The sequence below is a fragment of the Rattus rattus genome, chromosome 3 (assembly GCF_011064425.1).
Source record: "Rattus rattus isolate New Zealand chromosome 3, Rrattus_CSIRO_v1, whole genome shotgun sequence".
Classification (NCBI taxonomy): domain Eukaryota; kingdom Metazoa; phylum Chordata; class Mammalia; order Rodentia; family Muridae; genus Rattus; species Rattus rattus.
Window position 1 is genome coordinate 193,438,022 of NC_046156.1, and position 129,419 is coordinate 193,567,440.

Sequence of the window (129,419 nt, forward strand, 5' to 3'; positions counted from 1 at the left end):
CTACTTACTTCAACTAGGCCCCACCTCTGGGGAGTTAACCATTGACAGAACCCTCAAATCCGTTACATATCAGAAACCCATCATTTGACAGCCACATTTTTAACACACAAGCCTTGAAGAGTCAGATGCTAAGACGACTCTGTAACTGCCAAGTCAATGAACATTTAATACGGCTTATGCTATCCTAAATATGACGAAAGCGGTATTTTACTCATGTGCTGTTTACCGTGTGCTTTCGTGTCCACTGTTTTATTTGGCACTTGCAATCCCTATCTAACATCGATACAAACAGGGCCTGTTTTCCCACTTAAATTCCACACCTGAGGAAATTAAGCGACTTTTCTATGGTTCTCAACTAGCAAGTGTCTCAAGACCAATCCCTGAACTTTTCTGCAAGGTGACCACATTGATAAGAAAGGTTTTATTGGTTATGCTACTTTACTACAGAAGATGAAGTAGAAATATCAGCTGTCACAAGGTAGTGGGGGTGCACACCTTTAGCCCCAGAACTTGGGAGGCATAAGTAGGCTGATCTCTGTGAGTTCAAGGCCAGCCTGGTCTACACAGCAAGTTCCATGACAGCCAGGGCTACACAGAGAAACCCTGTCTCAAAAAAACAAAAGAGTAAATTAAATAAGAATCATACAGAAGAGTACTTCTAGTTCTCTAAGGCAAAGGCATGGAAAGTTTGAAGCCAGCCTGTGCTACATGGGGAGACACCCCCCACCTAAAAAGGAAAAAAAAAACTATAAAAAAGGAATACTATTTGAAATTCATAGATAAGGTTCTTGAAAGGCCTGAGAACTATTTCTTCTCCACATGTTTGCATTTACATACTGACTATAAACTAATATCTTGGGAAAGGAAAGCATCATTTCTACGGATACATTGTATAGCAGGGAAATGAATGATATGTTATGTAAGGCTCTGTGTAAGGAGATACAAAACCTGCAAGGGAGTAGCAAGAAGTAGAAAGAAATTAAGCATCTGTCATAGAAGGAAACCGGGTGGGAAAAAAGAGTAACTAATTAAAAGCTAAGGAAGATAAAATATACAATTGATGGGATGGTTGACATTCATTTAAGATAGAAATGAAGAGATTGGATGGGGGAAGCAGGGAGGAGATGAAACACTTGAAATTACGTTGCCGTTTGAATCAGCAGTGTGGAAGGGAATTTGCAGGCTATTTCCAGAAAATAAATGTATCTGTCGGAGGAGAGAGAGAGTAAGTTTAGGAAAGCACGTTCAGAACGATTTTAGAAGACCCAATCAAAAGATATCATTTTTAGACACTGATTAAGTCAGATTTTGATGAGATTTTTTCCAGCGTTACACTTACAACATACCAGCCTCTGACAGTATAGAGGATTTACCCTTTCTGAGACAGGCACGATACAAGGTTTAACTACAAAACAGCCTTTTAAAAAACTTAGCTGGTATTTTAGAGCAGGACATTTAACCACTTACTACACTTCAAATTATTTTTAATGCCTACGCATTTGCCCTTTTCCTGGTATTTTTATGCTGTCTTTTTTTATTATTATTATTATGAAATGCTATAGGAAAACTCTTAATTCACAAAAGGTAGATATAAGTAGGAAGGGAGTGATGTTGTTAGAGAAAGACTTGTTACTCTTTTTCGACTTCCTTAGAATTGCAAGCCTAGATGGATGGGCGATGCACATCAGTATTTAAACTTCTGTTCCTTTAATGCTTCTGAAATCTGCAAAGACATGCATACTGTAACATGATAGAAATAGACCGTGATTCATACCAGGGAGCAGCAGGTTAGAACGGAAGCAGGGTGGAAATGATTAGGATGACGATTACCCCAGCATCAAGGGCAGTTGGGGTTTCACATTTGACACCCTAAATAATAATCGTTCGTCTGTTTTCATTCTCAACGTGCCCTGCTCTGGATGGTAGACTATGGAGGTCTTAGCAATGGTGGGAATGTGGCATGTTATCATCGGTGTATTTTAAAGTCGCCGCTAACTCTCGCTAATACTCCCGCGTCTGCCAAGTAATGAGTGAAGCACTTGAGTAGCCATTCCGCTTAGCGCTGCAGATCATCAACCATGTAGTCAGTATCAGAGTCCCCATTCCAAAGAGAACACTCAAATTGAACTTGGTCCCGACCAGAGTCCACTAACCATGGCTCTGATTCAGTCCTGTTACAGAGTCCTGTTACAGAAGCCACACAGACAATCCTTAGGCACTGGTTATAGTCTCCTCACATTAAAAAATACCCAGAGGTACCTGAAAATTAGACTTGTAGCATACAAATGAATACTCTAGAAGAAAAAGATTAGCAAGTGTGTGTAACGGTCCCCTCCCCCCCCCCTACTCCCCTCGCCTCTTCCCCTACTCTCCCGCCCTCCCTCTCCACAACCCCTCTCCCCACCCCCAGTCCCCCCGCCTCCTCCCCGCCCTCTCCCTCCCCCGCCCCTCCCCCCCTCCAGCGTCCACACTTTCTCATTTCCAGTTACAGTTATCCTTAGTCAAATACGGTCCAAAAATGTTGATGGGAATTCTAGAAGTGACAAGTTCTTACATTTTTCAACTAGGTAGGTGCTGTCCTGCTTTGTCCTGATGGGGTATAAATCAATCTTTTGCCCAGTGTATCCCCATAATATACAGTATCCACCCATTAGCCACTTTAGTGATACCACCGATTTGTCATGGGTTCTCAGTGCCTGTGTTCAAGGAAGCCGAGTGTTTTAGGCCATCACTGCCACATCGTCATCTCTCTCTGTCTCATCATGTCGGCTTTATGTGTTGGGGTGTTTTGTTTTGTTTTTAGAATTATTTATTTATTCTATGTATATGAGTAGACTGTCGCTGTCTTCATTCACACCAGAAGAGGGCATCAGATCCCATTACAGATGGTTGTGAGCCACCATGTGGTTGCTGGAAATTGAACTCAGGACCTCTGGAAGAGCAGTCAGTGCTCTTAACCACCCACCGAGCCATTTCTCCAGTCCTTTGTTTTGTTTTTGACACAGGGTCCTGTTATATACCCCTGAGTGGCCTTAATCCTGCTTTTTTGCCTTGTGAGTCTGGGGTTATAGGTGTGTCCTGCTATCTCGTTGGAATTTTATCATCTTCCAACATCACAAATGTAACACAAGACATTTGGAAAGACTTCATTCACATATCTAAAAAAAAAAAAAAAAAAAAAAAAAAAAAATTACATTTTAATTGTGTGCCCCTGCGTGTGTACATGTGTGTGTAGAGGCCTGAGGACAACTTTTGAGAGCTGTTTCCCTCATGGGAGTCCTGGCGGTTGGATGTGAGCCAACAATCAGGCTTGGTGACAGGCACTTTTACCCTGGGAGCCATCTCACTGGACCTCACGTGACTGTTACTGTTATGTATTGTTGCTGTTATCTTACTGTTATTGCTGATCTTTTAGTGCACTTAATCTATAAGGTAGATTTCTCATCAGTATGTATCTACACGAAAAACAACATTGGTACTGTATGGTTTGTGTTTTAGGCATTGCTAAGAAGAAGAAACATTGGGAATGTTTCTATGCATAAGAAGGAACCGTTGAACTGGTGGGGGAAACTCCAAAAATTTTTATGGAATCCTTTCACTAATAGTCTTTCCCTGTAAGTCATAAAGTATTAATAAATCTCTTTTTGGCCGTGGGAGGGGTAATTCTATTTCCAAAGTATTATTAAAAAATCCTAGTATTGGTTCCTGCAGGTCCTGGGCTGGCACCCTGACCTCCTGCCCTTGCTCTATCAAGGGGCCAAGAGGGAAGTGAAAAGAGGGAACTTGAGTCTCTATTTCTGAAAAATGTCACGATACAAGTTGACCTAGGCCATCTAAAGCCTCTAGTCTTGATTTTAATGTAACCCCTTGGTAGCCAGAAGATTCATTCTCCTAAACTCTGTGATACATACATACACACATTCGTACATACGTACATACATACATACCTACATACAATCCCATATACACATATGTATGAAATACAGAAAACTCTGACTTTAGATGACTCTGTGGCAAAGGCTGAGAAAAGAAGAATGATCATCTCAGATTTTTCCTTGCAGTCTGCCAGTGTCTCTTCTCCGGTGCCTGCATATTATAACTGCTTGGCTGCCAGGGTGTTCTGATAGAGCATCTTTAAAAAAAACATCAAACTAATACCAGTGCCAGTGCCCTTTCTCTGGTAGGCTGTATTAGCACCCTTTGGAATGCCCCAGGCCTCACAAGTGTTATTTTGATGATGTACTTTATCTCCATCAATGCTCTCCTCAGCCCTGGGTGAGAAGGGGATCACAAAGAGTGGCTCCCTGTGTTTCTCAGAACATGACAATGGGGAAGCTGAACTGCTATCAATGGTTCTCTCTTGAAGGTGGTCCTAGAGGCCAGTTTACCTCCGCAGAGTCACAACCAGGCAGCCTTGCTAAAGGTGAGGTTTTAGTTCTCTGTTTAATCATAAGTGAAGAGCTCAGTCAGTCCTTCTTTAGTTCAAGATCCTGTGAGAGGATTTTCAAAGGAGGCACATCAGTCAAGGACAGAACAAGAGTGTTTGTGAGGAAGCCCAGAGAGAAGATTTGGCCATTTTTGTGTCGGTCCCTGTTAAACAGTGTTGAGTAACAAAAGACTGGTCATTTGTGAGCACCGGACACCTGAGCATACATGGAGAGGCTATTTCATGGATCCAGAACTCTGGGAAACACTTCATAAGGGATTTTTAAAGAGACATTTGACCAAATAGGTGGTGTATCCTGACTTCAAACACACATGGACTAGCCTGGAATATTTTCCTTAAAATCATGAGCAATGTTATTATAGCTCTGTCTCAGCTGTACAGGACATACTAAAATGTGCATCGCCCTCGGGGATCATTCTACAGCGAGGTCAGAAGTTCTGCAATAGTTGAACGGAACCATGTTATGGCTTGCATTCCTCTGTTCTCCTGTACTGTTCTGAGACTCATTCTCCTCTATTCACTCAGCATTGACATATGTTATCTCTGTTCTCTCCTTTCACTGAAAGCCGCTTTAGGGATCAATCTGATGAATTAGGTATACATGACTACTGTTAAGGCTTAAAACATTACCCTTCCTAGGATTATGGCTTTGCTCTAGAGAAATAAAGCCGAGGGAATAAATGCAACAGACAGAATTTCAGGTGAGTTATGGCAACTTTTAGTCTGGGTGGTAGTTACAGTAGTCCCCAGCAGGAATTTACATTAAAAAAGGCTAGGGCCAGAGCAAGTTTTAACCTAGAGATGGGGTTTCATGTTATTTAGGCCAGGGTTAGGTTTATTTCAATCTATTGTACTACTCCTTTTCTCGAATGGTGCTGGGAATCAAACCCAGGGCATGGATTCTACTACTGAGCTACGTAGGGAATCACATCTAACAGGGTGTAAATCTACAGGATGCAGTAGTACTGGAATCCCAGGAGTCAACTGAGTTCTCACTGGATTGGAAGTTGCTTCATCCAGGACACTTCAGGATAGTGACCCTTTGATCACAGCCTTGCCACTGAGCTCTGATCAAACTCCAGACATTTTCTGAAGATGGTGTAAGACTTTCTCATGTCCGATGGAACAGTCTGTACAAATACATTGTTTTCTTTTTAAAAAATACACACTGGTTAAGATCCCTGTCAGTGTAAGATAGATTCCTAAATTGAAATTACTAGATCTGCCATTCCCAGGGCTGTTGTCAAATGTTTTCAGAGGCAGCACTGAAACCCTGATACCACTGTCCTCTATGCTAAGAATCTTATGCTCGTGTTAATACTAGCAGTTTTGGGTGTAGCTAAAATGCTTCCACTTCGATTCAAAATGACTTGAATATCTTTGGAGTTATTCCAAGTATTCGTCTCTGGCGTAGAACTCACTTTAGTAAATAATTCTTTGGTGGACTTCGTGAACTCATTCCCTTGGATGCAAGCCAAAACTCATCTGTAAGGCATATAGCTTTTTATTCAAAGTTGGTGATGAATAATTATCTCTGGGCTACAGACGGAAGTACTGAACCAGTGGCTTGAAGGACCCAGAGGCTAATTACCATCCCTGTGCATAGTTAATACAGAAGAGTGGGGGTGGACGATGGTTTGCCCAGAATCTATTCCATTCCCTCGGGTAAAACAAGGATGTTCTGTCTGCTAACATACTTAAAGCAGTAACTGTAAAAACGGCAATGTTATGGTTGAAGCTTTCTAAGCCATATGTGTTGACAGAATGCTTAAGTCTCTCTCTGCAATAAACGCAAACCCTGCCAGGCAGAACTACCAGGGCCAGCGCGACTGAACGACTGCACGCCCGAAAGCGTAGGGGCTGGAAGGCTGCGCAGCGCTCGGAGTGCATCCAATGTTTCCTCTAACAAAGGCACCGTCTTGAGGCAATTTCGCGGGCCACGCTCCCCTTCCCAGCACCAGCTTTGTCTCCTCGGAGGGGCCCCAGGCGCGTCGCCGCTTCCAGCAAGCTCGGAGGCCGGCTCGGCGTGGGAAGAAGCTGCACCGAGCCGCGGCCGTGGTTTCCTGCAACCTGAGCGTGCCATTAGAGGATGTCGGAGTGCTGCGGCTGAAAGAGATACCTGCTGCCTGGAAATCGGGGCTGCACTTGAACAACCTCTTTGCACCAATTACGATCGTACAAAGAAACTCGATCGGCCGGGGCGGCGGAGGCCTCGCGGGGTCGTACGGGGGAGCCCGGCGGGCCCGGCCTCGGGGGGCGGGCCTCCCGTCGCGCGCCTCCCCGCCAGCCCGCGGCCCCGGCCCGCGCCCCCCCGCCGCCGACGTCGGGCGCGTAGACCCCGTGCGCGCTGACTGGCTCGCGCCGGCCTTCGCCCGGCTGTGGGCGGTTGGGGCGCCCCGCGGAGGCCGCCCCGCCCCGCCGCCGCCGCCGCCGCCGCCGCCGCCGCCGCCGCCGCCGCCGCGCCAGCCTCGGCCCCCAGCCGCCGGGGCGGTGGCGCTGTTGCCGCCGCGGCCTGTGAGGCAGAAACTCCTCCACCCCGGTCCGGCCCGGGTCCGCCTCCTCCTTTCTCTCCTCCGCCTCGCCTCCCTCCCCGTCTCCCGCTCGAGTGAAGGTGGCGCGGCGGGCGCGACGCAGCCTCGGCCCCTGGCGCGGGCCCGCGAGCTCCTGAGGAGACCGCGCCACCGCGGCCGCGGGAAGGAGAACCGGGGAGAGCGCAGGGACTGCGGCGGGGAGACTGGAGGGTTAGAGCGGAGTGGCAGAGACCGGGCCGGCCGGTCGGACTGCCCGACCGACGGTCGCCTTCCAGCCTGCGCGGCCGGTCGGCTCCGGCTCCGGGGCGGCGGGGGGCCGGACGGGCGCAGGGTGCGGCCGGCGCACTCGAGACAATACCCGCGCGGCGCGGCTGTGGGGGCGGAGGCCTAGTGCGGCCCAGGCCAGCCGAGCTCCGCGTCCTCGCCCCCGTGGGCCGCGCAAGGTCCCGCGGCTCGGGGCGGGCGCCGTCCCCTCCCCCTCGGCGGCGCGCCGCCCCGGGGTTCCGGGTTCCCGGGCACCGAGCTGGATCCTGCTTTTCACCCAGGCAGGAAGTGAGTTTCGCACGGCAATTCCGGGCGGTGTCACGAGTGAAAAGTTTTTTCCTTCGGCGGAGAACCTAGACGAGGCTGGGAAACTCCTGACAGAAGTCGCAAGCAGGAAGCCAGCCCGCACCCCAGCCCCCACCGGAGCAGCCGCGCTGCTGCGGGCGGCAGCTCCACATCCGCCTAGCCCTCGCGGGAGCCTCGGCGGGGCCCGGAGCCACTGAGGAAGGGCAGGAAACCATGTCAAGCCGAGCCTCGGGACCGCTGCCCTGAGACACCCGGAGAGGTAATTTTTTTTACGGGAAGCGTCGAGCCAAGTTCGTGGGCCGGAAGCGACGGTACTTTAGTCTACCTCGCGCTGCCGGAGTTGTCTGACTTCTTTCTCCCCGGTCGGAATGCCTTGTCGTTTTAGCAACTGAATAGTAAAACTGATTTACCCCCTTGCCCCGTCTACCGTCTGGATTCCTTTCTTTTTAAGATGGGGTTGTAAGAATGTGGTAGGACGAAAAGTTTTTCAGCCGTCGGAAGAAAGAGTTCCTTTGTTGAGCATAAGGGCCAGAAGTTTTAGTGTTCCGGGACGTATACAATGTATATCAAGTTGCTGAGTCTGGCAACTTTTGTTTCGGAAGAAAGTTAAGTCTCGCTGCGGGGAGAGACTGATTCGCTCTCACTGAGATGGCTGCCACATTTGTTTATGTTGGTGCGGATTGTTTTGGTTTTCGCGTTAATCCTGCATGGAGGTCGTTTTGTTAAGGCACGTCTTTTTCTTTGGACTTAAGAAACTGCCTGCCTGCCATTCTCGATTGCTTTTTCTGGACGGCCAAGGAACTACTTGTAGTAAGTCATGCCTTCTTTTCAGTCCGTAGCTTACAGTGCTTGTTTGGTTACCTGATTGAGGACGAGCAGCTGCTAAATTTTTCTTGAAACTGGCGTTCTAGGAAGCAGAATGTCGTAAAGAGTATGGATAGAGACGGAGAAGGATATGGCTACCAAACCAAACCAAAACCCAAACACCTGCAAGAAGTTGATTGGTCAGGACTTGTATGCCGTTCCGATTAGGAACAACATTGGAAGGGAAGAGAAATAAAATCCTTAATATTTTCAGGAGAGTCACATTGTGCGAAAAAGTGGCGCTGTTTTGCAGATGTATGGTCCTCATATTTTTTCGTGTTGGCCCATCTGGTTTTGTTTGGTTCTGCCTAATAAGTGATAGGTACAGACTGTGCGGGCAGGAATTCGTGAAGCATGGCAGACATTCCACCAGTCAGACTTAGGAACGCTTCTGAACCAATGAAACCTTCTTTATGGGTAAAACTAGTTTTGGTTGCAGTCTACCCTACCGTCTTTTCCCTTAGTAGTGCTTCAATTGTGTGCCTTTGTAAGTGTAGTTTGTTTGCTTCCCCTCTTCTCCCCAAGCGCTTTTGTGGTAAGGGAGGTGACAGATAATACTGTGTTTTAAATAAATATTAACTATAGGTAGATGTAGCTTAAGCTTAAATTGATGTTTAATCAGATATTACCAAAATGATTACCAGAAACCTGAGGGGAAAGAGTTGGCTTCCTTTAGTTGAAAGAGGAAAGGTAGGTTTTATAGATCAGGATCAAGTGAGTTCACAACTTGTTCTTGGCTATTTGGCTTTTATTAAGTACATTGCAAAAAGAGAATTGTTTCCAGTATTTATGTTGTTGTGTTATTAGGGCCTGGTCTCTGGAGTTTTTGTTTTCATTTTTATTTTATTGGTGAGATTTGTGAACCATCAAGTTATTCCTGTTAAAAGTCAGACTGCTTTATGAAGGAGTTTAAAGTGCATAACTGGTGAACTTTATGATTTGGGGACATATAATTAGGCAGCGAAAGAGGTTATTCTTGAGCACATGAAAGAGGGGAACAAAATAAATGACATTGAACTTCGCTTTCCTTTTATGGCTTCTACTTGGCTTCAGCCTCAGAGCCTTAATAGAGCAAGTCTTTTAGAGAATGAACACTTTGCAAAGATGTTTTTGTGTCATTCTGTTTTGTATAAAGTATCATGTCACTTGAAAATGCCTACTTAACACACCCACCCTTTAAAGAAGTAGGTTATTTTTGAAAGAGTAGTATGTTTAGCTTTTTGACATGTTGAAAATGTGAGGTTCCACCTTTGTGAACCTTTGATTCCCCCCTTTTCCTCAACAAGGCATTTATTTTGCAGTTAAAGTTGGGTAAATTTAGCATCAAATTAGCTTAGTGAGTTTTAGATTTTATACTATTTTTAAGTCAAATATTTTTTGGAGTCTTGTTTAAAATGCAGCAACGGTTTGAAAAGAGATTTCTTATTTAATAGACAGTGATTTGAAGTCTTTCTGAATGGCCTTAAAATTTATGTATTTTCAGCATTGTGTGAGGGAAAGCCTTCCTCCCAACCCCCGATTAAATTGTGAGATAAAATACTTCCTAGTGTTTGTCTGGATTGCGTAAAGAGGCTTGTTAATGAGAATAATATTGAGCTTTCAACGCTTTACCTGGTTCAGTATTATGTCAATTCCTTGCCATTTAAGAGCAAGCTATTGTCAATGTCATGTATAAAATGCTTAGAGAGGTTAAAGAATGGAAACAGTTTTATTGTGCTGTTTTTAACCTAGTAATAACTATAGAGGTATTTTACACTAATCATTGGTAGTAAACCTCTGAAATGTGATTGTTTGACATTTTATTTATTTTTTATTTTTGACTTTTTCATTTCAAAAATACTTTGTATTAAACACCATCTGCTAAGGAGCATACTTTAAATTTTGAGAAAATTAGGTACTTATGTGGGCATTTATTTGCAATAATTGCTTATTTAAGTTGCTTTTTGTTGTAGAATAAGATTATGGCAATACTTACAAAATACTTAGGATTATACAGAATTTAGTGATGTTGGATAGCAAATACATTTCTTTATAATTGTTGCATATGTAGAGTTTCTTTAAATACACCTGTTTTGTTGCTTCCATTTTAAGCTTGGCTGTTTTATTCTTCCATTTTTTTCTGTCTCGTTGTCGAAGAACCACCAGCAACACAGAATGGCTTTCTTCCTTTCTTGACAGCAGTGTTACACTTCGTTAACTGTTCACAATAGATTAATTCTTGAATGCACATTATTTTTTTGTTGGAGTACAAAAATGCATATATGAGTTCTGTTCTGTGCTATCTCCTTCTGAGTTAGAGAGGGGAATTTCATTTTCATTTTCTCTCCTTCCTCAGCACTAGTCAGTCTCACTCCTCACTGCACTCCCAGTTTTCGGGTTTAGAGTTTACCTTTCTTTCTCCTCTGTTGGGTTTCCTAATTTTAAAGCCTGCTGTTACTCAACTTTCTCTTCTAATTCCTTTAATTTTTATTTTTCTTTTATTAATGTACTTGTTTATCCTATTTATCCATGTTCATCAAATAGTTATATTTTGCTTTGCCTCTTTTCCCTGAAGTTCTTTAGTCCATGCATAGTTCTCCTCAAAGTGTTTGAAATATGAAACAAAATAATTGATTTGATCAGTATAATTCTGATAATGTTTGCATTCCAACTCAGTGTCCATGGCACATTCATGTTTATTAGTATACTGCTTTGTTTTATGCTCTTTCATCGTTTTTTTCCCCCTGCCTCTGCAGTCAGTCTTTGTATACATTTGTCTGTCTCCATCTGTAATTGCATTGCTGCTCTACCATATTACTTTTGTCACTTCCAGTTTTGTTCCACTGAATGGAAGGCCTTGACATGCTTTATAAATGCTAGTGTGAAAGAGAATAGAAAATAAGACCATCTAAAAGTAACCTTAGTAAAATAAAGCTCTACTCAATAGGAACGGTATCTATGAATTTAATTGCACAGTATATTTTAACAAACCCTAGGAAACAACAAAAACCACATTTGTGTAATCAAAACAGGTATAATAAAGCCTGCAAAGTTTATTCATGGAGACATTCTTAATTCATATCTTTATGCATAGTGAACTATTTCTTGGCTTCTTGGTGTGCTAGAAGGATTGAAAAGGCACACTGACAGCACCATGAAATTATGACTAATGAGCATTACAGTGAGAGAATGGGAAAATGGAAAGAAGATTGAATAACTTAGAGAGTACAGATGTTCTGAGCTTATGATAGGATGGTACTGCGTGCTGATAAACTGATCAGAGCTGGAACTAATGAAGAATGTACTCACTTCAACACACCTACTAAGTGTGATGGCTTAGGCTAGACTACCTTACCCATGCTCAGAGCACTTCTTAATCCTGTAGTTGGGCAAAACCATCTCATACAAAGCTTAATTTATAACAGTGTTCAGTATTTCCTGTGACTTAATTGAGTACCTGTATCCAAAACACTTTGGAAACCTAGTTCACTGCAGGGTATTGTTTAGTCTCCTGGTTCTTTTTTGTGGCTCCTGAGAAATATCATACCTGGGATTACCGATTGAAGAAGTGATCAGAATCTTACATAGCTTCTGCTGAGAGAGTATCACTTTTATGTGCTGTAAAGTGAAACAGCCATGAATTGAACCTTGTTACTTCAGAGACCCTTTGTAGTCTAAACTACTTGTTTTGGGACACAATGCCATCTTTGCATTTCATTTGCAGGTTGGCGGAGTGTCTCTGTTGTAATGGATGATTATGAGAAATAGTAGCAGTTTTAAGATCATTTGGTGTTTTGATCTTAGAATTCCTAATTCTTCTACAAAGTGAGATCCCTACAAGTTTGGGTTTGTGTCAGATATTGAGTTAATTTTGTTAGACATTAAAGTAAAAATTAAAAATAACAGTAAACCATTGCCTGCTAACATTGTTTTAGCAAAAAGGATACTTATTTTGCAGCACAAACACAGTCATGACATGAGCACAGTCATGACATGGTGGATTGTTCTCATGGATATTTACGTCCTTACATAAAGTGGCATAGGAATGTATTGTATACATTCTATTGTATAACTCTAAGCCCATCTACTAGAGATACTTTAAGATGACTTTAGATGACTGTAATACTAAATCCAGTGTAAATACTAAGTAATGGAGTATTTAAGAAATAATGACAAGAAAGAAATGTATGAATTCAGTACAACAGCAGTTTTCCCCTGAGTATTTTCACCATGGTTGAACTTAGGGATTTGGAGAACTGACTATAATAAATCAAAAAGAGGATGCTTTTGCAGTTTTGCAAGTTCCTTATGTTAGGCTTAGTGTAAAGCATCTCAAGTCTCATATCTGTTTCTCCATTTGTTTCAGGATGCTATTTTGATTGAAATATATGAAGAAAATCTACCCTGTCAGTTATGTTTCTAGGAAAGAGAAGAATGTTTTCAAAACACCTTTTAGATACTTATGGGGTATTCTGAGTTGTGACAAAATCTTGAGGCTTAATCTTTCAGCTTCTTGGTTTTTGGTTCTTAATAATTTGTTTTTGAAATACAGTTCCTAAGACCTTTTTTTTTCAAAGGAGTTGGTTTCTATTGTTCAGCAGTAATTTGGTCTACTTTAACTAGAATCTCTTAGTTATTAATTTTTAAAAATATTTTTCCATTGTCTACTTGGAAATTTCAACTTGTTGTACTTGGTAGATCTATTGTAGTTTTGGGTTTCCTTCATATACTATGCTTCCTTTTTCTAGTGGATATAATTTTTATTATTGGCCTACTTTGTGCCTTATTGGTATTTAAACATATTTTCCTGGAGCAAGTGAATACTTGTTCTTGCTTCTGTACTTGCTTAGAAGAGGAGTGTTTTACTAATGTGTTTTAGCTTTAGGATGTGTGGATCGTTTGGCTTCTTGGTACAGGTGTTTCCTGTCCTTCAGGAGATGCCTTCCTATTTCCAGCATCCCAAGGCTTGTCAGCTTTCCTGCAGGACAGATAGCTCTAGTGGAGCTTCAGCACATTCGACTATAATTTTGTCTACAAGCTGACTGACTGCTCAGAAGAAATTCTCCTGATCCTTGTGTAGAAAGCACAGTATATTTGGAGCTACATTTCATGCTTGTTTTCAGCACCTGCCCCTTATATGTATAGTGGTAGCTGTACTCGTTTATCTTTTGGCTATAAAAGGTATGAAACTGAGTGGATGCCTGTTACCGCTGATAGTACCAAGCCCTATAATTGTATGCCTTTTCCGTCTTAACTAAGTACTTGCCATGAAGTGTGGTTGTAACTTTTTTTTTATTTTAATTTTTTTAAGTGGTAAATACTGGCTTTGGGGACTTCTACTGCTAGGCAGGTAATCTACCAGGTAACCTTTGTTGTTTAAGGTGGAATAACAAAACAAGTATAACTATCTTCCCAATTTAATAGATAGAAGGAACATTGCTTGTTATTGATTGGAGACAGTGCTATGTAGCCGAGGCTAACTGAATGTACTGTGTAGCTGAGGTTGGCCTTGAACTTCTGATTCCCCTGCTTCTGCTTTCAAAGTGCTTGGGATTATAGCTGTGTACTACTACACCTGGCCATGAAATGGATTCTTAATGTTGACTTTAGTACATTTATTATTGAGAACTTGTACCTTTTTACTGAAAAGGAAATGGCTGGTGGGTTTTTTTTTTTTTTTAACTAGCCTATTTACATTTGAAGTATCTCTGCCATGTATTTGATACCCTAGATGGCTATGAAGTGACTGATAGGTAGGGTGTGTACACAGTGGAGATGCACTGTATAAAGGGATAGTGTGAGCTTTTACTTTAGAATTGGTTATTTCTGGAATTTTCTATCAAATAGTTTTAGACTATTGCTGACTTTAGGCCACGGAACTGGATAGACAGGACTCTTGGATTTCATTTGGTGTCACTTTCCCTCCCCAATCCTTAGTAGTCTCAGATTACTCTGTAGATAGATACTCTTCCCAGGATTTTAAAATGGCTACAGACTTTTTGGACATTTTCTCTTGTTTGAGGTTTGTTTTCTGAGTGTGTGTGAGAGAGACTGACCTCAAACTCACTTGGTAGCTAAAGATGACTCTGTCCTCCTGATTGATCCCCGTCTGCATCTCCTGAGTGCTGTGCTTACAGGCACACATCATTGTTTGTCCCCAGGAATCAAATCCAGGGCTTTGAGGAAGTTCAACAAATATCCTTTTCACCTGGATTATATCCCTAGTCTTTGTGTTAAGTTTTGAGGCGGTGACAAGACATAAAATGCCTTATCACTCTGAAACACTTCCATGTAAAGAAACGTTCTTCTTGTAAAGAAAGCTCTTTCACATAGCCACAAGGAGGCTATCAGGTAGACTCTAACACTGCCTACTAAGGCCTGTCAGTTGTCTCCATGTGTTACAGTAGTCGTCCTCCTACTCCTGCATCTGGAACAGTGCCTGCCTTTCAAGGCACTGACATGTTTGAAAACTACAAGCTTCATTGCCTTGGTGAACATTCCATCATTTTCACTTGTCTGATGTTTTTCATATTTATTTCCTAGATTTCATATTAGAGTTTTAGGATTAGCTCTTAGCATCTTCATGAGGCATTTTGAGTCCTGGTGGCATCTTACCAGGGACCAGCAATTGTGGTTTGTTTACTACTGATACTCGCTTTAAGCGGCAAAGGTTCTGACTGCCAAACTTCTTCTTTCAAGTTTTTTGTTTGTTTTTGTTTTTGGTGTTGTGGCTTTTTGAGACAGGGATTCCCTTTGTTAACAGCCCTGGCTGTCATGGAACTCGCACTGTAGACCAGGCTGGCCTTGAACTCAGAGGTCTTCCTGCCTCTTCTTCCCAAGTGCTGGGGTTAAGGAAAGGCATGCGACACCACTGCTCAGCTTTTTCAGGGTATTTTGAAGATAGGTGTTTTGAAACATGTAAAAAAAATTTTCATTATATTTTTAATTTACTTACATTTACTTAGAGTCTAAGTTTCTATTCACAGAGTTAAAACTCATTTTCATTCATTTTTATGCTCATTATTTTAAGGTAGGGCTGGTGATTGAACATAGCAGGCTAGTCCACTCCCACCAAGCTGTGCTCTCAGTCCTCTTGTTACTGTTTAGCTAGTGAGGACTTCTTCCACTTGGCTTTTGAAAATTAATTTTAGAATATAACTATGCTTTTTGCATGTTCTAAACAAATCTGCGACTATCTTGGTTATTATTTTAAAGATAGTCTGTGTGTAGGAGTGCTTACTTGTACAGGTGCAGAGGCCAGAAGGTATCCTTGATTGGGATTCTACTCTGCACCTGAAGCTCCTGTTTCTTTTTTCTTCTAGGCTGGAATCCAGCAAGCTTCAGTCATCCTCCCTCCACCTACTGGGATGGGCTGACAGGTTTCAGGCTTGTGCAGGATACCTGACTTGTTATGTGGGTACTGGGGTCTGAACTCCAGCCCTCATGTGCAATTTGTATAGCACGTGCTTTTCATCACTGAGACCTCTCTAGACCCTTCTTGGTTATTTTAAGAGGAAAATGGTAGTTAGGAAGCAGTGCCTGGGTACTTGTATTTATTTCTCTAGGGTACTGCCTTAGGCCTTCCAGGGAGTCTTTTTATGAACACATACATATTTGTATTGATATCTATGTGAGGAAAACTATGAGTTTACAGTAACACTAATTCTAATCTATACAAACAGGGTTTTAAGTTATTTAAAACGTTTTTGTTTTTGTTTTTTGAGAACTGGACCTTACTGTGTAGCCCTGGCTGTCCTGGAACTTGCTCTGTTGACCAGGCTGGCTTCTAACTCAGATCAGAGATCCACCCCTCTTGCCTCTTGAGTGCTGGGATTAAAGATGTGCACCAACACTGCCTGGCTTTTGATTTTTTTTTTTTTTTCTCTTTACTGGGGATAGGACTTGGGTCTCTACCATTGACATGTATTTCTAGTCTTTTCAGTTGCTCAGGCTAGTCTTGAATGAACTCCGTAGCTCAGTCTTTTTTTTTTTTTTTTTTTTTTTTTTTTTTTCTGAGTGGGGGGGTGGGGTGGGGGAGGACCTATCCCAGGGCCTTGCTCTTCCTAGGCAAGCGCTCTGCCACTGAGCTAAATCCCCAACCCCTGTAGCTCAGTCTTGAACATTGACTATTCCTGCCTCAGTTTTTTCAAAGACGCCCCCACCCCCAGCAGCTGGAATTATAGACCTCTGTATCATTAGGCCCTGATTATTTTTGTTTCTTTATCTGTTGGGTTTTGTCTAGTATTTGTAACTCATCCCTAACAATGAAAAGTAGTAACCCTCTTGGTTTTGTGTATGTGTGTGTTTGTAATTGATGCAAGCATGTGAGTGTGTTTGGGGAAGCAAGATGGTTTCTCTCATTGAACTGGGATCTCACCTTCTTGGCCAGGCTGGCTGGCTAGGGAGCTTGTGATACCTGACTGGCTCTAATCTCCAATTCTGAAGATAGGAACACAATTGTGGAGCAAGTACTCTTACTCATGGAAACTCTCTCCCTAGATCCTTCTGCTATGTTGGAATTCTGTTGTTTATATCATTCCAAAGTTCAGAGCTTTACATCTACCTGTAAGGATACCCTTGATTTTCAAACCATAGGTCAGTTTTAAACTCTGGGGTAGAGGTTTTGCATTGGAACCTGTGTAAGAAACCTGCAATCTAAAAACGAATCCCTCCCACTCCCATCAAAGTGTTATCTACCCTAGAATTAATAGGTTGGTGTTTACTGTCCTCGGAGATTTTGGACATTATTTAATCATTATGTGGTTAAATCCACTTTTAGGCTTGAAGGAAAGGCCAGGCAAGCATCTTGAAAGTTTCTCATGGATTAGCTGTCCTGTGGTCTTTGGGACCTCCATGAAGTGTGGTTATTGTTTTGGTACTGTGTGTTACAAGGGGCTCATAGATAGCAGATACTGTGTGGTATGTCGTAGGTAAGAGAAGGCCATTTCTAAACCAGAGCCCTTAATAGTCATCTTTTTTTTTTTTTCAAGGAAAAGATCAAGCAAGCAAACTTTGTTCTTTATCTTTACTTATAAATTTTACTACTGTTATTTTGTGTGTGGGGGTTGAGGAGGTAAGAGGTGGGAGAGGTGTGAGTGCAAGGGAGACAGAGATACATAGAGACAGGGAAGGGGAGGGAGAATATGTGTGTGTGTGTGTGTGTGTGTGTGTGTGCGCGCGCGCGCGTGTACGCGCGTGCACCATTTGTGTGTATGTCTGTCTGCCTGTCTGTGTGCTACCTGTCTGTGTCTGTCAACATATAAATACCATTGAGCATTTGAAGATCAGAGGACAACTTACAGGTGTTGATTCCTTCCATCCTACTATGTGGGCTCTGGTTTTGCAGCAAGTGCTACCTGCCACCCCTTAATAGTCATCTATAGTATATTTTTTAATCATCATTCTTATCTTAGTTATTGAAATTGTTTCTAGTATTATCAGTTTTGTCTTTCTTGCTTGCCCTTTTTTTTTTCAGTACTGGGAATTGAACCCAGGGCCCATGTATGTTAGACAAGCATTTACCTGGCTCCTGAAATAAAGGGCAACTTTCATGCTTATTATTCACAGAAACACTGAAGACTTAAAAAAAAAAAAAAAAAAAAAAAAAAGCTAGATTGCTTGCTTAGAGTGCAAGAAACCTTGGGTTCATGTCCGGTATAAACACAAAAACTTTCAAATAGAATTTTAGTTGATATGCTTTTACTTTCAAGGTATATGCTTATAAAATTTTGTAATAGTTTTTCTATTTTTAATTGAATCATAAATTAAACTTTATCATAATATTTTATGATTTAATTTAATACGCAGGCTAACAACAGTTGTTATCTCATCACACAGTGTTCTTTGTGTGTATCGGGGAGGGGCCAGTTTCATTGGGTAGTTGAGACAGACCGAGATTCTTCATTGATTGTTCTACAATCCTGGCCATATGTTTAACTAATATTCCTTAGTTCCTCCTGAAGCTTGTTTGCTTGCTTTATTTACTTACTTTTTTAGTAATTTACTTACTTGCTTATTTTGCTGTGCTAAGTATCAAATCTGGAGCAACATGTATTCAAGGCAAGAGCTCTATCAACTGAAGCTGTGTGTCTTCACCTCCACCTCACCCTCAGGAAGTTTTTATTGCTGCCTAAGGGCTAACGTACCATTTCACACTTACTGTCTCTAGCATTGTCAGGCATGAAAGGGAGAAGGAGCAGAAGGAAACTTACTAAACTATAAATATTTATTGAGAAACAAAGATTCTTAGATTGATAATAGTTGGTCCCTTCTGTCTCTTTCTTTGGGTTTGAAGAAATCTTCAGTCATCTGAGAAGGACTTCTTGAACATTGTTTCTGCACTGATTCTTACGGTCTTAAAAACAAAACAAAAAACCATACAATGGTCTATAAACATTTTTCTTGAACTCCTTAGTAATTCACTAAATCATCAAATGACAGTTATTTCAGTCATTTACTTGATCTTTATATAAATGCCACTTCTTAATGTAATTTACTTAAGAGCTTCCCAAAGGTCCTTGGTTAATTAGTTATACTTTAGAGTTAAATTCTGTTAATTTACATGTTTTGTTGATCATAATGTTAACTTTTTCCTAGTGTATTTCTTAGATAATTTGTAAACAAAAGGCATGTTTCTTAGGCTGTCGTATTTTCCTGATTCATCATTACTGACTTGGAAATAGTCTAGCTTGAATAAGCCTTCTCCTTTTTATTTTGATTAACAAAAAGAAACTGAGCTCAATGCAGGAAGCGTAATTCTGAAGGAATTTTAGTTTGTCAGTAACATTAAGTGAGATTAGAAATATAAATCTAATTTTTCTAACTCTGTTGCATCCATTCTTACGTTAGTATTTTTTTTTTAAGTGTGTTTGACAAATCTGATTTCCTTAGCATAGTACTAATCCCTAAAGATTTAAATAAGTATTAGAGAAAAAAAAATTGGGTTTACTTAAGTCAGGAAATTATGGACTAATAATTTTTTTCCTTTTTAGTGAATGCCAGTTTATCATATAACTTTTAAACTTTAAAAATAACTGAGGGGTCTGGAGAATTAAGAGGACTAATCTTCCAAGGTTTTTTCCTTTTAGTGAATGCTTCTGGTGTTTATCATATAACTTATTTTAAACTTTAAAAATAACTGGAATACAGTTCAATTTACAAGAAGTATTAGTATTAATATTTGAGCCAGTAAATTTCATAGAGAAGTTTATTTTAAAGCACTATGCATGCAGTTCTGCAACATGATTTCAGATTTTTGTTTTTCCAAGTATATGTGAGCTCTTTGTGTAGTATCAGGATTGCACACAATTGCCATTAGGTTAAGTACCACGCTATCTTTTTTTTTTTTCTCTTTTCTTTTATTTCGGAGCTGGGGACTGAACCCAGGGCCTTGCGCTTGCTAGGCAAGCACTCTACCACTGAGCTAAACCCCCAACCCCTATGCTATCTTTTTACTTCCTAGGTTATTAACACCTTGTATTCATGGGACACATTCCTTGCAATTAAGGTAATACAATACATTGTTACTAACCAAAGTCCATTGTTCATGTTCACCTTTGCTCTTTATGTTGTCCTGTGGATTCTGACAAATGTGTAATGACTTTGTTCTATCATTATTGCTAAAAATATCAATAGTGGATTTGGTGATGTATATTAAATGAAAGGAATGGTAGCATTAATATTAGAGGTGGGAGTAAGGAATGATAATGCTCTTGTTATAAGACAGTTATTTTTACCTGCGATCCAGTTGAATTTTACTGAATCTTATATGTGAAAGTTACTTGTAGTTTTAAAAAGTTTTATTTACTTACATTCCAAATGTTGCCCCCATTTCCCAGTACCCCTCTAAGAGTTCCTCACCCCGTCTCTCTCCTCCACCTTACCTCTCTCCCTGTAGTTTTGAAGAAATAAAATAAACATTTGGCAATTCGTATCTGTAAAATTGAAATGTTTTTCCTTTGGTCTGTTGTCTGTTATGTCAGGACCATACTGTTATTAGTACTATGGTTCTCGTATAGCTTGGAGTCTGGGATGGTGATCTGTCCAACATTGATGATTTTGTTCAGGATTACTATGGTTATCTAGGGTCTTAGGATTGATGACATATGAATTTCAGATAGTCTTTTTTATTTTTGTGAAGAATGGGATTGAGATCTTTTTTTAATTTTATTTTCTTGTAATTACATTTCAAATGTTATCCCCTTTCCCTCCTCTCCCATACCCCCTCCCCGTGCTTCTATGAGGATGCTCCCACTGCCACCCACCCACTCCCACATCAACACCCTGCCATTCCCCTACATTGGGGAAATGAGCCTTCACAGGACCAAGGGTTTTCCCTACCACTGATGCTGGAAAATGCCATCCTCTGCTACATATGGAGCTGGAGCCATGGGTCCCTCCATGTGTACTTATTGGTTGGTGGTTTAGTCCCTGGAAGCTCTGGTGGGATCTGGTTGATTGATATTGTTGTTCTTCCTATGGAGTTGCAAACCCCTTCAGTCCTTTCTCTAACTGCTCCATTGGGGTCCCTGTGCTTAGTCCAATGGTTAGCTGCAAGCATCCTCATCTGTATCAGTAAGACTCTGGTAGAGCCTCTGAGGAGACATCCATATCAGGTTTCTGCCAGCAAGCACTTCTTGGCATCAAAATAGTGATTGGGTTTGGTGGCTACATATGGGATGGATCCCCAGGTGGGGAAGTCTCTGGATGACCTTTTCTTCAGTCCTTGGTCTACTCTTTGTCCCTGTATTTCTTCCCATGAGTATTTTGTTCTCCCTTTTTAAGAAGGAGTGAAACATTCACATTTTGGTCTTACTTCTTCTTGAGCTTTATACGATCTATGAATTTTTTCTTAGGCATTCCCAGCTTTTGGACTAAATATCCACCTATCAGAGAGTGCATACCATGTGTTTTCTTTTGTGACTGGGTTACTTCATTCAGAATGAGATTTTCTAGTTCCATCCATTTTGCCAAGAATTTCATGAAGTCATTGTTTTTAATACCTGAGTAGTACTCTCTTGTATAAATGTAACACATTCTCTGTATCCATTTCTCTGTTGAAGGACATCTGGGAATATAGTGGAGCATGTGTCCTTGTTATATGTTGGAGCATCTTTTAGGTATATGCCCAGGAGTGGTATAGCTGGGTCCTCAGGTAGTCCAAGTCCAATTTTCTGAGGAACCTCCAGACTGATTTCCAGAGTGGTTGTACCAGTCTGCAATCCCACCAACAATGGAGGAGTGTTCCTCTTTCTCCACATCCTTGCCAGCATCTGTTGTCACCTGAGTTTTTGATCTTCACCATTCTGACTGGTGTGAGGTGAAATCTCAGGGTTGTTTTGATTTGCATTTCCCTTATGACTAAGGATGTTGAACATTTCTTTAGGTGCTTCTTGGCTATTCGATATTCCTTAGTTGAAAATTCTTTGTTTAGCTCTGTACTCCATTTTTTTAAATGTATTTTTTTAAATATTTATTTATTATATATAAGTACCCTGTAGCTGTCTTCAGACACACCAGAAGAGGGCATCAGATCCCATTACAGATGGTTGTGAGCCACCATGTGGTTGCTGGGATTTGAACTCAGGCCTCTGGAAGAGCAGCCAGTGTTCTTAACCGCTGAGCCATCTCTCCAGCCCCCTGTACTCCATTTTTTAATGAGTTATTTGATTCTCTGGAGTCTAACTTCTTGAGTTCTTTGTATATATTGGTTATTAGCTCTCTATGGGATGTAGGATTGGTAAAGATCTTTTCCCATTCTGTTAGTTGCCATTTTGTCCTAAGGACAGTGTTCTTTGCCTTACAAAATCTTTGCAATTTTATGAGGTCCCATTTGTCGATTCTTGATCTTAGAGCATAAGATATTGATGTTCTGTTCAGGAAATTTCTCCCTGTGCCCATGTGTTCCAGGCTCTTCCCCACTTTCTCTTCTATTAGTTTGAGTGTATCTGGTTTGATGTGGTGGTCCTTGATCCACTTGGACTTGATCTTTGTACAAGGAGATAAGAATGGATCGATTTGCATTCTTCTACATGCTGACTTTCAGTTCAACCAGCTCCATTTGTTGAAAATGCTGTCTGTTTTCCATTGGATGGTTTTAGCTCCTTTGTCAAAGATGAAGTGACCATAGGTGTGTGGGTTCATTTCTGGTTCTTCAGTTCTGTTCCATGGATCTACCTGCCTGTCTCTGTACCAATACCATACAGTTTTTATGACTATTGCTCTGTAATACTGCTTGAAATCAGGGATAGGGATTACCCCAGAAGTTCATTTATTGTTGGGGATAGTTTTCGCTATCCTGGGTTTTTTTGTTGTTCCAAATGAATTTGCAAATTGTTCTTTCTATCTCTATGAAAACTTGAGTTGGAATTTTGATGGGGATTGCATTAAATCTGTAGATTGCTTTTGTCAAGATGGCCATTTTTACTATATTAATCCTGCCAATCCATGAGCATGGGAGGTCTTTCCATCATCTGAGGTCTTCCTCAATTTCTTTCTTCAGAAACTTGAAGTTCTTGTCATACAGATCTTTCACTTGCTTGGTTAGAGTCACACCAAGGTATTTTTATATTATTTGGGACTATTGTGAAGGGTGCTATTTCCCTAATTTCCTTCTTAGCCTGTTTGTCCTTTGAGTAGAGCAAAGCTACTGATTTGTTTGAGTTAATTTTATATCCAGCCACTTTGCTGAAGGTGTTTATCAGGCTTACTAATTTTCTGGTGGAAAATTTGGGGTCACTTAAGTATACTATTATATCATCTGTAAAGAGTGATATTTTGACTTCTTCCTTTCCAATTTGTATCCCTTTGACCTCCTTTCGCTGTCTGATTGCTCTGGCTAGAACTTTGAGTACTTATGGAATAAGTAGGGAGAGAGTGGGCAGCCTTGTCTAGTCCCTGATTTTAGTGGGATTGCTTCATTTCTCTGCATTTAGTTTAATGTTAGCTACTGGTTTGCTGTATATTGCTTTTACTATAATTAGGTATGGGCCTTGAATTCCTGATCTTTCCAAGACGTTACGATGAAGGGGTGTTGAATTTTTTCAAATGCTTTCTCAGCATCTAATGAGATGATCATGTGGTTTTTTGAGTTTGTTTACATAGTGGATTACATTGATGGATTTCCGTATATTGAACCATCCCTGCATCCCTGGGATGAAGCCTACTTAATCATGATGGATGATCATTTTGATGTGGTCTTGGATTTGGTTTGCGAGAATTTTATTGAGTAATTTTGCATCGATATTCATAAGAGAAATTGGTTTGAAGTTCTCTTTGTGGGATCTTCGTGTGGTTTAGGTATAATTATAATTGTGGCTTCATAGAAGGAATTGGGTAGTGTTCCTTCTGTTTCTATTTTGTGGAATAGTTTGGACAGTGTTGGTATGAGGTCTTCTATGAATGTGTGATATAATTCGGCACTAAACTCATCAGGTTCTGGGCTTTTTTTGGTTAGGAAACTTTTAATGATTGCTTTAATTTCTTTTGGAGTTACGGGATTTTTTTAGATGGTTTATCTGATCCTGATTTACTTTGGTACCTTGTATCTGTCTAGAAAATTGTCCATTTCCTCCAGATTTTTCAGTTTTGTTCAGTATAGGCTTTTGTAGGATCTGATGATTTTTTTTTTTAATTCCTTCAGTTTCTGTTGTTATGTCTCCCTTTTCATTTTTGAGAGATGGAGATCTTGATTGGGATTGTATTAAATCTGGAAATAGCTTTTGGTAGAATGGAAGATTAGCTGACCTCACCAGTCAGGGCCTGGAGTTTAAATGTGGTGTGGGAAAGGAAGAAGTTATGTTGGTAGGAGTTTTCTCTATTTATAAAAATGCTTTGTTTCAGATTCTCAGTTAAGTTTTTTATTTTGAAATACTTGTATGTTCACATAGAGTTTGCCGTGAGGTTCTGTGTTCTTTTTATTCCATTTACCTTAGTGATACTGTGCATTAGTGTATTGAAGAATTACAATTGCCAGTTTTGTGGAAGCATTTAGTTCAATGTCTTAAAAGTATCCTCCAGATTTTGACAACTCAGACTTTCATTGTTTTTACCTTTTTTTTCCCTTAAAAAATAGAAAAGATACTATGAAAAATCTTTGGACACGTTGTAGATATTTTTTTCATAGAGGTTTGCCCAGCTCATTACCATACTTTTGTAATCCCCTTACCCATAGGACCACTTAACTACTTATGTAAAAGAAACTATGACATAGCAAAGAAGGCTTCTATCATTAATCTAAAAATGTAAGCATCTTAGCAAAAAGAGACAATTAAATGTTAGTTTAACCCTTTAAAATTTGTTTGATCTATGTAATGTTTCAGGGTCCATTTTTATTTCTTTTGAAACAGGCTGTCCATGTAGCCCAAGCTGTTGTCCAATTTGCTGAGAGAAGGTATCTTGCTGAGACCTGTGGCTCTTTGATATGGCTGGCCAGCAAACTCTAGGGATCCTCCTGTCTACTTCCCCATTGCTAGGAGCATGTGCTACCATGCCTGACTTTCTAATATGGGTTCTGGGGATCTAACTCAGATCCTTTTGCTGCAGGGTTGCACTTCCCTGAGCTATCATGTCCTCAGCCTGTTTAGTGAAGTGTTTTTATTACATTGTTTTTTCACATATGTGTGTGGTTATAAAAGCACCGACGGTCAAAGGATACCAGTGGGTAATGGGTTCTCTACTTTGACCCTGTGGGTTCTGGTGCTTGAACTCAATTCATCATGCTTGGCCTCAAGTGCTTTTACTTGCTGAGGCATTTTGCCATATTAGTAAGTGGAGATTTCATCTTGGCTATGTGAATTAATATATGTTCTATACCTTGTAATGATTTTCCTGTTATAAAGTTTGGATAACACATCTCCATAGATATAGTTTGTAGTTGTGAGTCTACATTTATTTATGTCTCTTCTACTTAAGTATATTTTGACACTTGGATTTTAACATTCAAAACTGAGCTGAGCTATATTTAGTAGTATATTCCTATAATCTCAACATTCTAGAGGTTAAGACAGGAGTATCAAAATTTGAGACTATCTGAACTACACAGTGAACTTCTTGTCTCTGCTCAGCTACATGGTGGGTCTCTGTCTCTCTCTGCCTCTGTCCGTCCATCTGTCCGTCTATTGGTCTCTGTTTTACAAGCACACACACACACACACACACACACACACACACACACACACACACACACACACACAAGACAATTCTTCCTTTGAGCTAACTAAGCTACTTTTCATTAAAAAGTACCAGTCTTATTTGATAGCAATGGAAAATTAATTAATATACTTTATTTGAAGTGAAAAATCATAGGTACTTTAATGTTCCAAACTATATACAAGGTTTGAAAAGGGAGGGGGTGACCTATTTTTCTACTAACTAGAACAAACAATAGATAACAATACTATTGTTAAAACCATATTGTTTGCCATGATCTTGTTAGATTTTGTTAGAAAATGTCATTAAGTGTTTTTTTGAGGGGGCTGGGGACGGGGTAGGGGGGGTGTTTCAAGATAGGATTTCTCTGTGTAGCCCTGGCTGTCTTGGAACTCACTCTATATAGACCAGGCTGACCTTGAACTCACAGAGATCTGCCTGCTTCTGCCTGCTTCTGCCTCCTTGAGTGCTGGGATTAAGGTGTGCACCACCACCACCGCCAGGCTGTCATTGAATATTTTAAAGGTGAATATTAGTATTCTGTGGAGAAGTTGAAAAAAAAATCAAAGCTCACTCCTTTTAAAATGGAATTTATACCTTTGCAGTTCCACTTCCGTCTGTGCAAGAGAACTAAACACTCGCCTTCAAAATATGTATAGTCCTCAACGACACCGATTCCGATGTTGATTAATTATAGAAGGGATTAATTAAAAGAGTAGAGCAGATGCCGCTCTGCACTTAGAGTGAATTATTGACGAAACACAGATGAATCTCATAAACATTGTTTAATGAAAGAAGCCAGACACAAAAGAGTATATATTGTATGAGTCTATTTACTATGAAATGTAAAACTCAGCTCTCATGTTGGATATGGCTTGATTGCTTCTGGATATTAGGGGCATTAACTGGATGGAGGATATAAGGGAATTTTTGGTAGTGAAAATGTCCCAAAACCCCAGTATATACTCTAAGATGTGTTCATTTCATTGTATGAAACTTTGCCGAAAACAAACAACAAAAACCAATAAGAAAACAGAGCAGGTAAAATGACTCAGAAGATAAAGCATTTGCTACCAATCCTAACAACATGGATTTTATTCCTGCAAGTTTTTCTCTGACATCTGTGTGATATGACGTGTTCATCCACAATACATGAATATAATAAGAATTTTACTAACAGACAGTAATATGCACATTTAGATCCTGCCTGCCAGAGATTCTGATTTAACTTGTTTAGGGTGTTGGCTTGTTCATGGAGTCTGATTACGGTACAATTAAGAACTGTGAGTTCACTAGTAAGTAAGAGATCATTGGTTACAGATACACCTTGCCTTTGGATGGTGCCATCATGAATGCACCTGTTACACGTGTAGATTGACACAGGAATGTTGTATTGCCAAATAAGCTACAATTAGAAGAGACATTGCTGTTTGTGCTAAGATTTGATGACAAAAAGTGCTTGATAAATTTTAAAACAAAGTCTTGATATTCCATAATTTATTAGATGTTTAAAGATGTTTTAACAATTATAAAATATTTTGAAAAAAGCAAAACAATCTAGCCATTCCAAATACACATATTTGTGTTTTCCCAGATTTATGACTAAAGGATGTTTAAAGTTATGTGGGATTGGGGTTGGGGATTTAGCTCAGTGGTAGAGCGCTTGCCTAGGAAGTGCAAGGCCCTGGGTTCGATCCCCAGCTCCGAAAAAAAGAACCAAAAAAAAAAAAAGTTATGTGGGATTGACTCCCAATTACACAATATCACTCCATTTACAATTTATTATATCTGTGAGAACTCCTGTCAGGTGTGGTGTTTTACTGTGTCAGTTCCTTATTCTGTAAGGAATTGTACTTCTCCATTTGAGTTAGATAATATGTGAAGATGCATTTTAGGTGTCTTTGCTGGGGAGGGTGTGTGTCTGCCTGTCTGTCTGTCTGTGGGTCTCTGTAGAGCAGTCCTCAATCTTTCTAATGCTGTAACTCTTTATACAGTTCCTCATGTTGTGGTGACCCCAACCATATACTTTTATTGCTACTTTATAACTAATTTTGCTGTTATGAATTATAATGTAAATATCTGTGTTTTCAGATGGTCTTAGGGATCCCTGTGAAAAGGTTGTTCTCCCCCAAAGGTGTTGTGTGATCACAGGTTGAGAGTCACTGGTGTAGAGGTGTGCGTACAGTCTAGAAGAGTGTGTCTGATTCCTTGGACTGGAGTTGTAAGCAACCAGATGACAGTGCTGGGAACTGAAATCTGGTCCTATGAAGAGCAGCAAGTGCTCTTTAACCATGGAACCAAGGGACATCTGTCAGTTTTGAGAACAACCAGCCAATGTGGTACTTTGAATTTTTTGGTATCAGGAGAGGCAATGCAGATCATCAGTAGTGAGGTCACTTTGAATGTCAATTTTCTTTTTTAATTGTGTTGCAGAAAACTAATGATCTAGCATTTGACCAGTGTCTTAGTTAGGGTTTACATTGCTGTGAAGAGACACCTAGGCAGCTCTTTTAAGGACAACATTTAATTTGGGCTGGCTTAGTCTCAGAGATTCAGTTCAGTCCATTATCATTATGGTGGGAACATGGCAGCATCCAGGCAAGCATGGTGTAGGAGGAGCTGAGAGCTCTGCATCTTCATCTGAAGGCTGCTAGGAGAAGACTGAATCTCATGTGATCAGGAGTAGAGTCTCATTGTCTACCCACACAGTAACCCCCTTCCTCCAACAAGGTCACACCCACTCCAACAAAGCCACACCTCCTAATAGCTCCACTCTCTGGGCCAACTATACTATAGATGTGTTTCTGTTGCAGGTAATTTGTATGTGGACAACTTAAAGCAAATAGTAGCGTAGCAAAATGACAGAGTCAACAGTACTCTTTGTATACTTTGATTCTGCTTAAATTTCCATAACTAATACAGCATAAAACATGAAGGTATATAAATGTAAACATTTTTTAAATAAAGTTGTTTCATAATCATAATTTTAGATTTTGTACTTTATTTCCCCCCTATTTTAAGAACTTATATTAACTTATTTAACTAGGGCACATGTATTCTAGGTAAGTGCTTCACTCCTGAGCTATTCTCTCAATCTCTAGTATAAAAATTTTCACCAGAGTCTACAATTTTCTTCACAAACAATTCATACTGAGTTTAAGAAGATAAATAATACTGAAATGTTACTTCTTGACTTGAATAATAAGAGATTTCTTATTTGCTACATAACTATTTAATCTATCTTTTAAAAAGAGTTCCAGCCAAAATGCAAATCATTTATAAATAAAATCAAATATACCTGCTTCAAAATTTTGTTACTAAATACAATTTTACATAAACATTATTTACCATTAAAATAGCATATTATATTCTTTTTGTTTGCCTGCACACATGTGCTGCTGGGAGGGAGCCAGGAGAAAGAAAATATATAAGTTAAAAAAATTTAGAAGATTGTGAAACTAATTTATTGGGATGTATCAATATTAAAATTACTATGATTTGATAAAGGACAGGATAAAGCATTTGCTTTTATGTTGTGAACACAAATGTGATATATGCATGTGTCCAGGAGTGTACCCTGTGATGCACAGAGAAGGCAGAGGTTGGTTTAGATAACTTCCTCTGTTGTTCTCCAGTTTAGTTTAAAAATCACTATAACTCTCTGCCTGTTCCTTTGAAGCAGGGTCTCTCCCTGAACCTAGAGCTCATGTTTTCTAGGCTAAAATGGAAGCCAAAAAGCCACAGTAATTCTCATGTTATTGTTTTGCACCCCAGAGCTGGAGTGACAGGCATCAGGGAGTACCCACTTGATAAGTAGATGATAGACTCTAAGCTCTGGTTTTCATGATAGCGCTCTTTAACTGCTATGCCTGCTCCCTAACTCCTTTACTGATTTTGTTTTGCATGTTTGTGTGGAATATATACATGTATATACATTCATGTGTATGTGTGAGTGCACGTAGGTGCATGTTATGTTGAGGTCCAAGGTCGACATCTTTAGTTTTAAAGATCATTTCCCACCTTCCTCATTGAGTTTTATAATAAGGCTTGTCTTGATAGCCAGCTCTCCCCAGAGACCTCCTGTCTGTACTTTCTGCTGCTACGCCCACTTTGTGTTTACCTGGGTTCTGGTATAAAATTTATGATGTTGAGTCCTTTAGTGTGGATGGAAAGATAGAGATAGTGATTTACAAAGTAACTGAGAATATTTTTATTAGATTTTTTCATGTATTTGAATCTTTTTCTAAATTTTGAATTCAGAATCTTTGGTATAAAACTGTCAATATGACTGACCCTTTATATGAAGTAGAGACTAGAAAAATAAGATTATATGAAGGATATAATTGGCCTTGTGGGCACTCAAGGACTAAATTGTTAGTTTCAGAAAGAAATTGGAACAAATAATTAGAAAGTTATTAGGAATTCATTTTTCATTAATGGGAGCTTTTGATTCTGGTCTGCTCGTTCTACGGATACTGTCTTAGTCTTACCGTGTTTTGGAGAGAGAAGATGATTGATTAGCTATTTGGTGTGTAGGGATGTTGCTGTTACAGTGGATATGGGGAAGCACCCTTCATATGGGAGAACAGCGTTGAGAGAAGGGCCGCTCTATTGAGCAGGGTACCTTAGCATAGGCATGCTATGGGTTTGTGGTGACATTGTTTTAGAGAAGTCTCTGTGAAGTAGGAAGCTATTCTAAAGAGGCCTGGTATGTGTTTCTTGCACAGTGTGATGTCTCCAGGGTTTATCCCTGCTATAACATATACCAGTCCTTTTTGAAAAAATAGCTGAATGATACTTCACTGTATGGATGTGAGGTTTGGTTTATCTTAGGTCATTGATAAATCTTTGGTCTGCTTCAACATTTTGCTTCCTGTATAATGCTGTCACACTACAGTTTTTTTTTCCTTTTTTTGAGAATATTTGTTTAGTGTTGTTATATAGCAACTGTTTTTGTTTTTTGTTTTTTTTCCTCCCGAGAAAGGGTTTCTCTGTAACCCTGGTTGTGCTGAAACTCAATATGTAGACCAGGCTGGCCTTGAAGAAATCCACTTGCCTCCCCCACCCCCTTTTACTAGGAGTAAAGGTGTGTGCAGCCATTTCCAGCAGTATGTCTAATGTTTTAATTTTGCCAATCTGTTTTCCTAACTGGCCGTACCATTTTAATATTTCCATCTGTAATATATAGGAGTTCTAGTTTCTCCACATCCCCTGTAACATTTATTTCTGTCTTGATAATTCCTCTACTGGCATACTGTTGAATTACTGGAGTTTTTGATTTGTATTTTTCCTAATGACAAAAATGCTAGCATTTTTCTGTGCTCTGGGTTTTTGTTTACTTTTGGAGAAAAACCTGTTCGAATTCTTTCTGTGCATGTCTCTCTGTCTGTCTCTGTCTTTGAGTCAGGAGTTCTAACTACTAGTCAATATCCTTATATAGCCAAGGATTAATTTGAATTTATAATCTTCCTATTTCTACTTCTGAATATTAACATCACAGGGATGTGTTACCATGCTCAGTTTATGTTGTGTTGAGGATTAAACCCAGGGTCTCATGCTTCAAATAGTTTATTAATAGAAATATATCTCTCTGCCCATCTTGTGATTTCAATTTGTTGAATTTTAAGAGTTCTTTATAATATAGTTACAAATTCACCGTCATATAGATGGTTTAAAGCTATATCTCCAGTTCTGTGGGGTGTCTTTTCAACTTTCTTGTAATAATATTCTTTAAATTATCAAGAATGTCTCTAGTGTTTGTTTTATTCTTGGAAGTGATATTTGATGGTTAAATTAGTTTAACTGAGGAGATAGTTTTGTTTGTAATGTAGTAAAATTTTTGTCAATGAATGTGCATTTTTGTTTATGTAGATGTTATTTGATATTTAGGGAGAAAATTAACTTTTCTTTTTTATCTCCTTTTGAGATCTGTAGGTAATAGTTTAATAGTTCATTCATCTTGGCGTTCCTTAGTTAGACTTTACTGTTGTTGTCCTATGATGTAGGATTTAAAACAAAAACCATGTAGTGACAAATACAGGGCCTTCTGTGTTGCTTAGGTAGTTTTAACATCTGACCTCAAATGATACTTTTGGTTGTTTCTCTTGAGAGCTGGGATATGTACTAGGCCAGGCTGAATTTAGGATTTTCTGAAATTTTTTTTTTAATAAAAAGTCTCTTTGAATAATCCTGATTGGCCTTGAACTTGTCATCCGCAGACTCTTTTGAAGCATTCTTGAGTCTGCATGTTAAAATAGTAATTTATGCTAACTATGAAAGATACAGTATCAAAGTTATATTGAATTTATAATAATGAATTAGAAAATGAGATTTAATGTTACATTTTTATAAAAAGCTATTCATATTTTCAAACTACTGTTTGAATCTAGCAATTTAAATTTTTTTCTCTGTACTAATGAATACCCATTCTCATTTCTTCTGTATGTTTTGTGTTTGTTGAGTGTTCTGAGAAATTGTCTACATTTTCACCGTGCAGGGAATCCTAAGCTGACTCACACTCTGTAAGGTTCATGCTACCCCTTCTTGCACTCACACCCTCGAAAGTCTTTGTGTGCTTGTGTGTGTTGGGAGTGCTAGAATAAGCATTCTACTGCTTAGGTACATTCCTGGCCTTTCTCTCTGTCCTCTATTTTTGTGAGCATGGTGTGTGTCCTTGTGTGGGTGACGTGGGAAGGAGGGTTGTTCTGGAGACCAGAGGAAGGTGTGTTTTCTATCATTTTCTGCCTTACTCATTTCCTTGAGACTGGTCTTCATCTGAGTTTGGACGGAGGTGGTGGCCAGCAAGCCCCAGTGGCCCTCCTGTTCCCACCTCCCTCAGCGCTGGTGTTAAGGTGTGCATGTCCACCTGGCTTCTAACATGGATGCTAGAATCGCAACTCATGTCCTCATGCTTTCGCAGCAAGTGCTTTTCCTCCTAACTCTCTTCAGAATCTCACTTCTACTCTTAATGTTTATATTCTCCTATCTAAACCAGAATCATTCATTACTTTTATTCTTTCCTCTCCTCTTTCCTTCTCTTTGATTCTTCCTTCCCCTCCCTTTTTTCTTTCCAGTGGCACTGGCAATTAATGTAAGACTTCACACATTCTAGGCAAGTGCTCTAAGCTGTGTCCTTGGATCATTCATTCATTCATTCATTCACTTTAGACAGTGCTGTTAACTTACATCCAGACCCCATACTTGTTTTGTAACCCAGACAGCTCTTAAGCCTGAGTTCTTCCTGCTTCTCTCTCCTGAACATCTAAGCTGTTCAGGGTACTTTCTCTCCTAGCTGTCTTAGTACCTTTATTAAATGGAACATTTGGTAGAGAGTTAGATATGCAAGTTTGAGTTTAGTAAATGACTCATGTTAGTATAGTTGGCATGGCTTGTGGACTGTATTCTCTACTCTTAGCTCATCTTTGATTTTTAGCCTCAGTCATAGTAATTGGCACTATAAGAATTGAGGCTCACCTGAGACTGGACTTACAGTCTCAGGCAGTCTTCCTTTTTTTGCCCTCGATGACTTCTTAGCTGTGGGAGGCCTTCTAGATAGAAAGCAAGGAGGTGGTAGTGAGGAAGACTTAATGCCCACAGAAGCAGCTCTGCTCCTGTCTCCCACTGAGAAGAGCAGTGGATAAAAGCTCCTCTTTGATCCTCTAGGTAGAGCTTTACAGTAGCCTTTTGTGTTCTTCTCAGCAGGTTTGAGGTTCTGTTACAGCAGATTGAAGACTTCGATAAGATGTCGTTCCTGTTATTGGGATTTGTGTTATCCTTGCATTACTCCTCTCTTTTCTTCCAGTTGATGTGTCAAAACACCTGTCTTTGAACATGCCCTGCCTTCAGCCAGTTTGGGGGACAAGTTGGAACCCAACCAAAGAATGCATTTGCTTATCATACTTAATATTATATCTGTGTAGTTTTGAAATTTTTCAATTAAAATTTTTGACCAGTACCTTAAAACATCCAGTTGTATATGTTAATGGAATAATATAAATTTTTGATATGGATAAACTGTATAATCTTTAAGTCAGGTTAAACATCTGTCTTCAAATATTTATAGTTTTATTATGTATGATAAAAACTTTAAAAATTCTTTGTTCTGGCTAGATTAAGCTATCACTGGAGTAGGTTTGAGCAGATTTAGGTGTGTAAAAGAAGACTGAGGTCTGTGTTTTTGAGAGGGTGATATACAAAGCGTCAACAAGCAAAGGAGACTGGCACACCCCTTCAATAACGGATGTGGTATGTGTGCAGAAATGGCAGGACAAAGCATGTGAGGCTGGGTTAGCAGTGGGGACTGCAGAGATGGCTTGTGGCAAAGTTCTTAGTGCTGTTCTAGAGGATGTGCGTTCATCCCTCAGTGCCCACGTTGGGTGGCTCACACATTGTCTGTAACCCAGAGGGATCTGACTCCCTCTGGACCTCTACTGGCATGCATACACACATAAATTTAAAAAAAATTTTTTTAAAAACACAACAGGAAGAATAAATGAAGACAATAAATGTAAACAATTGTGTTATAAATTAGGAATTAGAAGCGCTGTTAATGAAGATATATTTTTATTTTTTTTTCTTTTCATAGAATGTTGGCTCAATTAAGAAACATCAGGGAGATTAATTCAACTCAGTGGTAAGTAGATTTAATATCTTTTTCTGTTTTGTTTTATTTAACTTATCTAGCCCTTTGCTTTGCTTGAAACGTCTATGTAGACCAGGCTGGCCTCAAAGAGATCTATCTCCCAAGGGCTGGGATAAAAGGTTAGATTTAATTTTTGTTAGAAAGTTGTCAGTTTATTATGTTCCTTTTCTGGGTTGACCATTTTTCTTCCATTATGATTAGAAGATTCTTAACTCTAGTATCACCTCTGGCTTTTATAGTAGCTTTTCCTAAAGTTCTAATTAGCGGTCTAACAATTTGACTGTTTTGTAATATTATGTTTGGGAAGATCTTGCTTTAAGTAATTTTACTCTTTAGCTTTCTCTTTGTAGTACATGTGTTCCCTCCTCTCAAGGATTAAGGTTCCTTTAATTCTTTTTTAAATCAGCAGCTTTCATACCATACTATTCTATCTGCAGACCTATACAGCATTCAGGTCAATTTTTGCATTGGCTCTGTGCCCACTCAGTTTAATTTGAGGACTAGGAATCTGGGACGGTGGCTCAGGCTTGTAGTACTAACTTTTGAGGCTGAATCAGGAGGCTCACATGCCTACAAGAGGCCAGTCTAGGGCAGTATGAGACCTTGTCAAACAAACAAACAAACAAATGACAGTAAGAAAAGAAAAATCTGAATTTCATCTGACCTTTGAATTACTCTTTGTAGCTTTCATCCACAGAAGTGTTGGTTTGAGTGTGCTTGCTATGGAGCTTTCTAGAACAGAGCACATATTTAGCACTCCTTTTCTGGATTAATTGTCCTGTTACAATTTTGTATCCGTTTCCTCTGTGAAATCAAATACTAGAGATTTTCAATTTAACAGTTACCTTATAAATTATTCTGTACTTCAGATTTCCTACATCATATCCAAAATAAATATACTGTCTTTCAGATTATATACATGAGGTAATAACATCTCATTTAGCATTACATTTCTAAATCTGGAATGGTTTCTTGGAAATGCACTTTTTAAAAAGCCATATCATGGGGTTGGGGATTTAGCTCAGTGGTAGAGCGCTTGCCTAGGAAGCGCAAGGCCCTGGGTTCGATCCCCAGCTCCGAAAAAAAGAACCAAAAAAAAAAAAAAAAAAAGCCATATCATCCAGGTTCTTATACATTGTTAAGTTATTTGTTCAGACATGTTTGTTAATGTGAGAATCGTAGTTTGAATCACTGTAGTAATTCTATGAAATTGAACTTTCTATAATGATGGGAATGTTATGTAACTGTTTGATCCACTTTAGTATCCCTAGTAGGGAATAAGGAAATGGCATTTTAAATTTTATTTGATTTAACCTTAATATTAAATGTAATATTAAGCATGTATGTCTACTGGCTACCATACTAGACAACAGGCAGCAGGTTTTTAAATTGCCTAACAATCCATTTAAATGAGAGATTTTACATCTATTTTGGGGATTTTAAAATTTGTCTCATTAGTATACAACTGTAAGCTCAATCCCTTTTTATGAGTTACATTCCTTATTGAATGAGCTGTTTATCCTGTTGGTAAAATGGACATTTTTATGAACATAGAGTTGTTAGTAAGAATTCTGTTTTCTTCCTTCCTTCCTTTCTTTTGTTCTTTCTTTCTTTCTCTTTCTTTCTTTCTTTCTTTCTTTCTTTCTTTCTTTCTTTCTCTCTTTCTTTCTCTCTTTCTTTCTAAAGATTTTAGAAGGAAACTTCTTGGGTGTGTGATGCTGGACTTCTAAACCGTGCGAGCCGTGTATGGTCAATAAGCAAGCACTTTATCACTGCGCTGTGCCTTCAGCTGCACATGAAAACACCTGATGCTTTGCCTACTAGATTTCCTTTTAATCTATAAGTAGTGTATAAATAGAGCTGTTGATACAGATTTTGGGGCTCTAGTTCAAATGTATATTACATGCTTTTTCAAAAAATATTTTATGAGTATGCATAGTTCTAAAAAAGCAACTCTAACTACTATGTTAAAGATCTTTATTTCTGGCTGTTGTTTCTAGTTAAGAAGCTCTGGTTCTCTCTAGAAAATTGTAATGAAGATAAAGAAAATGTTTATAAATATTATCCAAAGAACTTCTGGATAGTGCCTGATGACTGAGTAAAGTCAGGGTAGAAACAGTGGCACTGGGCAGCCCTTCCCGTCTAGAGTTCCACATTGATACATCAGAAAGTGGGAAGTAGAGCCTTCAGTGCCTTGCTGAGCCACATTGTATCCTGAGGCAAAGAAAAGCAGTGTGGATTATATATATTTTATTTGAACATTGGCATTTAATCATAAATTATTTTTTTTCAGTAATTAGAGTATTTAAAGTATGTCTCTTACTGAGTTTTTGATACTTTCTTATATTTTGTGCCTGAGGTCTTACTGGTTTTAACTCTGGCTTATTGCTGTTCAAAAGTATTGTTCTTGTACCTAAGGCAAGAACCATATTCATGCACAAAGAATGACTGATCAATTGGTGACCGCTCTCTTTTCCATAAGTAATTTCTCAGTTACTTTAATTTCAGCCTACTTAGAATTTAAACACAAGTTTTAATAAAATTTGCCTTGTGAATTTTTATTAATTCAAAGCTGAATTTTTCTCCCTTTTAACTGAGAGACTGTATTTTAAGTGAGTTTGCACACATGTAATCTTAAACCATTTAGAACCTGCAAGCTCTTTCAAAAACTATAAGCTAGTATTTGATTAAAACAAAATTATACTTGCAGTAGATAGGAATTTTCATGTAGGAGAATCATAGGAAAGTTAAGTGGTGGTTGACCTCTGACAGATGGTTAAGAACACCTGAAAATGTCTGCGCAGTCATTTCCTTTTCTGAAATGCACACAGTCAAGTTCTTGACTAAGAGACAGAAAAAACTTTTAGAGCTAGAAGTTAGAGGGAAATCTTACACTGTTTCTAACAGCTAAGCAGACTTCACAACACATGATTTTATAAAAACATATGAGTGTTTTGTTTAGTGTTACGTTCTTGGATTGTTTTGTAAAGTACTGGAATGCCTGAGTTTAATCTGAAGTCCAGTAGCTAATATAAATGTAGATATTAATAGGCACCATTGGGGGTATATGGGGTATTGTTGGTCTGTAGCATGTTGAATTGAGCTCTATGGATGGTAATTTGTGGGAGAAGTTGTTTGTTATATTGTATATATTCTGATTTGTTTTTATGTACATGCTGCAGCATTTAACAATGACTACAAAACGAAGTTTGTTTGTGCGGTTGGTACCATGTCGCTGTCTACGAGGGGAAGAGGAGACAGTCACTACTCTAGATTATTCTCATTGCAGCTTGGAACAAGTTCCCAAAGAGATTTTCACCTTTGAAAAAACTTTAGAGGAGCTCTATTTAGATGCTAATCAGATTGAAGAGCTTCCAAAGGTATGTTAATAATGTCAAGAATTATATTAGATAATGTCTGTGCATAGAAGTTTACATTTTTATATTGTTTCCATTTATTGGTTTAGTCTTATTGTAAGCACAATTCAAAATGATGTGCATTTTTAAACCTTGTTCAACTTGTTTAAGTACTTGTATAGATAACGTAATTTTATTTTTATAACAATTAAAATAGATAATCAGTATAAATGTAATCTGGAGCCATTAGATTTAACTAGACTAAGAAAACTGAACTTTTACTGTCTTATAATTTTTATAAGCCCCTTATACTCATTGTTAATTGGGGCTAATTGTGATTTCAGTTACCACATGATGGTTTTATGGTTCTGTAACTTTTTAGAGGTGGGATTCTGCTTTCTTCCATTTGGTATAGAATTGATTTGGAGACAGTGCATCTCTGAAGTCTAGTAACAACTGGTAGGGGGAAGATTGCTGCTGTGAACTTCTTTCTCAGATTGTTACACATCATCATCATCATCATCATCATCATCATTATTATTATTATTATTATTATAGTATGTTCTTCTCTTATTATCTGTATTTGTTTTCCTATGTATGAAAAAGTTGCATAGCTTTAAATTGTTTATTAGAGTCTGTAACCCTCTGTATAGCAGACAAGGTCTTACCTTGTAGACTATACTGTCCTCAGTTCTCTGAGATCGGTCTGCCCTTGCTTTCCAAGGCTTGTGATTGAAGGTGTACAGCACCATGCCTTTTGAAGCCGTGAGTGGAGACTTGTAATTGATGACTTAGAAAGCAGGTTGGCGTGGTGGTACCTAAGCAAGAAAGATCTCTAGTTCAAGGCCAGTCTGACCTCTACAGTGAGTTCTGCCATGGCCTGGATCATATGTGTAATGAGACTTTGTTTTCAAAACCAACTGACCACAGTTACCAATGAACAATTTAATATGTGTTATCAGAATTCTGATAAGAAACCCTGTGCTTTGGACTATGAGATTTAGAAAACAAAATTACAGGATACTTAGAACTTCTGATGAAAAAGAAATAGTATAAGCATGCAGTATGTAGGATAGGTCAACTGAAACTAAAAAATTGTTTATCTGAAATTCAAATTTAATTGGGTATCCTGTATTTGATCTAGCAACCCTAACTATATTATAACAGATATTATAGCTTGTTGCATATAGGCCTTATTTCATGAAATAGTTGTTTTGATATTTATATGTTTGTGAACATTCTGGATGACAGTATTCAAAAGTATTTGAAAGCCATTGCTATCCTAGGTAATGAAATTTTTAAAAACTTTATTGAGACAAGATCTCACTTTGTGATCTAGGCAAGCTTCAAACTTCATTGCAATCCTCCTGCCTCATTCTAATGTAATTTGTAATTCAAATGGACTCAGGTTTATTCAGACCCACAATAGCCTAGACAGAAAAATGTGAGCCCCTTCCCAGTGTTAATGTAGGCCTAACTCATTTATCTCTAATATGGACAATATTTATTGCATTAAAAATTAGTCCATGAAATACCCAGAGAAATATGAAAGATAATCAAAATCCTTTTTCTCTTTTTTCCCTAGCAACTTTTTAATTGTCAGTCTCTACATAAACTAAGTTTGCCAGACAATGATTTAACAACATTACCAGCTTCCATTGCAAATCTGATTAATCTCAGGGAACTGGATGTCAAAAAAATGAAGTCCTTGAATTCTTGTCCTGGAAACATATTTCTTTGGTGAATTTGCTGTTTTCCAAAAGTCACTGTACATACTAGCATCATATAGTAATCTATTCTACATAAATATAAAATATTTTCTTCTTTTCAAAAGTTTTATATTACAATAAAGTTAGCATCATATCCTTAACTTAGAATTTATTTATAAATACAAAATTTATGATACCTCAAAAACAGCTGAAAATAAGTAGATTTTTTAGACATGATTGCAGTCCACATTGTGTATTGGGTCCCTCAGGTTTATTTCTCCTGCATCAACACCTTAATTGTCCTGCTCCCCTGCCTAGCTTCTTCTGACTATTGTTTTATTATTTATTATTTATTCTCTGCTTCTGTGAGTTTGCCTTTTCATAGTCAGTGTTGGGGATCATGGGATATTTATTCTCTTCTTCCTGATTTATTATACTTAACATGATGTTCTTCCATCCTATGGCTAGGTCTCCATTTTTAAAGTGAAGAGTATTTCACTTTACATGTAAACTATGTTTTCTTTATTGACTCATTTATTCATGGAAGCTTAGATTAACCCCACATCTTAGCTATTGTAAATAATGCTACAGTGAGTATAGGAGTGCAGATGTCTCTTCTCTCTTCCCCTCAGAAGTCCTGTGGCTTTGCAGACATTTTCTCCCACTCAGATGACTATTTTCACTCTATCCATTGCTTGTTTGGTTGTGCACAACTTTCTAGTTGTCTATAACTGGTTTATTTTTGTATTTGTTATCTGTCTTTTTGGTGTTTAGTTTTAGAAAATCACTGTCTGGGCTTCCTCTCCTTTCCAATAAGTAGGTTTACAATTACCTGGTCTCATGCTTTGAACCCTTTGTCTCTTCAGAAATATCTGCTTTCTCTAGTCCCATTAAAGAGACCCTCCTCTCCTTGTGATATGTTGTTGGTACCTTTGTTGAAATCAGTTGCATATACGTATGTGATTTGTTTCTGGCCCTCTCTTCTGTTCCATTGGCATTTTGTTCGTTATACCAGCATCGTACTCTTTCATTAGTAGAGCTTCCAAGTAGATTTTGAAGTTAAATTATATGAGGTCCATGGTTTTGTTCTTTGCTCCAAGAGTCTTTTGTGATTTTTTTTTTTTTTTTTAGGATTATTTCCTTCTATTTTTTTTTTTTTTTTTTTTGTGAAAAATGTCATTAGAATTTTGTTAGTACATTGGATCAGCAGGACGCTCGATGGTTAGGACATTTTAACAGTTCTGTTCCTTCTAATCTGGAGCGATGGGTGTCATTCTTCCTATTCATTTGTCATCCTGGTGTTTCTTCAGAGCTTTGTTGTTCTCAGTATGCTTATGGTTTTTGCTAGCTATCTCAAATGGGAGTGCTTTCAAAGAAAAAAATTGATAGATTCTTTTTATCATACAGACATGTAACTGAGTTCTATATGTTCCATTTTTTTAAAGATTTATTTTATTCATATGAGTACAATGTAGCTGTCTTCAGACACACCAGAAAAGGGCATCAGATCCCATTACAGATGGTTGTGAGCCACCATGTGGTTGCTGGGAATTGAACTCAGGACCTCTGGAAGAGCAGTCAGTGCTCTTAACCTCTGAGCCACCTGTCCAGCCCTATATGTTGCATTTTAATATGGATACTTTTCATTTTGTTGCCTGACTGTCCTAGTTATGACTTAGTACAACTATTATAAGTAGCTTAATGGCCATATATTTACAACTTCCTCTGAAAAATTCGTCACAGGTAATTTTGTTGTAATGAGCATTATAAAATATGGTCTTTTTAAAATCATTTTTTATTTTTTGAAATTATAATTATATAATTTTCTCCCTCCAGCCCTACTCATATAACCCTTCCCTCTCAAATTCATGGCCTCCTTTTCTTAATTGTTCTTACATAAATATAAATATATGACTTCTGGGCTGACTGTTTAGTATTGGGTAACCAATCTGGGTGCCCTTCCTTGGGAAAATTATTTCTCCCACTCTCCATATTTCTTAACAGTTTGTAGTGCACATGTGTGAGTGCATGCATATTTGTGTGTGTATTTTAGGGGGTTGCGACACGGTGTCTATACATATCCCTGGCTGTCCTGGTATTGACTATGTAGACCAGATTGGCCTCAAACTCACAGAGATCCATGTGCCTCTGTCTTCCAAGTGCTAGGATCAAAGGCCTGTGCCATCATACTTGACCCCTGTAGTTCTTTGTCTGGGGTTGAGGTCTCACAGGATTTTTTTTTCTCCTTTCATGTTAGCATGTTTATTGGTGATGGTGGTGTTCAGGTCTTACCTAGGCAGAGGGTGTAACTTCTTTTACATTTCTAGAAGTCAGAATCTCTGTTAGTTAACTCTGTTAGTCCTCTGGCTCTTAGAGTCATTCTGCCCCCTCTTCTGCAATGAACCCTGAACTTTCAGTTCAGGAGTTGTATTGTAGGCGTATAAGTTGATACCAGGCACAACATGATTCCTTTTTCTCTACATTTTCATCAGTTGTGGTTTTTCTATAGTAGTCTCCATTGCAAAGAAAGGCTTCTTTTGATGAGGAGTGAGGACTGTACTTACCTATAGGCATGGAGACAAATATTTAGAGTGGAATTAGAGATCATGCTGGTTTATTAAAGTGGCAGGTGTAGGTTCTCCTTCAAGATTCATGGCTGACTAGCCCTGGCTTTCTTTTATCTTATAGAGCAGGTCCAATGAGAGGCCATATCACTGAGGTATGAGTGCTACTACTGTACCCTTAAGGTTATCTGCCATGACGGTTGATCTAATCAAGCAGTTGTAAAGTGGACAGTATGGGGAATGCCACATGGATTATAACACAGTAAATACTTTCTTAATAAGCAGGGAGAAGTTCTGTGCTAAGGTTTTCACTGTTGTCACAAGATACCTGAGAAAATACTGTTGTAAGAATCAAAGATTTATACTGATGGCAATTCTACAATTTGGGATTTATGTACATGGTTTCTTGTCTCATTACTTTTGGATGGTGGTGGCACAGTGCAGGAGGAACATGTGTTGGGAATCCACACATTCCTTGGCAGCCAGCAAGCAAACAGAGAAAGGAAGACTGATGTCATTCAACTGTGCCCTAATTGCTTGACCCTACCTATCTAAAGGTTCTACTAACAAGCATAGAAGCTGTCAATAGAACTTTTAATATATAGGTCTGTGGAAATATTTAAGGCCTAAATCATAACAAGCTTTCTTACAGGACTAACAGTATATAAAACAGTAACTGTATAAACCAGTAACATTGACCTGGCATTATATGCTGTTTGTAGCTGTCAGGCTAGTTTTCTCTGAGTGGTAGCACAGGTTAGTTTACAGCATATCTCTACATAGACGTGAGTAACCTGTTGTACTCAGACACTGAAGCCTACCATAGCATTTGAGAACAGGCATTTTGTAACTCCTTGGTAATTGATTACTGATGCTTATGTGTTTGACAGTTGACCAAAACATCTTGTGATGCAGGACTATACTATGCTGAACAAACATAGTGACATAGGGATCTTTTCTTGTTTTTGATTGTAGGAGGAAAGCTTTGAACTTTTCATTGTTAAATATGCTGTTGTAAATTTATATTGGGTCTTTATTATGCTGAAAAATAGAACTTCTATAAATAATTCGTGTGACACTTTTTGAAGTTACAAAAAATGGTAATAATTGCATTTGAAGGATTTTTCCTTCCATATTTTACTGAGGCATAGATTCCTGAATAATGAATTAACAGCTAAGGAAATTTTGTTTAGCTCTCTGTACCTATCACAGAAGGCAGTATTTTAAATTTTTAAAGCTTAAAAAGAGATGGCGAAGAAGAAAAGGTGAACTCTTAAAATTTTTTAAATGAGCATATATTTTATAATTTACAAAAAAGAATAAATCAAATGAGGATAATTTTTAATGCCCTATCCCAAAATAGAACATTCAATAAGCACTAAATAAGAGATAATTTAAAGTATTTCTTTTCACCACTTGGAAAAAAAATCTTTAGAAACAAGTTCTACCAAATTAGTAGAGCAGCCCACGTAGACAGTACACAGTAATTATATTTCATTGCCCTAGTTCAAAGACCACTCTTTGTTCTAATATGAGTGTATAGATATAGACATTCTTTGTATTGGCTCTCATAAACTTTAGGACTTACTCCGCTTTATTTTAGGATGAATTAGAATCATCATATTTACCTTGTATTCACATATAACAGTTAACTTGGCAAAGTCAGTAACTAATTTACACACACACACACACACACACACACACACACACACACACACACACACACAGAGAGAGAGAGAGAGAGAGAGAAAAGAGAAAACTTTAAAGTAAAAATATATCTTTATGTAAATACGTATTTATTTACTAAATGCAAACTATAAAGCTTACTACATGTGGTCGTTATGAACAGTCCATAAAAGATACAGAGGATAATAGATGGAAAACTCTAACACAAGGAGGGAAACTAAACCCTAGAAAAAGCAAGAAAGTAATCTCCTTGCAATGAAACCAAAAGAAGAGAGCCACACAAACATAATTCCACCTCTAACAACAAAAATAACAGGAAACAACAGTCACTATACCTTAATATCTCTGAACATCAATGGACTCAATTCTCCAATAAAAAGACATAAACTAACAGACTGAATACATAAAGAGGACCCAGTATTTTGCCACATACAGGAAACACACCTCAGAGACAAAGACAGATACTACCTCAGAGGAAAGGCTGGAAAACAATGTTCTAAGCAAATGGTCTGAAGAAACAAGCTGGAATAGCCATTCTAATATCCAGTAAAATCATCTTTCAAAGAAAAGTCATCAAAAAAGATAAGGAAGGACACTTCATTTTCATCAAAGGAAAAATCCACCAAGATGAACTCTCAATCCTAAATATCTATGCTCCAAATACAAGGGCACCTACATACATAAAAGAAACCTTACTAAAGCTCAAAGCACACATTGCACCTCACACAATAATAGTAGGAGATTTCAACACCGCACTCTCATCAATGGACAGATCATGGAAACAGATAATGTTAGAGCTCTTACCTTGCTTAATAAATTCTAGTCATTCTGATTCCTTATGCTCATCATTATAAGTGATGTAATTAACACATTTTATACACGGGAGCTGAGGTGACGTTTTTGATAAGCCTGTAATATTTAACCTTAATGTGTTGCTTAGGGCTATTTAGAGGTCCATTTTATTAAAGAGATAATAACATGTATTTTGGGTTAAAACTGTGGCTGGTTGTGAGAAATTTTAATTTTGTTAGTTGGACTTTCGATTACATGATATTTTGTGTAAATGAAAGGTTAGTATGTATCCTAGTTTACTTTCTATTACTTTGATAAACACCATGACCAAAAGGAAATTCGCAGTTATAATGCACCGTCAAAGGAAGCCAGTGCAGGAATCTGGAGACAGGAACTGAAGTAGAGGCTAGGGAGGATGGCTGCTACTGACTTGTTCCACATGACTTGCTTAGCCTTCATTTTTATACACCCCGGGACTGCCTGCACAAGGGTGGCACTGCCCACAGTGGGCTTGACCCTATGTCAGTCATTAAGAAAGTGCCCTCTGTCAGACACTCGAGTAGACCAGTCTGGTGGAGCAGTTCCCAGGTGAGACTCGAGTTTGTGTAAAGTCGATAAACACTAACCAACACAGTATGTTAAGTAACAGTGGTCTTTATTAAATCTTAAAACTACTAAAATTTTATTTAGGGTTTATATCATGACTACCATGTTATATATAGATATATTTCGAGAAGTTTTTTATTTTTCTTAAGTTTTAACATACTAAATCTTGGATAAGAAGTTCTAAACTTTTATAAAAGTAAGATACAGTGTTCGTTTAACTATTATATCAGTTAAGTTTAATATTTGAGGTATATCTTAACACACCAGGTACCGTTTTGAGTTCATTAGCTCTTATTCACTATTTGGAAGGATTCAGAACATTGCTGGTACTTTATTATTAATTTCTTTAGCAAGTTGTATTTATTTAAAAACCAAAAGATTTGGACATTTATCATCAAAATTGTTGGTCTTTTACATAGTCATTTTCTGTTTCAGTTGGCCTAGTAGTATGGATTATGATTAAAGTACTTGGGAGTGTGGTTTGTGAGGTGGCTTAGATAATGTGCTTGCTTTGCAAGCATGAAGACTGTCAGTTTGTACAGGACACATCTAAACTAGAAAGGTGAACTCACATAATTAAAGAATTTGAACTTTTAGAAAGCAAAACCCTATAGGTGACAATTTAACTGAATCTCATAGGATCTTATAGGATCTAGGCTTTAGATTTCAGTTTACTTGGTAATTTTATGGAGAGTTTAAGAAAAAGGGCATTTCCACAGAGAAATGCTACTAGGACTAATGCTGTGATTGGCTATCTTAAACTTTGTCTTAAACTTTACTGTAGGACAGACTACAATGAGGATAAAGCTGTCATTGGCTAAGACACAGTAAGCATGTCTTCACTGAAGCAAGGGATGCTTGATACTTCTTAGTTTGGTTGGCAATCACACTTTGTCCTTGTTTGGAATTGATTACAGATTTGTTTCTGTCTTGCTATGTCATGGTTAGAGTGACCTAGTCTGATAATGATGTCCTATGAAGTAGTTTAGCAGAACACTTAATTTCTCCTTCTGAATACCTGGCTAGTTTAACTATGACCAACAGTCTGTTGCTGGTTGAAACCATAAGAGAATTAAGTAAGTGTGACAAAATTCTAATTATTTTGCTCTTACAAGAACAAAATGAGCTGACCCTGTATGTTATTGGCAGTGGGGCATCCTTATAGCAGCTAGGGAATTCCATACAAGACCTCTACTCATGTGAAGTCTTTGTTCTTCATTGTATCTCACAATGGAATTTTATTCAGAACAACCTAGTATGAAGAGAAAAGTTAGAGTTTATTAAGATTGGTACCTAGTGGTTGTGGTGCACACCTTTAATCCCAGCACTTAGAAGGCAGAGGCATTCAGATCTTTTGAGTTTCAGGCCATCGAAGACTTCACAGAGAAACCTTGGGGAGGGGGTTGTTATAGGTTCAAGCACACTGATTAATAGAAAGAGAAGCACTGAGAAAGGATGGAATATACCCAGGTATGGATATAGGTTTCTCCAGAACCCTTAATTGCATTAGGGTCAATGACTTCTGAAGTTTTACATCAAAAGATTGCAGTTGGACCCCCCCCCCATTGTGCATTTGTGTATATATGTTCATGTGCATGTATATGTGGAGATCAGTGTCAGATATCTTCAATCATTGTCTTTTAATCTTATTTATTAAGACAGGGTCTTTTCTGTAGCCTTGGCTGCCCTGGAACTTATTATGTAGTTCAGTCTAGTCTAGAACTCAGAAATCTGCCTGTCTCTGCCTCCTGAGTTCTGGAAGTAAAGGGGTGCGTCTTTTGTTTTTTGAGACACCTTCTCCATCTGAACTGATATGGCTAGACTGGCTGGCCAACAACCTCCCAGGGGTCTTCTTAGCTCCTGCTCCCCAGCAAAGGATTAGAGGTATGCATACAGGGTTGCTTGCTTATTTGCTTGTTTTACTGTGGATTTGGGGATCTGAACTCTGGTCTTTGTGCTTATGTGTCAAATGAACCATCTTCCCATTCTCCCCTCCTTTGTGGTATGTGAGATCCCACGGTGGTTGATAATCTGATTAGGCAAAGCTACAGGGCAAAAAAGGTTGCACAAGGGTGTTAAGACTTACTTGTCTTTTAAGCAGGGCATAGTCACTCGTGCCTGTAATCTCAGCATTTGGGAAGCTGAGACATGAGGACTGCGTGGTTACTAGTGGCCTTCACAGTGAGCCCAGGACAGCTTTAAATACACAGTGAGACCTTTCCTTAAGAACAAACAACCAAACAAAACACAGACTTGCCTGTGAGCATGAGAGGAAGTATAAATGTGATCTTGCTGATTTTATCATGCAACTGGGAAGGCAGGAGGGCTATTAGCTGAGGTGGGGGAACTGATAGCCCCTGCAGTTTCAAGGGACAACTCAGGAATGTTTTTCAATTAGTTTATTAGGTAACAGGTTTCCTTCTATCATTTTCATAAATCATTTTGCTTTGGTTAATTCCCCCACCTTAAGATACTCTTTATCTCCTTGCCCATCCTTCTCCCTGTTTACATTGAACTGTCCACAGTTCCCCTTCTACATTTTCTCTTGTTCTTTTACGATGGCAGGGGCCCCGTTCTAATTCTTTGTTCTCTTCCCATGTTTACTTCCACCTAGGTATCCAGGTTTAACACGTAGAAGCCACGACTTAGCAGCTCATAGAGAATATGCTGAGGAGGGGGAAGCAGGAGGCTCATGGATTAGGCCAGCCTAGGCTGGAGAGACGACTCATTCTGGACCAGTCTCACAGCTACCTTTAACTGCAATCCCAGGGAACCTCTGGCCTCTAGACACTAGTTATGTGTGGTATACAGATAATCAAGCAGGGGAAAGAAACAGGAATTCACACAGAATAAAAAGGACACATAAAAGAAAGCTGAGAGTTGACTATGAGAGAGGCTTGAAGTCTTCCCAAGTTTGAGTTACACCACTTAATGCTTTCTAGTTCTTACCATTTCCTGCAGATTTCATAACTTCATTTGTTTTGTGGCTGAATAAAAATACCTTTGTGTATATGTCCCACATTGTTATCATCCGTTTGCTGATGGGCATCTGGGCTGATTTTGTTTCTCTACTATTACTAAAAGATCAGCGATAAATAGGAAAGTGCAAGAACCTCTGAGTATGATAAAGAGCCTTGTGGGTATTTGCCCCAGAATGTGTAGCAGGGTTGTATGGTAGTTTTGTTCTCAGTGTTTTGAGAAGTCTCTATACTGATTACTGTAGTGATTATATTCTGACTAAGGTGAGATCTCAAGTAGTTGTATGTTTCTTTGTTTGGCATTCATATTTTCTTTTAGAATTGTCTGTTAAGTTCATTACCCTACTTACTGATTCCAGGTTTGTGGGTTATGCATGTATGTGTTTAATTTTTGCAATTCTTTATATAGTCTACTTATTAACTCCTTGTCTTAAGTTGTGGCTGTTGAAGATTTCCATTTTCTAGGCTATCTCAGGAACTCTGGCTTTTTATTTGCTTGCTTGCTTTCTTGTTTGAGATATCAATCTCTCATCAGTTATTTTTAAGTATGGAGTTAAGTCATAAAAAAGTTCTAGATGTATGCATTTGAGAATTGTGACCATACAGATAATATGTAATGACTAAGATTAGGCAGATTCACTAAGGTCATAAGCATGGGGGATGAGCCCAAAGAATGCTTATACCTTACAACCTTAGGACATCGGAAAGAGTAGGAAGACCGACAGAAGATGATGAGAATGAACCCGAGTGAAGTACAGTAAAATTATTTTCTTTTCTACACTCGTGTGCGCGTGAGTGCGTGCGTGTGTGAGAGAAGGGGGGCGGGGACTATCTGTCTGTCTGACTTTGTATATGTGTGCTTGTGTGCAGGCATAGGTTGAAGTCAAATAGTGTTCTCAGTTGCTGTCCACTTTATTTCGTTGAGATCAGGTGTTTAATTGAGCCTGTCACTGACTGACTTGGCTAAAATAGCTAGTGAGGAAGCCGCTGTCTTCTTCTGCCTCAGCACCCCAGAGCTGGTGTGACAGGCATGTAGCTGCATGCATAGCTTTTTTTTTTTTTTAATTTACATTTTAAATGTTATCCCCTTTCCCAGTTTCCCCTCCAGAAACCCTCTATTTCCCCCTGCTTCTATGAGGGTGCTCACCCACCCACTCACCACCTTCCCACTCACCCACCTCCCCACCCTGGCATTCCCCTATACTGGGACATCGAGCCTTCACAGGACCAAGGGCCTCTCCTCCCATTGGTGCCTGACAAGACCATCCTCTGCTACATATGTGACTGGAGACATAGGTCCATTCCTGTGTTCTCTTGGATGTTGGTTTCATCCCTGGGAGCTCCAGGGGTTCTGGTTGGTCGATACTGTGTTCTCCCTATGGGGTTGCAAACCCCTTCAGCTCCTTCAGTTCCTTCTCCTCCATTGGGGACCCTGTTCTCAATTCAGTGGTTGGCTGCGAGCAACTGCCTCTGTATCTGTCAGGCTCTGGCAGACCTCTCAGGAGACAGCTATATCAGGCTCCTGTCAGCATGCACTTCTTGGCATCCTCAATATTGTCTGGGTTTGGTCATGCCCAGCTTTTTTACATGAATGTGGGGGATCAAAACTCAGGCCTTCATTCTTATACTGTAAGCACTTTACTGACTGAGCTATCTCCCCAGACTACTCACTCCATTTTAACTTTTGATAATGTCCTAGGATTTGTAGTTTATAACACGTCTTCCACTTTGTCTTTGGTATATTTTTGCTGAATACTAAAATAAAGATGTGTTTGAATTTGAAGTACTGGAACAAAACCTAGTATTTAAAAAGTGTTATGCGAAGTTTAGAAAAGGGAAGGAATAATAGAGTTTTGAAAATTAAAAAGAACTCTTATTTTGTGCATTTTTGTAGAATTTAGCATAGCTCTGGTTTTATTCCAGTATTTCCAGTACTTACATAGAATGTTTTTTATCATCCTCTAGAGAATTCTGTACCCTTGTCTAGTAGCTCCTAGGCTCTGGTGTAACTCTTCTGTGGCGATGTGGGCAACCTTTATTTCTACATCAGATAGAACATCAATGATGGACAGATCAAAGAGATTGTTCCAAGGTCTAGTGTTCTGAGGCAGTGCATTTATTATGGTGCTTGTAGAAGTATGGCTACTAGGGCAGCTGCATCATCACGAAGCTGGTGACAGCTCATGAAAGGTTCATCACCTGGCCTCCTGCCCAGGTTGTAGAGAAGCTGTCCTGGAGTCTCCTTCCCCAGTGATTGTTTACTGTTCTTACACAATCTTGGGGAGAAGCTATGGGACTCTTCCGAAGTTTGTTGAGCCTTCTAAGTCTGTGAGCTTCAATTGAAAGTTTTAATTTGGAGGGAATAGTTATACAACACCAGGCAACCTTCTTTTTCCTTTGTTTCTGAAGATAACAAAAATATGTTTATTGTGGATTTTTCTAATAAAGAAAACCATATAATATATGGCCTTTTGTGTCTGGCTACCTTCTCTTAGCATAATATTTTTCAGGACTCATTCATGGTGTATCATATTGATTACACCATAGTGTGAATATACTATATTCTGTTTATTATGTTTATACATTCAGTTATCGATGGGCATCAAGGCTATTATAAATAATAACATGAGCAACATTTTATTTGAATGTATGTTTTACATGCCTAATACATTTAAATAATAATTTAGATACATACCTAGTAGTAGAGAGTTGCTGGGTCATTTGTAACTTCTACCTTACTAGCCATTACAGTAGTAAGTTTACAGCTATGACATAGTAATGAAGTAACTGTATGGTTGGAGGTCACCACAACATAAGGAACTAGGTTGAAGGGTCGCAGCATTAGGAAGGGTGAGAACTGTTGCCCTCCAGCATTTCATTTAGGTGCTACTCATTCAGTTACTCTTTCTTATTCCAGAAGTACTTTGTAGGAGGAGTATCTGTGACAATATTACTGTTGTTCTTTTAATCTACTAATATTTGGCATCTATGGGTAATTTTTTTCTTTAATGGTGCTGGGAATTAAACCCAGGACCTTGATTATGTTAAGTACACATTCTGCCACACCCACTTTATTAGTGAGTTTTGACCAGAGTAATTTGCTAAATGTAGATTTTTACATAATTCATTTTATCATGTGGAATTCTGTGCTTAGTGTTTTAGTGTTACAGATAGTTTTTTTTAATGTAAAATCTTTTTGTGATGAAATTGATAGGATCTTTAACCATATATTGACAACCTTATTGGATAATGATATTGTGTGAATGACTGAAACTATATAAAATTCACTTGGGGGATGGATGCTTTTTGAAAGTTTCCTAATTAGTGTTCATTCAGAGTAGAGTGGTGCTAGTACTTAAAATTTGTCTGCGGTCTGCTTCCAGTTCACAGATTGTTCGTTCCTATATTTTTGGTGTAATAAGCTAAGGAAATGATTATGTGCTTAGAATATTTTCAAATCTAATCATTATCAAAACTTGATAATGGGGGGGGTGGTAATAGGGGATGGATGGGGGGAACACCCTTATGGGGGAGGGGGAGAGGATAGGGGTCTTATGGGCAAGAAACCAGAAAAGGGAATAACATTTGAAATGTAAATAAAGAAATATATTCAATAAAAAATAAATAAAACTGGAAATATTTGATAATAATTTAAAGGTCTATTTCAAATACCCAGGTGTATAGCAGATTGGGTATTAAAAAGAAATTATTTACCTTACTGGTCTGAAGAACATGCAGAAACTAAAATGCTTAGGTCACTTGAAACATACACATGACAATGTGCAGAAATACTGTGGCCCTTAAGTAGTTACACTGGAAGTGTCCCAGTGGGTTTTGTGAAGTAAGAATGTTGGAAAGGAGGGGAGACAGATTGGGAAGAATAAGAACATGTTTATTTGGGGGTTAGACAGTATTTGCTCAGGGCACATTTTAGGGTGTGTCTAATCCGTATTTCCAGTCTTCACTTGCAGGTCCGTTTGTTATTCATGTATGCTAGGCACCAGCCCACTCTGGAGCCCACTTTTGTAAAGCAGTTTTCTTTTTACTGGAGGGCAAACCAGAATGTTAACTGTTCTGTACTTGTGTCTTTATCATTCACCAGTCCATAAAAAAGTACTAATTTCCAGAAGTGCTAAGAAAGGGAAGGAAAACTAATTGAAGTAGTTAGCAGTTATAAAGAGGCAAGTGAAGGGAAGTTAAACGGGAGATAGAGTGTTGTGGAAGTGGCTTGATCACATTAGTGTGTCAGTTTTCCTGAGTTCTTCCTTAGTTGGTAATTAGTTTCTGAATCTTCACAATGAGTGTTATTATTCTGGCCTTTGTAATACACTTCTCTTTAAAGACTGATGTATCTCTAATATAGTCTATTAATTTGATTGTTTGTTTTCTAGGAATACAAGAATTTCCAGAAAATATTAAAAATTGTAAAGTTTTGACAGTTGTGGAGGCCAGTGTAAACCCTATTTCTAAGTAAGTCTTTCAACTGAATTATCAGCTGTCCTTTCACTATAACAATTAGAGAGCAACGACAGTTTTGCAGTAGAATATAGAATATTTCTTTAACTACTTTAACAAAAATTATCTGTCTTAAAGTTATACAGAGATTCAAGTTTGTTTGTTTCCTGCGTGCGTGCATCTGCGTGTGTGAATGAATGTATATGAATAAGTGTTAGGTCTGCATGTATGTCTGTGTACCACATGTGTGCACTCTTACATGCACTGTGTGTGTATGTGTATGAAAAACTGGTGGGTGTTGCTTGTGTGTATGTCTGTGTACCATGTGTTTGCGTGGTACCTAAAGAGGCTAGAAGAGGGCTTTGAATCCTTGGAACTGAAGCAGTAGACACTTGTGAGCCACCTGAGGGTTCTGGGAATCAAACCTGGATTCTCTGGAAGAGCAGCCAGTACTCTTAACCCTAAGCCATCTCTCCAGCCCCACAGAGATTCCATTTTAGATACCTTCTAATAGTCATTCTGACCCATATACCTCAGATACAAATGTGAGATCTAAAGAGAGAATGTCAGTGCTTTAGATCTCACAGTCAGTGTAAAAAGTGAGACCAAAATTGGAACATGCCACCAGATGGTGCCCTTTCAAAACAAACTAAGAAAACTGAAGAGAAAGGCAGATAAGTAGTTACAGCATATACCTGAGGGTATGTGTTCTTTTATAATAGTAATGTCTGTAAACAAAGATTTTCATCATGAAAGCTGTTAAGTGTTACAAAGTTGAGATGTTAGTCTAGCAGTGAATAGAATGAAGCAGAGATTAGGACAACCATGTTGAAAGAATAACTAGAATACTTACTCCAGGAGAAGTTTTACCAGAACTTTATACTCCAGGAGAAGTTTTACCAGAACTTTACTTTGGTTGGTTTACTTGGTTTTGAAGATGGTGGGATATTATGAGGTAAAGGAAAAATAAACGAGTCAAAGTCTGATATATCTTACTGCATGGGAATTTTGTGCCTGTAATAATCCAGGATAAATATCGAAAGATGAAATAGATATACTTTTGGATTTTTTTCTAGCATCAAGTTTGACATCTGTAATTTGCTTTATGAGCAGATGTGAATAGAAGTATAAAATAAGAACAGGTTCTTACCTGACCTTAATCTGTCATTTACCTTTTCAATTTCTTCTTTGCTCATTATGAAGCTCTACAACCTTAGTCATTTATATATTATATATAAAGGTTGAAACTGAAAATAATATAAACCCAGTGATTTTTAACTGTTGACTGTTTAATACTTAGGGACATTTAGCATTTTGGAGATTTTTCTTTTCCAGTGGGCATGTGAGTTTGTGAGTAGTGGTGGGGATGGGTGTACGTGCGTGCGTGCGTGCGTGCGTGCGTGTGTACTGATACTACTGCTATCTAAGTTTGTAGAGTCCAGGTTTATATGTATAGTTTAACATCCTATAGGACCAGTTTTCACAACAAAGACCCATACATCTTACTACATTATTAAGTGTTTAGAAACTTCTTATGTAACCCTTTTAATTTATGTTGGATGAGATATATTAAAAGGTACTTGTTAATTCATAATTATGTTTGTGGCTCATTTTAAATGTAATATTATGTGCATATTTATGATACTAAAACATTTTTCTTTTTACAAAGACATGCTGTTACTATTTTTACAACAGGGTAGGTTATTAGAAAAAGACAGCTTAATTTAAAGATAGCTAGTAGTAAAAGCATAACTATTATTTGTTGAGAAGCTATCTTATACAAATTCTGAGAAAGATTTTTGGCAAGAGACTGACATCTTAAACATGTACTTAATTTAATTTTTTTGTATTTTATATAGGCTCCCTGATGGGTTTTCTCAGCTGCTAAACCTAACCCAGTTATATCTGAATGATGCTTTCCTTGAATTCTTACCAGCTAATTTTGGCAGGTAAATTATAGATTATTTTGAAGACATTTATATTGTTAGCTTCTATAATGTTCACACAATTTCAAAATAGTAACACATTAATTACAGTCCATAGGGATTTCTTTTGTAATTTTTCCAAGCATATCAATTCTTGTAGTTCTTTTGAATTATTTCCACTCTGATTTACAACTCCAAATAAACAGTAAATGCCAGTTTTAAAAAAAAGCACTGTTTAAGCTGGCAAGATCAGATATTTCAACGTGAGCAGTGCATCTGTGTTTGAGACACTGAATGCTGGATTAGCATTTACAAAATTCTAAAGTGACTTAACAATTAGCTGTTTTCCTTTTGAGAATTAAAGTTCTTAAGAAAGGGGTTCTCTTTCTGAGGTCTCTTTCATTTCTCTGGGCCCACCCTCAAGTGTCAGAGTAATTTTTCTTTATGATCCTTAATTTCCCTTAATTTATTTCTTCTTAGCCATTTGTATTGTTGTCTCATTATACTGAAGTGGTAAGTGGATTTGTAGGTTAGTTTTTTAGTAAAAGGCATACAATTTATTCTAGAATTGAAAATTAGGACTAAATACTTTGTCCCTTTGAAAATGTATTACAGTGGTCAGCCTGGGGCCGGTGAAAGGGCTCTGCAGGCGAAAGCCTTGCATCTTGAACCTGACCCTTGAAACCTTAAGATGGTGGAGAGAAAAAACTAACTGCAAAAGTTGTCCTTTGACCTCTATATTTGTGCTGTGGCACATGAGCACCCACACATACATATAATGCACATGCAGTAATTTAAAAAATGGTTTCTAAATTGCGCTCCACAGTTGTGGTAGTACTCATCTTTAATCCAAGCACTTCACAGGCAGAGGCAGGTGGATCTCTATGAGTTTGAGGCCAGCCTGATCTACAGATCAAGTTTCAGGACACCCAGTGCTGTCTCAACAACAACAAAAGAAAAGAAAAAGCAAAAAAAGAAATTGAGCTCAATTTTTTCCTCTCGCTTGTTCGTTTTGTTTTGCTCAAGATGGTAACCCCTGCTGGTGTGGGACTCTATGTAAATCATACTGCATTTGAACTCACAGATCCATCCACCAGCCTGTGCCTCCAGAGTGCTGGGATTAAAGGATGCCTAGCTCTATTAAAATTCTCCCCCCCCCCTTTCACAATCTTTACATGTAGTTAATTACACAGTTAACTTTCAAATGTGGCACTTGTTAATGCAATGCCTTGTATTTGATTGTTTTGTCTTTATCTGTTCTTTATTTTACAGATTAACTAAACTCCAGATACTAGAACTTAGAGAAAATCAGTTGAAATGTTGCCTAAGTAAGTCAGTGTGTGGCTTTTCCAAATCCAGTTAAGACTTTTTCATTTTATTTCAAATATAAGTATGTTATTTTGGAAGACATGTTTTTATATAATTCTTTTGTATTAAATATAAAAAGGTATGAGTTTGTTGGTATTAAGTATAGGTAGTATGATAAAACTGACCTTTACCTCTTTGAACCATAGTCTTACATGTGACACAAAAAATCTAATATTAAGAAAATGTGAGGGGTTGGGATTTAGCTCAGTGGTAGAGCGCTTACCTAGCAAGCACAAGGCCCTGGGTTCGGTCCCCAGCTCCGAAAAAAAGGAAAAAAAAAAAAAAAAAGAAGAAGAAAATGTGAGTTTCAGACAGATTCTGTGGTAGAGCTCATGGTCATTATTCACACTGATTCATGAAAGATGTTCTTGTGAGGTTTTGTAACTGCATGTCTTTTTAGGGTTCTATTGCTGTGAAGAGACACCATGCCAGGGCAACTATCATTAATTAGGACTGGCTTACAGTGTCTGAGGTTCAGTCCATTAACCTCATGGTGGGAAACCTGGCAGTGTCCAGGCAGACATGGTGCTGGAGGAGCCAAGAATTCTGCATCTTGATCCAAAGGCAGCCATGAGGAGGCTCTCATTCCACACTGGGCAGAGCCTGAGCATAGGAGACCTCAAAGCCTGCCCTCACAGTGGCACACTGCCTCCAGCAAGGCCACACCTTCTCATAGTGCCACTAGCTGTGGGCAAAGCATTCAAACACATGAGTCTTTGGAGGCCAAACCTATTCAACCCACCATACTACAGAACTTTTTATATGACTTTATAGTCTTGTAAAACTAGAAAGTAGTGATTGCTTCTCTAATACAAGCTAACATCAAGAACTTACAGATTCTTAACAAATAGTAATATTAAATCATTTAAAAGAACTTTTTAAAAAAATATTTTTCTTGGATATTTTATATATTTACATTTCAAATGTTATCCCCTTTCCCCCCTCTTCGATACCCTCTCCCCCCTTCTCCTGCTTCTATGAGGATGCTCCCACTCCCATCCACCCACTCCAACCTCAATGCCCTGGTATTACCCTACATTGGGGAAAGAAGTCTTCACAGGACCAAGGGCTTTTCTTCCTATTGATGATGAACAATGCCATCCTCTGCTACATATGTGGCTTAAGTCATGGGTCTCTCCATGTGTATTCATTGGTTAGTGGTTTAGTTTCTGGAGTTCTGGTGGGGTCTGGTTGGTAAGACAGAACTTCTAATTCAAAATAGATTGTGGTCTGTGGCCATTTACTAAACAAATAGAATTTTGAATGCATCACTAAAAAGTTTAATAGTCTGTGGTTAAACATGATTACCATACATATTTACAAATAAAATTTTAGAAGAACATATCCACAGCGGTTAAATTTTCTCTAGCTGTTCTTGCTTTATATTAAATATTAAATAATTTTAATGTATCTTTTTTCTGTTATCTTCTTCTCTGATTAACATGTGCACATGCATGTATGTCACCTATATGATTATATGTCTTTGAGAGCAGAGACCACATTTAATTTTAATTATGTGACTATATTAAGCCTAGTGGTTTGCTTTATTATGTAGAAGTTTTTTAGTCATACTGATAAGTATAAATTAGAAAATCATATTATGATCTTATGAGGTATATATTACTGATTTGGTACTGGCTTAGTTCAAAGCTTTTCTGGGTATGAAGGGTATGAAAAGGCTAAAAAATTGTTTATTGTAGTAGCTAATGACAGGAAGGTAGCTTTCTTTCACTGTGACAGAATGCCTGGTTAAAAAAATTTTTTTTTGCTTTATTTAAGTATTTTATCATAGTAATGAGAAACACAGCTAATACAGACACTTTCAACCCCAAAACTTTAAAAGAAAAGTGCAGTTTCAATTTATTGCTCTTTGTCTTTGTTTCTTTGTCTCTCGTGTGTGTGTGTGTGTGTGTGTGTGTGTGTGTGTGTGTGTGTGCGCGCGCGCGCACGCGCGCGCTCATGCCATGATTTGATTGTTAAAGTCAGGAGACCACTTACCAGAGTCTGTTCTTTTCTTTCACCATGTGGGCTCTGGGAATCAGTCTCAAGAGTCACATGTGGTGAGTGTCTCCCTTCTGACATCTTATTGCCCTGATGTAGACTTTCAGGAAAGGTCTATTGTAGCTCATGATGTCCAGTGTTTCTTGTAGTGACTGATCCCTGGCTTTTGACACTCTAGTGAGGTAGAGAAAAGTGATCACTGTGTGACATTTTGGAAGGAAAGAGAAAAGCATGAGTCAGGTGGTCAAGTTCCTATGGCCCCTTCTTTACCCTCCCCTGGTCTAGCTTTCTAACACTGGACTGCTTTCCTATGGGTTCCACCATTTTTGTGTATACTACAGGCTAGGGACTACGTCTGTAACATGTCTTCATAGGGATGTAGAAGATGCAAGCTGTAGCCTCCAGACCTTCTGATACCATAGGCAACTCAGTGAACTTTAACTCTTCAGAGATTCATGCAGCCATATAAATGACTTTAATACAGTTTTTTCTTATTTTAGAAAACAGTATAACTAAAATTAAATAATCTATAACTTATAAGGTATAAATATAGAGGCCATGTTTTAAATATTAAATATATATGGGCATTTAGATTGTGTGACCAGATTTAAATTTTAGAAAGCAACCATGTATGCATGTGTGCATATGTGGGTAGAATGAGAGGGAGTCAGTTCTCTCCTAGGAATAAAACTAAGACTGTAAGACTTAGCAGCAAGCATCTTTATCCACTGATCCATCTTGCAAACTCTAGATTTGCGTGTGATTAAAACAGTGGGAAAACTTGTTTTACATGTACAGTTAAGTGAAATAATACTGCCTGGAGGATTCTGAAGGGCACTGATAGATAAGTTCTGAGGAGCAGTCTAATTTCTCCTTGAATTAGGCAGCATTTCTTATTCTAGTATGCAATTTTTCCCCTGAGGTTTCTGAAATACACAAATAGAACCAAGGTTGCTCAGATCAGAAACTAAATGCTGATTACTTGTAATGGATTTTTTCTTTTTGTCATCTACCTGTATTATTCTTCATTTCTAAATTTGCTTTGAACTATTTCCAGGACACTATCAGTGATTGAGCTTTTCCAATACTTTGCTTTTTATTTTGTACCCTGGCCCAAAAGTAGGTTACATTTCTTCAAGCTGCCCAACTGTTTACTGTGTATGTAATTGCTACAAGTAAATTTCTGTCATTTTGTCAGTTTGACAATGTCAAAACAAGAATGTGTGTCTGTGTTCTTTCAATTATTTCTCTTAACAACCTGCTTCACTTTTCTCATACCCCCATCTAGTTTTATAATAGTTGGAAGATATCCACTTGATAACAGCATGTGACTTTATACATTTGATAAAGATCCTGGAAATTGTTGTATTTTAGGAAGGAAATTAGAACTAATAGGCTTCATAGACAAAGATAGACATGAATAAGGGAAATAAAACTGTAGTTCCACACGTTAGGCACTCTTATGTAATCTTTAACAAAGTCACTTTTATGTAAAAGTCACTTTTTTCAAGTTGTGAAATGAATTAAAGAAGTTGTGATTGAATGCCATGTTTAAAATATTCAGATTGGAGAAAAGTGTCTTTATTCAGTTTGGACCCATGACATAATTGCACTACATTTGCTGTGTGTGTTGTTAACGTTCTTCTTTCTTCTTTTCTCCCTCCCTCCCTCCCCCCCCTTCTTTCTTTTTTATTTTTACAAAAATGTCCATTAGTTTATTGATCATATTATTCAAATCATTGCTATAATTTTTCCATGTTATCATTACATGCCTAAACATCCTTTTTTATTGAATGTTTATGTATTTACATTTCAAATGTTATCCCCTTTGTGGTTCACCCCTCTCAAATCCTCCCTCCCTCTGCTTCTGTTAAGTTGCTCCCCCTCCCACCCACCCACTCCAACCTGAACACCCTGGGAATCCCCTACACTGGGGAAATGAGCATTCTCAGGCCCAAGGGCGTCTCCTACTGTTGATGCCAGACAATGCCATCCTCTGCTACATATGCTGCTGGAGCCATAGGTCCATCCCTGTGTACTCTTGGGATGATGGTTTAGACCCTGGGAGTTCTGGGAGGTCTGGATGGTTGATAATTGTTTTTCTTCTTATGGGGTTGCAAACCCCTTCAGCTCCTTCAGTCCTTTCTCTAACTCCTCCATTGAGTTGCCTGTGCTCAGTCTGATGGTTAGCTGCAAGCATCCTCATCTGTATTAGTAACGCTGTGGCAGAGCCTCTCAGAAGACATCCATATCAGGTTCTTGTCAGGAAGTATTTCTTGGCATCAGCAAAAATGACTGGAGCTGCTTATGGGATGGATCCCCCAGATGGGGCAGTCTCTGGATGGCCTTTCCTTCAGTCTCTGGTCCACTCTATGTCCTTGTATTTCCTCTCATGAGTATATTGTTTCCTCTTCTAAGAAGGACCAAAGCATCTACATTTTGGTCTTTCTTTGTCTTGAGCTTCATATGGTCTGAAAATTGTATCCTAGGTATTCGGAACTTTTTGGATAATATCCACTCATCAGTGAGTGCATACAATGTGTGTTTTTTGTGACTGGGTTACCTCATTCAGGATGATATTTTCTAGATCCATCTACTTGCCTATGAATTTCACGAAGTCATTGTTTTTAATAGCTGAGTAGTATTCCGTTGTGTAAATGTAGCACATTTTCAGTATCCATTCCACTGTTGAAGGACATTTGGGTTCTTTCCAGCTTCTGGCTATTATAAATAAGGCTGCTATGAACATAGTGGAGTATGTATCCTTGTTATAGGTTGGGGCATCTTTTGGGTTTATGCCCAGGAGAGGTATAGCTGGGTCCTCAGGTAGTACTATGTTCAGTATTCTGAGGAACCTCCAGACTGATTTCGGGAGTGGTTGTACCAGTCTGCAATCCCACCAACAATGAAGGAGTGTTCCTCTTTCTCTCCATCCTTGCCAGCATCTTCTGTCACCTGAATTTTTGATCTTAGCCATTCTCACTGTTATGAGGTGGAATCTCAGGAATGTTTTGATTTTCAGTTCCCTGATGAAGGATGTTGAACATTTCTTTAGGTGCATCTTGGCCATACAATAGTCCTCAGTTGAGAATTCTTTGTTTAGCTCTGTACCCCATTTTTAATAGGGTTATATGACTCTCTAGAGTCCTAACTTCTTGAGATCTTTGTATATATTGGATATTAGTCCTGTATAGGATGCAGGATTGGTAAAGATCTTTTCCCAATCTGTTGGTTGCTGTTTTGTCCTATAGACAATGTCATTTTGCGTTACAGAAGCTTTGCAATTTTATGAGGTCCCATTTGTCGATTCTTGATCTTAGAGTATAAGCCATTGGTGTTCTGTTCAGGAAATTTTCCCCTGTGCCCATGTGTTCAAGGCTTTTCCCCCACTTTCTCTTCTATTAGTTTCAGTGTATCTGGTTTAATGTGGAGGTCCTTGATCCACTTGGACTTAAGGTTTGTACGGGGTTATAAGAATGGATCAATCTGCATTCTTCTACATGCTGACCTCCAATGAACCAGCACCATTTGCTGAAAATGCTATCTTTTTTCCATTGGATGGTTTTGGCTCCTTTGTCAAAGATGAAGTGACCATAGGTGTGTGGGTTCATTTCTGGGTCTTCAATTCTATTCCATTGGTCTATCTGTCTGTCTCTGTACCAATACCATGCAGTTTTCATCACTATTGCTCTGTAATACTGCTTGAGTTCAGGGATAGTGATTCCCCTGGAAGTCCTTTTATTGTTGAGGATAGTTTTTGCTTTCCTGGGTTTTTTGTTATTCCAAATGAATTTGCAAATTGCAGATTGTTAATTTTATATCCACCCACTTTGCTGAAGTTTTTTATCAGGTTTGGGAATTCTCTCATGGAAATTTTGGGGTCACTTAAGTATAGTATATCATTTGCAAATAGTGTTATTTTGACCTCTTCCTTTCTGATATATATTCTTTTGACCTCTGTTTGTTGTGTAATTGCTCTGCTAGGACTTGGAGTCCTATATTGAGTAGGTAGGGTGAGAGTGAACAGCCTTGTTTAGTCTTTGATTTTAGTGGGATTGCTTCACATTTTTCTCCATTAAGATTGATATTGGCTACTGGTTTGCTGTATATTGTTTTTACTATGTTTAGATATGGGCCTTGAATTCCTGATCTTTTCAAGACTTTTTAACAAGAAGGAGTGTTGGTTTTTGTCAAATGCTTTCTCAGCATCTAATGAAATTATCATGTGGTTTTTTTTTCCTTTGAGTCTGTTATATAATGGATTACATTGATGGATTTCTGCATGTTGAACCATCCCTGCATCCCTGGGATGAAGCCTACTTGATCATGATGGATGAATATTTTGATGTGTCTTGGATTTGGTTTGCAAGAATTTTATTGAGTATTTTTGCATCGAAATTCATAAGGGAACTTGGTCTGAAGTTCTCTTTCTTTGTTGGGTCTTTGTGTGGTTTAGGTATGAGCGTAATTGTAGCTTCATAGAAGGAATTGAGTAGTGCTCCATCTTTTTCTATTTTGTGGAATAGTTTGGATAGTAGTGGTGTGAGGTCTTCTATGAAGGTCTGATAGAATTCTGCACTGAACCCATCTGGTCCTGGGCTCTTTTTAGTTGGGAGACTTTTAATAACTGCTTCTATTTCTTTAGGAGTTATGGGATTGTTTAGATGGTTTATCTGTTCCTGATTTAACTGCGGTACCTGATATTTGTCTAGAAAATTGTCCATTTCCTCCACAGATTTTCCAGTTTTGTTGAATATAGGCTTTTGTAGTAGGATCTAATGATTTTTTTTTAATTTCGTCAAAATCTGTTGTTATATTTCTCTTTTCATTTCTGATTTTGTTAATTTGGATACACTCTCTGTGCCCTCTGGTTAGTCTGGCTGAGGGTTTATCTATCTTGTTTATATTTCTCAAAAAACTAGCTCCTGGTTTTGTTGATTCTTTGTATAGTTCCTTTTGTTTCTACTTGGTTGATTTTAGCTCTGAGTTTGATTAGTTCTTGCTGTCTACTCCTCTTGGGTGTGTTTGCTTCTTTTTGTTTTAGAGCCTTCAGTTGTGCTATCAAGCTGTTATTGTATCCCCAGTCTCTTTTTGCAGACCCTCAGAGCTATGAGTTTTCCTATTAGCACTGCTTTCATTGTGTCTCATAAGTTTGGGTATGTTGTGCCTTCATTGTCATTAAATTCTAAAAAGTCTCTAATTTCTTTCTTTACCAAGTCATCATTGAGTAGAGCATTGTTCAGCTTCCATGTATGTGTGGGCTTACTGTTGTACTGTTTTGATTTTATTGAAGGTCAGCTTTAGACCCCCCCAGTGTAGGGGAATGTCAGGACTGGGAGGCACAAACAGGTGGGTAGATGGGTTGGGCAACACCCTCAATGAAGAAGTGGGAAGGACGATAGGATAGGGTGTTTATGGACAGGAAACTGGGAAAGGAGATAACATTTGAAATGTAAATAAATTTTTAAAAATCCAATTTAAAATGTTATAAAGAAGAAGGGGGCAATCCATCACTGGAGGGAGTGGAATAACTGGGATTTTTACCTCAACATGCATCGTAATTTTGCTCAAGACATTTTCTTTTCATAAGTTTCTAGGTCTTGTGACCACCCCTACCTAGAAAAATTATGGGAAATGTTAGTTTTATTTTTACTGTCCAAGTAAAATTGGTGGGTGCAGTTTCCATCCCTCCACTTTGTTTGGAGATCTTTGTTTGGTAGCCATGTTATCCACCATAACCAATTTCACTACATCCCTGGGCTCTGTCCAATGGATACACCAGCATTTGTCAACTAAAAATGTCTCTAGAAATTAACAAATGTCTCCCAAGGAGTCAAAAATGCTCTCAGGTATTACCAGTCTAATAGAGAATATTAAAATTAATAAAAAAGGAAGAAGATCAGCTGTACTTAGTCCATGGTGATCTGATAGGATGCATGGGATTATTCCAGTCGTCCTGCATCTGGTGAGGCCTGTTTTGTAACTGAGATTATATGGTCAGTTTTGGAGAACTTACCATGAGGTGCTGAGAAGAAGATTTATTCTTTTGTTTTAGGATGAAATGTTCTATAAATAATTGTTAAATCCATTCTGTTAATAACTTCTGTTAGTTTCTTTGTGTCTCTGTTTAGTTTCTGTTTCTGTGATCTGTCCATTGATGACAGCAGGGTGTTGAAATCTCCCACTATTATTGTGTGAGGTGCAGTGTGTGCTTTGAGCTTTAGTAAGGTTTCTTTTATGAATGTAGGTGCCCTTGCATTTGGTGCATAGATATTCAGGATTGAAACTTCATCTTGGTGGATTTTTGCCTTTGATGAATGTGAAGTGTCCTTCCTTATCTTCTTTGATGACTTTTGGTTAAAAGTCGATTATATTAAATATTAGAATGGCTACTCCAGCTTGCTTCTTGGGAACATTTGCTCGGAAAATTGTTTTCCAGCCTTTTACTCTGAAGTAGTATCTGTCTTTGTCTCTGAGGTGTGTTTCCGGTATGCAGCAAAATGCTGGGTCCTGTTTACATATCCAGTTTGTTAGTCTCTTATCTTTTTATTGGGGAATTGAATCCATTGTTGTTGACAGATATTAAGGAATAGTGATTGTTGTTTCCTGTTATTTTTGTTGTTAAAGATGGAATTATGTTTGTGTAGCTCTCTTCTTTTGGTTCAGTTGCAAGGAGTTTCTTGGTTTTTCTAGGATGTAGTTTCCCTTCATGTGTTGGAGTTTTCCATCTATTATCCTTTGTAGGGTGGATTTATGGAAAGACATTCTTTTCTTGAAAGCTGGAAAAATATATTAATAGAGTTTATTGTTTATTCTTACATACTTTAAAAAATGTTCAGGTCCCTTTGTTTTTAAGATTTTGTTTCCAATACAATAAAATTTGAAAGTCTAATACTAATGGTAGCTCAATGAACTTGTCATATTACTTTATCTCATGCTGCGAAATCTTAGTGTGTAAGAAGCATACTTCTTATGTGAAATGTGATAGTGCCTAAGTGTATACAAAGAGTTGTTTTTCTAATTAAGCAATTCCTAATATAAATATACATTTGAATGAATTTTCAGTTAATTTTGTTTAAAACATTTTTTGTCATAGAAATAAAATTATGGCATAATTTCCTTCATTTCAGAATCTGCATTTTTCTAATTTATTTTTAATTTGTTTTTAGATTTATTTATTTTATTTAATGTATGAATGTTTTGTCTGAATGTACCGGGTGCCTGCAGAGGTCAGACATGGCAGCAGGTCCATGAAAACTGGAATTAGGTATGATTGTGAGCCACTGCAGAGGTGCTGAGAACTGACTGTAGATTTCCTAAAACAAACCCCCTGCTGTTGCTTTAATTTTAATTTTTTTTTTTTTTTTTTTTTTTTTGCAGCTGGGGACCGAACCCAGGGCCTTGCACTTAATTTTAATTTTTTTTTTTTTTACAAAGAAATATTAACCTCTTGGGTGAATGTTGAACATGATATATTATTGCTTTAACTTATAATTTTTTCTTATTAGATGTACCCATCTTATGTGTGAGTGTTTTTGCCTGTATGTATAAGTGTGCACCATATAAGTATGTTTGGTTCCTGTGGAGTTCAGAAGTAGGCATTGGATACCCTGGAGCTATAGTTGTGAATGGTTGTGAACTACCATGTGAGTGCTAAGAATTGAACCCCTAGTCCTCTTGGGGAAGAGCAAGTACTTACAAGCATTGTACCATCTCTACAACTCGTGTTGCTTTAATTTAACTTAGTATTTAATTCTGCTTGTATTCTTAACAAAACCTCTGAAAGGTTTCTCCATTATATGGGTATGTTTTAAACCATGAGATTTGAAAGTGTCTGTGTTGTTGATATTTCTGTATGATTAATTCTTTGTTACTTTGTCAATAGAACCATGAATAGACTGACCCAGCTGGAAAGACTGGATTTGGGAAGTAATGAATTCACAGAAGTGGTAAGTCCTCTAAGTTTCACTGGCCATAAGTCCAGCCTTTGATCAGGAGTACAATGTGCAAATGATAATATTTCTGGTAAAAATTAGGTGAAACTGCCCAGTTCTTTTTTTAAAAATCTTAACCCGAACTCTTTAAGTCCAGTGTGCACCATATAAGTATGTTTCGTTCCTGTGGAGTTCAGAAGTAAAAAAAAAATTAACCAAAGAATAATCTGACAAATGGTTCGACAAAATAGGAAATTGATGAGAAGTCTGTGGAAGAGATAATGAAAATGTTTTTATGTTAGTAGAAAATCTGACAGTTTACAAGTGGGTGGGGGAACCCATCAAATGTGCCTTATGTTGCACAGCTCCTAGTTTTACTTACTGCTTAAAAAGAAAATTATTGAGGGTAAACTACTAGTTTTGATTTTGCCTTGAGATCTGTCAGTTGAATTTGTTCTTTGTATTCTAAGTGAATCTGAAAGGAATGGCAAAAGTATGCAGTGTTTGTATTTAAGTAGGTTTTAAAAAATAGCTGAGAAAATAAGCCAGGTGCCTTTAAAAAAAAAAAAGAAGGTATTTAATAACTGAAAGTCACAGTTTTCAAACAATAGTGTCAAGAACAAGAATCTCTCTTGTGCGTTTTGTGCATTTTAACAATAGTCGGTAAAATACCAGGGTATTTGGAATACCTTACACTTTCTCTGAAGTACTGTTGCATGTATGGGTGTTTTGCCTTTGTGTGTGTGTCTGTACACCACTGTGTGCCTGGCTCCTGAAGAGACGAGGCTAGACTGCAGGATGCCGGGTCCCCGGGACTGGACTTTCGGATATTTATGAGCCAGCATGCTCTGGAGATGGAACTCAGGTCCTCTGAAAGAGCGGCAGTTTTCTTAACCACTGAGCATACACTTTTACCACTTATCCACTGGTCTAGCCCACTCTTTCATATTCTAACTGAAGATGATTTGTGATTGCTTTTCTATATTTGCAAAGGCACACTTAATGTAAAGTGCATGCTGTGCTCCCTAAGTTATCCTTTTCGTCCTTGTTTTGTGAGTCCTATTAGCTTTCAGAATCATCCTTTGAAAAAAAAAGAATTTGTATAAATGTCACAGTCAGAATAACAAAACAGTATTTGGAAAATAGGCCAGGTAGTCTACACCAGTAATCCCACCACATGGGAGTACAGCTAAACAAAAATCAATCCCCTAACACTTACTACTGCTAGAATTAACAATGGTAAAAAAAACTTCTATAAAAGTGAATTATTTTTTTAACTGAAGTTACAGCTTAAAACTTACCTGTATTTGTTAGTAATAAATAAGAACTATATGAATTTAAAGTATGACTCGTGCCGTTCATGATCATACCCTTTTCCATTGCATACGTAATGATTATATGTGGGTCTTTGGGCTAAGGGACATATAACTTCAAGGGGTTGTACAATCCAGTGTACAGAGAACAAGATACCAAGATTCACAGCAACGTAAGGGGGTTGGTGAGCTTAGCTCTTCTGTACCATGTATAATTTCCCTTTACATATTCTGATTTTCTCTCTGGAATTTACATAAAATATTGTTGTCATGTTCTTCTTTCAGTCAAAGGACTTGTGTTTAGTTCCCAGCATCCACATTGGACAGATCACAACTTGTAACTATAGTTCTGGGCATCTGGATCTCTCTTCACCTTCCTGCATGCACACATGTAAACATGCACACACACACACACACACACACACACACACACACACACACACACGAGTGGGGAATCATATATTGACTTTTTTCACTTTTGACCTTTTTCCTAAAGTTTTCTAAAAGGTTCTATCTCTTGATAATAGTGATATTTTAATTATACATTTTAAATAGTGGGTCCCATTTAATTATCAATTATATAAATATATGACCCAATTGGGTAATTCAGAACTTAAATTTATATGATCTACTTTTGAAAACTTTGGTTTTCCGATTGATAACCGTAGTTCATACACGAGTGTGCACACTTGGCAGTGCTTCCTGCTCTTCTCTCCTCTCATGTTCTGACTGAAGATTACCTTGGAAATCCCAGGGCCAGGTACCCAGTCTCGGAAATTAACCGACTTCTTCCCTCCTGTGTCAACAGCCTGAAGTACTTGAACAACTGAGTGGATTGAGAGAGTTTTGGATGGATGGCAATAGACTGACTTTTATTCCAGGGGTATGTACATGACAATCTCAGCGGTTCTTCATTTATTACTGCCTCTCTTTTTCAATATTTGAATCGTACATTCAAAAGATATTTTTAATCATTTAGTTAATTTTTTATTTAGTTTGTTCTTAAGCACTTTGAAACAAATTATCGTTTTTAAAAACCATGTACCCATTCTTGATTAAAATCTAAAAACTTCCATAACAAATTTTATTAAAAATGGTCTTTACTAATGAAAAAACATATTTCTATTAGTACCAATTCAGTCTTTCTAGAAATAGTTAAACTAAAATGATATTTGCTTTATCAACTTAGAAATTACATGCTCTTATATCTTAAGAAGACATAACAGCCTCTCCATTCCACAGGAGGTGATGAATATTTCCCCAAGAAAACCATAACTCTGCTTGACTAATATTAATCCTTATCTTCATTATTAAACATGTCTGGTTACATTTAGAAAGCATTCACATTTAATTATTAATTTAAATTTTAAAAATTATTTGATATAATAATGGTATTTTTTTGTCTTTTACTTATAGTTTATTGGTAGTTTGAGGCAGCTCACATACTTGGATGTTTCTAAAAATAATATTGAAATGGTTGAAGAAGGAATTTCAACATGCGAAAATCTCCAGGACTTCCTCTTATCAAGTAATTCCCTTCAGCAGCTGCCTGAGACTATTGGTCTGTATTGCTTTCAAACCATTTTTTTTTTTTTAAGTTACTAAAGATGTCTGTTTTGACTCCAGACCTCCATAGACACTCTGTATTCCTGTTAACATCTCACTGTGCTGTCACACAGATGTTACTTGGCAGTTCCCTGACGTGCTCCATTGCACACTGAACTGCTTACTGTTTTTGATATTTTTTCTTATCCTAAGCAAATTCCATTTTTATAACTTCAATAAATTGTTCACAACGAAGCTAGCCCCTAGGTTTTCTTGGATTCCTAGCCATTATTTGGAAACTGTAGTTACTTCACTGTTGACTGACAGATAAGAAAATGAAGGACTTTTTAAAATTTGCAACAGTCTACAATTTGTTTTAAATCTATTTTGAAATTGTTTGTTTGATGAAGTATTAGGAGATAGATCACTTTGATGAAAAGTCTAAAACCTTAAGAGTTCAAGGTGATGTGATAGAAAAAGCTAAAATATTTCTCAGGTGAAATGTGAAATGCACCAGTTGTTTTAAAGTCAAGCATATTTTTACATTTTAGAATTCTATCCTCATTTAACCAGTACTTTCAATATTCAAATTGAGATATATTTATTTATATATACTGTTTTCTTATTTAGTGATAAACATCCTTCGTCCTGCTGTTTCTTTATTAATTCAGCAAATTGGTTCTAAAGACACCGTCTTTGGAATGTGAATTATGCGAACAAAGTGAACAGTGGGGCAATATCCATCTTCTTGTGTGTTTGTATTTTAGTTTGGGGTGGGTATAAACCGATTTATTATCAAAATTAGGTTAAAAAAGGGAATGCATTGGGGCTGAAGATACTCGGTTAAAAAGGGGCTTACAAGCAGACCCTAAAGACATGGTTTGATTTCATGTACTAACATTAAAAGTCAGCCTTAATGGTGCATGCACTTCTGTTCTCAGCACTGAGGAGACATATCCCTGGGCTCTGTAGCCTTCCAGTGTAACCTTATATGAGCCCCATGTCCCAGTACAAGAAGAGCCTGGCTCAGAAAACAGGGAGGACAGCTTCTGTGGAAGGATACCCGGGCTTTACCTCTTCCCTCTACAAGTACATGCATGTAGCACGTGCATGCATACACACACACACACACACACACACACACACACACACACACACACGAGGTGCATGAAGTTAGCAAGTATTTGGCAAGAGAGTAAGAGTGGCTGATGTTGGGATAGTATCTCTTGTAGGTAGATTTATTAATCATGTTTTCTAATTCTTGTCAAATCTAAAGTGTTTCACATTGACTGTTGATGGACTTGCTTTCTAATCTAAGCTGAAAATGATTTATTATTTTTTCTTAATAGGTTCATTGAAAAATGTCACAACTCTTAAAATAGATGAAAATCAATTAATGTATCTACCAGACTCAATAGGAGGGTGAGTTGTGTGTGAACATATAGACCCTGGAAAATGTTACTGTTAACTTAGTATGCTTCTCAGCATGCGTTTCAGAGATTTACAGATTCACACAAGGAGCATCTAAAGCAGATTCCACAAACATTTAAAATAAGTAATTGACACATATTTTAGTTATTTTTATAATGAAAATAGGCTTATTATTGATAACATTAAGTAAGCACTTTATTAAATTTTATTATGGTTGTTTGCTAAAGTTCATGTTAAGTTTTGAGTATAGTACAGATTTTAAAAACCGTGTGTTGGGGTTGGGATTTAGCTCAGTGGTAGGCGCTTGCCTAGGAAGCGTAAAGGCCCTGGATTCGGTCCCCAACTCCGAAAAAAAACAAAAAAAAAAAAAAAAAACGTGTGTTACTATTTATTATTAAGGTTAAAAGATCAATAGAAGAACTGGATTACGGTTTCAATGAAATTGAAGGCTGCCCTTCCTCAATTGGACAGCTCACAAACATAAGAACATTTGCTGCAGATCACAATTACTTACAACAGCTACCCCCAGAGGTACAGCATTTTACATTTATTTTACATTTCTGCCTGCTCTTTAAATAGCTTAAGTAGGTTTGTGTTTTATTTCTTTCTAAAATAGTTAATTAATTAAGTTATATATTATCTGAATAACAACATGCTGTATAACTTTGAAGATGTTCCTAAATGCTTTTCTTTTGATTTAAAAGGAATAGTTACTAGAAAAGTAATATTTTTGCAAATGTAAAGAGTATTTTTGAGAACTTTCAGATATATTAATATTTTCAGTTTATATCCCAGGTTTGTGATCTCCAGTTTCTTTCTCTTTCAGATTGGAAACTGGAAAAATGTAACTGTGCTGTTTCTCCATTCTAATAAACTAGAGACGCTTCCAGAGGAAATGGGTGATATGCAGAAATTAAAAGTTATCAATTTAAGTGATAATAGGTTTGTAATCTTTAGTTGGCTTATAGAATACATTGAATAAAGTTAAAGTTTCATATGAAATACTACACTAGTTGAAGCTTATTTCTCTTTACATATATTTAAATTTTTTAATTAAAAGAATGAATGGGATTTACATGATGTTTCTTAAATTTTTTAATTAAAAGAATGGACAAAGTTTATATGATGTTACTTAATATATTGTGATTGTCATGGTTCATTTCAGCCAACACAATTACTACAAAATGTGACCTTCAATTCCTAAAGTCCCAAATTCACCTTAATACTGCTTGATGTTGAGCAAAACAACTTTTTAATGTAATCTTGGCTTAATGTTTTTCTGGGCGAGATTTACTCACGCAGCTTGAGCCCAAAAGCCAAAGTGCAGAGCCAAACAGATTGACCACTATGATTGCTAGAACTGAACAGTGATTGCGAGGTTGAGGTTTTTCATTTTCTGTGAAGAGACACGTGACCAAAGGCAACTCTTATAAGGACAACATTTTAAGGCCTGGCTTACAGGTTCAGAGGTTCAATCAGTGTCATCATGGTGCTAAAGCACGGCAGCGTGCAGTCAGCATGATTGCTGGAAGAAGGAGCTGAGTTCTGCATGCAGTCTGTAGGCAGTGGGATGTGACCTAGCCAGTAGGCCTAGCTTTTGAGGTTCTAAGACCTTCAAACCCTTGCCTAGCAACCCACTTCTTCCAGCAAAGTCACATCTACTCCAGCAAGGCCACAATAGTAGTCTCACTCCCTATGAGCTTATGGAGACATTTTCTTTTAAGCCACTAAAATCCTATTTTAATTGGACAGTAATAAACACATAGGTCACTTTGTTTTTACATGTTATCATCTTAAAATAGTAATGGACCCCTAAACAGTGCAGTGTTTTTAAAAACAATCACTACAGCTTTGGTTCTCTGAATACAAAACACAAGCCGTTTTGTGAGTAAGTACTCAATGTAGCCTTGCCGTTCTTTATGGAATGGACAGTTTTTATTTTTTTAGCAGATTTGATTTTTTTCAGTTTATTAAAAAAAAGTAGGAATGCTAATATTAGATAAGTTAATGTACCAGTCCTAGAACAGAGTTGTCAGACATACCTAGAAGGGTTTGTACTAATATTGGAGGTTGCTTTTCGTATCTTACATTGTGGACAAAGGTACTCCTCACCCTCAGGAAATACAGCCTCCCCTGGGCTGGCGCATATGCTATTTAAGACTGGATAATGTGTTTGTCCTTTCTCCTATATTAACGTATGCACGTGGCTTTACTTTCTTTTTTTAAATCTTACCTGAATATACCATTATATAGCATTGTTCAGGTGATTTATATTTTCATTTTCGTTATTTTTTTGGTGGTAGGAGGTAGGAAGATAGGGTTCATGCTAGGTAAGTGCTATACCACTGTTTCTGATGTAATCTTTTATTATTTAAGTTTAATTTTTTTTTCCATTCAGGTTAAAGAATTTGCCTTTTAGCTTTACAAAGCTACAACAGTTGACTGCTATGTGGCTGTCAGATAATCAGGTAGGCATTGACCTAGTAAATTTGGCTAGAATTCCAGTTGTATGTATTTTTCATATATATAGTACACATTTTCATGTATATAACAATATATATTCTTTTCCAAGCATATATAATGATACTCTTTAGTTTATATAGAGCCACTTGACAGTTATACCTTGGTTCACATGTAAAATTACATTTATCTTTCTGTATTTAGAAACACTTTTAACACATAGATAGATGAGTAATAAATTTTACTGTATTTTAGCAAATTTCCAAAACCACAAAACTATAAAGATGAGGCAATCTACTCCACTCCACGTAACTTTGTATTGTGCCTTCCTGTGATTGTCACTTTGTTTTGAGTGCACATAAAATCAATTCAGCAATTTCGAGTGTTAAAATATTTCTGAGTGAAATTACCATAGTCTACAGTAGAGCTCTTGAATTTATTCTATCAGCTTTATGTGCTTGAACCAACATGTTCCAATACACTCTCACCCGAAGTCCATTAGAACATTTTATTCTCGTTCTTTGAGTTTTCCTCTTTCAATGACATCATGTGATAGTTATCTTTTTGTTTCACAAGATATTCTTTCCTTTAAAGACTTACTTGTGTTTCATTATGTGTGTGTGCTACACTGTCTTTAGCCAGTCATTCACTGATGAACATTTAGGTTGATTTCTGTTTTCTTAATTTTTATTTTGTTTGTTTAAGTGTTTTGCATGAATGTATGTATATGTGATTGGTACCTGAAAAGGTCAGATGAGGGCATAGGATTCCCTAGAACTGGAGTTACAGTTTCAGGTGGTTGTAAGCTGTCATGTGGGAGCTGGGAACCAAACCAAGGTCCACTGTAAGAGCTGTTAACCACTGAGCTGTCTTTACAGCCCCCAATGGAATAACATTGCAGATTTGTGGGGATGTAATAAAGCAGAAATTTGTAATAGTAGTAGAAAAAGGAGATACTTTTATAATTAATTTTGAGATTTGGAGTGATAATATTTTGTTTAGTTTTGTGATACAAATACTTTATTTTATTTGGTGTTTTGAGATGGGTATAAGGGATGTCTTGGTACAGCTTTGACTGGCCTGGCACTTTGTTATGTAGACCAGTCTAGTCATAAATTCATAGAGATCCTCCTGCCCCTGCCCCTGTCCCATTCCCTTGCCCTTCCTCTTCTCTCAGCCCCTCGGCCCCTGTCCCTGTGCCTGTTCCTATGCTTATGTCTATGCCTATGCCTCCTGCGTGCTGGGATTAAAGGTGTATGCCATCATGACTGGTCTGTGAATAGAACTGCCAACCTAGGTATAAGAGAAGGCCATCACAGGAAAGAGATCTTGGTTATTGAGAAGAGAGTGGTTGAAGTGAAATGTTGCCACGTAGTAAAGAAAGGAACAAATGAAAGGGAATTGAAAGATGAAAACTGAGCAGTCTTGGTGAGACGATGACTGGCAGGCGCGGTGAGAGTGGTGGGTTTAGAGCGTTGCCTGCTGTCCGCACCTGCCTCTGCTGCTTACTAACGGCTCTTCTCTCAGTGGCTTTCAGAATGACATCCCTCTGCTTTATTTTCTGTACACTATCCTTCAAATTACTTTCCATATTTCTCATTACATCTGGCAATATCTTTAACCTAGTAGCTATGTCTGGATCATACAGAGAGCCAAGTATCTCTCCAATATTGATACCTAGCTATCTCAGATTCGGCTTCCCCTAAGACGGCATACCTAGTCTTGTGCCCCAAATGTTTCGTGGGATCCTTAGCTCACTGAGAAATGTTTTATGGAGTCAAACACAGGAGTGCAGTCTTTACTACCATCACTGTGACAGCCCAGTCCATCACCGGGTTCTCAGGAGTATTGGATAATACCTTGTGTTTGTCATTTCATGTATACCTTCCTGTTCAGTGCAGAACCCAGGGGTATCATGCGTGCTTAATCCGAAGTCAGATACCATCTAATTAACTATATTCTAAATTTTTGCCCTGGGGTGATCTGAAAAATGTGAAATTTTCATTTATAATTTTTATTTTGGATTTTATGCTGAAAATTGTAACGTTTTTAATAAGGTTAAACTGAGTGCATTATTAAAATTATTTTTATCTCTTTTGACCTCTCCCTGCCTCCACTTTTTCTCCTGAGAACTTGCTATGCAGCCCAGGCTGACCTTGAACTCAAAATCCTCTTGTCTTGGTATGTGGGATGCCCAGATTATAGGCATATGCTATCTTGATAGCCCAGCTTCCCTCCTACCCCTAATAGGACTCAAACCCAGAGCCTCCCCTCTACTAGCCAAGCACTAGATCATCTCTTTGCCTTAAAAAAAAGTATAGCTCCTGGATACTTACAAATGGACAGGGCTGACTCAGATCGCTGACACACTCTGGATCTCTGCCTCTACTGCTAACAGCCCCTTATCACACTAAGAGTGTGACTCACATGATCTCTCAGTCTTAGCCTTGCACTCAACTCCCTAAATTATGTTGGTGGTTTCCTGCAGATCATAGGCCTCAAGGTCTCGTTCATGCTGTAGCTATTTCTTTACCCTTTACACATTCGTTCTTTCCACCAACTTGAGTTCTCTTTGAGAACATTCTTTGCCCTGCCTACTTTATTCTCTTTCCTCACCTTAAACCTCTTAGCAGTGCTGTCCTGTTTGTTAAGTGAGTGGCAGCCTCCTGTGTCCTCTAGTACCTACACCTTGTCAGCCTGTGACGACGTTTGTAATAGCCAGCTTTGTTAGGTATATCATCCCTCTTCTATACTGCAAACTCAGTGAAGATACTTCTTTTGCTGCCTTCTGCATCTAATGCTTAATGCTTTGAAATAAAATGCTGTTAAGTATTTATATTTAGCAAATGAGTTATTTTAGATTTAGGGCAAGAATACCGATGTCCTAATGTTAGGACAAAAGAAGTGAGTACCTGAAATTAAATGAGATTATAGATCAATAGTTAGGCATTCAAGGAAACTAGAAAAGCTTGATTAAATTATTTTCTCTGTTTTATGTACTCCATAAGTAGTAATGGCTAGTTATAAATTTTATGAGGTTTAATTCACATGCCATTCATTCAGTTGACCCATTTTTAAATGTGTTGGTTTGGTATATACAGTGGGTCATGTAATAAAAGAATAATAGCAAAATACTTTCAGGGAAATTGATTTTTAAAATGCCCTAGATAATTTTGATAATGCCATTTACTGGGGTCTTCTTTTCTTCTTTGCACACTAAGAAGCTATAGGCCAAAAGTCTGTCTGTGTTATTTATACTTTGTATCAGTTGAACTATGACTGTGTAAATAATTGGTATAAGAAAGGTAGGAATGCAGACTAACTAACATGCTTAGGATGGTATATTTTGGAGATTTAAAATTTTCTTTTAATAATCACAATTAATGGACTAAGAATCAAAGTCTAAATATAAACTTTATTAGTGTTTCATGCATTGCTTACCTATATATCCTGAAAATAATTTTATGTAACATTTAAAAATCAATTTCATGCTTTTATCATGCTGTCTCTTGAGGTCAAATGTGTTCTTTTCTACTTGTGACAATCATGTCTATGCTCAGTGTTTTCAATTTTTTGGGATATTTTAAAAATTTCAATTAAGCATGCTTCTCCTGGATGATAAGTATTATGGAGAGTGGAGGGGATTGGTGGGTATTAAGAAAGAGATTGAATTTAGAAACCAGGATGATGATGGTAGTGCAGGAGTGTTTTTATATTTGAATGTAGACCAGGATGTGCCCAAAGGCAGTGTAAGTAGTGTCACCCTGTCTGGGTTGTGGGAAACGGAGCATGAAAGAAGAACCAACCTGGACTTGAGATGTCAAGAGAGAGGTCTTTAGGAAAGAGTAGGACTACCATTCTGTTATTTGAGGAAATCAAGTAGAATGATCAGATTTGAAAATATAGGACAGTATATTTTTTAACAAGGAGGAACCAAAATTTTAAAATATTTGGGAGTAAGATTTGAGGCTGAAATCATGTTTTAACAAGAGTTTGTCCAAAGAATGACTGATAGGATTCACTTCTATTTCCTTATCTACATGGAATCACTTAAGGCTGTTACTGGTAGAATTTTAGGTATACTTATGTAAAATAGGAATTGATACTATTTATTAACCATTAGAAGAAATATAGTAAGAAAAGAATGAAGTTTGAAATCCCTGAGACCTCCAAAATGTGTCCTGTTGGTACTGTTGACGGAGAGAGCGTAAGAGAGAAGCAGTGTTCAACTTGCTGTCTGTTTAGCGACTGGAATAAATGTTTAGATAATTAGTTTAAGCCTTGCAAATATTTTTCCCTTAAAAGCATTTTTGTAAAAGGAAATGCTGGAGACAGAAAATAATATAAAACAGAAATGTGTTTTATAACTTTATTAGTACAATTACTATGTAATAAATAATTCATAGGCCATAGATAGTCTTGGTTTATTGATATCTTGTAAATTTTTTTCAGTAATAATTAGGATATATTGAATCTGTCTTTTACTAATATTTAATTTTCATTTTTTAGATTTCTCCATGGTTTCAAATGAGTGTTCATAGTGCTATTATATTTATACACAAATGTGTTTTTCTAGCTTGCACCTTGACACTTTATAAAATTGGTAGTGGTCATTAAAGGGATTGTTAGATATGTATTTTTGTAGGTTTTTTTTTTATTAACAATTTATTTTTTTTCCTAGTCCAAACCTCTGATACCTCTTCAAAAAGAAACTGATTCAGAAACTCAGAAAATGGTGCTTACTAATTACATGTTCCCTCAGCAGCCAAGGACTGAAGATGGTAGGAATTGAAAATTACTTTCTCCCCTTCCCTTTAACTAAGTACCAAGAGAATTCTTAGCCCCAGAATTTTTTATTATTTCATCGAGAGTTTGGAAAATTGGTCAGAAAGTTTTCAGTAGTTGGATGATAAGTAACATCTCTGAGTTGAACTTAGAGGTTTGTTTTCTTTAAGTTCCATTGATAATGTTATTAACTGTAGCTTTCTTTATTTCAATAGTCCTTAGCTAAATGTTGAGTGTGCATGTTAACATTGTGTGATTAGCAGTTTGTACTAAAATATAGAATGCCCTTGCAATCTACACACTAGACCAAGGTCATCTGTGAATCTATAGTCTTTGACCATATGTTACTGCTAAGTTACTTCCTGGGTTTTGCCCATCAAAAGAGACTATATTATTTCATACTGGCCACAAGTGTGTACTTGTGGATTAGTGTGTGAAGACAGAGGTCCAAACTATTTCTGGTATATTTAATATATTCAGAAGATACTATCAAATCTCATTATAGATTGTTGTGAGCCAGGACCTCTAAAAGAGCATCCAGTACTCTTTTTTTTTTTTTTGGTTCTTTTTTTCGGAGCTGGGGACCGAACCCAGGGCCTTGCGCTTCCTAGGTAAGCGCTCTACCACTGAGCTAAATCCCCAGCGAGCATCCAGTACTCTTAACCACTGAGCAATCTCTCCAGCCTCATATATTTATAAATTGTTCTCCGTGTGTGTATAACATTTTTAAAATTATACTTGAAATGTCTTTTGTGTGTGTGTGTGTGTGTGTGTGTGTGTGTGTGTGTGTGTAGGTAGGTAGGTAGGTAGGTAGGTTATGTAGGTATGTGTCTTTCCTCCCTTATTTAAGACAGTGAAAATAACTATGGTCTGAAATTACTTAGAAATTAACTCAATATATAATGTTGAAGAAAAGTGCACTGTTAGTCTAACATATCTTCTTCCAGGGAGCTGGAAAGAGCCTCAGTAATTAAGAGCATTTTCTATTTTTCCAGTGGACCCAGATTCTGTCCCCAGCATCCCCTTGGCAGCTTATAGCTGCTAGTAACTCCAGTTCAAGGTGATCAATCAGTCTTCTGGACTCCATGGGCCCCAGGCATACATAAAACACACATACACATAGAATAAAAGTAAAATATGCCGTGGCAAGTTAGGTGGTTAAGCTTCTATTTCCTCATTTTTAAATTACTTTACCAGTTCCTTTTGAACCAGCCAATTACTGTCCTTGACTACTTCTAGCCTATACTTGAGTGCTAGCAACAGAAGTACTTTATTATATGGCCCTTTACTGAAATGGTATGTCATTCTGTAAATAGAACATTAAAATGTTATCCTCTGTGAACTAGGAAATCGTTTTATTTCTTACAAATATTTTAAGTACTAACATTCTTTACTACCAAAAGGATAATTATTTGATCATATTATGTAGTGATATTATTTATAGGACTCTCAGAGATTCTTACTGTATCAGCCAGGCTTTTGCATTATTAAGACTAAAGAATCAGGAGAAACAAAGGAAGAAAGCTTTGTTTTAGTTCCTGGTTTCAGAAGTCTCATTTCATCTTAATGAGGCAGACATAAGTAGATCCAGAGAAGTACATGTCAAGGCATCACAGAAGCAGAGGTGGTGGCTGGGGACAGGCGTTAACCTTTAGAGGCACGTTTTTCCTGCACAGCCCAGCTCCTAACATTTCAGACTTAGGAACCAAGTATTTCAATGGGAGCCTATGGGAAACAGTAGTATTGTCAAGAGGATGATGAATTTCCTTTGAATGTCAAAGAAATATTTTTCTTTACTCATTACTTCTCAGAAACCAATGAATAAGATAGTGAATGATACTGTTCAGTTGTAGTTTTACACCAACTTGAGAGAAACACACTTTGTTTACATTGAGCTTACTCTGGTTTTGCCAACCTATGTGACAGGTGCTGATAGAACTAAGTAAAACCCCTTTCCTTTTATACTCCAAAAGTAGATAATGGTGAGGAAATTTGAAAGAACAGGGATGAAAGTTTCAGTCTAGGTGGAGGAATTGGTTTTTTGGAGAAAGAGTTTCACTTTGTAGCCCAGGCTGACCTAGAGTTTCTCAAACTCACATTGAATCAACTCCATCTGCTTCCTGAGTGCTGAGGTTAAAGCTGTGTACTACCATGCCTGTCCTGCTGGAATTGGTTTTAAACAGGAAGAAGAAAATACATAGTTATTTTCCAAGTTACCTAATTTATATTTGGTACATGTTATATATGTAATATAAGAGGTAAGGAAATACTAGTCAGGAAAGCCTCTCTGGGAATTTTTATTGCATTTTCCCTCCATAGTGACATGAAGGTAAAACAGTGATATGGAAGAAATTTGCTTCTGGTACTGGAGAAAGAGCATTTGAAGGAAGTGGTAATGACTACTGTATCATGAAAAGGAAGCTTCATTAAAGAAGGAAGAGTGGCTTTGCAGGTTGGAAGAGAAATAGGACTAAAACCCTGAGCATTTACCAACAATTAGGGATGTGACTTAATATTTAGAAAGAGGATTCAGTGGCAAAGAGGTGAACATAGTTATGAACCCCTTAGGTGATGTGATTGGGATTAAAGATATCTAGGAACTATGAAATTATACAGTAGAGTGGCATCACACATTTGAATTATTCAGGACATGGGCAAGTCTTTAAAGAGAAGACCTATAGTCAGATACTAGAGAATGTATCTCGACATCCAGACTTGTTAGACTCTACAGTTCTAAAGTAATGGTAGGAAATACTACTACCTGGCACCCTGAACCTTCAAAGATAAGGAACTTATTCAAAATAATAAGACACGTAAGTAAGCAGAAACTATTGAGAATGAGGAAGCGGTCAGTCACTAACGTAGCCCTGGACTCTGAGTGCGCTCTTATAAATGCTCTAACTCCTGAGCACTGGAGGCTGCCTGGCGATTGCAGTGGCTACCCAAGGGCTGTCAAGATGGCTCAGTGAGTGAGTTACAAGTATTTGACACTCAAGAATGGTAATAAGAATTGCATTCTCAGAATCCATATAAAGGTGGAAGGAGAGAAATAACCCACAAAATTTCCTTCTCATAAACATTCACACATGCACACACATACTAATGATTTTTAAATTACTACCAGACCTAAGTGAGTTACCTGTGAATCCAAGCAATAGACTGTTGAAAACTGCCTGGCTCTAGTTACCTGTTTTTTATTTTCTGGACCGGGGTTTCCTGTAGTTGACCTCCAACTCACTGTGTATGTGAGGATGAACTTGAGCATCTGATGTCATACCTTGGACTTCCCATTGCTGTGAGTGCAGGCATAGTGCCACTCTGCCTGGCTAATGGGCTCATGTAATGCTAGCAGTTGAACTCAGGGAGGCACTGTACCAACTGAATACATGTCTTACTTTTCTAATGATACCGCAAAGAAATATCAACAATGAACCATAGTCTACATTTGTTGGAACAAAAACAGTTCATTAAGTAAATACTAAGCAATTCACAAAGTAGTTAGAGTAAAAATCTTGAACTTAATCATGAAAACAAAAACATATTTATAATCCCAACATTCAGAAAAATTAAAGCAGAAGATTGCACTTTAGAGAGGCAGCATGAGCTATATCATGAGACCCCGATTTGAAAACTAGTGCGTTGTGCTGGAGACATGGACCTCTTCTAGAGGTCCTGAGTTCAATATCCAGCAACTACATGGTGGCTTACAACCATCTATATTGGCTTCTGATGCCCTCTTCTGGCATGCAGGTGTAGATGCAGACAGAGCATTCATACGTAACATATATAAACAAACAAATCTTTAAAAACAGAAAAAAAACTAAAAAGCTAAACAAACCAACAACTAGCACACAATGGCCTGGGGTTGTAATTCAGTTATAGAGTGTTTGTCTAGCCTTCAGGAAGCCCTGTGTTACATTCTTAGCATTTGGAAGTGAAGGTGAAAGGATCAGAAAATCAAGGTTATTCTTAGCTACATAGGGAACTGGATGTCCTGTCTTTAAAACATAACAGGAAGTAAAACTACATACACAAAATGGCAGGCCTGTTGTTACTTTTTGTTTTAAGGCATTTTTAGTCTGGACGTGGCAATTTACAAAGGGAAATAAAACCCAAACAAGGGTCATATGCTCACATATTCACATCATGTTTGGGAGATTAAGAGTGTGTGTGTGTGTGTGTGTGTGTGTGTGTGTGTGTGTGTGTGTGTGTGTGAGAGAGAGAGAGAGGGAGAGGGAGAGAGAGAGAGAGAGAGAGAGAGAGAGAGAGAGAGAGATTATTGATTTGCTCTTACTTACCCACTATAATTTATTTTATTTTGAGTAGAGCCATCAGTTTTAATACTTGGTATTGTATAATGTTCATAAAGTGATATATAGTAGTTGAATGAATTACTTTAAGCCATTCGAGAAAACCTGTAGAAGTCTTTGAAGTTTAACATTATATCTTGATTAGATAGAAAATGAGTGAGTTTACATTAAATATAACGTTTCCTTACATTTTTATGTGGAATATGTATTTTGTGTACTTAATGTAATCTATATTGTGTATAATCGCAACCAGAGTAATTCATTTTATTTTATAACAGAAGAGCTCATTCTGCCATTAAATCCTTTTATCCTTCCATCATGTTGAAATATTAATGCTAAACAGTATTCTAAAACAGAAAAAAATTAATGCTAAATTGAATTCTAAAATTGGAAGATGTGGTAGCCTTTTTGTCTTAAATTTTTTAGGGTCCTACACAAAACCTATGTGTTTGCAGTGTTTAAATTGGCAACTTCATGAATCCTTCTAGGAACAAAAACCAATCAGCTCCTAAGAAATAAAAGTTACACGGGTCATGGTGAAGAAATCTTAAAGCCAAAGCCTGTTTTTCACCTGGAATTTGTTGCTGTTGTCCTGGACCAGTTTTAACTGCCATCAACTTGTTTTTGTTTGTTTCTGGGCTTTGTTTTGTTTTTTTCCTAAGATAGAGTTTCTCTGTAGCCCTGGCTATCCTAGAACTTGTTATATAGACCAGGCTGGCCTCGAACTCACAGACATCCACCTACCTCTGCCTTCTGAGTGCTGGAATTAAAGGCATGCATTATCATCTCCCCTTAGACTTGTTTTTATAATAAAAATTATGAGTAAGAGTCTTCTTTAATCATTGTAAAATAATAGTAGCTTTTCTTTTACTTTCCTTTAGTTATGTTCATATCAGATAATGAAAGTTTTAACCCTGCATTGTGGGAAGAACAGAGAAAACAGCGGGCTCAAGTAGCATTTGAATGTGATGAAGACAAAGATGAAAGGGAGGCACCTCCCAGGGTGAGTCTTGTCAGCTTTTCTTTCAGGTTCACTAACTAACGTGTACTGTATACCTATGTTATGCTATTTGTGCTTACAAAGACGTATTGGATTCATTGCTTACCCCAAAGCAATCCAAATTACTAATCCAAATTATGTCACGTACGAAAAGATTTGAGATCAATATATATCTGCCATTACAAGGTATATTTCAGGGAGGGAGAGAGCTCACTAGGGAAGCTCTTGTCTGTCATGTAAAGGCCCAGAGTTTGATCCCTAGCACTGGAAGAAAGAAAGAGAAAAATAAATGAAACTGCCCAATTTGCAGTATAAATAAATAATGAGAAAAACAGAGTTTTTTTTAAAAAAAAAAAAACATTATCTGTCTTCACAGTTCAGATGGATTATACATTAAGTTCTGAGGTTGATGTTAAAAGTACTAATATTTCATGTTTCTCTTATTTCTCTAGGAGGGAAACTTAAAGAGATATCCAACACCGTACCCAGATGAGCTTAAGAATATGGTCAAGACTGTACAAACCATTGTACACAGATTAAAGGATGAAGAAACTAATGAGGAGTCCGGGAGAGATTTAAAACAACATGAAGATCAGCAGGTTGTAAATAAGGACAAGGGTGTGAAGGTTAGGAAACTCAGTTCCAAGTAACGATCTATGTTCGTAGTGACCTGAAGCTTTTGACATAATTGATATGGTGATCTTAATTATATGAAACTTAGTTTGTAATTTTGTTTTCAGATGTCTAAATCCTAAACTTTTTGAATTCCCCATTGCTCATCTTCTATCAGGATAATATCAAGATATCTGTTTAAAACAATCACTGGCTGCTGGGCAGTGGTAGCATACACCTTGAATCCCAGCACTTGAGAGGCAGAGGCAGGTAGTTCTTTGAATTGAGACTAGCCTGATCTACAGAGCATGTTCTAGAACAGTGAGGCCTACACAGAGAAACCCTCTGTGTTTCTCAAAAAAACAAAACCAAACCAAGACTCCAAGGCTTTGAACTATAATATTTTCTGGGTTGAGGGCACACGCCTTTAATTCTAGCACTCAGGAGGCAGAGGCTGTCAGATCTCTGAGTTTAAGGCCAGCCTAGTCTACAGAGTTCCAGGGCAACCAAGCCTATACAGAGAAATCTTGTCTTGAACAAATAATAAGACATAATATTCTACAAATATTCTTCCCTACCTGTTTTAATGACACTAATCTGCTTTATTCCAATTTTTAGCTAATTGATACTATAGACATTTGACACTTCTCTGGACTGTTTCAGAAGCACTCACAAATTTCTTAAGCTATGCATTTTTCAGTGCACTTTTCTCAGTGCTCCCCACCTCCAAACAAAACTTCTGTCATGCCATTAGAGTCACTGAACATTTCACAGCAGGAAAAATGGTTTACCTAATATCCTTTTGTGAGTATGCTGAACTAAGTGACTCACGACACCAGCCTTCCAGTCTTCTTGTAGGAAAGTAACTTTTGCTAATGATGTACTTCAGTATAATCATGTCTCTCTCTCCGAGTCTAATTTACATAGTCATAGTTTCTTTAATATTAATTTAGAATTGAAAGTCGATATATTACTTATATTTATGTAGTATTTAATACAAGAATATATATATATATAATTTACATGAGATCTTTATGTTTTATGCAGCCATCAGAAAGTATTACAACAAAGAGCAAGCTTGATGAGAGAGAAAAGTATATGAACTCTGTACCGAAAACGAGTGAGCCTGAAGCCGAGACCAATGCGGGGAATTCACCAGTGACTACAAATAGGAAACCATCTGGGAACATGAAGCATCTTGTCAACCATGATGACGTTTTTGAGGTATGACTTCTGACATAATGGTGAGAGTTTTCTATGTTCAGATTTATTGCTGTAAACAACAGAAGCCTGATAGTATGACTGCAGAAAAATATAACAAGTATTTATATTGAGGTATCCTTGAGAAATTTCAGACTGCTAAAAATCACTCATCACATGAAATTTGTTTTTTTTTATTCTTTGTGAGTAAATGACTAGTAGGTAAATAAAATTATGATGTGTTATATAAAGTGAATAATTAATTACAGGTACCTTTATATCTTTATTTTTTGCAGTAATGGGGATCAAGTTCAGTTCATTGTACATAATAGGCTCATGGTCTGTCTTCTGCATCCTGAGTCCTTGCTTTTATTTCTGTAGCATCAAAATGACCATTGAAGATGTAGGTCAGTGGTAGAGTGCTGTCCCAGCTTGCATAAGGCCCTGGATTCTATCTCAAGCATTTGAAAAAGGGGGCAGGTCAAGAGAAAGTGTTAGATATACCCAATCATTTAACTTATGGAAGCATTCATCATTGACTGTTACCCTTGTTCAGTGTCTGAGAACCTAGATATAATTTCTACTATTGAATAAGTAAAAGTTGTCTACTTTAGGCAGGAGGCCTTTTTAAAAAGAGATAGCTCAAACCCTACAGTTTACTGATTCAAATATATAATTCAGTGGCTTAAACAATTTAAAAAGTTGTAAAACCATCACCACAGTTACTTGCAGAATATTTTTATAGCCATAAAAAAAGAAATTGCATACTTTTTGTCTCTTAAGGCTTTGTATCCCCCTTAGCTCTAAGCATCTCATATATACTTTGCCTATGATTGATATACTAAGTGGTCTTTTATCATTCCTTCACTTGGCATTTCTCTTGAAGTTCATACTGTAGTATCTCTCAGTGCTGCATCTCATTTCTATGGCATCTGAATAGTATTCTGTTGAAAGTATGTCTCAGGTGTAAGTGAGACTGCTACTAACAGACAGAACTCTCAATTTTTGAGACTAGATCTCTATGGGCCATGGTCTGGAGCTCACTGTGCATCCCAAGCTAGTGTAACTCGTGGTATTACTCCTGTCTTAGCCCCTCGCATGCTAGGTGTGAGCTGTTATGCCTAGCTGGGACTCTGTGGTGGTGCTGGTTCTTTCTTAACTCCAGTTCCAGAGGCTCCTCACCCTCTTAACCTCCATGGATATCACAAATACACAGCACACAGTCATACTTTAATATGAATGTTTATTCATACACAGGAAATAGAAATAAATACATCTGCATCTGTAAAGATATAAATAGAGATTGCGAACTACTTCATTAAAATAGTATTTTTGTGCATGAAGAAATAGAGCTACTATGTGGGTGCTGGAAAACAAATCTTTGTCCTCTTCAAGACAAGTGCTCTCAGTCACTGAGTGACTTCTCCACTATTCATATCTTCATTATGGCACTTACACACACATAAAGTCCTTGGGAAGCAAGTTTTGTAAAGCATTTGCTTTAGTTTTATCTTAGTGTGCAGGAATGATTTAACTGGTGAGAGATCTCATTTCTTGTGTGCCATATGATATTAAAATTTCTATTAATAGTTGATGACTAAGAAGTCATTTTCTTTGCTGACACTACTCAGTAATAGGTAATCTGGAACAACTGTGGCATATTACAGAAAATAAATATGGAAAATAACAATTCTGTGGCAAAATAGGTGAAATTTTTTTTACCTGTTAATAGAATTAATAGTTCACATTAGTAGTAGTTCATTGTAGAAGCCAAGCATAGTTATGAGACTACCCAACAATTCAGAAGAGACTCTGTGGAGGGACTCCTTAAGTTGAATTTTCAGAACAGGGTTGTGCTTTGGTCATTTTTGTTTGCCAGTAACCTCACACTCTGGCACATAATATCTACTCGATAAGGCTTAGCTCCAAAAAAATGATACATGAGAAGTTTTAATGTGTTGTTAAACTACTCCTGGAGCTTGATTGCTGCACTTGAAAAAGCCAAGTCATGCAGTTTTGTCAACTATTACCATTAAAAAGCACTTTTATACATGGTCTTAATAGTTGTTTTGTTTTCCCAGTGATGTTTTTATTATATTTTTTTCATTTACAGAGTCCAAAGTTTAATTTGTGTATTTATTCCTTTTCTCTTTAAACTAGGAATCTGAAGAACTTTCTTCTGATGAAGAAATGAAAATGGCAGAGATGCGACCTCCATTAATTGAAACCTCAATTAATCAGCCCAAAGTCGTAGCACTTAGTAATAATAAAAAAGGTTAGATGTTAAGAAGGGGTAACATTAAGACTAGAAATTTCCTAAGTAAAATGTATTAACTTGTGGGAGTAAATTTTATTGGGAGTGAATAAATAAATGTGGGAGTCACATTATTGAAACATTTTAAAAACAAAATTTAAAACTGCCTTTCCAAAATATTCTTCATATTTCCCATTTTTAAAGAGATTGGTAGTCCCTCCCTACTCCCGCGCAGAGTTTTTTTTTGTAAGGACATGAGCATTAGAGGGATGGAATTCTAGGTTATAACTCCATCTCTATTGAGTGTTTTCTAGATACTTATCCTTCCTTGTGTGCTTCATTCTATCCATTAATAGAGGACATATTTGAATTGTAGTGAGGCTAATGAAGGATTTTGCATATAATACATAGCATAGTACCTCTTTCTATGTGCACATTATTTTATTCTTATCTATTCTGCAATGGTAGATATTAAGCTCTTTTCCCCAGTTTTTGCCAACCAATTTTCATGTAACAAAATATTAGACTTAGAAATAAAGTTGTAAAGAACGCCCATCTCATCACACCGCTCTTACAAGTAGTGCCTGGTTAGCTCTGCGTTATCTCTGTCAAATGCTTGTCCAGACCATTGCTCCCGTAAAGCTAGTGACACCACCAAGCTGGCACTTGGTTAGCTGGGTGTATACTGATACTTAGAAGCTCCTGAGTCCTTTCACTGTTGTTTAGGTACCAGGCAGTTGTTACTAGGCTGCCGAACAGTTGGGTGTCATCCTAGCTCCATGAAAAGTACTTCAAAGGCTGTCTCACGGTACTTTTTATAAATTAAGAAACCAAGACTCAAGTACCTTGAGATTGGGGTTTCTAAACCATTTGAGCACTGTTTCTAAAAACAATAAACATATCTTTAATCCATATGTGGGTATGTCTGGGTGTAATAGATCCTTGAGTTGGCTAGTATTGAGTTCTTCATAAAGAGCTTGTTTACAACTATTTTCAAATTCCTTTTAAACTTCCGCTTTAGTGAATATAAACTGATTCCTTCCCATTGTTCTAAACAGCCACCTCACTCATTGAGAGATTACCACTTTATGAGCAGGTGTTTGAGGTGGAGAGACACAGAGGACTTAATACCCACTTAACTTATCCCCTCAGACATAGAATCGGTAAAAAGGTTTCCATAAATTTTTGGTGAATTTATCATTGTGCTTAAACACGTTTACTTTGTTTCAGATGATGCAAAGGATACAGATTCTTTATCAGATGAAGTCACACACAATAGTAATCAAAATAACAGCAATTGTTCTTCTCCATCTCGGATGTCTGATTCAGTGTCTCTGAATACTGACAGCAGTCAAGACACCTCACTCTGTTCTCCAGTGAAACAAACTCCTATCGATAGTAACTCCAAAATCAGGTTTGTGAACATTCGAACAGTGCATTTACTTATACAATAAATAGAAATAATAATACAAATAAGAGAAAAAATAGGGCTAAACATAAATGGTTTCACAAATATTTAAGTGACTTATACAATAAATTTCTTTACTCCATTTTAGAAGTAATTGAGTAGAGGTTGTTAGTGCCCCTACTTAGATGGAATGGCGTCCTGAAACATGGGGGCCCAGGATCCACGAAGTTCTGAGAGGAAACCTCCTCAGCAGAGCCACTGCAGCTCCCAGCCCTGCTCCTTCTCTTCACTTCTTCCCTTCTTTTCTTCATTGCTTCCTGGCTTTTCTGATGAGAGTCATACCAGGCAACAAATTGCATAAAAGAGATTCATCAGGAGGGTTTAGGGTATGGAGTAATGAATCCAGTGTTGGCTGCTTCTGTTCCCAAGAGTGGACAGCAAGGAATTGAACATAGAACAGAGTTTATATAGGGGGCGGTGCTTTTCAGGGCAGATTTTTAGAGTGAGGATTGGTGAGGTGAGGATTTTAAGCCCTGACTTGGAGAGCTCAGGAATTGGTGGGTTTTCCAGCTCAGGGAGTGGTGGGGTTTTGTAAGAAGCTCAGAGATTGGTGAGTACTCCAACTCAGGGAGTGGTGGCTTTTTTCCCTCCACACCTTTCTCTGAATCAGGCCAATGGGTTTAGATCGGAAGACTGTAGTCGGCTTTGGCTAAGGTGCTGTTATTGAGCTGCTTGGGGAGGCTGGAGAGGAGGTGAACAGCTCCTGTGGTGGTACCTCATGCCAGCAGCAAGCTGAGGAAGCGCCCCTGTTTTGACAGAAGCCACCATTTCGGCAGTTCCTGTGGTAGTATTTTACAGTGAAGGAAGGTGCCACAGGCTGGGGAGAGAAGGAGCCATCATAGCTTTGACAGCTCTTGTAATGTGGCTCAGGGTCTACAGTGATTATAAAGTTGTTTTAAAACCATTTTTTGTTGTTGAAATGAACAAAAATATTTTTAGGTGTCAAAACATATAAACAGCTGATTTGAGGAATTTCAGATTAAAAGAGTTATTTTTATTCTTAGAAACCATGTTATTTCTCGTTGCAGTGATAACACACCATAGCCAAAAACAACTTATGGGAGAAATACAGCTTTTTTGGCTTATAATTGTAGAGGGATGGTGCATAATGGTAAAGGGGAAGTGACAGCAGGAAGCTGAGAGACCACACCGCTGTAGCTTTTTTTTTTTTTTCTTTTAGCTATTTTGTGTGAATTCTTCTCCTGTCTCTTAACAATATCTTCTCTGGTTCAGCTTCCCCTGTCTTAACTGTCACCAACTGTCTTCTCTAACCCTAGACACGGACCCTGCTCTTCTGCTACCTGGAACCTGCTCAATCCAAATACTCTCAGCCTCTGCTGGCTTTTTTATAGCCTTTCTTGTTCCCAGAATTCCAAGAGGCAACCAACATTGAAGGGCATAGTAGGATCACTTAAAGGGCTCTGCACACAAAGTAAATCACACTACACACCTCCAGCCGCATGTAGAAAGCAGGGAGGGCAAACTGGAAGTGGGGTGAGGCTAAAATTCGCAAGCCCCTCCTAGTGATGACTTTCTTCTGTAGTGCTATGTTCCCTGTCCTCACTGGATCATGGCCATATCATGATGTAAAATGCTTTTAAATCAGTGTTAAAAGTACTCAACAGTCTTAACACTACTCAAAAGTCAGAAGTATCTTCTCAAACTCACTACAGTCTCTTAACTGTGACCTCCCAACCCATAAAATTTAAAAAAGGATACTTCCAGGATATTATGGTATGGAATATACATTTCCATTCTAAAAGGGAAGAATGAAGACATAGTGAGAGAATACTGAACCAAAACCCAGCAGAGAACGCCCCAAATCCTCTATCTCCATGCCAGATGCTTAGGTGGCTCCGCCCATCCAGCTTTGAGTCCTGTGCATGTATCTCTCTGGGGCTGCTTCCACTGATGTGATCAGCTCTTAGCAGATGGCTCATGACTCCGGTGTCTAGCAGTTTGGGTTTTCTGCTGTAAGCCAGGCTTTCCTTTTAATGTTTCATGTACTTTCCTTTCACAGCATCTCCAGCTTTGCCAGACTTTGCCTGTCTTCAGGGCTCTCTGAAACTGTACAGGAGGTTTCATGGCCACTGCCATGACCACCTCACCCTTCCATCTTTCCCACCGTAGATGACACTAGCAAGTTAAACTGACCACATAGGACGGACCCTTGATGCCTCACCCTACCTTAGTAGTGTCCTTTATGTGTTTAAGCAGTTGCTCTCTAGGAACAGAAATCCTTTAGGCTCTTTCTTAAGTTGGAAGTCAGCTGAGTGGGGTCTTGGCCTGAGGGCACTTTTCTCTTTGTTCCAGTGCAGAGCAGGGCACTGTCCGAATGGTGATATCTCTGGAACACTTCCTCTTTCTAGCATGTTCATCGCTGTGATAGTGTTTCCCAGTGCTCCCAGTCTCTTCACACTGCACGTTTTCATTTCTTTTCCTCTACCGACCACCATAAAGAGTAACCAGTATAACTGTGCCCGAGACTCAGCGTTATGCTGTCTTCAGATTTCACCACCAAAGAAATCAGTTCCTTATTGTTTTTATTTTCATACAGAGTCACCACAGATCCCTGGTTGGCCTGCACCTTGCTATGTAGAACCAGGCTGGCCTTGAACTTACAGAGATCCTCACTTCAGCCTCCCATGCATAGCCACAGCTGGATATATTTTTGTTTAGCATCAGGCAAGTTCTTAGGACAGAGATGGCAGCCCAATTCCTTGCCAGCATATCAATAGATGGCATGCAGCATAGTTGCTGAGATGTTTTTTTCTTCCCTCTGAAACTTACAGATCAGGATCTCTCTGAGCCTCTTTACTCAGTGCTGCTGTCTCCAACTTCTCCTAGAATGGCCTGGAAGCTCTGCTTACATTTTTAGTGTAGCCTTCAAAGGTCTTTCAAATTCCTCCAAAAATGAACCTGGTCAGATTCTTCACAGCAATGACCCGACTCTCTGGTGCCAGTTTCTGTCTTCTTGTTGTTGGATAATACACCATGACAAAATGTGACTTTTGGGGAAAGTTTATTTTGTTTTATGGTTGCAAAGGAAGAGTTTTTATGGTGGGAGAGCAGCAGGCAGTTGAAAGATCACATCTCCAATCACAGCTAGAAAGGAGTGAACAAATTGGAAATGAGGCAAGGCTATACACTTTCAAAGCTGGCCTCCAGTAGTAGCCTTTCTCCAGCAAGGTCCCTATGCCCTAAAACTTCCCCAAGATAGCACCACTGACTAGAGTCCAAGTGTTCCCATACATGAGCCTATGTGGGACATTTCTCACTTGGACCACCACAGAAATGCTGGATCACTCTGGGGAGATGCCATTAAAGGTTCATTCAGACACTTACTTGCTGCTGTGTATTCAGCCTCAATGTTGTAGGGAAAATCTTTTGAGAGAAAACTATGCAAACTTAAATTCTTTTACTCTGGGTTCAGTAGAAGTTTAAAAGTAATTTTATTATTAAGCTTCAAAGATACTTGGTTACCAGAATAAGGTCAAAACAAGGCCATGCTGTGCATACAGTTTTGTGGATTCAGTCTGTTGACTAGAAGTCTGCTTGAGGGAAGGTTGCTGAACCACGTACTGGAACTAGAGTCAGCTGAGCTTCAGTAAAAGCTGTTACTTGTCTTACTGTAAAAAATTTCTGTCTGAGCGAGTACAGGTACTACATTATTTGTTCTCTTAATTTTATGCTAAATTTTATGCTATAGACTTAGTACCAGGTGCCAAGTTGTACCACAGAGTGATGTTCAGGCATAGTTTCTCTTTTGATTCCTTTATAAACTTAGGCGTTTATACAGTTTTGTTTTAGTTTAACTTAATTATTTATATATTTGTAAGTAATAATCACTTAAGAATAGTAGCCTGTGACTAGTACAGTTAATGTAAAACTTCAGAATTACTTGAAAAGAGCCCTGTGCCATTTACTTAATTACTGAATTACTGTCTGACTCTGTGTATTTTTCCCACCTTGAAGCATTTAAAGTTTTAGCACATTTGTGAAAAGACACAAAAGATACACCATTCTACTCTTGTTCTCAGCATAGTCCTAGTAACCTTTTCTGTAACAAGCTATATTTAGTATGTTGATGAAAATTGATCTCGATGTTATTGATGACTTTTAGCTGTTTTACTTGTTTCCCTAACAATATAAGTCTGTACTTGACAGAATTTTTTATTACTTTAACTGATACAAAAACACAAATTTTGTACATTCAATAGGGTATTGTTTTGATATTTGCATATCGTAATAAAGGTCTTCTTCAGGAGCTTCATCAATTCTTTTTCCTGTGTTAGCTACACAACTAGTGATCTTTTGTTACCAAGAAAACTTGTTGGTTTTGTTTTTTGTTTTGTTTTTTTCTCTCTCATAAAATTCTCTTTTATTTTAGACAAGAAGATGAAAATTTTAACAGCCTTTTGCAAAATGGAGTTAATTTAAACAATTCACCAGAGGAAAAATTCAAAATTAATGATAAAAAGGATTTTAAGTTACCTGAGTATGATTTGAATATTGAAGAGCAATTAGTTCTGATTGAAAAAGATGTTGATTCAAAAGCCACATCTGAGGATTCTCACCAATTAGACCACATTAACATGAATCTTAATAAACTTGTGACCAATAATAGTTTTCAACCAGAAATAATGGAAAGATCAAAGATGCAGGATATAGTGCTTGGAACAGGCTTTTTAAGTATTCATTCTAAAAGTGAAGCTGAGCATATTGAAAATGGAAATAAATTTCCAAATTCGGAGTCCATAAATAAGGTAAATGGTCTTTCTGAGGACACTGCACAGTCTCCTGGTAGGATTGAACCACAGAATACCAGTCCTGCTGATGTGGGTATTTCTAAAAGCACGGAAGATCTCTCTCCTCAGAGAAGCGGTCCAACCGGATCTGTTGTGAAATCTCATAGTATAACTAACATGGAGACTGGAGGCCTAAAAATCTATGACATTCTTGGTGACGATGGTCCTCAGCCACCAAGTGCAACAGTGAAAGTCGCTTCTACTATGGATGGGAAAAACATAGTCAGGAGCAAGTCGGCCACACTGCTGTATGATCAGCCCCTGCAGGTGTTCACTGCCTCTTCCTCATCTTCTGAGTTACTGTCAGGTACAAAGGCAGTTTTCAAGTTTGATTCAAATCACAACCCTGAAGACCCAGATATAATAAGAGCTCCCATAGTACCTGGCCCACAGTCTACACCTCAACTGTATGGTCCTCCACAATATAATGTCCAATACAGTGGCAGTGCTGCAATGAAAGACACTCTGTGGCACCCTAAACAGAATCCACAGATAGATCCTGTCAGTTTTCCTCCTCAGCGCCTTCCAAGATCTGAGAGTGCAGAAAATCACAGTTACACAAAGCATTCTGCCAATATGAATTTCTCTAACCATAACAATGTTAGAGCCAATACTGCATACCATTTACATCAGCGACTTGCCCCAACCAGACATGGAGAAATGTGGGCTGTCTCTCCGAATGACCGGCTAGTGCCAGCAGTATCTCGGACTACTGTTCAGCGACAGAGTAGTGTGTCTTCAGCAGCGTCTGTAAATCTTGGTGATCCTGGTCCCACGAGGCGTACTGAAGGGGATTATTTATCATACAGAGAGTTACATTCAATGGGAAGAACTCCAGTCACGTCAGGATCACAAAGACCTCTTTCCGCACGAGCATTCAGCATTGATGGCCCAAGTACATCAAGGCCTCAGAGTGCCCGGCCCTCTATTAGTGAAATACCAGAGAGAACTATGTCAGTCAGTGATTTCAATTACTCACGGACTAGTCCTTCCAAAAGACCCAATGCAAGGGTTGGTTCTGAGCATTCTTTATTAGATCCTCCAGGGAAAAGTAAAGTTCCTCATGACTGGCGGGAACAAGTACTTCGACACATTGAGGCCAAAAAGTTAGAAAAGGTAACTGAACATGAGTTTTTTTATTCTCTTTATGAATTTACTTTTCTTAGAATTGGTTCATCCTTTGTTTTTAATCCGTGAAATAAGACACTCTGAGTTTTTATCTACTTATAATCTGTTTTCCCTTGTTGTTGGGAACATAGTTCTATATTTAACTGAAGCCAGGTAAGCTGGTTGTGCAAGCTGCTTTTGAACTCCTCAGAATCTCCAATGGACATGCTTGTATGTCCCTTGTAGCTAGTACACACATACTAGATACAGTACCTACACCAACTGTGTTCAGTGTTTTCTGCTCACTACCAGTGATTATGTAAATATTTTAAGAAAATATCAGTTTAATGTATAATTACTAAAATAACAGAAAATGTATTTCCAAATATAAATATTTCATCGAAAAAGCCTTTTTTCTCTCCAGTTTGTATTAAATGAACTAACATCATCACTGACACAGGTGACTCTGGCATGGCATTTATTCCTGACATTGCTAGATTGCATCTTGGGTACTCGAACAAGTCAGTTGAGTGTTTTGTGGCTTAATGCAACTGGGACATATTGCTAAAATAACTAATGCTTGTGTTCTTCATAATCTTATTGGTAAATTGTGTTTTTTGAAAGGAATTAAAAATCCTGTAAAAGCGATGTTACTACACTGCCATGTGGCTCAAATGTATAAAGAACACGCTTTAAGCCAGGTATGGCATCATAACACCTGTAACTGCAGCACTTAGGGGGCTGCAGGAGCATCTCCAGTCTGAAACCAGCCTGTGCTATAGGGTCCTTGCTTCCCCTGCTCACCTGCTCCCACATATGTTTTTATTAAGACTCAGCACATATATGTGCACATATACTGATTTTATTTTAAAATTACCATTTCTTATTAAATATGTAACAAATTTTAAATACAGCTGAACATAGCTAGTCTATTATTTTTAAATTCTTTAAATATTTTTGATAAAATATGCCTAAAATGTGATTATTACCTTCTATCCAGTTGTATTAAATCTCAGCCTGTAATTGTTAGATTTTTAGCTAATATCTGTGAGCTATAGCTCCTTTGTCTTTTCTGTTTGCTATATCTCTACAGCATACTGTTGAGGCTGTGTTCATTTTGTTGGGAATTTTAAATTTTCTTAAGCTGAGAGAGGACGAGCATGGCTCTAATTTTTAATAAAGTTGTATTGCACGTGTAGAAATGGATTTTAGAAGGAAAAAGTTATTGTCAAAGAGGCTGTTTCAGAGACACAGGTAGGAGCACAGAGGCACAGGTAGAAGTGTTTATCAGTTTATTGAGATACAGGAATGAATTCAGGAGACTTGAAGTAGAGTAGACATCCTTAGCATTTGTTTCTGGTTGAATATTTCTAAAGTCGCTGTGAATAAGGGACAGAACTTGAAGGTTTTTGCTTTGTGTAAGTGGCTGTTAGGAATTCCATTATTACCAGATATAAAGGAGGGGTTTCTTATATGGAAGAAGGTTTTTATTTGGTGTAGTTTACAGTGTAAGTAGCTGTTCTCTCACTGTTCTGTTTGACAGGAGTGGGTCTGGACTAAAGTAAATATGAAGCAAGTAATACCTACTTCATTATTGAGTGAACTTTTTAGCTTTTCTGTTTTCTATTGCATAAAATATGAATTTAGAAATTTGATACACAGTTTCTTAGAAAATATGACAATAGTTTTGCAGTTGTGTCCTGTAAGTCAAAAACTAATTCAGTGAATTAATGAAATAGAAAACTTGTGAGAACAGGAACTGGGACATTGGATACAAACCCACAGCTGCCAGGAGAGCTGTCTTTCCTAGGGTACATACCACTTACTCTGTTACGTGGAGTTGTCCTTGTTTTTAGGTTTGCCATAGTCCTACCTCCTTGAGTACTAAATGACTAGTGAGAATGCTGTAGTATAGGCCAGCTCACTGCCTAGGAAATATTTCTAGCAAATACCAGAATAGCATTGCTGTTACCTTTAGGTCCGCTGTATTCTTTCTAGACTGTATTCTTCTGATTTTGTTTGTTTTCTAGAACCAACCCCCGTTTCCAATCCCTGAAAGTGCTGGAATTACCACCAACACACACAACTACCAGTTTTAGTGCTGGAATTACCACCAACACACACAACTACCAACTTTTAAATGTTTAAGTTACATTTAGTGAGTGTGTGTGTGTGTCTGTGTGTGTGTGTGTGTGTGTGTGTGTGTGTGTGTGTGTGTACATGCACAGTGGTGAGAGGAAAACTTGCAGGGGACACCACAACATGTGGAACTTTGAAGGGTCTCAGCATTAGGAAGGTTGAGGACCACTGGTCTAGGACCTTGCTAACACTCAAGTGTGGACTCAGCCCTGGTTTGTGCTATTAGCAACCATCAGCAACACTGAACAGCAGTGCCTAGGGCAGTTACCTAGCATTTGATCAGGTTAACAGGTTCAAATCTCCTTAGAGTCCACAGAAAGAGGAGTAATAATTTTATAGGTTTTTTTCTCTTTTGCAATTCTTTCTCATTTCTTGGTATTATCAACTTCAAATCTGGAGAAGCCCTATGTTTCCTAAGAGCAGTTTGTAAATAATTATTGTTTCATTCCCCTATTTTAGCCCATTCCTTAAATGTTGTTTCCCTAGTTCAGACATCAAGCCCCATAACTCCAACTTAAGGGATCTGACTCTTCCCCCAGGTCTCTGTGGGCACCTACATACATGGCTATACATAGACATGTGCACAGGACATATGTTCAAATAAAAAAATAGAAAATCTTTTTTAAAGTTGCATCTTAAAATTTAAAATATTTTTTAAAATGTGGAAAATAAATTTTGAAAGAGTGAAATAACTGATACTCAGGTGCTTATCACAAATGCATTTGGCTATAGCATGTGTGTTTAAATGTTGATATTATTCAACAAGAATTCCTGTAGAATGAAATATAGCCTTCAGAAATTTGACTCAGAATTACTAATTGCTGGTAAATTTCATCTGATAATAAAAAGTGGCTTATATACAACTATATATCAATTTCTATTTCTGACATATACATTAGGCATAAAAGAAATGGTAGTATTTAATAAACAAAAGCAACTTATTGACATGTTCAGATGTTCTTAAACATCTGAGCAGCTATGATTATACATGTTCTTCATGTATATGTTTGTTGTTATGTAGCCCTATATACCAATTTCTTTCAGAAGGCTCTGAATTCCAGTGTGGCATGACATTTTTCGTGGTGTGGGTGGGGTTACTTGTAATACATTTCTCTGTGTGTGTGTGTGTGTGTGTGTGTGTGTGTATAACATGTCTTGTGGGTTTGCATGCTGTACTAATCTCTGTACCTCTATCCTCTCTTTATTCAGAGCATGCTGTCAAGGTCCTTTAGTTCCAATCTCACTGCTGTAAGCAGCTCTCACTATGGCAGCTCTAGGGATCTGCATGGCAGCCAGGGCAGCCTTGCCCTGAGTGTTGCAGACGGAAGAGGTTCTGGTGGGCACAGTTTTCGAGTGAGTACCTACAGTAGGCCAGCACTTTTAGCACATACATGAGAGAATTCAGATTGTTTGGACATTTCTAGGGGAAAAACTTGTGCAAGTTAGAAATCTTGGTATTTTCTGAGTTCATGACTTAGTTCTACAGTATCTGTCCCTATTTCTTTGGTCACCACATGTTGATGGCTTAGCCAGCTAGATTTTAATTCTAGTGATAAGCATTATATGCACTGGAATTTAATCATGTTTCACAGAATATGATTAAATATGAGACTGGAGAAGTTGTAAAAGTATCAGCGGAAAGGAAAACTCCAAATACTTAGTTGAACACATTTCATCATGGTCTTTAGTGGTGAAAGATTTATTATTCTAGTGAAAGCTTAAAAGTAAGTACAAATCTGTCGTGGCTCAGTAAGGACATGAAGAGGTAGCACAGCCCCTACATAAATATCCCTGTGGTCCGGAAGCCCTTTCTTCTCCACAGCCTTACTCTATTCTTCCTTACGGGTGACTCCCACCGGACTCTTCCCTTCTAGGCTCTCGGTTTTCTCAGTCTCCTTTGCCTTCGTCCCTGGCTGTGCTCTGCTGTGTACCAGGGCAGGAACTGTTTCCCAGATTCAGTTCGTTGTGGCTGCTCTGAGCTGGTCTTGGCCTATACTCTGCCATTAGCCATTACTTGGTCTCTTTGCTGTATAGCAGCAACAGTCATTGGAGTGTCTTAGGTTAAAAGAGGAAGGAAAGGCTGAGCCAGCTTTTGATTTCAGCAGATCACGAATGGCATTCATAGTCATCTAGAACAATGGTTCTTTCCAATTTGTTTTACATTAATATTTTGCCTGTATTTTTATTAAATTTAAAGCCCGTATGGCTTGAAGTTCAGTCTTTCACTCATGATGTGCTTGCTGCTTTAAGTGCATAACACTAGCTGTCTGTTCAGGCTGGAGTTTAAGTTTCAACAGTGAGCTATGTTTATCATTATGTATTCTAGAAATATGTTACAATAAGAGAAGAAAAATGAAATACATACTGCTAGTAGACAAAATTAGAACAAATCACACAAAAAAGTGCTTAGCCATGTGTTGAACTAGCAACTAATTGGACATGATAGGTCTGTTGCATTTTTTTTTAAAGATTAAATTCCAAATCCTTAAACTTGTTACATGTTCCATGGTGCATTTTAATGGAGTGTATTTTGCGTTATTTTTCAATATAAAATTGATATGTTTCTTTGTTGCTAGGAATATTCTATTTTGAAAGGTTGAAAATAATAGTAAAACAGTGTACTGTGTTTTATTTTCTAAATTAGGTGTGTTTAGCATAAGCATAATGTAAATATTGATATTTTATTCATATCATGTGTAATAAATATTCAGAGAGAATGACATTGAGCCTTTTTTTCCCTTTAAGGTTCTCATTAAGTTAAACTGTAATGAGTAACTATTTAACATATGAAGATATGAATTAATTTTTTAAAAACGTACTTGTTTATTTTATGTATATGAGTACACATGTAGCCATCTTCTGATGCACCAGAAGAGGGCATCGGATCCCATTATAAATGACTGTGAGCCACCATGTGGTTGCTGGGAATTGAACTCAGGACCTCTGGAAGAACGATCAGTGCTCTTCTGCTGAGCCATCTCTCCAGCCCCATCAATTAATTTTTAAAGCATTCTGTAAAACAGTGCCTTTAAAATATTGACTAATGTTAATGTGACAGAATTACAGCCAGCGAGTTTCATACAGTTAGCTTATTGAGATTGCACATCACTATAACTCAGGGGACTTCCTATGTAGAACCATAAGGTCAGAACAGGAGCAGTCCGTTTCCTTTTAATGAAAGACACTTTCCTTGGTGCTTAACAGTAATGTATTCATTCCTCTTAAAATTGGAGAGAGTTTAACCACTGACTACATTTATTGATTAGAGATACTAACTTAGGAGTATAAACAAAAAGAAAGAACAAAAACTGGTATACATTATGAACTTTTACGTGTACCTTTGAAGAAAGTTAAAGGCACGAAGGCAGTGAGGATTACAGCGTGCAGTCTTGAGTCTTTCTCCTTCCGCACTCTAGCAGCGTTTCCTCCTCCTTTCATGAGCCATCATTGTTCTGTTTCACATCTTAAAGTATATCATTTGTTTACCTTTTTCTTCCTTATTTGAAGCATCCCCAGACATCCAGTCCAGGAGATTGTTGCCAAGATGATAGATTCATGTCAGGAGAGCAGAACCACCCACCGGGTACACTTAGTCACAGAGATCTTCCAGACAGCCTGATGAAAGTAGGTGCCCACACCAGAGACACGAGCTATGGATCGCAGTGTTTGAGCTTGAAATCTCATGTACTTCAACTACAAATATTTTATGAGGCCTTTCTTTCATTCATTATGTAGGATTATTTTGAAATGATTCATAAATACAGGATAGAATTTGACTCTGCTGTTTCCCAGTATATTCCATGATACTTTACACTGGAGAATCATTTTATAGTTACCTTGGTTTCTATAGTTCCACCTGCTTACTTTAGTATTTATTTGATCAAGAATAAATTGTGTTCTTGATAATAAAAACCTATTTGGGAAGTTAAAAGATGACTTTATCTTAAATTCTGCATTCTAGAATCTTTTACTGTTAACTAAGATCATTTGAAAATTTTTAAATATAATTAGAAATCATCTTGAAAGACATATATAATAGAACAGGTGATCATTATGGTTTTTAGTATTTTATACATAAAAACTTACATATAAATTATTTTGTCAATGTCAGAGATAATTTTCATTCTCTCTTAGCCACTTTCTAGTTTTAACCAATTATATACCCCTAGTGTAATCAGCTACAACTATGGGTCACGTTTCTTATCGAAAACTCTCAATTTACTCTTGAGGCTAAGCATCTAGGCATACCATATATGAGCTAATACGTGTTTTCTTATTTTATCCCTTTTCCTCTTAAGTCAAAGTTATCATTCAGTTTCCTTTTCTTTTCAATATGCATCTTTATAACTTTGTTCTTAACTTTTTTTTAATTTCATGAGACATTGACTAAACATAGCTTAATATGTTCCTTTTATTTAATACTGATTAGATAGAACCAAGTAGCCGGTTGTCAGCAGGTCCTAAGAATAGGATAGGCTCATAATCACATATGTTTTAGTACTTGAAACCCAAGACTGGAAGATCAAGAATTTGAGGCCAGCGTGGGCTAAAGTCAAGGAGAGCTAAGCAAGAAAGACAACTCAATGGATAAGGGCAGTTGTCCTCAAGTCTACAACATGAGCTCAATCTCTGGAACCTACATGATGGAAAAAGAAAACAGACTCCTTACACACATGTCATGGCCATGCATGCACCTACATGCATGCATATATACACACATAAATAAGTGTTACTTAACACTAGCAACAAAAAGAGCCGTTCAGGCATCTAGAAGGTGGAGTTGTAACTGGGACAGAGCATTTGAAGAAGGCATTATCTTGGTTTTTGTCAGAGGAGGATAATGAAGTCTACATATGGAATAAATGGTATAAACAGAGAAAAAAGTGGGGGCCCTGTAGAATTGTATGTAAATAGTAAGACAGTAGCACAGCCAGGTAGAGCGCTTTCTGATAACATTAGTAGCTTTAAATCTGCAGTTATCCAGTAACAAATACCTGTAGTAGATTTTTTTCCAGACATGTAAGCATAATATAGTGCCTATCCCAGTATAAGATTTGTCACAGAATATTATCATTTTTGTCCACTGTCATGAACTACCCATAGACTTGAGAAAGTTTTAGTGTAACAGTGACCAAAAGTGTCCTTTTAGAATAGGTTTTCTTACTAAACACCAAACTTTTCTCTACTTTTAGCAAGGTAAAGTTCACAATATACAGTTCTGAAACTTTTGCCAAACTTATAATTTTGGATAATTTTAAAAAATGTTTGTTTTCTGCTACTTTCTGCTCCAAAAATACTTTTCTGCTAGCCAACAAAGATATTTTAAGTGATTAAGTAACTGAAGTATTTATTTCCTCTTCTGTTTAAAAGTCCTTTTACATATGAACATTTATAACATAAATGTAGGCTTACTTCTTTGCTAGATCCTTCATAGAACAGAAAAACTAATTGCCTCAAGTATAATCCTAAGTCTAAATCCAGGGTCAGCTTCTTAACACGTGGTTGGTATTAAAGGTGGTTTAAATCTGGTGGTGGGTTCTTTTTCCCTCTTGTGGAAAATAAAATAGAACATCAGTACTTAAGTCTTGGAATTTTAATATTACACAGAACTAATATTTAGAGAGCTTGAAAATTGCTAATACATGCACACATACATAAACAATAAATCACTTAATTCCTATGTAGATAGCTGAATTGACTTGTTCTGAAAAGGAAGAAATAGAGGTAGCAAATATGTTCAAATTAAGAAAAAGCTGCACTCTTAAATTATTTTTTTCCTGCAGTGGAAAAAACATAAAAAAAAAAAAAAAATCTACCTTTTTAGGTGAGCGGTGGTGGTACATGTCCTTAATCTCAGCATTAGGGAGGCAGGGGCAGGGGCAGGGGCAGGGGCATCTCTGAGTTTGAGGCCAGCCTGGTCTACTGAGTGTGCTCCAGGACAGTCAGGGAGAAAAACCTTATCTCAAAATACACTTTTTGTGTATGTGTGTTATGATTTGGTATGAAGAGATACCCTTCTAATAGGCTAACAAATTTAAGGTTTTTAGTAAATAAAGATTTGTTCTGTTTTAGGTATATCAATATGTTTTAGGTATATCAATCAGCTATGTATCAATCAGCTATCAATAGTTAAGGTTTTTCAATATACTTATTTTCTATTTTAACATTTGGTCAAAGTAACAGTAAAATATACATGAGGCCTTCCTTTAAAAGTTTGCCATTAGATTCAATAAGTAAACATTCAACCAAGTTTAGAATTAAGACAGTAATAACTTTTGTTTTAGAAACATAGTTTTAGAGAAATATAGTGGTTTAATAAAATGATTTAGAAGAATATAGTAACTCAGTATTGAATGATGTAGAATGTTAAAACTCTAGTGCTTTTGTATTAATCTAAGAAGAATATTAAGATAATTCATGTTTTTCTTAGATGCCTTTGAGTAATGGACAAATGGGCCAGCCTCTCAGGCCTCAGGCAAATTATAGTCAAACACATCATCCCCCTCAGGCATCTGTGGCAAGGCATCCCTCTAGAGAACAACTAATTGATTATTTGATGCTGAAAGTGGCCCACCAGCCTCCATATACACATCCCCATTGTTCTCCTAGACAAGGCCATGAACTGGCAAAGCAAGAGGTAAGACTTATGAAGACTGTTTGAAATATGAAATTAAAACTTTTCATATATCCTTATAGGTGAACAGCAGTAACTCCATATCGAATTTTAACAGTAGTTTTTACTGTTTTGTTTTATTTATAAAGTTTAGTTTTCTAAAGTATTAAACTTTGTAGTTTTTAACTTGGCTTTATAATCATGTAACATAAAATTTAGTGTTGGGGTGTGGTATTTTCTAATTCTAAGGCTATTACTTGTACAAAATGGATTGATGGTGCTCCAGTAGATCCTCTTCTAAGACTGTAAATAGTAGACCATTTAGTCTCCATTCTACCCCAGAGGCTTGGCTCCTAGAGTTGGAAATACAGCTGTAGTCTCCAGGCTGGGCTGGAGGTTTGGTCTTCAAGCTGTATAGGTCATGCTTTCATATGCCTTAGTTGTTGATTATGAGGTGATGCTGATTGTATCGAAACCTTTGGTAGTGATGACATTCTGTTTTGACTGAGTCTGTGTAAACAGGAGCATCCTGTAACAGAATTTAGCTTCTACCACCCACTGTGTACAGTACCCTGACGGCTGAGGCTGGAGAGTAGTGTACTCAAGGCCAGCTTGGATGCATCAGACAGTCCATCCTAGCTTAGGCTATTTAGTGAGACCCTGTGTCAAAATACAATCCAGCACATAAGGGCCAGAGACAGAAGGATCTCTGTGAGTTTAACCAACCTGGTCTACTACACAGCTGACTCCAGGTCAGCCAGAACTGCATGGTGAGACCCTGTCTCAAGAAAATGTTTTTGGAGTCTCATTTTACAGTCGTTTATAAAAACTGCTGTCAGTTGATCTGATCTTAATATCCTAACTCCCCTGAAGCATATAAACAGAGGGAATGGGGAGTTGATTTCTGAAAACCAGCTCTGACCGTCATAAGTATCTTATTATGCCATATCTTATGGCAATGACAGCATGGAATTTAGATGGTCTGTAAGTGAAAACGGATGGGAATATGTGTTCTGTAGGTGTGCACTGTGCCATTAAAAATCATGCTGGCCGAAAGTTAAAATAGGGCCAGCATCAGCTGATGAACTAAGTTCATCAGTAGTAAAGTTAGGGGCTACACTTTGTGATCCCACTGTGCCTTTAACTCACTAACTCATTAACATTAATGCTGTTCTATGTTGTCATGTCATCTCATCTGCCCAAAGGCTTTTCATGAATCCTTAAATATCCTGCTTAAATTTAATTCACCAGTATATAAATAGGATATTATTGTATTTTTTCTGATATAGTAATATTTCCTTTATTTTCATATTAAATCAGATTCGAGTAAGAGTAGAAAAGGATCCAGAACTTGGATTTAGCATATCAGGAGGTGTTGGGGGTAGAGGAAACCCTTTCAGACCTGATGATGATGTAAGTTGTTTTGTAATGTGTCCTTGAATATTCATAAGGTGTCATTTATTAATCCCATACTGAAGTGAAAATATAAATCTATATGGCTCTCATTCTTTTTCTTTCTTTATTTCCTTTAGTTTTTGAAATTTGATCATTCCATGTTGTTTGAAAGAAAGAATTTAACCAAAAGTGTGAATATTGATGATATTACTGTTATTTCTAGTTTTGTTATTGTTTCTCCAAAAAAGCAGTAGAAGTGATATTGCCACATTGATAAAGTCAGAGGGAGAAATTATTGTGACCTGTCAGAGTGTTATTCTGAAAAGTAAAGGAGACAGTTTCCACTATATTTGCATATTAACATGTATTGAAAAAAATATTTTCCTTGTTATTGATTCGTGCTTTCAGTTTGTAGTTTGGCAATAAATAACTGTTTTTTGTTAATGTTCATTGAAGGGTATATTTGTAACAAGGGTACAGCCCGAAGGACCAGCATCAAAATTACTACAGCCAGGTGATAAAATTATTCAGGTAATTAATAAAATTAAGTAATTTTATTATTTTTTCATTTTATAATCATTTTATTTTACAATACTTTCTAGTGTTTATATACATTTTATTTTTAAATAGTTCTGCTTTACACATTACAAATCATGATTATACGTTTGATAAATCATTTTAAGTTTAGAAATGTTAATATTTACTAATTTAAGGCATTTACTTGGAAGTGAGTTATCATTATAGCAAATAGTAAAATTTCAAATTTTGAGAAACTTTTTGTATTTGTAGTCCTTTCCTAATATTCTTCAGTCATTCATTTTACCTAAATATCACTATGGCCTTCTCTTAGGACACAAGGATAGGCCACTTCCTCCCTCTACTCCACTGTTGTTAGTTCAGATAACAAGAAGTGACCTTCAAACCAAAATGATAGACACATTAGAGTTTAATGGCTGACAGTAGAGATTTCAGGTTGAATCCTGCTCAACCCTTCTTAATGTTAACTTAGTGCCTGCACCAGCAGTGCATAGAATAAAATTGAAGTGATTCAAACAATGACAAGCTCATGACACTCCAACTTTTTAATTTTTAATTTTATATTTAAATAATTTTCTAACTCTGAAAACTCACAAGAACCAGGTAACAAAAGTGGTTGTATTTTGACATACTCAACTGTAGTATCCACTATTATTTTCCCTCTACACACGCACACACGCACACACATGAGGCAGGGAGAGAGGAGTGGTTATTCTGAACCACATGGAAATCTGGTTGCAGAGTAAGAGCTCAATAAATAACGACTAGCCTTTCTATAGCCTGTATGCTGGTCTTGAACTAAGGGTTCCTGTAAATGAGAAGTCTGGACATTGCTTTCAGTTCCTCTTGGCAAGGCTGGGTGTAGTTTAACACATACACACAACACCTGTCTGATCCTGTCTTAGACAAGTACTTCCGGCATCTCATCACTATGTTAGAATTTTCTAAGGGGCTCAGTGGCTAAGAGTACTGGCTGTTCTTCCAGAGGATGCAGGGTGGGTTCCCAGAAACAGCCATCTGTACTCCAGTGTCAAGGCATCTAATACCCTCTGTGGCTTCTTTGGGTACCAGAAGTCTAGACACTGCCTTCAGTTAACCCTTGCAGTTTGATAAGCCTGGCACATATGAAGGCAGAATCCCCATACACATACAGAACACAAGCTCCTGGTTAGTTCTTCAGAGATTGTATTTCCATAAGTATATAGTGTAGGGGCAATTAGTCTATTTGTGTTTTTAATTTTACATATATGTGTGTACAGATATGTGCTCACCTCGTGAGTGTAGAGGTCAGAGAACAACTTGAAGGAGTCCATTTTCTCCTTCTATGGTGGCGGTCCCCAGAATCAAACTCAAGGCTCCCCACAAGCAATTAAATGGCCTTACTCTCTGAGCCAGTTCATTAGCCAGTATGTTTTTCTAAATTGCTAGAATAGTTTTTTTTTTTTTTAGATGTTTGTGAACTGTCAGAAAATTACATCTAGAACTGCAAATACATTTCTAAAATTTTTCCTAACAGTTTTTTTCCTTTCTTCTAGGCTAATGGCTACAGTTTTATCAACATTGAACATGGACAAGCAGTGTCCTTGTTAAAAACTTTCCATAATGCAGTAGAACTCATCATTGTACGAGAAGTTTCTTCATAAGCAGTATAGACAAAAAAAAGAAAAAAAAATGGGGACGATAGCAAGATTTATGGAAGACACAAGGGAAATGACTATTTTGCTTATTTTTATATATAAAGAAGAACAAAAACTGTTGGCTTGGAACTTGTACATTACTGAAATAATGGAGCTTGTGGTTAGAGGGAAGAACCACTGTACAGAAGATAAAAGAGACTCTTGGATTCAAATCATTTAAAATTTGTTGTTAGGTTTTTAAACTTAGCAAATCAAGGCTACAAAAACAAAGTTCTGTTGTTTTTGTATAGATTGTAGGTTTATTTTTGGATTTCATACACATGACTGACTGTATGCAAGGCAATAGTTAGCCTTGATTGTAGCCCAGAGACAGATTGCAGAGCTCTCTGTCTCCTAGCTTTTGTGTCCTAACTTTTATCCAACTGGTATTAATGGTTTTTCTGCCGAACTACTTTTTCCTTGTGGTAAGAGATTTGAAGTGTTGGCTTTTGCTATGTGCATACTGAGGAGTGAGTACATGAAGTTGGTGCTGATGGGTTCACTTTTCAAGGCCAGATTAAAGCATTATTTCCTATAAAAATCTGAGGCAAATGGTGAAAAAAAGTTATCTGATAATGTATTTTTATTAATAGAATAATGCAATAAAATACGTAATGTCTTTTTAAAAGACAATAATTGCATTTTATGAGCTCTACAAGATCGATTCTTGTCATAGCTATTGACTATACATTTGCTACTGGTGATTCAATTTTTAATTTTTTAGTTACTGAAGTTTTTAACTCTATGTAGATGCATGTCCACGCATTTCTCATACTATGAAGTTCTGATACTTTTTTCTTTGATAAATGGTGGTACTTGCAACCTCATTTTTATAATTAGCACTCCATCATAACCTAATTTATAATTTTTGTTATAATAAGCAAATGAAACTAAAAAGCCAGTTTTAAGTTTTGTGTCTCACCCATAATATAAAATATCAGAAGGTTTCAGAAAGCCTCTTGGTTTTGTTGGCCTGGCGTTGCCTTGGTAAAGTGAGAGGAAACGTGAGTGTGCATGGAGCTAGGAAACCAAAGCAAGTCGGTGAGACTGACACAGCGATAGAGAATTGCCGTGGAGAGCAGACGGATGGTCCCGGAGGCCTGCCAGTGTGTAAAGTGTCAAGATTAAGGGCTGTTCTTACAGAGAGCATTCAATGTGAACTCCACACTTCAGAGTCTTTAAAGGGTTTCTAAATGTACCGATGTGATAGTGTTTTACCACCAATTGCCTTTGTTCCTAGTTACTGTAACAAGTATTGATAGAAGTTTATTAATTTTGTTTATCCAAACCATTAATTTTATTTGCTTTTGTTCAATATAATCAAATAAAATTTGGGTAACATGCAGTGGTAAGAAGTAATGCACAGTTATTTGGACCAGAGACAAGTGCCATAGGAGACCAGCAACCGTTTTTAGTAGAAGCTAGTCTGAAAACTCTTATTAAAGCAATACTCAGTTCTTTAATCCATTTTTTTTAATTTCAGAGAAGCATAATTTGGGTATTTCTAATGTGTTATGCTCTTTTCTTCAACCTTGATTGGTTGTTCTTACAGGACTAGCTAAAGCACCACCTACATTGTTTTTACAAATGAGTCGGACTCATTTCCATTTCTAGTCAAAATAGTCAGCACTTTTAAAAATATTTGAACTTCAATATTGCACTTCTTTCAGGCTGTTATCAATTGGGTATTGTACTGTATAGTTTTAATAATTTTGATTGAAACCCTTTAACAACTCTTTGTAAATTTTAACTCATTTTTAGTTGATTTTCAGTACTATTTACATAGGAATTGATTTTTATGAATATAGTAGAAGAAATGTGCTGTATTTTGATAAAATTCACTTGTATGTGTTGTAATCTCTTAAACAAAGAATGACAAACAGCTTCTTTAATACATGTCTCGGTGTTCCCTTTATTCTTACTCTATGTTGGCATTGTAAGAATGTCACATTCTCCCTTTATTGGCTTCACATTTTCACAACCACTTTTAATTAGGAATAATTAAGATACATAAAGTCGCACAATCTCAGTGACCTTTACTTGGATCGTTGATTATAACTTTGCAGAAGGAGTTAGGCTTCACAGAATCAGCTTCTCTGGTGATCCACTGCTTATTCCATTGAAATAACTGAGGGCAGCAGCTGTTGTGTGTACTAGCCTTCTGTTCCACTGTAGTTCATTGTAGGGGCTGCAGTATTCTTGAAAGTCAGGTAAGAAACTTTGTTGTCCAGGTTTGGAATAACATAGAATAAAAATTAAAAAAATTAAATAGTAAAATGTTGTACTTAAACTAACACCCCAAGTTTTTTTTACAGAATATGGGAAGGGGGAATAAAAATTATACTTTGTGGGAATTTTGTTCTGATAACATTACAGTTTGATAATGTTCAAACTCTTGATGAAATGCAGAAGCCATTTTTAACTCATATTGTTTACTAAATAATAGTAATGACCATGCTCAAAACTGACTTTAACACCCACTGTGTAGCAGGTTTTCAAAACCAGATCCACCTTGTTTGTAGGAACTGTTTAAATGTCATTGAGGGACTCAGGAGAGTCTCAGGAAGGTGCTTTCCACATAAACATGAGGGCCTAGGTGTAGGTCTCTAGGACCCACATAAAAAGCCTACGTGAAGCAGCATGTGCCTATAATTCCAGTGCTGAGGAGGAAGACCAGCCCAACAGGATCCAAACTGCAGGTTCAGTGAGAGACCCTGTCTCAAAATACAACATAAATATAAGGTGGAGACCTATTGAGAAGGAACCCAATGTCCTCCTCTGGCCTGTACACATAGTGCACATACATACTTGCATACATTAACATGTACACATACAGCATTATATTCTAGTGTTTGGGGGCTTTTTAGTTTATTCGTACCTTAAATATTGGTGCTCTGCCTACATGTATGTTTGTGTAAGGGTGACAGATCCCCTGAAACTGGAATTACAGACAGTTATATGTAGTAAAACTTATTAAAATCCCTACCAGGAGCTTTTACTCTGCCTTTGGTTATTGAGTTCCCAGATGAAGGATACACGGGCAGCCTTTATATTTACAATTAATAAGCCTTAAGCCACACAGTAGCTGGGCAGCTGCCTGCCCTCCATGCTGTTTGAATCTACTTCCCTATTACTATTTGCTATGTTTCACTTGGGCTCTATTAACTCCAATCAGCCAGGCCTCAGGACCACGTTCTTACGGTTCAGCTAACCCCTGGCAGCTTCTTGTTTCTCCTCTCGTGTGTTACTCTCTCCTTCCAAGCCCACGAAATCTACATGTGGACTCTCTGAAATTTTAAAGATAAAATTACATGCATTTCCTACAGGTTTTAAATAATGATTTCTAATCTTTTGGCATAGGAATACTTGAGACAAGTTTTTGCTGTGTAGCACAGGAAGTATTCAGACTCGCTGTGTATCTAGAACTCTGAATCCTCCTGCCTCAGCCCTTCTACTGCTGGCATTACAGGCTTGGAGCTCAGTGCCTGAATTGTTTTACTTTACACCCTACAAACATTTCTCAGTCCACAATTGTTGATAGTATCTTGTTGCATTTTTGGTTTTGTTTTTTAAAAAAGATTTAGCATGTATATAATCAAATCTCATTTATGCTTCATTGTTCCTATAAAGTCTCCATGCCCAAGTCACAAAGCTCCTCTTCCATGTTTGCTTCTGTTAGCCATGAGGATTTTTCTATGGTGTAGACCCTTAGTTTAATCTATCTTGAGTTTATCACCGACTGTTGTCAGGTGGAGATCCACCTACATGGTCTCTCTGCATCAAGTGTAAAAGCCCACTTTTTAAATTTTTAATTTCATGTGTGTGGGTTGCCTGCACACATGCCAGTATACCACATGCATGTAGCGCCCATAGAGACAGAAGGGGGCGTTGATCTCCTCGCACTATAGTTACAAATGGTTTGAGCCTCCATGTAAATTCTGTGAATTGAACCCAAACCTTGTGAAAGAGGAAGAACAGTCAGTCCCTTGACCTATGAGCCACCTCTCCAGCCCCAGCCCACTTTCTTACTGTGTCACATACCAAGTTCTATATATACAGGACTTTCTGAGCATCTGCCTTCTATTGGCCCAGCAAAGTTGTTAGGTTTATAGTGAATACCTATTGTCTGTATTCCATTGACAATTGACTTTATTACTTGCTTTTATGTGCTACGTAAAACCTGCATGTATCTTAATATTTTATACCAGCATTTCTCCTCAAGCCTCAGCATCTGTCAGAGTTCTCCTGCAAGGTGTCCAAGAATTTACATTTATAGCAAGTTCTCAGGTGCTACCCATGCCTACAGTCTGCAGATACCAGAATTCACCTCTTAAGGATAATTCATCTTTGCTCCTGTTTTTTGGTCCCCCCCCACCTCCTGTAAATTTCATGGTAAATTTTTGACATTTCATTTTCTAGTTATGACTAGTAATGACAAAAATCAGGCAGAATATGAAATGATGACTTTGATAACTCTGAGTATAGGATGGTGACGACTAGTGGTGCTGAGGGTGGGGAAGAGAGGGATGGCCTACAACCATCCTGAGTTACTCCCTTGAAGTTAGTGTCATGAGCTGTGGAGCAGAGAGAGGAACCTCGGCAGAACTCATTGTTTATTGGATATGTTATTTCAAATATTATCCCCTTTCCTGGTTCCCCCTCTGGAAACCCCCTATCCCATTCCCCCACCCCTGCCTCTATGAAGGTGCTTCCCCACCCACCCACCTACTCTGTTTCTCCTCCCTGCCCTGGCATTTCCCTACACTGGGGCATTGAGCCTTCCTTGGAGGACCAAGGGCCTCCCCTCCCATTGATGCCTGACAAGGCCCATACTCTGCTACATATGGGACCGGAGCCACAGGTCCCTCCATGTGTACTCTTTGGTCGGTGGTTTAGTCCCTGGGAGCTCTGGGGGAGTCTGGTTGACTGGATTGTTGTTCTTCCTATGGAGATGCAAACCGCTTCAGCTACTTCAGTCCTTTCTCTAACTCCTCCATTGAAGACCCCATTCTCAGTCCAATGGTTGGCTGCTAGCATTCACCTCTGTATTTGTCAGGCTCTGGTAGAGCCTTTCAGGAGACAGCTATATCAGGCCCCTGTCAGCATGCACTTCTTGGCATCCACACTAGTGTTTGGGTTTGGTGACTGCATATGGGGCAATTTCTGGATGGCCATTCCTTCAAGTCTCTGCTCCACACTTAGTGATATTTCCTCCCATGAGTATTTCGTTCCCCCCTTCTAAGAAGGACTGAAGCATCCGTGCTTTGGTCTTCCTTCTTGAGTTTCATGTGGTCTGTGAATTGTATCTTGGGTAATCCGAGATTTTGGGCTAATATCCACTTAACAGTGAGTGCACACCATGTGTGGGTTTTTGTGATTGGATTATCTCACTCTGTAGGATATTTAAGAATTTTACCTGCTTTGTATCTTAGAAATGTTTTGCCTTCACTTTTGGGTTGTCCTATGAAAGTCCCTTAAATTATACCCCTACAAGATGTTGACACTGCAATTGCATCACTAAAAATTTAAAGAGGAGAAATACTAGTTCTTAATTCTAACCATCTTAACCATTTTAAACCATCTTGCTCTAAAGCCATTGTTAACATGGAACTCATTGCAGTCCTGCTTCAGCCTCCCAACTGCTGGAATTCTAGGCGTGCACTGCCATGCCCAGCTGTTTGCATTTTAAGTTTTATGTGTTCAGGAAAGAACAAAAATGACTGGATATAAATCGCTTGTTTTTGAGAGGAGGACTCTCTTTAACCCAGGTTGTTCTGGAATTCAAAATCTTGTCCAGACTGACTTTAAGCTCATAGCAGTTCTTCTGTCTCAGGATGCCGAGTGCTGGGGCTCTAGATGTTCCAACAAAACCGATGGATAGTGTCAGTTAGGGTAAGATAAAAGTCAGAAGTGGTCAAGTTTGATAACATCACAGCATGTAATAGATTTTGTTTAAATGAATAAACCATTGAGTCGATAGTGTTGACTATACATTTTACTCCCTGAGATTAAGTTTTGCATTATTGTTTTCTTCATGTAGATGGCATGGCAAGGTTGTACAGATCAAAAGACAATGTCAGGAGTCCATTCTCCTTCCACATATGAGTTCTATGCATTGAGTTCATGCTACTTAGGCAGCAAGTGTATGTACTCTCTGAGTCATCTTGGCAACCCAATAACCACTTTTACATCCTTTTTTACTCTAAGTAACTTAATAGGAAATGAAGTAGGAAGGATTCGTGCTCACGGAACTCACTGTTCTGTATTTCATCTTTCAGGAGAACTAAGAGGGAAGCAGAGATCCAAGTTGAAGGAAAAAGCAAAACCCCACATAGTCTTAGGACAAGAATGTATACCTGAATGTAAAAATGCCAACTAAAAACATCTAAAGAGACCAATGCTGAGGTATACCATAATAAGAGTGACAGAGATGATGACGTCCATTGTCATGACACTTGCTAGGATGCACCATAGCATCAGTGATAGGGTCAGGCCTTGGGGCCTCCCTGAGGCAAAGAATTTTAAAACAAAGTGTAAGGCTATCTTAGTGTATATGTAATGCAGTTAATTTGTAACAAAACATTTAAGTGGCAAAGGTGTACAGGAATAAGCTTGTTTGTAATTGAAGTTAATTCAAAGGTTGCAATAACTTGAATTCTTTTATGTAAGTGCAGTGATAACTGCAAAGATGGTGACAGTACAGATGGGCAATGATTAGGGAGTCAACACAATCCACACACATGAAAGGAAGCAGCACAAAACAGAAGGCAACAGAGAGCAAAGCTGCAACTCACAAACGGCAAATTGATGTGCCCTTCCCTGCTGTGGTGACTTAACTGTGGCTGGATCAGATACCAAGAAAAATGGATAATGGTGTGTGCCTACAGCCCCAAGTTGCTTAGAAGACTGAGACAGGAGAACTCGGCAGTATTTTATGAAGCAAGAGAGGGAGAAAGAATGAGAATGAACAGTAGAGGAGGAGCAGAAAGAATAGGTTATTTAAGATAACTTGTGAAAAACAAGGAAATGTAATGATAAAGATGTTAATCACTAGAAAAGTACATCAGTTATAAATGTGTGCATACATGTGCATAATAAAGCTTCCAAATAGAAAACAAGTAATTACAGAAATGAAAGAAATACTAAAACAGTAGGACAGTGCAGTCCTCAGTTTTCATTTTCATTGAGGAAACATCAGTGAGGAGAAAGAAATTGAACAACATATATACTTGAACTTAATTTACATATATAAAGCAATCCACTTCAGAGTAGCAAAGAATATATTATTCTTAAGAAGTTGAATACTTGTCTTAGCTACATTTCTATTGCTGTAAAGAAACACCATGACCAAAAGAAAGCATTTAATTGGGAGTGTGCTTACACTTGGAAAGAGTCCGTCCATGACCGTGGCAGGGAGCATGGCACTGGAGCAACATCTGAGAGCATAAGGCAGAGAGTACTAACTGGAAATGATGTGGGCAGGGACACACCTCCAACACCATACTCATCCTTCCCAAACAGCTCCACCAACTGGAAACCAGGCATTCATGTGACCATCCTCATTCAAACCATAACAAAACTTAACCAGTTCAGATACTGTCTGTGACCACATAAGGATGAAATTAAATATAACTGATATAAACTGGTAAAAAAAAAATCTACAAATACATAAAAATGCACATCCTTGTACACCAAAACATCAAACTTAAGGTGTACAACAAAACCAGAATTCAGGGCAATTTATAGCATTGAATGTTAATGCTTAGGTAGAAATAACTTTAACTTAAAGATCTAAAGCCCAAGGAGAATATGTGGGGGGGCAATAAGGAGGATGTATAAGGGGGAATATCCATATGGGGGAGGGGGAAGGGAGGGAATGGTGGCTTATGGACAGGAAATCCGGAATGGGAATAACATTTGAAATGTAAGTAAAGAAATATATCTAATAAAAAATTAAAAAAAAAAAAGATCTAAAGCCCAATAGTAGGAAGTGCTAAAATCAGAGTAAATATAAATAAAAAGTTCATTTCGAAAAGCATTTATTTACTTGAAAGTCAAAACTGACAAACTTTCAAATATAGTATATAAAAATTATTAACAAAAAAGACAATGCAACGGAACACTTAAAGGAAGAGAAATGTATGTGTGAAACACCTGTGTAACAACAGTGAATAAAAATGTTTTCTCCGTGTTGTCCTGTGAATTCAGAAACTCACCTGCTTCCGACTCCTCAGTGCTGTGACTAGAGACGTGGCCCTCTACCACCCCAGCTGAAATACAAAAGATCTCAATAGACTTGTTATTAGTAAAGAGATTATCAAAAACCTAACAACAGAAGGCCCAGGAATCCACTCTGTGTCTATCCCTGAAAACTTTAAACGTTTAGTGAACAATTAACGTCAGTTCTCCTAAAACTGTTCTAAAATTTAGAAAAGAGAAAGCCTGAAAGATTGCTCTGTCTGAAAGGCATCTGACTCCAAGCCAGATGACCTGAATTCACTCCCTAGGAATCACATGGTAGAAGGAGAAAGCTAATTCCTACAAGTTGTCCTCAGATCCTCACATGAACACCATGACCCATGTGAGTATGTGTGTGTGCATGCATGTGTGTGCACATATACAAACTCCTTTAAGAATTAAAGCTGGGATCAAGTATAATCCCAGTACTCTAGAGGGAGAGGCTAGCCTAGTCTATGTAGCGAGTTCCAGGCTAGCCAGGACTACAGAAAGCTTGTCTATAAACAACTAAAAAGACAGAATACTTTCAAACAATGAGGCTAGATGATTCTTATATCAAAACTACGCAAAGATAGCATAGAGCCATAGACCAATATCCTTGATACAAAAAATCCTATTTATAAGAGGGAGCAGAAAGAACGTAAGGGCAAGAGAGAAGGTAGAGTGTTGTAGTATTCTGACTTTGGGGCATTGCATGGCCATTCCACTATTGAGTCTCGGCATGTGGAATTGCTTCTATCCACAATTACAAAAATCACCCCTCTGTCATACTCTGGTAGCCAAACAATTAAACTCACTGGGTGATACACACAATCGCAAATCAGTATTAACAAGCCAAATTCAACTTTACACTAAAGAATTATTCACCCTAGTGGATATACCTGAAATGCAGCAAACAAAAAACAATAACAACACACAAATGTTGCTGGGTTCAGCAGCTAAGATCATTTGCCATGCAAACATGACCACCACGTTTGAGTCCCCAGCATCTGTGTGAAAAAGCACCAGGCATGGTCAGGCTTGTGTAAACCCTGCACTGGCATGGAGATGGGCATTTACCGGCCAGCCATGCTAGCCAAAACTTAGTCTCAGGTTCAGTGAGCTCCTGTCTCGGGAGAATAAGTCAGAGAACAATAGAAGGGCTACCTGGCAACCTCTTAACCTACACACACATGCCTCTTCTCAACAAGGAAGAAAACTGTATGTGACAGTTCCACACGTAATACTGTGTTCAATGATGGCAGGCTGAGAGATTAGAGACAAGAACACTCATTTTTTGTCACTGATAGGTAATATTGAAATTTCAAAACACAGCGATAAAAAGAAAGACTTCCAAATTGGGGGGGTGGTATGTTGTCTGTTTACTCTAACATTACCACAAACAACAAAATGATAACAATAGGCCTAAGGAATCACATTAATCTTAAAGACTTGATCATTTATCAACGAAGTGAAAAGACAACCTAAGAGGTCAATCAATATTCAGAATATTTAAAGAACCTCTACCATTGAACAAAATGACTTGGACAGACATTTCTCCAAAGATTGTATAAATCTTAGTAAGCACAAGAAAGGTATTAACACCAGTAATTATCAAGGAAATGCAATAATGTTACAATGAGTTAACTGTCCTGATAACCTGTCAGAAGGACAGAAAATAATGTGAATAATCAGAGACGGTAAAATTCTGATATGCTGATGGCAAAATGATACAACCCTTATGGAAAACAGCATGACTGCTTAAAACAAACAAACAAACAAATGAAAAACCTTTCCAGGCCTGGTGGTTGTCTCAGTAACTTGTCTGTTGCTGTAACCAAACATTATGACCAAGGCAACCTACAAGAGAAAGTATTTAATTTGGGGCTCACAGTTTCAGAGGCAGAGTCCATGACCATCACTTGGGACATGCAGGCAGGCAGGCAGGCATGGTGCTGGAGCAATACCTCACATCCTCAAACAGCCAGTAGGTGGGGGTGCAGGAAGGAAAGAGCAATTTGGAATGGCATGGGGTTTTTAAAACCTCAAAGCCGGTGCCCTAGTCATTCACCACCTAATTCTTCCCAAGCAGTTCCACCAGCTGGAACTCAGACATCCAAAAATCTGAGCCTGAGGGGGCCAATCTCTAACCACCACATGGTTTCCATAGACTTGTAGCTATAGTATAAAGCAAAATGCATTTAGTCCAGCTTCAGAAGTCTCCATAGTCTTTAGGTTTTGACTGTTTTAAAGTCCAATTATAACAGCCTATAAAATAAGCAAATCACAAACTTACATCATACAGCGACTCTGTGTGTGTGTGTGTGTGTGTGTGTGTGTGTGTGTGTGTGTGTGTGTGACCTTTTCAAGTGAGGAGAAATGTCACATGTAATACTAGGCCAAGGCAAGGCTGAAATCCATCAGGGCAACCTTCATGTTTGGTAACTCCATGTCTGATGTCAAAGGGCATAGATGGCCTTCCAGCTTTGCTGACTGCAGTGCACTTCTCTCTCTTCGGTTGGTTCCGCTCACTGTGTGCCTACAGCTCTTCCTAGCAGACATCCCACATCTCTGGCCCCTCCAACATTCTAAAGTTTTCAATAAAACCCAGGGTTCACTGTATACCTTCATACAATGGCCTGTCTGAACCTCTCTATTCAAGGACTTCCCTGCCACAGACTTGACCTCAGCAGCTTGGGTTTAAGAAGTTTTTTTTTTCTTGTTTGTGTTTTCTCTTGAGCAAGTTAGTAAGTGACCTCAACTTCAGAAAGAGTACTCTTATGTATCAAAGTGGTGGGAAGCCCAGTGGCTGGAGTTCCAAGCCTACCTAGCTTTAGTGGCACAGAAGGCTACCACAGCAATTCAGCATAAGAGTGCCTGGCACAGGCTAAGGTATGGAGCTGGGAGTTTGGAAGAGGAGCTCTGCAGCCAGGATAGTCACATAAGATGTACACTGTGATGGGGACCGATCAGGAGTGAGTGGTGACACTGTAAGTTGAAATCAGGAATAAGAGATTGTGGTTGGGCTTGCTTATTATTACTTAATCATTTTTCATTTTTTACAGTCCAGTCATTATACCCCTCCTGGTCCTCTCCCCTCTACCCCCGACTGTTCCTCCTCCTACTCCTCCTCCCCCATCTCCAAGAGGATGTTCCCACTACCACCACCTCACCAGACTTGCCCACTCCCTGGGGCCTCAAGTCTCTTGAGGACTAGGTGCATCTTCTCTCACTGAGACCAGACCAGGCAGATATGGCCGGGGTCTCATATCAGCTGGTGTAGGCTGCCTGGTAGGTGGCTCTGTGTCTGAGAGATCTCAGGGGTCCAGGTTAGCTGAGACTGCTGGTCTTCCTATGGAGTTACCCTCCTCCTCAGCTTCTTCCAGCCTTCCCCTGCAGGAGCCCAGCTTCTGTCCATTGCTTGGGTGTAAGTATCTGCATCTGACTCTTTCAGCTGCTTGGTGGACTTCTAGGAGGGCAGCCATGCAAGGCTCCTGTCTGTAAGCACACCATAGCATCAGTCATAGTGTCAGGCCTTGGGGCCTTCCCTTGGGCTGGATCCTGATTTGGGCTGTCGCTGGACCTCCTTTCCTTCAGGCTCTTCTCCATTTTTGTCCCTGCAGTTCTTTCAGACAGGAACAATTCTGGGTCAGAGTTTTTGACTGTGGGATGGCAACCCCATCTCTCCACTTCATGCCTGTCTTTCTACTGGAGGTGAACTCTACAAGTTCCCTCTCCCTACTGTAGGGCACTTCATCTAAGGCCCCTTTCTTTGAGTCCTGAGCATCTCTCCTCCCAGGTCTCTGGTACATTCTAGAGCCCCCCCCCCACCTCCTACCTCCTGAGGTTGCCTATTTCCATTTTTTCTGCTGGCCCTCAGGGCTTTACTCCTGCTTTTCCCACTCCCCGATACCTGATCATGTTCTCCTTTTCCCTCCCCCTTCTCCTCTCCTACCCAAGACCCTCTCTGCTCCCCCACAACCGTGAGCTTTCTTCTCCCTCCCAAGTGGGATTGAGGCATCCTCACTGAGGCCCTTCAGCTTGTTAACCTTGAGTTTTGTGGATCATATCCTAGGTATTCTGTACTTTTTTGGCTAATATCCACATATTTGTGAGAATATACCATTCGTGTCCTTTTGGGTCTGAGTTACCTCACTCAGGATGTCATCCATTTGCCTGCAAAGCTCATGATGTCCTCATTCTCAATAGCTCAATACTATTCTGTTGTGTAAATGGACCACATTTTCTGTATCCATTCTTCCATTGTGGGACATCTGGGCTCTTTCTAGCTTCTGGCTATCACAAATAAGGCTTGCTTAATTTCAAACATTTAGATGTGTTGACCAGATGTCTGGGGATGAGAGGAAGGAAAGGGCAGAGATAACAATTCACCTGAGTTCAAAGGTCATGGTGTGATCTGGATACAGGAAGATAGTGCTCACCACGTTACAGAGTCTGCTTAGATCCACATAACTCAAACATCAGATCAGTGCAGATGACAGAACTCTAATCAAGCTGCTACTGACCAATCAGGCTGCAGAACACTTGAGAGCTGAACTGCAACCCTGAAGGGAACTTGAAGAGCACATTTAAAGGGTGAAACCATAAAGTGAGAGGGAACAGGAGAGTTGTAGCGTTGTCTAATCACATTGTGACATAAGGGGTTGAGAAAGGGAGTTTGCACCAATCATGGTAGGAGTTCCTGGGCCTGGGAACATAAACTTAGTTTGACCCTGCCAGCAAGACAGAGAAGTTGTCCTTGAGATACTTGGACTCAAGACAACTGTATCCTTGCAACTGAAGCTGTTCAGCTATTGTAAAATCTCCAGCTTCCCTAGGGGTCTGGGACTTTGAACTGAGTTTACCCCTGTGATTAAATGGAGTCTGAAAACAAAATGGCAGTACTTAGAACACGTTTCTTTCGCTTGTTCCCAACAACCATGCATTTTCTGGACTCAGAACTTCCCCATTTCTTCATACTTAAAGTTTATGCTAGGGAGTGGTGGCTCACACCTTTAATCCCAGTGCTCAAAGGCAGAGGCAGGCAGGTCTCTGTGAGATCTCACAGTACGGACTGTAGGACAAGTTCCAGTCAGCCAGGCAGGACTGTTAAACAGAGAAGCTCTGTCTCAAAAAACCAAAAACAAACAAAACAATAAATTTATACCGGCCAAACTTAATACCCAAATATAATCCGAGCCTTTGAGAGATTGAGGCAGGAAGATTCAAGGCCAGTCTGGGCTACATACTGAGACTGCCTCAGAAAGAAATAGCCAAACGTTCTTACTGCTATTCATATACTGTTCAGTCTCAGAGAGGAATTGGAAACTGTGTCTACTTGGATACACTGGATATATATCAAGTTCTCAGTGCTCTCTGAAGGACTCTTTGCTCCCCTACGATGGACTTTTACACTTAACCTCTCTAGACGAGGGGACAGGGAGGGCCAGAGAGATGGAGGATGAGAGAAGAGAGGAGAGGTCATAGCAGACACATATGAGGTTCTATAGTTCAGTCCACTGTAAGGATGGTTAGAATGTAGAAGGAGAGTGACGATCAAGAGAGGGGCAGGACAAAGACCTGTAGGCTTTCACAGAGAGCCCCATGCTCACTTGCTTTCAAAACAGGATTAGTTACATGCTTGCTAAAGCACTGTTTCCACATTCAATACTATCTGTGAATGAATTGAGCAAGTTATGCCTGTGCTCTTCAGCCAGCAGCACACATCATAGGCAACAGCCGTGTCTCACAACTGTCATCAGCAAATCAGAAGTGAATCCTAATCTGGCTGCATGGCCCATGGGTTATACAGGAGCTGTTCTTGGCTTCAGAAACGGTAGTTAAGATGTCCCCTGACTGGCAGACTCAGGGTGGTGCTTCTTTAATTGCTTGAGGTATTTTGAGCACCATATGCTAAAGCACTAGGTATTGCTGTTGCCAAGAGTCAGGCTTGCCTGATGGCTGCCAGGAATCCCATCTGCTCCCCATCCTCAGTTTCCTCACATCTCAGTACCATGGTCATTACTTTTGGGAACAAAGACAAAAAGATCTCTGCTTTCAATATGCTTTTTAAATGTATTTTAAAAATGAGTTTCATTTGTGTGTTTCATGTATTGCTTGTTGATCATAGAACTTGTTCTTGTTGCACATAGAACCTCACCCCTGAATATTTTTGACACCCCTGGTACTGTGCTGACAGATGTGTGTAGCTATACACAGTCTTCTCCTTTACCCTCACTATTTGTACTATGTTTGGATGTGTTGCTAACAAGCTAAGAATCTCGTTTACAAAGCATTTGTTTGTATTATAAATACATTGGCAGGAGCCAAGGAGATAGCTCAGTTGATGGATTTGCCTTGCAAAAACAAGGACCTGAGTTTGATCCCCAGAAACTATGTTGTAGGGGGTGGGAAGGGAGGGCAGATAGTGTACGCTTGTAATCCCAGTCCTGGGAAAAACAAAAACAAATCAAACAACAAATCAAACAGGGAGACCCCAGGGACTCACTGGCCAGCTAGCCTGGCCTAGATGTGAAACTACAGGCTGTGAGAGACCCTGTCTCAAAAGCAAATGCCAAAAGATGGACTCTGCCTAAGGAATGATGCCTGAATCGTCCTGAACGCCACACTCACATGTGCACATGCACAAACACACCAGGAAAAGCCAGTTTCTGAGGAATCTCTTGAAAGAGGGACGGTTTCACTGAGTTAGTACACTAGGAAAACTAATTTATGATTCGACATCAATAATGACCAGACAGCTTTTTATTTTGCTCAGTAATAAAACTAATAAAAATTTCCTACATTCAGGAAAACCATAAAGAAGCTTTGTAAAGTAATTATATATTTAAAACTAAACAAATTTTAAATTTAGTGTTGTCAAGATTGTTTTAAGCTCTACTAAGTATAAAAAAGATAAGGTGAGATGTATGCTAGAATTTTGGCTTTTTTTCTTTCTAAATGTTGTGGTTCTGGGGATTGAAGCCAGGGCCTGGGTATGGTCAATAAGCAGTCTACCTTCAAGCTATGTAAACTAGTCCAGAATATTGACTTTTGAATTGGTTATAACCAGAAAAGAAGAATAAACCAGATTTCTGTTGTCTCCTGGTTGTCAGTCTATGATAGATAATACTATATTTAAAGGCTCCCAAACTGGTGACCTCACAACTAGATAGTGACATGAAAATACTTAAGCCAGACATCTGGTCTACTGCATGAAAATTCTAAATGAAAATTAGGGAAGTAAAAAGGCAATATAGAACGATGAAAAAAATCAATGTGAGAAAGGTCAAGTCTGGAAACAGCATTCTGTTTATTTTTTTGTGTGTTAGGCTGTGTTTGTGTTAGCAGTGGGTGTGAGGATGACAGATACAGAATACCTGTGGAGGCCAAAGGAAACCTTGGGTGTCGGCCCTTGCCTTCTACCTTGGGAAGACTCCCCTTTGCTGTTTGGATGCTGCACGCACGGGACTAGCATCCCATGACTCACTTGATTCTGTCTCCCATTTCACCAGAGGAGCTCTGGAGTTGGAGATTCCGAATCCAGCCTTTTGTGGCCTCTAGAGATCCAAGCCTAGGACCTTGTGCTAACATAACAAGCGCTTTATACACAGAGGAATTTCAGCAGTCAGAAAACTGCGTGTTATACAAGCACGGGTACACTGTGGTTCATTCTCGCATTTCCTCTCTCCCTACCCCAGTGCACAGGGTCTTCTCATCTACTCCAGACTAGCCTCAAAGTCATGGTCCTCCTGCTTTAGTCCTCGGAGTGCTGGGATTACAGGTGTGCACCATTACTCAGGCTCCAAAAGTTCTCTAATGCCACGCTTTCTAAATCATAAGAAAGAGTAAGCTTAAGTCAGCCATTCTCTACAATGATAGCAGATATTTGCCTACCAGCAGCTACTGGGGATGTTTATTTTTTAAGACACACATTGCACAGCATGCATAAGAACAGAGAACTGTCTCTCTTTCCAGCCTTCTACCATATGGGTTATGTTGAGCTTAGATTGTTGAGCAAGACGGCAGGGGACTTTACCCATGAGCTATCTTGCTGGCCCAGCAGAAAGGTTTAGATAGAGACATTGTACATAGCCCAAAACCAAGTATGACATTTAAAACGCTCGAAGTGTCCTATAAGCACACCTCTCAATTCACTACACCTGAAAGTCATTTCATACTAAATAGTTTCTTTTGATTTTTGCCAGTCTTATCCTTCTCCTTTGTTGCAGACTAATCCATATATCTATTCCAGAATTTACCACGATCATCTCAAATGTTTTCACAAACACCCTCTGTGATGTGTAAGGTGACCTTCAGTCTCTTACAGTCTAATTGGAAGCCTGAGGGGGCTTCGCCATATGTTACTGCAAAGTTGTTTCTCCCTTGATTTTCACGAGATCCAGGGTCTACCGATCTGATAGTTAAGAGTAAAATGCTGTGGGGGAAATTTCTAAACAGAAAAAGGTAATTTAGTTTGATTTAATCATGTTTCCACAGGAATCTATAACATAGCCAAACACTAAACTCCGGGTTGAACTTAACAGCTCAAGTTAACAGCTTGCATGTTGGGGTAAAATGTAGCACTCTTCTGTGTCTCGGTAGTGGGTCAGCATGTGTGCAAAACAGCATGACCTTCACAGGCGTGGCGGGGACACAGAGTCGACTCTCATTTCACTTAACATCAATAATAGGAGAGTGAGACCAATTCCTGGAGAATAAATGTGAAGACATTTTCTGGGGTTTTCTTACCTTTCAGTGCGGTAGGTGATTTTCATATGTAACAAACTTTCCTTTAACAAATATTTTCCAACAGATGTACTGAAATGGGTTGTCATTATCATAAAAGGGGAAATTGCTAAGTGGTGAGCTTGAGATCAGATAGTTAACTTACTCGCTCTTATGTCTTGAAAGGGTTAATTCTAAACTGGAGTGTGTCTTTGAGAATAGTTTAGCTCCTTAAGGACAGTGTTTCTGGGGCTCAGGAGTTGAGAGGGCTTGCTGCTCCTGCCCAGGACCAAGGTTCAGTTGCTAACACCTACACAGTGGCCCACAACTGCTTGTAACTCCACTTTTATGTATGTAAATGATACCTTGGTTTCCTCAGACTCCTGTGTATAAGTTGCACTCATTTATACATGTATGAATTAACAAGAACTTTTGAAGGATGTTGCTATCTAGCCTGCCACCTTCTGGTAGGAGTTACAGAAATTATGGGCAGATTCTTTGTCCATGCTGTAGAATATCATAACTGATGGCTGCACTGACAGCCACATGCGTGACAGCTGAACATTGAACATGTGGCTAGTGTGAGAAACTGCATTTTAAAATTACATTTGATATGAATTAATTTGAGTTTAAATAGTCACACATGATTAGTGGTACCTGTTTTGAATGGTACAGTTCTCCTAAATGCTTAACCTGACTGGAAAAATACTATATGGTGATTTGAATGAGAATAGCTCTCAAGGCGCATATATTTGAATGTTTGGTCCCGGTTGGTGGAACTATTTGAGAAGGATTTGGAGGTGTGGCTTTATTGGAGGAGAAGGTGTTGCGGGAGGTGGGCTTTGAGGTTTCAAAATCCCATTCTGTTCCCAGTTAGTTCTCTCTTCCGGCCTGGTGGTTATTGTCTCAAGATGTGAGCTCACAGCCACTGCTCTGGTGCCCTGTCTGCCTGCCTTCTGCTGTGCTCCCCACCATGATGGCCGTGGACTCACCCTCTGAAACTATTAAGCAAATCTCAGTGAAATGCTTTCTTCTATAAGTCACCTTGCTTATGTCATCTCTTCGCAGCAATAGAAAAGTAACTAAAACATGCTGTGTCTCTTTTTGAAACAGGGTTTAAGGGTGTAACTTGGTTCTTTATATTTAAATTGGCTTGTGGCCAAGTCAACCATCCAGCCTACAAATATTTATCAGTAAGTATGTGGCATGCACTGTGGTAGAAACTAGAGATACAGGAAGTGAACAAGTCTGTTTCCCAAGCAACTTACATTCTAGTTAGTGAGGAAAGGCTCGTAAGTAAATGCAATAGAGATGGCCAGAAGGAAAAAGGTCATGAGGAGTCTGTGACTGACCCAAGGGTGCCAGGGCTCAGAACCAATAAATAGGCATTGCTAGACAAATAATGGATCGAATCATGCACTCCTCCTAATTTACATATCAGACTCCTGGTCTCCATTGTGTCACAGGAGGACCTTATTTGGAAATAAAGTCATTGGACATGTAATTGGTTGAGGTTCATAAAAGGGAGAAATCTAGAAATATGCACAAAAACATACACATACGGGCATAAATGCATATAGGTACACATTCACGCACACACGAGTCAGGAAACTACCAGAAGTGAGGTTGTGAGCCCTGGAACAGTTCCTTCTTTGGTGCCTTCATAGGCAACATGATCTGACTGGCACTTTGCTCTTAGATTCTGTGCTCTAGAACTGTGAGAGAGACAGCAAAACTCTGCTGTTTACGCTGGTTGGCTCATAGAGCTTTATTACAGACCTACACAACCTGGGCAACCTGATATAGCAACCCAGACCAGTGCTAGAAAAGGAAGACAAAAATGCAACAAGACGCTCACTGAAGTTCGACTTTATAATTGGCTACCTTGGGAAACCACGCGAGCCTTAGCCCGACTATGAAAAATTACAAATGGTTTTCTAGCCTTAAAAATTAAAAGCTGAGTGGGCTGGAGAGATGGCTCAGTGGTTAAGAGCACTGACTGCTCTTCCAGAGTTCAATTCCCAGCTCACAACCATCTGTAATGGGATCTGATGCCCTCTTCCGGCCGGCAGATGTAAATGCACTTAGAGCACTCATACATAAAATAAATATTTTTTTAAAATTAAAAATAAAAAGCTGAAGCTATATTTTAAAGTCAGACTGAAGCACTTCTGCTTAAAGGTGTATGCGCATGCAGCAGCATACACAGACATAATTAATGATAAACAATTATTTGGAGGCTGATAGATGAATTGGGTATAGGCCAACTTAAACACAGAGGAAAATCTTCTGCTTTAAAATGTCCTATTTAAATAAAAATAAATGCCTAGTGGCCATCCCAAATCAATTAGATAAAACCTCTTATTTACTAAACTTGTCTCCCTAGAATGAAATATTTAAGGCGGTAATAACTCTCCCAACTCCACGCACAGTCATAGGAGAAATAGGTGCATTATTCTCATGCGTAAGCTTTGGGAGGAGAGAGTCCCTGAGCAGAGGCTGCGATGGGAGTCACACTTGGAACAGTGTTCTCAAGGTGGGATGGCAGCCCACGTGCCAACCTCATCCTCCAGTTGTATCCTTGGTGGAAAGGATTAGGGCTGAAACAACTAAGTCAGAGTATAAGAAGCACCAATAACATGGTAATTCCCGAAAGCCGTATTCTTACTGAAAAAGACTCGCCAGCCCCAGGTAGCCTTCTATATAGAAAGGAGGAATGTTAAACTTTTCCTTTGTTCCGGGTGCTTACTGACTCCTAGGAACGGGTTACGAGCAATGAGCCTTGGATGGCACCAGTTCTCACAGTGTCTCAGGTTCTCCAAGGAACACAGCGAGAGCGTTGATAAACACTTACCGAAGGGGCGTTTATTAGATTGGCGTACAGGATCCGTTCTGGGTGCTTGTGGGCTCTAACAGTGGCCCTTCACCCTGAGTACCTGGTGGCTGCTCATCATCAGGGCCGCCTCAGCAAACCGGGTCTGGTGCTGAAGACCTCGGTGACTCCTGAGGAGTCACTGGTCCTCAGAGCATTTAGAAGGTGGACAGTACCAGCAGTAGAGACCCCCGCTGACCCAAGAGCAACAGGGAAGGTAAACTTGACGGCGAGATGCAAAGGTGAGAAGAGCAGGAAAACAAAACAAAAGCAAAACTTAAACATTTTCCCATTGAACGTCACAATATCTAGCCTGCTGGAAAGTGCCACCTACATTCAGGACGAGTCTTCCCCTGCATCAAAGGAATCAAAATATCCCTCGCAGCTATGTCCCGGGTTTATTTAGTCTAGATAGTCCTTCCCAGGTATGACCAAAGATTTGTCTAATGGATCTTGTCTAATAGATCCTATCACATTGACAATATTACCCATCATGCTTATGTAGCAGACATCACTGGACAATAAATATGACTGATTATGGCACACTGGAGTAGCTAGCAGCCTGACAAGCCTGGAGCACAGCATGCCCTGCAGATAAAGGATGTTCAGTACCATGTTAGGTAGGGAACTGTCAAGGGCAAAAAGCAGCGGGCTTCACGTGAAGACCGGGAAATGATAATAGATTTCTCTGGAGGCACTTTGAATGTCAATAACTTCGGATATCTAGAGGAGGTGACTGAGGGTGACTAGGTATTCAAATCTGGCTTAGGGTACAGGTCTGGGTTGAAAGCACTGATTGTTGGGTATTTATATAAATGCCAAAATTAAAGACAAATTGGATCAGGTAGAAAGGAAAACAAAAAATGGGCCAACTCAAGGACAGAGATAGAAAGGGAAAAGGAGAAGAGGAAAGGGGAGGGGAAGAGGAGTGAGAGTGGTAAGAAGTCTCTGAGGACAGAAAACGAGGAAAAGACAGACACAGTTGCCAGTCCTGCAGAATGAGCATGTCTGACGCTATCTGAAAAGAGCAGTGGACAGGGGTGGGGGCATTCTTCTGTGGCACAGTGGGTGCTGAAATCCAACGTAAAGGAAGAGGGGAAAGTGGGGCCCAAATACTGTAAATACTGGGGACTATGCAGAAATTGAAAATGGCCTATTATGAACACTAGGGATATCTATGCAAAACATCAAATGTGATAAATGTCTATCCAAGACCCATCCCTCTGCCCCCACCCCACATGAAATAGCAATTAACAACTTCCAGAAATAAAGCAGGAACCATGAATGGGAGAGAAAATGAGGCTCATAGTCCATTTGACTAAGTGCTTGTCTCAAAGGCTGAGACTTCAGGGACTAAGGTATGGCTCCAAGATCCACATTTAGGACATCAACAGCTCTAAGGGAGGAAAAGTAATAAATTCACAGATAACTCACAGTGAAACTTCAAAACAACTGAAGCTAAAGATTAAAGTCTTAAAATTAGCATTTTAAAAGCTACCCTCAAAGCCTTTTAAAAAGCCAATGAACCCCATAGCAAGACTGACACAAAAACAAACAAAAATAAAACTGGACAGAGCCACCAGAAACAGACTGTCACTATACACAGCACAACAGGCAAGTCTCAAAGACATTAACCAACACCAAGTAGCGTCAACATGCTCTGTGTTACTTGGTTTCCTTTCTATGACCGCTTAGAGAAGATGGACCTCCAGAGACAGGAGACAGATGAGAGACAGGAGTGGGGTTTACTGCAGATGGGTGCATGACAGAAGGCTTTGGGTGAAGGGGACACTTTACATGTTGGTTAGGATGAAACTTTCCATTTGTCAAGACTCTTTGATGTCTGTTCTTAAAAGACAAAAGCATTATATAAAAACTACTGACCAATATCACTATTAATATAGATGCAAAAAAAACTCTAGCAAAAAATACTAGTGAAGTGCATCTAGAAACATGGTAAAAGGATACTAACCATGAACCACCCCTGCATTCTTAGAGTACTATTACGATTGATCTCGAAAAATCATTTGACAAAACCCAACACTATTTTACGGTTTCTGTGCTTCATCTTTCCATTGCTCTGTAGGTGTGGAATCACCATCTGGTACTGTATGTAACAAGTTCTGGCCGGCTGCTGCAATCAGGTCCTTAACTCCAGTTGTGAGATTGACTCCCTTGGGATTCAACTTCCTGCTTCATCTGGTCAGTGAAAACCGTTTTCCCACTCGGACAGGATTCTGACTGCGAAGAACTCAGTTACAGTTTACAGTTTCACTCCATTGACTCCTCAGCCTCGCACACAACACCGAGTGTTTGGACCTGCGGCTCTGAGCTCCATTGCCATGGTAACACCACACCATCAGATTACCTCATTATGATTTAAATGAACGAAGGTCTGTATGACTAATTGATCTCACCCATCCCTGTCCTGGCCATACATGCCAGCAACCCTGTATTTATTTCAGGAACAAAGAAGCTTCTGGTTCTTGCATTGAGTCTGACTGTTGGCTCACGGTCTTTGAACACTGGTGACCTTACAGAAGATAATCTTCTGCATGGGAAGAACTCTAGGAAGATGTTCCAATCTGGGGAGAGACCCATGGAGAAATTGAACCACATAACAATAGGTTAAAATCACAGCCAGTACCAGCCCTTCCTTAACGTAAGTTGATGATAATCGGAAGATACATGCCAGTATTTAAAAAAAAAAAAAAGAGTAAAGTAACCAACAAAAGGGGAACCGGATGTCATTAAAAACTCTTAAGTTATGTCTTCAAAGATATTTAAAGCCTGTGTCCATAAACAGCAGAGGAGTGGAACGCTGCTTGCTTGGTGAGGACTCAGGCTTGATCCATGCGAACCTTGGCCTTTGCTTGCTGTAAGCGAGCTGTTGCTTTTAGCCGTCTGTACCTCTATTTTATATTCAGTATATGTTTATGAGATAGTAAGGTATTACTTTCCATGCTTTGGATATGGGTGAAAGGTGTGCCCCAAAAGGTCAAGTTCTAGAAGCTTGGTCCCCACTGTGGTAATGCGGAGGTGGTAGAAGTCCTAATTAAGACTAATTAATCAGATCATGCACTTCTCCAAAGGAACTAATGCTAGTCTTAGGACGTGGATGAAGTCACACGAGAATGGGTTGGTATAAGGTAAGTTGCCTGACTCAGATTTCTCTCTTGGTTTCTGTCGTATCATTTGATCCATGCTCCAGCTTTGATGTTGCCAGCTCAGGCCTTCATCAGAGCTGAGCTGGCACCATGTTCTTGACCTTCCAAAATCAGGAGCTAAGTAAGTAAATCTCTTTTCTCTATAAAGTATACCATGTCAGTATGTAAGTTACAGCAACATGAAACAAAGACATCACTGAGGTTGCTTTCAAGAGAGAGGAATTCAGCA

The 129,419-nt window shown here is 38.4% G+C and overlaps 1 protein-coding gene across 1 annotated transcript; it reads left to right on the forward strand.

Annotated features, from left to right (window-relative positions):
• Positions 1-7,406: 7,406 nt before the first annotated feature.
• Positions 7,407-108,103, forward strand: Erbin (erbb2 interacting protein). The gene is given in 28 exon segments (XM_032898960.1): positions 7,407-7,807; positions 34,124-34,171; positions 37,363-37,560; positions 39,122-39,240; positions 42,555-42,556; positions 52,263-52,341; positions 54,186-54,275; positions 55,524-55,583; positions 65,506-65,569; positions 67,676-67,750; positions 68,284-68,428; positions 69,762-69,838; positions 70,243-70,374; positions 70,670-70,785; positions 72,242-72,311; positions 76,985-77,084; positions 82,280-82,401; positions 82,851-83,024; positions 84,058-84,234; positions 86,371-86,485; positions 87,695-87,878; positions 92,323-93,856; positions 97,196-97,339; positions 99,494-99,610; positions 102,417-102,623; positions 103,920-104,012; positions 104,451-104,525; positions 106,067-108,103. Coding segments are annotated over 26 exon segments (4,368 nt in total). The 5' UTR covers positions 7,407-7,807; positions 34,124-34,171; positions 37,363-37,371; the 3' UTR covers positions 106,175-108,103.
• Positions 108,104-129,419: the final 21,316 nt, after the last annotated feature.